The sequence below is a fragment of the Clarias gariepinus genome, chromosome 1 (assembly GCF_024256425.1).
Source record: "Clarias gariepinus isolate MV-2021 ecotype Netherlands chromosome 1, CGAR_prim_01v2, whole genome shotgun sequence".
In the NCBI taxonomy this organism is placed as follows: Eukaryota; Metazoa; Chordata; class Actinopteri; order Siluriformes; family Clariidae; genus Clarias; species Clarias gariepinus.
In genome coordinates this window covers 47,773,427-47,917,605 of record NC_071100.1, presented here as the reverse complement: position 1 = coordinate 47,917,605, position 144,179 = coordinate 47,773,427, and the positions used below count along the sequence as shown (strand labels likewise).

Here is a 144,179-nt window from a genome sequence, read left to right as displayed (position 1 = left end):
CTGCCTGTCTGATCCACATCTGGAACGTCGGCCTCCCAGGAACTCCATGGCTTGGAGCGAGGTCAGGACTGTATGGCGGATGTGTCAATAACTCCCAGCCGGGTCCGTCTAACGTGCGAGTGGTGGTAAATGAGACAAACAGGTGAGTGTCTTCTGCAAACCATTGATTTTCAAGCATCAGGTGTTCCACTCATGGAAAGCTCATGGGAATGATTGCAGTGAGCTCCGAGCCACCTCGGCCAGGATCAAGTCTCATCACCTCATCACTGAGCTTGAAGTCTTCTGTAAACATCAATCGCTATTACACCTTTATTCACCAGACATTTCATCAAAAATCCCTGTTTGACTTAAACACCCCCATATATAATATAATAGAACAACATAGTTCATTGCAACAGAATTTAGAATAAAATACGCCCTTGTTATAACAAAATACTGTAGAACGGCAAGAATAAAATAGAATGAAACAGCACTGGAAAAAGATTCGAGCGGATTAAAGACCGCTGTCCTGAAGCTGTGTTTTGTAAATTGTTGCATATTTAAATTTTCCATTAAATGTATTATGGAATCATCTAAATCCATCACACCTTAAGGGAGGCTTTAGTCTAATTGCAAGACAACAGCAGGTGGAAGGTAGAGTGACAGGTGCTGTTGCCATAGTTACAGGTTCCCCAGCTTCTTTATGATGTAATGCGAAACGACTGCAGCCTTGTGACAATAAACATGAAAGCAGGTAACCAGGAGCACTTCAGAAACCCTCGCCTATATATCTTTTCTCCATTTGTGTAAAACCGCCGCTTACACAGAAAGTGAACGCTCACCTGCTGCTTCGATGCTTCCTGCATCATCAAACACTTGAAACCAATTGGTTCGCTTCCTGATGGAAATTTGTTTGTAAATTCACATCCGATCACATGCTGCAGCGGAGATTAAGCAAGACAAGAAGTTTGCAAGCTGGGAGATTTAGCGCATCGCATCGGCAAGGCCATATTTTATCTCAGCGCAGAAAAATGATTCATGGCTTTGACGCACCGTAACCATAAGGCACCTGATGTCCTGCGGGCCTGCGACAGAAATACAGCTGCCGAGCTTTATGTCTCTACGCTTCTCCATGTTTTACTGCTTTCGTGAGTGAGGAGGTGAAATTGGGGTGGTTTACGTGGTCATTGTCTACTTCAGGGCACATGAGAGCAGCTTTACCACTCAGGTGGCCCTCAATCACTTTGACTTTGCTCAAAGGCTGACCTCGTTCAGGAACGTCCGAGAGTAATTCCAGAAACACTAAAACTGCTCAGCTACTGTACAGTATCTGTCGTTCACTGGATCTCTGTTTAAATCAGTGAATCTTCACGTCATTCATTTGCTCAGTAAATGAATTAGTGAATAAGTTGATAATAACAATAACTCACTTCTCTTTCTTCTCTCTCATTTGGTCAATTCAAAGATTCAATTAGTAAATCATGGTTTCAATCAATTAATCAATTTTCCAATTTAAAGATCAGTTAATAGATCAGTGTTTCAATTAGTGAGTCATGTGGTCAATGCAAACATTCATTTAGTGAATCACAGTTTTAACCAATGAATCAATTGGTCAATGCAAACATTCATTTAGTGGATCAGTGTTTCAATTAGTGAATCATTTGGTTAATCAGTGAGACAATAACCTGCCATTTAGTGGATCATTGATTGAATCAATCAATTATTTAGTCATTTGTTAGAAACCCACTTAGCATGGGGAGAACAAGCAAATGCCATGACCCAGAGGCGGGAATCGAACCTAGAACCTGGAGGTGCAAGCCGACGGTGCTGACCACTAAGTTGACCATTAATTCACATCTCTCATTCAGTGGACCAGTGACCGAATCAGTGAATGATTCGGTCACTTGAAAGATTGACTCATGTGTCATTTAGTGGATCATTTAGTGGATCAGGATTTGGTTAATCAAAGAATTCACTTATCTATTGTTCAGGCGGCCAGCGATTGTATCAGTGAATCACTTGGTCACATCAGAGAGTCGCTGACATTTTATTCAATGGATCAGTGATTGAATTAGTCACTCAAACGATTCCCTCATCTGTAATTTAGTGGATCAGTGATTGAATAATTTGATTGCTCACTCACTCACTCATTCTGTATACAAGGTCTTGGGGGCCCAGAGCCTATTTCAGGAGACTTAGGGCATGAGGCAGGGTATATCTTGGGTGAGGTGCCAATCCATCGCAGGGTACACACACACACATGTTCGCTGTACTCACTACGGGCAATTTGGGAACACCAATTAGCCTAATGTGCATGTGTTTGGAATGTGGGAGGAAACCAGAGTAACCCCACCAAGGAAACCCACCAAGCATGGAGAGAACATGCAAACTCCATACACACAGAACATCGGACCTGGAGGTGCAAGGCGACAGTGCTAACCACTAACCCAACGTGCCGTATAATTTCATTAATCAAAGAATTCATCATTTATTGTTTACTGGATCAGTAATTGAATCATTTTGTCAAGTGAAAGGTTCCCTCTTCTGTAAATTAATCTGTAAAAAGTTGTCCTCGTTCCATAACAACCACTTTACCTTAGAAAAGGCTGTTAATCAGCGATCAGGTAGGCTGGAAGGGGACAATCACTAAAGTGAGATTTGGATTGGTGATCTAATGAGTGAACCATTTGGCTACTTACATTTAAGCATTTAACAGACGCTCTTATCCAGAGCAACTTACTTTTTTTTTAATCTCATTATACATCTGAGCAGTTGAGGGTTAAGGGCCTTGCTCAAGGGCCCAACAGTGGCAACTTGGTGGTTGTGGGGTTTGAACCTGGGATCTTCCGAACCGTAGTCCAATGCCTTAACCACTGAGCTACCCCTGACTGAATCCAACACTTTTGTGATTAAATGATTAAATTATTCGATCAGTTAATAATTTGGTTGCTTAAAATATTCAATCATCTCTCATTTAGTGTACCACTAATTAAATCAATGAATCACTTGGTTTCTCAAAAGGTACACTCATCTGTCATTTAGTTGGTCACCAGAAAAAAAAAAAAAATACACACATCTGTCATACTCTGGATCAGTTACTAAATCAATTCATCTTTTGGTGACTCATCTTTTATTCAGTGAATCAATGATTAAGACAGTGAATCGTTTGGTCACATCAGAGATTCAAACATCTTGTTTTTAACGTATCAGTGTTGAAATCAGTCAATCATTTTGTCATTAGCTGGATCAGAGATTAAATCAGTGAATCCTTCTCCCATAATGTCCAGAGGCAGGATTGACCCCGCTTGGTTCGGCATGACAGTGTTTGAATAAGTAAATCTTTTGTAATCGGTCATGGCTGAGATTTGCTTTTCTCAGCAAGTCCGCGTTCATCAGTAATCCGTCATAACAGAAATCTTTTCTTTTCTTAGGTTGATGTTTTAATGAGCGAATCAGTTTCTTATTAATGGAGATTTATTTCTGGTTAATTCAGCAAATCAATATCAAGTTAATAAATCTATCAGAATCAAAATTAGAATCGGGTTTTAATCAAGTATGTTGAAATTTGACTCATCGTCTATACCACCTTATCTTGTATTCAGGGTTGCAGGGGGCCTAAAGCCTGCGCACAAGGCGGGGTACACCCTGGACAGGGTGCCACTCACACACATACACTCACTTACACACTACAGGCAATTTGGGAATGTCAATTAGCCTAATGTGCAGGTCTTTGGACTGTGGGAGGAAACCAGAGTACCCGGAGGAAACCCAACAAGCACGGGGAGAACATGCAAACTCCATGCACAGGAATCGAGCCTGGACGGCAATCGACCCCAAACTCTGGAGGTGCAAGGCGACAATGCTAACCACAACACCAGGGTGCCGCCTTCATTCAAGAACTATACAAGTTAAATGAACATAAAGTGTACATGTGCATCACGTATATTATAATAAGTGGTGCAAAATAGCATGTAGCAGTAATGTGGGAAACAGGTTGTGTCCAGGGTCTGAGGGGTCTGTGTAGTGTAATCACATGTCTGAATGAATGTATGCTGCAGTCCTATTGGGTCCTATATCTGCCAGTTAGATCTAAGCATTTGGGTCCATAGCTTCGAACATGCTACTGGCACGCTAAAGTGTGCTCATGTTCTGTGCTTAAGAAGCTGTAAGTAAATGTTACTTAGACATTTGTTTGTTGAGTCTGTAGATGTTTGTTGCAGTCTGTTCCTGTCCTGTCCTGGGTTTATAGGCAGGTCATATAGTCTAGGTCGCAACTGGTTAATTGAATCTAACGTAAGCTCCTCCTTTCCATTTGGGGGGGAAAATCTTAAGATTAGCAATTATTGTTAGAGTCAGACAGGGATCTTCTCCTTTGCTGTGTTTATGGAGAGTAATGAAAAATGATTTCCTGTTTCTCTCATAATTAGCCGTGCAGTAAAGTGGAACACAGCCCAAGGAATTTTAGCTGAGCCAGTGGTCTGAAAGCATTTTACATTTATTGGCTAAATCATAACGATGTGAAGTCTGGAAGCAGTTTTCTGTTAGCCGCAGTTTGTTATCCACGGCACCTGAGGATGCAGACACACACATTTCTTAAATATGAACTGAGGATCACATAATTACCCCTTTAGGGATGAACGAAATATATTTGTGCTGAAATGGAATTAGCAGAACTGAATAATCAGAAACCGGCAGAACGTTTCCTAAGCAGAAAATAAATATTAAATATTAATAGAATATAATAAATATTTTTCCCCACAGAGGCCCTTGGTGCGCTGCAGGCTTTCATCTTAACATAGAGAGATAACAGGATTCTGAATCTATATGCATGATAACATCAGGGAGACGTGTGTGTGTGTGTGTGTGTGTGTGTGTGTGTGTGTGTGTTTGGATGAGTATAGATGAATGTGAGAATCACTGAGTATGTTAGTCAATGGGTGAGTGTGTGAGTGAGTGAGTGAGTGAGTGAGTGAGTAGGTGAATGGGTGAATGATGATAGGGTAATTAAATGTGTAAATGAGTGTATATGTGAATGAGTGAATAAATGGATAAGTGAAAGTGTGGGTAAGTAAGTAATCAAAAAAGTGAGTAAATGATTAAATGATTGAAGTTAATATGTGAGTGAATAAGTGTGTGGGTGGGTGAGTGAGTGAGTGAGTGAGTGAGTGAAGAAACGTGAGTATGGTTGAGTATGCTAATAAGGTACAGAATGGTTGAATAAATGGATTGATGAATAAGAAAGTGAATGAGTTGGTGATTGATTGAGTGAGTGAATTACCAAATGAATGAGTAAATAAGATAATGAATTGGTGAATGAGTAAATACATGAGTGACTGTGGAGTGGGTCAACAAATGAGTGAGTAAGGGAAGAACTGAATAAGTGAGTAAATGGCTGAATGAGTGGAGGGGTGAGTCAGTAAGTGAATAGGTAAGTTAGCAGAGGAGTGAGTGAATAAATGAATGTGTGGGTGAGTGAGTAGAGGGGTGAGTTAATATGTGAATGGGTGAGTGAGTCTAGGACTGAGTAAATAAATGAGTGGGTGAATGAGTAAATGTGTGTGTGACTGAATAAGAGAGTAGATGGGTGAGTCAATAAGTAAATGGGTGATTGGGTCTAGGACTTAATGAATAAATGAATGAGTGAATGGGTGAGTGACTGATGAAGTGGGTGAATAAATAAGTAAGTCAGTAAGTAAATGGGTAAGTGAGTGACTGACGAAATACGTAAATAAGTGAATAAGGGAGCGATTGAGTGAGTAGAGGAGGGAATGATTTCCTGAGTGAATGAGTGATGTCATTAAGTAATTTGACATGTGAATGAGTGAGCAGTCTGCTGAGTAAATGAATAAGTAAGTTGCTGAGTGAATAAATGGAGAATTTGTAGAATAACTATAGGAGTTAATGACTTGTTGACTTAAATACTAAATGAGTGAGTGAATAAGTAAGTGAGTGAATTAGTGAGTAATCAGAATGGATGACCTGCTGAGCAGTAATTTGCTGAGTGAGAGGGTGCGTGAGTTAGTAGTTGGCTAGGTAAGAAGTCTGATGAGTGAATGTCTTGACAACTTGCTGAATGAATGAATACATTAATAACTAGAATGAGTGAGTCAGTGAATCATTTGCAGAGTTATCGTTTTATCCGGATGTATAAAAACGCAGACCCGCCAGGTGACTAAGTGATTGATGTGTCGGTTGTGAATGAGTGAATGCCTTAGAGTCTTGTTAGTGGGAAAGACGGCGTCCCGGAGAGCCAGCTTCTTTCTCACAACGCGGCTCAAAAGAATGAAGAAAATTGGAATAGTCATTTTTGAGAGCGTTCAGGAAACACTGCGGTAGCTCGATTCCTTTTATCAAACTCACCTGGACAGGGAAACACACACACACACACACAAACACCTACACAGATTGATCAAAAAGGTTCACGAGGTACCGGTAAGCAATGCTGCTGTTGTGCTGCCTCGCCAGACCTCCGGGAGCGGAGCTTCACGTCTAGGTGGACGGAGGAAATTCATCTTCGCTGTCCAATTTTAGCCTTTCATCAGTCTCCATGGTAGCCTTGACATCATATCTATTATCCTCTTGGCCATTATGGACAAACATTTCTGATCCTGTGTGTCTCAAGCGGCGCCATAAATTCACACACCGTGTCTTCACATCGCTCTGATTTACACCGGCACATTTCTAGCAGCCAAGGTCAGAGTTGTCTACAAGAATGAATGCAGCTGTCAAACTTTCTTAAACAATAACAACAACAACAAAAAGGATGCACAAGAAACTCTCCCTAGCCAGCCTGGTTTGCTTGTTGTCTGCTTCCTTGCTTTCTCCACTCTCCTATTCGTTTGTTTTTAGACTTTCTAGTTTTTTTTTTCCGCAATTGATTTAAAAAATAAAACAAAACAAAGCCTATCCCAATGTCAGAAAAGTTTAAAAAGTTCCCAAATAAGTGTAGACACCGAGCAGTATCATACACTTATACTAAGAGTTATTAAAAAGTTATGTTTTTGTAACAAACGTTTAAAGCTAGCTCATGTTATGATCTGATTCAGAAATATTATTCAAATTAAAATTCAGTTCACCATTCAAAGTAAAAGTCCCGTCACATTGTCCTGTCATGTTTATGCGTTGAATTTACGCTGTTTGTTCGATAATTTTTGTACGTTTTTATGTTGTAAGAAAGAAAAAAATTAAGTTTTGAAAAAAATCCCATCTTAATGCCACACTTGTTAAAATGGTGGATGAGTTTTGCCTATAATGTGGATACAGTCACAGAAAAGAGCAAGATGGACAGGATGGTACTGGTCCCTTTAAGGTTCCTCCATACAGGAATGGCGTCCTCCGCCAGTATAGCACTGTCAGCTCTATGAAAAAAAGATTTGGACCAGAGTACTAGGTCTGGTCTTAAGGTTGAGGTGACTATTTCTTTTTTTATTTCTATTTTCTTTTCTTTTTTTTTTTTTGGATTTCTCCAATTTTCTCCCCTAATTTAGTCGTAGCCAATTCCTCCCCGTCACTAGGGGGCTCCCACATTACGGCTACTACTACCACTCAGTCAGTAGGGTAAAGACTATCACATGTTTCCTCCGAACAGCGTGACGTCAGCCGACCGCATCTTTTCGAACTGCTTGCTCACTGCGAGCTCACAGACGCCCCTGATTGGCTGTAGAGCCGTAATTAATGTGGGAGCGCAAGTACCTCTCATCCCTCCCTCCTGAGAGAGCATCCCCGGCGATCCCCGGATGATAGGACGAGCACTTTACCACGGTGACTATTTCTAATGGTATGGACGGCTGATGGCCCAAATCTGCCCAAATCATTTCCCGGTCTCGTGCTCCTCCCAAAAATCCAACCCTGGTGAGTGAAGGGGATTTTTTTGTTGTCCTTGTTCTTTTTCACGGATAAATTATGTCTTCTGGGGTCCATATGATGTTCCGGGAGGGGGTATTGGCATTTGTTGCTGTTCTTTAAGCCTTGATCTTTTACAGAAAAAAAGAACAAAAAAACAAAAAACAGAATGTGGATCTTCCTCTTCGAAGTCAGTTAGAATGTTCACATTCTCAGTATGGCCTGTCAATTATTTGCATTCATTATCTATTTTAATTTACCAACTGAGGCTAACTTTGAATTAAATTGACTGTATGTACACAATGCAGATGATGAAGTGTAAATGCGTTACATTTTTCCACAGAAAAATAAGGATGTAAACCATGAAAAATGTCAGATCTGTGGCCCCCCCTCCTCCCAGTCCTATTAATATTGCTAATCTCGGCATTAGCTCTGACTTTGCTAGTTTGACCAAATCCTTGTCACTTTCATGTTTGAGACCCAGGCTCATGGAGAGGTCTTGCCTAAGGTTCTGCCTGAGATCACACAGAATTCTGAAACCTGAGTCAACACCGGGGACTGACAGAGAAACCCAAGGGAGTGAGCGTGAAAGCGGAGTCTGAGATTGCGCTATCTTTATTTTTCCACTTTCTCAGCTGCAGGTTTCCAAAAAATATATATATAGAGAGAGAATATAAAAAAAAAAAAATTAGGCTCATTTTCCTCTTTTTAAAATTTTTAAAATCATTCACCAGCACCACAAGCTTTCAACCCCATCTCTGACCTCTTTCCTGCTCGATGGACCAGTCAGGAATCATTTGAAATGCTAACACACGGCTCAAGGCTAATGTTTACGAAGCAGAACATTTTGGCCTGAACTCGGTTAGATGTATAAATCGATATATATGCGTGGTAGGCTCAGAAGTTTGTGTCTGTGGGCAGCTCTGAGCGCGATCTCTTACACCTGCATTCAAATGACTCAACCTAAGAGTCATGCTAATCCTGGGTGATGCTAAGATTCCTGCTCGGGCCGGAGTGGGGGGGTGGGGGTAGAAGTTAAAGGAGAACTTAGAGCGATTTTCTGAGAAAATGCCTAGAAGGATATCGTCCTGACCTGCAGTGTGACTCCTAACCTTATGCCTGATGGAGTGGACCGCTAGCCAAGGAACTGAGACTCTAGCGCTAATTCGGGTCAGAGACCGAGGAGGAAGTGGAGGAAATGTTTGGCCTCAATGTAGAAGCGTCGGGTTCTTTCATACCGAGTGAACCTAAGAGCAAATCTAAATTGGAAAGAAGTGCCATGTTGAGGCAAACGAATGCAAAATATATTTCTTTTGTCTGTCTGTTTGAATCACATGCATAAACCATGAGAACAGGAAGCTACTCTGATTTTACTGTTCAGTAGCCTGAGGCAAACTGACGAGGCTTTTATATTGATTCATTTCATGGGTGGATTTTTTTTTTTTTTTTTACAAATTTATACAGGTAAGGCAGAATACAGTCACTTTACACTTCTACCTGTATATGAGTGCGCATCCTGTCTACTTATAACGTCTTCGCTAAAGCGGAAAAGAAAAGACTTGCGTGCAGGTTGCATGTTTTCTCCATACAGTACGTCTTTCATCGCTCAACCTTTACTTTTACAGCTTGTGATAAAAAACAATCCATTTTGCTCCATCGATGCCTAAAATTCTAATATAAAATAAATAAGGAGATGGGAAGCTTTTAGATTAAGGATGCACATTATCTATTTTTTTAAATACGTGTTTAAAGAAGCATAAAATTTTTCATCTAATTTAGGGAAAATAAATTAAGGAAAGAAATCTTTGGGGTCATATTAAGGCGCTAATGCAGGGGGAAGCAGGATGTCACATCCTGTAAGAAGGTGGTTTAAAATAAAGGCAAATAAGGATACAGTGGAGGCAGGTGGAGCCGTAAAGCTAAAATTTTACCATTTACACCAGGTGTTTTTTTTTTACTCGTGGTTATTTATCTATTGGCATCTGTATAAATATATATACAGTATAAAAAGATCCAATCTATAAAAAAAATGTTTCAAAGTGGTAAAGTGCTTGCCCTATCATCCGCAGAAGTTCGATTCCGGGTGATGCTGTAAGAGCTGATCGGCCGACGTATTTAGTGCTTCCACATTAATCACGGCTCTACAGCCAATCAGGGGCGTCTGTGAGCTCATGCAAGCAGAAGGGGCGGATAGCACTGTCCTCCGAGTGTATTACGGTGCCCCCAATGGTGCGTGAGCGAGCAGTTCGAAAAAGATGCGGTCAGCTGCCAACACATGGTTCAGATGAATGACTTGATAGTCTTCAGACCTCTTGACTGAGTGGTATACCCCTTTTCCACTGCTCTGGTTCCTGTGCCGGTTCCGTGCCGGTTCCCAATGTTGAAACCAGTGCCGCGCTTTTCCACAGAAAAAAGTTGGTGCCAGTGCCCTAAAATAAGCACCGAACCGGCCCCTGAACTCTGCTGGTCAAAAAAAATAGCGGAGACCCAAAGTCCGTTAATCTGACGAAACAAAAGCGCTTTTGGCATTTTGGACATTCGCCGAGATTCAGCCGAAATTGGAAAGTGCTTTGAGAAAAAAAAAGTGATTGAGGAAATAAGAGAAGAACTAATAGTCGCAGGCTTCACACGAACAACCAACCAAATAGTAAATAAGCTAAAAAAAAACTGAAGAAAGACTTTCAGCGGTTATAACACGTCGAATAAGCTGCCTTTGGATACTAAAATACATTTTCATACTAGTTTGAAGAATAACCAGTAAACACTGACATCGGCCATGTTCCTTTCTGTTTAGTGGGCGTGGCCTGTGACATATTATCATGCAGCTCCCGCTGAGCTCCTGTCTAATGTAAATGCGGGCCGGTTCTCGGCGGCACCTGGCACCAGCACCAGTGTAGTGGAAATGAGGTAACGGTAGTAGCCTTAATGTGGGAGCCCCCTTGTGACTGGGAGGAATTGGACACGACTAAATTAGGGAGAAAATCAACGGGTTGTTTATGTAACAACCTCAGCAGCGACCTCATTTCTCCTCTTGTCTGTTCCAACCACTTAGCATTCAGCATTAGCATTATACTAATCACTGGCCTATAATCATCCGTCATCATCTACCTGTTTCTCACTGGTTATGCCTTAAGTAAGATTTTACACCTCTTCAGGATTTTGTTAACGTACTATAAGCAGAGAACAGACAGGAACGATTGGACGATCTTCTGATTCAGTTGTCATTGTGATGTCATTGCGTTGTTGCTCCATCAACAGAGTTCTCACAGCTGCTTCTTCAGGCTTGTGTTATGACCATGGTAGGTCCATGCCTTGTTGTAGAAGACCACATTAAATTGAATTTTGTATAAATACTGGCTCCAGTTTCTCCCACCATCACTTCATTTATACCACGGTTCGATCTCATTAGACCTGGTAAGCACATGATCATTTTTGTGAGACAGAATTACTGTAGTGACAATCTGATAGACATGTTGAGAACTTGACGGGGACGCAGGTAGCAAGTAGTATGAACTTGATTAAAGCACTTTTTTTTCTCATTTTGACCCCACTCGCTGCTGTGCTCATTCATTTTTTTTCGGACACCGTGGGAACTTCATGGTCTTTGCCGGAATGTGACGAGGACAAAGAAAAATCATTCCTGAAACTGTTCATGTACTGAAAATAAGAGACAGAAAGTCCCTCCGGAAGCCTGGAGAACTATTCCTCAAAACTACATTAAACATTATGAGAAATTCTGGCTCTAAGGAAGCAAAACATAAAGAAATGATGAGGGTCAAGACTTTTATTCAGTACTGAACAGTTTATATTGAATATATAATTTACTGAGTGGCCCAAAAGTCTGGATCCTTATGCGCAAACACACAAATCCTGTAAAATTGGTCATCAGCATTCTCTGTGTTGTGAAGTTATTTTCAAAGCCCTTTTTAATAAATAAATAAATAAATAAAGCCAATGGATCCAGACACTTTAGGCACTGCTGTAATTGAAAATGACCATGACATTAAAAATCAATAATTTCCAACTCTTCTTTTCTTCTCTCGTCTCTTCTCCTTGCCTCTTTCTAACCCATTAAAAAAAATAAAAAAAAGCTCCAGACCGAATTAATCTGTTCCAAGGTTTCAAGAATAAAAAAGAAGGAAAACCTGTCATGCCGTTCTGTTAAGGCTTTGGGGTCATGACGACATGAGAAGGCTTCGTTCTGCATCAGCGAAAGAAGACAGATTGGCTGCAAATGTAAAAAAACAAAACAAATGGATCAATGAAACAATGAAGGAAAGGAGGAAATAAGGAAGAAAGGATAGAAGAAAGGAAGGGCATAACACTGCAGTGCACCAAGTACAGTACTTTTGACTCGCAGCCCTCATTGCTCTTGGGAATGTTTTTTTTTTTTCTTCCATTTCTTTGTGTCAGACATACAAGGACACACATTTTTTCACTCCTGCCAGACAACTACATACTGTACATTTCTGCTTTATTCCTGAGCTTTTCTTGTGACTCTTGTGTCTCTACCAGACTTGTGCTGTTAATAGGCTCATAAGAACAGTTTTGGCTTATACTGTAGGAATTAAATAATAGGAATTAAATAATAGGAACCACTCACTCAATTGATGGAACAGTTTAAGTTGTACTAAATCGGCTAATCACATGCCAGTCCTGAGCTGCCAGTAATCCAGACCCCTCTGCCATATGGACTTGTCTGACTCGTCCTGGTGTCCCACTTCTGCTTGGAGATCTTGTCACATGCATGCCCTGTGTGGTGTGTCTGGGATGTGTGTGGTGACTGGGGATGGTTCCTTCTTTTTCACGAAGACAATCCAAACCTTGGCTGATGCAGGCAACTTATCTCTGAGGACTTTTGACTGCAGTCACTTGATAGGTCAGGACTGGAGTTTCCTACAGTCTACCTGAGCCTCTGATAACAAACTGAACACTATATTAACTTAAAGACATCAATATTGACATTATATTGAACTTCCAGCCTCCTAACACACAGTATGACTGCAGATCAATCCCTGCTATCCGTTATCACCCAAATGAGGATGGGTTTTCTGGTGAGTCTGGTTCCTCTCAAGGTTTCTTCCTCAGGGAGTTTTCCCTCAGCACCGTCGCCCTTGGCTTACTTATCAGAAACAATCTGATCATTTTGATGCATACACATTTACGTTCCATACAAAGTGCTATACAAATAAAATTGAATTGAATTGAATATATCAGAAACTTGATCATATGGTGTCCTAGTTACTCTTCATTAGGGTTGTTTTTTTTTTTTTTGCCCCGACAGCACTTAAAGCACTGGGGTCGGTTTCTCGATAACGCACACTATTCGCGAGCTAAGAAGACTTTTAAGATATGTCTTACGTAAAGTGATAAGTGTATTTCTCAAACTGTCCTTTAGAAGTCTTCTTAAGTTGCTGCCTCTTACGTCCGATGTTACAAAGGGTTGTCTACAGTGAGGGTACTGAATTAGCTAATTTTTGACTCCTTTTGCATGACAGCGTTAAGAAAGACGGCACTTTCTATGCAAATTAAACATGGCACTAAATTCTTTTAATAAAGTTTATTTCAACATGGGTTAACTTATCAATAGCATGCGATAATAGACAAATATATAAATGAAATCACCAAACTGTTGCTAATATTTTCATGTAACCTGTATGGACAGTGAAATGAACCGAGTATACAATCATAGTTGATTGACAAACAGCTGACAACACTCTTCACCAGCTTTAGAAACAACCGGACCTTGCAGATCTTCGCGGAACGTTGGGTGGGCACTCGAGGCGGCTCATGGTGACTAATACCCCTATCTCACCTGTGCGGCTTGACTCACAGTGAGATGAGATGTTAGGCACCATGAGCTTAAAATTAAACGTGTCAAAAGAAAAGCCCATCCAGTTATGGATAATTGCTAATGATCAATGAAACATATTTTAAACAAAAAGCAGCAAGCAGCTGAACATCGGGGCGTAGAGCGTCAGTACGAAGCGTTGTCCTGGCAAGCGCAGGTCTGAGCAGGTCAAGAAGCTCCATCATCTGTTGCCTTGGAAGGCGAAATTTATTTATTTTTTTTAAATAGCGACCTCAGGTAAAACATGAAAAGGGCTGAAGTTTTTTCTAAAGGCAAAGAACCACACGGCTCCGCGGACGGCGCCGTCTTCAGTTTAGCACAACACGCTGTATCGCTGCCAAATTGTTTGCTACCTGTTTAATATTAAAAGTGATTGCCAATTTTAATGCATTAGTCACATTATGAAATAGGCTAATTAACAGTCACTCTATTAGTTCTGATATCAAAGAAAATAAAATTCTTAAACAGGCCTACAGTATATTCCATCATTAATACGACTTTGATAACGTGCTATAATGTGCTTCCATACGCCGCTGATTTATAAAGACTGCTGCTCAGTGACGGGGACTAGAGTCTTGAGCTGAAACTACGCTAAGAATGAGTGTGACTTACCCAAGAGATACTTAGCATACGAACGTTTTGGGAAATGTGCCATAACGTTAAGAGAGAGGTTAAGGTACAACTTAAGAACTACTTAGCGATAGGAAGCTTTCGAGAAACCGGGCCCAGAATTGTTAAGTTGGGCTACGTACAACCTAACAATTCATACTGTATTTTAGTCTTTCTTGTCTTTTCATATTTAGCTGCCTCAATAAATCACGTTATATTTGAAAACAAAAAAAGTGTTTTTTTTCTCTAGTCTGTATTGTTAAGTCAAGCAGTTGTGTTTAATCCTTAATCGTCTAGACGCTAGATTTGGACTCTTCTACTGAAGAAAATTTGTCTGCGTCAGAGGTGAGCACTACAGCGCATGTGATTTGAATACACAAACTGTGCAGAAACCAATTCTGAATACCAGAAACTTTCCATGCACAGGTAGTGAGGTAACTTTTAGACTTACTCTACATATATGGCACTGATTGCACGAATAATTTTATATTACCCATAAAAATGTAGCTAAAACATTGCTTTTATGCTGATGTTAAAGTCAAGTAACAAAAATGAAAAGAAATGAAACAAGCCTTGTTGTGCAGACGTGGTCTGATAACGGTGCACACTGAATGCTAATGACGTCAGGTGTAAATGCCATGGTGCATTCATTAACCCTATCTTTATGCCAGAAGACTGACAGCATGCTAAACATCTTCTAAGTGATATTATTATATGGTAGGCTAATCACCTGTGGGAAGCTAACCATCTGTTTCAGGTTGTAGCGGAATGACGGAGGGCTGAGAAACTAATCAGTCAGTCAGGGTTTGTGCGGAAGCTGAATCCTCACAGCAAGTCCTGATAGTGCAGACTTTTCACTGTTTAAGTTCCAGGCTTTCGTCAAGTTTTTGCAACATGCAGCTGTGATCTATGAAAAACATTTGAACGGTTAAATTACATTTACATAAACAGTATGATTTATTTATTTTTTTATTCATTTAAATAGACAATAAAGTCAAATATATTTTAGAATTCTGCCAATGTGTGGACTTAATTAAACAAACTATTCAGGGGACTCAAGCAGTGAGTGATATTCGAACCTCTATCAAACCTGTCACCATAGCAACATATTAAGAAGAGCAGCAATCAGTGACCATATAAGGGATGGAATGTGGTAGGTCGCATACACAGTATGACGTGTCAAAGGGAGCATCGTTTAATATGACATGAAAATAATGAAAACCGCGGCAGAGCTCGGGTTCGAGAAAAGTCTCAGAGCTGCTGGCGAGAAAGCTGAGGTGTGAAAGCGGCTGACTTCACTTAAGGAGGTAAGAAGAGAAAGTCCTCTTTTCTCAGGTGGTTACTTTAATCAGAGGGAGCTCGCGAGTGTTCTTCCTCCTCCTGCTCATCCTCCTCCTCCTCCTCTCGCTGCTGCTGAAAGACCCGAGAGTGTTTCGTTAAAATCCACCCACGAAAATACTGCACTCAGTGTGACCAGAGATACTGAGATTGCTTCAAGCCTTACAACCTTACACACACACACATTTTATGACAAGTTTAAATGTTTGACCACCATGACCATAACATTATCATCATCATCATCATCATCATCATCATCGCCCTTTTCGCACTGATACAGAACATTTCAAAATGTCTCAGGACTCCAAGTGTATAGACGTATAAACTGTCCAGTAGAAGCCTGATGAATGACGATACTGTGTGAAGATCAGCGAGTGTCCTCCTCCTCTAGCAATGAAAATCTGCGGTGTCTGTCACGGAGGAGCGCAGCCAGGCAGCCAGGTGTGAAATAACTCTCTCGGGCCTTGTCCCATATCTGATTCATGCCTTTTATTATTAGTGTGGCTCCGAGGACGAGCCGCGGTGCAAGAGGTGAGGCGTCATCGATCCAGCGTCAGGAAGACCAGACCTGAGACAGACAAAGCAGAAGAGAGTTCACGGAGCACCACGCAATCACAATCAATACTCAGGTATACTATCTAAACTAACTATCTGAACTGCCGCTCGGTCATGTGACCCGGCGCTGACGGCAGCGTGATGGCCAAAGATGAGGAGAAAAGGAGGGGAAAAGGAAAGGAAGGAGGGAGGGACTAGAAAAGAAAAGAAAAGGGATTGAACAATTGTATGAATGAAAAAATAAGATTGAAGGAACGCATTTAAAAAAAGGAAAGAGGGAGAGAAGTAAAAAAATCACAGATTAAAGAAAATTATGGAATATCAAATGATCAGATTAACGGATTGAGGAAAGGAAGAAAAGAAAGAAGGAATAGAGGAGGAGGGAGAAAGAAATGATGAGAGGAAGGAAGGAGGATAGAAGAACATAGAAAGAAAGGAATGAATAAATAAACAATGGATGGAAGAACAGGACTGAATGAATGAATGAATGAACAAACTGCTGGACAGACTGAAGGAAGGCATGGAAGACGTGATGAAGAGATAAGGGTGGAAGAGAAAAAGAAGGAAGGATGGACAAATAGAAGAAAGGAAGGAAGGATCAAATAAATGAATGAATAAAAGACAGACTGAAGGAATGGATGGATGGAAGGGTGCATGAAGAGATGATAGGAGAGAAAGAAGAATGGATGGACAAATGAAAGGAAGGAAAGAAGGAAGGAAGGAAGGAAGGAAGGACAAAATGAATAAATAAATGAAGCAAAGACTGAAAAGATGGATGGAAGGACGGATGAAAGGGAGTAAGAGAGAAAGAATGGGAGGAAGATCAGAACAAATGACAGACTGAAGGAATGGATGAATGGATTGATGGTGAGATGTGGCTCTACGAATCTCTCAGCAGGAAGGAGAACTGCAGTAAGGAGGACGAGGACGTGTAATAAATCTGCTATGAAGCTGTAATAAAAGGGGCGTGGCATGGGCGTGGCCTCTGTGGCTGCCTGAATTGTGCTGTGTCACACTGACTCATATACATACATCAGATTACTGTATTGAGTCAGCGGAGAAGAAGCGACACGCACCCACACACCCCTGAACACACACACACACACACACAGCACTAACACGAGTGTTCACTTATCATTGCGCGTCCCACGCTGTGCTAAAAAGCCAGCAGATGAAGAAGAGTAATCTAGCAGAAGAAAGATTAATTGCTCGGGTGACATTTTATTCCCGCTCGTCGCCTGCAGCAGCTAAAAATGTCACTTTGTCGCTTTTCTGCTCGTTTATTAAAAAGCGATTTCTGAGTTTACCAGAAGATTATTGGGTTGCAAATGTCAGCATCGTCTCAGCAGCAAAACTGCAATGAAATATGCGATCAATTGTGCCAATGTCATTAAATATACAATGCATAGAGGTTTTATAGGACGTTTCATAAATAAAACAGCGCATTATTCTGGAGTTGCCCGAACAGGAAGCCGAGCACCGTGAGCACGCTCCGTGCTAATCTCAGCCTCGCTGTGGTCGGGATTAGCACGCGGTGCTGCTTCGGGATCAGCGTAATGGGGTTTCGTTTTCCTCACCGACAATGCGCTGAGCTCTGATTGTAACAAAATCAAGCGCTGCGGCACCTAAATGCGTATGTACCGTCCATACTAATGTGGAGAGAGAGAGAGGGAGAGAGAGCGAGAGAAGGGATTTTTGATTAAAGCTTTTCGCTCTGAGGCAAGAGTAGTGACAACAGCTTCAGGGTTTAATCGCTGTAACGTGTGAAATAATTACACTTTAAAAAGTATAGTGTTTGTGTTTTGATTTCTGTAAACTAATGTAATTCTATTTTTAAATAAAACAAACAAACAAAACCTTTTTATGTTTTTTTTTAAACAAAAATTGTTAAAACTTTTTACTTCAATTGGAATTTCGTCCCTTTTTTTTCCTTTTACCAACTAATAATTATTAATAATCTCAGCTCAACTTTACAAAGCGGACAAATCGTCTAATCTGATTGGTCAGACAGCAGCACAGCTATGAATCACAGGTTCATATATCAACACGCTCGTTCTAATATGTTATGGTTGCTATAGTAATGGTAAACAAATTGTTGATATGGTGATGTTTTTCCATGTATAAGTCATTGTTCATTTAACGTTTACAGAAGGAGTCTCTAGTACAAAAAATGTAAAAAAAAAAAAAAAACATAAGAAAAAACTGCCTGCCTTCTTTTTTAGTCCATTTTATCCATTTTTGTATTAAACCTTAAATAAAAACAGCCTCTTCCCTGGTTTGTTGCTCAGGGTTCTCCAGTGGGCGTGGCTTGGTATTATCTGAGAGCTGTTTCGACTGGAGCAATACAACACATACGCACACTCGGAGGAGCCCTGAGACTCGTGTTTACTTGATAAAGTAATAGTAAATTATGGGACTTTTAAAGAAAATTGTGCTTTTTTCTTTTTTTTTTTATTAATGACAAGAAAAAAAAAGAAACGCAACTTTCAAAACAACCAAAAAACTTTTACGTCAGGACAGGAACTAATTTTGTTTAAAATACGATCTGTAACATGGCATTAAATGTAACTATAAATGGATAGAAAGTATAAAAGCAGTAAACAATTTGTAATCATTACAAGCAAAAACAAAGTTTACTTTTCATATATGTTTAAACAAAAGCAAAAAAAATTATATCCTGTAGACAGTGAAGCTTTTAAAACATAGAAGTGGAAATGAGAATATTTCAGTTTTTCACACAGCAGGTGTAATTAGATTTTGATTTAAAAAAACCGCAACCAGTAAATGCCATCATGTCATTGTCTCATTTTCCACTTAACAGCTTCTTTCTCTCTCTTTCTGTGTGTGTGTGTGTGTGTGTTTTCAACCAAAGATTTAATCCATTATCATTCAGTTCAAATAGGAATGAGTGCCTAAGAAACTCTATAATTATATATATTTTTCTGCCATAATCGCTCTGTACTGTGAGCGAGTGTATTGATGAACTCCAGGGCTACGCTGATGACTTGCTTTAAAGATAATTACCTTAAATTGAACGTCGTTAAAGCTGTAGAGTACCACACTGGCAGCAGGAGAGACATGAGGACGCTGCATATGGAGAGATAGAGATAGTAACGTGTCGAACACGCAAGGCAGTATGTAGTGGTCGGTGAGAGTAACACACTTTTACACTTTTACACTTATATATTTACACTTTTATACATTTATACTATTATATATTTTTACATCGATACCTTTGTTAGTTTTCACATTTACACATTTATACATTTACAGTATTATATATTTACACTTTTGCAATGATAAATTTGTGTTTAAACTTTTACATGTTTATAGATTTACACATTTTATATATTTAAACTTTTACACATGGAGACATTTACACTTTTCATTATATTTGGACACTTTTGTTCACCTTTTTATACCTTAACACTTTTACAATTTTACTTTATATAGTTTTTACACATTTACACTTTTGTACATTTATACGTTTACAGTTTTATATATTTACACGTTCTGCACTGATAAGTGTGTCTTTTTATTTTTACATAGTTACACATTATGTTATATTTTTACACTTTTACACATTTACACTAAATTCCTTACACCGTTACAGATTTATACGTTTACAATATTATATATTTACACTTTTGCACGTATACTTTTATGGTTACACTTTTACAGATTTATACATTTACACCTTATACACATACACATCTACCCCTTTTTTTTTTTTACAATTTATTTTACACATTTTCATTTTTATACCTTTATACATTTATGTTTTCAGACATTTATGTTTTGTACACATTTTTTCTTTTACACTTTTACACAGTACTTATCACAGACTTATATAGTTGCACTTTTATGCATTTTCAGATTTACTTTTTTTGCACATTTTATAAATTGGTGTATTAGAATGTTTACATCATCTATTTACACTTTTACATAGTTATACTTTTTCACTTGCAAATTTCAATTTAGTGAATCCTAAAATTGAACAGATGGCGTTGTACATTTAAAAAAAAAAAAAAAAAAAAACGTGCTCATGAGTGTGATTAAATGACATTAAATTCCACGCAAACAAAGTCGTGGTCACATCTAGTATAGACACACACACACAAACACACACACACACACACACAGTATAAATGAGATTGAGATAAGTAGGATTTTTTCCAGAATCCACTAGAATCTTAGACTAACAATTACACACGAGTATGCACGCTCATTTACATAAACCACATTTAACGAGCAAGTTAATTAATTTGAAAAAAAAAGATTAAACAAAGAGTGTGCTTGGACGATTGAAGATACTCAATATAAACTCATCAATAGAAACTGTTTTACACACGTTTTCAGCACATTGTTAGTTGGGCATGCTAGCTACTTAGGGTCTACTACAAATTAAATTGATAAAAATTGCAGATTCTTCACTGTCAAAGTGCGAGAGCACTCCAAGCTTCTCGAGTGAAGTGTCAGATTGAGCTACACGGCTAATTAACCAAATACGCTTTGACAAGAGTTGTTGTCTTTAATTAGCATACTATATTTTTCTTCCTCTCCCGTCTGGAATCTGTGTTTAAATAGCCAACGCTTGGATTCAGGGACTCGGGGCTAATTAGCGGCGTAGAGCTTGGGGTGTAATTAGCCATAATTAGCACGTGCACACATCATTTTTGCATGTTCACTGATTCCACAGGCATGTCCATCAAGTCTGCTTTTGGTTTACAGTTACCTCTCGTCATTTCTTTTGGATTACAACAATAAAAGTTACCAAAGTGCTGTTTTAAATCAAAATGAAATAAATCACACAAATCTCAAAAATTACATAAAAATAATAAATATACAGTACATAAGTTTAACATGCAGTTTAAAAGTAGCTAAAAATACTCGACATAACAATTAGAAAAAAAAATAATAATAATAAATATTTACATGTTTTATTTATAATCAATCATAAGTAAAATATTTAATAATGAAAAAAACAATAGGCAATAAATACTTAATAACTTGATTAAAATGTAATTTAAAAATGAAAGTAATAAATATATTTTTTTATAAATAAAACTATTATAATTATTATTTTAAAATGAAATTATCATAAGTAACTTTATATCTAAAATTATATTGTGAAACAATCTTGAAAAAAGTGTTTATTCCTAACTAATATATATTACATGCAGTAAGGGAAAGGGAACATTAAAAGACTCAACATTTACACACTTACTGTCATTTGGCTTTGTACTTTTATATATGCACATAAATATAAACTAAAGATTATGTATTCATTATCGTAAAAAAAAACTAACAATTTGTTAAAAAATATAAAACTGATCCACCTACTGTAATACATTGCATGATTATAAAGGGTGTTGCGTTTGTTTCAAAAGATTTAATCTACTTGGAAAAAAAGGAGCTTTTTAAAGTTCTTAGGAACAACTTAATAAGAAAAGACACTTCAATAGAGAAAGCTCTGGAGTCATTGCAAAAAGGACTGCGAGTGCAGCTGGGTTCATAATAATCTCCAGGGACAGAGGAACCATGCAGTGTTTCAGAACTTGCTCTCAGGGTAATGGTGAGGAAGAGAGAGGGAAAAGAGAGAGAAGAAAGGAGCCAGGAATCAGTCGAAAAGAGACCTACAGTAGGCTGAAAAAACAGCTGTTAAAACTCATGGTCACACACAAAAATATGTTTAGAAAACACTGATTTTTTTAGGGTGGAAAATGGCAATAATTTAGCTTATTATGTGTTTACCCAGAGTGAAGCATGATGGTGGGAACATCACGACACAGTCCTGCTTCTCTCTAATGGACCATGATGTATTTGAGTGGAATTTTAACTCTGAGAAAGTCAATTTAAAGAGAACACATTTTAGAATGTTTCAATAATGCAAGCCTCGAAAATGACTCAAGAAGAGGTGACAGAAGTATATTTAACGCAGTACTTAAGTGAAATTACAAGTACTAGCCTAAAAACTGTTCTCCACTACAAGTAGAAGTATCACTTCAAATAATTTATTAAATTACATTTTTTACAACAACAACAACAAAAAAGATTTTTATGGATATGTATTCATGTGAGTTATTTATAATTAGATAATAACCAGTATTGATAGCAACGGTAGCTACTAGCAAGCTAAGTTTCTGAAGTAATGAACGGCGCTATGAATGCTGGTTTAAATATTTTACTTAATGTAAAATCTTGTCACTATCAGTCTGTACTCGACTCGCACTCATGTTACTAACAGCATCAACTTTCATTGTGTTAAATTAAAGTTTAAAATATAGTTTATCGATAACTCATTATAAATAACTCACCATAATTTTTTTTTTGTGGGTCATTTGTTCTTTTGTTGTAAGTAAAAATGTAATTTAATAAATTATGAATGTTGATTGAAATTTGTTTACTTAATGTAAAATCTTTAAGTAAACAGTTAATTGCATTCAATTACATTATACTCTGTATAATGCAATTAAACATGGGAATACTTCAAGCATACAGGACGTTAAAGGATGTGCCAAAAAAAGCACACGTCATTACTGGTTCTTAAAAAAACCACCTGAATGTTTAAGAGTTCAGAACTTTTTTGCTCAGTATATTAGCCAGAAGACTTATAATCTCACCATAAGGGGGCGCTCCTGTTCAAGACGCTTTCGAAAGGAACCAGAGGGATCCAAAGTGGGTGGGATCTGTTGCCCAGGTTCCGTCAATCACTTTGGTGTGCTAACAAAAATCTATGACGCTGTTTGAGTTATAGCATAGGTTTAGGTTTAGATGTTGTGTGATCATCTGAAATGTAAGAAGTCTCTATTTCAAACGTGGTGAGTAAAAGTACAGATCGTTCATCAGAAAATATACTAAGTAGAAGTAAAAAAAATTGCATGTGGAAAATACTAAAGTGAATAACAGACATGAAAAATGAGTAGTGCAACGTTACTACGGAACTAAAAAAGAAGTCCAGTTGACACGACTTAACTTTCAGATAACTGTTTAGAGCGTCAACACGCCGGCATTGGCTTGAGCATGACTTCACACACACACACATCCTGTTTGTTGTTTACGTTAATGCTTGAAGGAGAAAATGAAGCTGTTCAAGACACCTTCATTCATGCTGCTGCAGCTGTTTAATATTTCATAGCATAGAATATAAACTACAGTTTAATGAGCTGTGTGTGTGTGTGTGTGTGTGTGTGTGTGTTCATGATTTTCTTTCTGGGTGAGGACCACACGTCTAAATAATGATGACACAGCTGACAGTTTTGACCTTGTGGTGATATTTGGCTGATGAAAAGCTCTTGACAAGCACAAGTCATAAATAAATATATATTTACATCCAGCTCGCTAGTTTGTTGACTGTGGAAAATAATGAGGTGAGATGTGATTTGCTCGAAATTAACAATATTGTTTTGTAACTAAAAAATTAGTTAGATTAGCTGAGTTCCTTAGCAACTCATTTACCATTACATATTTTTAAAATGGTTGAATTAGCATAGTTGGCAGCACGTTGGCATAGTGGGTATCACTGTCACCTTGCACCTCTGGGGTCCGGGTTTGATTCCTGCCCTGGAGTGTGTGTGCATGGAGTAGGTTCTCCCCGTACTTGGTGGGTCTCCTCCGCGTACTCTGGTTTCCTCACACAGTTGGGGTGACAGGTTAATTGGTTTCACAAATTGCCTGTAGTGTGTGTGTGTGTGTGTGTGTGGCCTGTGATGGATTGGCACCCTATCCAGGCCCCTTGCGACCCTGAATACAGGATAAAACGGTATAGACAATGGCGATGATAAAGCCAAGTGTCAAGTGATGTAATTTTGCGGGATGTTCCCAAGTTTTTTAATCTGGAAAAAAAAAAATCACTCAAGCCAAAAAAAAAAAAATAATCATTTTGTTAAAAACGGTAAGATTAGCATTTATCTTAACTGTAGTATTGCGTTCCCCAACTGCCCGTAGTGTGTGAATGAGTGTGTGAGTGTTGACCGGAGGTCCTACCACAGTCTTAAAAATGGGAATAAATCCAACGGTGCCTAGTTGGACTACAGAGGTTTCTAGATGAATGAATGGATGGATTGATGGATAACTATAGCATGAATCAGCTGAGACACTGATGCAACAGCGCCAACTTCAAAAAGCTTAATCAAGGTTTATTTTGTATCTTTATAAATATAATGAAAAGGTTTTGTCTGTACATTGGTGAGAACTCACTCGTTCAATGATATCTTTCTTATCTATCAGTTTCGCGCGGTGGCCATAAGTACGGTTCATCATGATTCACCGCGAGTTTTTGTACATTTTCATCTTTCCGTGCGAAAAATTAAACATGTTTAATTTATAGAATAAAAGTTATTCTACATGTTTAATTTTTTTGCGGAAGCTGGCGATCCTTACAGAACTTCGCGGAGCGTCGACGGGCAATCGCGGCGCCTCACGGTGCCTAACTCCGCATCTCACCGTGAGTCAAACCGCATAGGTGAGATAGGGGTATAATGAGCTACTTGCTAAATGTACACGCCTGCACCAATAGATATTAATTTAAAAAGAAAAACCCTTAAACTTTAAACCTTTATCTAGTTCTACAAACTCTTTGTAGGACGCACAATGTTTTAGTTCGTTTGTTTTTGCTGCCACCTTGTGGCCACCACACGCCACCACACACGCACGCTCACCCCAACTGTATTCCAAACGCGTCCGGAATTCCAAGCACGAGCCGAGTTAGGACGCGATAGCGCGCGGATTGGAACACGACCCGCCTATCTGCTTCGCAGCTCTGCCCGAGTCCTGCTGTGATTCGGAGTCGACTCCGATGGTGAGCGATTCACATAAAGAGATTCCAAAAATAACTGCGAGGACAGGATACATGATGAGGTGTGTGACCTGGATGCAGACTAAACCGTAAAACTGTGACACTAATTAGGTGTGTACGACGCCTTTTAGTTTAAACAGAATGAATCTTGAATGTTTTGAAGCTTCAGAGTCGACTCCGAGTCGATTGTGGCTGCGTTCGAAGAATCGACTCTTCCCGGGATTCATTTTTCTTCCAGAGTTTGGCTGAAGACCTCGGTAAGAAACCAGCAAGTTTAATTTTATATCTAACTTTTAAACAATTTGAGGTGGAAATCCGGTTGTATTTAATGACTCGGGATAAAAACAAACACACAAACACTTGAACCTCTGAGGCTTTTAGCAGGTAGAACCGATTCGGAAGTGACTCAGGATGCTAGGCTAGGCTAGGCTAAGCTAGGAGTCACTGAGGGATTGATGGAATGCAAACAAACCGGCTTTGGTTTCTGTTTTAAGCGTTTAAATGAATGCCAAAAAAAGGGAAAGTTATTCTACACAATAATAATAACAAAAATAATAATTCAAATAATAATAATAATCAGGAATGTCGTGCTAAAACCCAGGATCTGATTTGTTTTCTGGGAAGAGAAAATATGCTAATCAAGAATGCTAGCATGTAGAGTTTATTCTAGCTTATTTATTTATTTATTTATTTATTATTCATAATAAATATCTAGAAGTAAATTAACAACTCACTTAAATTCCCTTCCTGGAGATGTATTTATATCAAATAAATATTTTCCATTATTTATTGTCATTTATTCTTCTTCCTATTATTATTATTATTATTAGTGGTATGCTTATTATTATTGTTGTTGTTTTTGTTATTAATAATATAAATTACAATTACAGTATTAAAAGAATAAAAGATTCAGGTGGAGTCCTGAAAAACTTGAATTATATGATTAACTAACCACAATTAAATCAAACAAACAAATAGAAGATGTACAGTCTAAGCAAACTAATAAATAAATTAATAAATACAACCAATAGACTAGCAAACATAAACAGCGGTACCTCGGTATACGAGTTTCTGGAGGCGAGTCCTTAAGATGAAATTTCGTATTGTGAAACGCATTTTTCCACAGGAAATAATGTGACTGCATAGAATCCGTTCCAGCCAAACAAAAATATTACCAATATTACCCATTTCCAACACTATCATCATATTTTTGCATATAAAAACAATCAAATCATTTAGAAATGACATGTAAATTAAGTATAATATGAAATAAATAGATAAAGTTAAACTTTACTTAACCTTAATTTATGATTCCTCTTGGCACTGGCTGCTTTAAAAAACAAACTGAAAGCATCTCCGTTTTCTTCTTGCTAACATTCTTGCTACCCCTGGTGCTATGTCTTTTCTAAATATTGCACAAAAGGCAAAAAAAATAAATAAATAAATATGTAAACTTGCTTCACTTGGCTTTCTCCTGAGGCAAACAAGTTTGAACGATGTACATGCGACTTAGATGCCGTTCAGTTTCGTCGCTCGTTTGCCAAAAATGCTTTATAGCCAGAGGCAAATTTTTTTGCAAGATTTTAGTTTTTAAGGCAAAAAATTTTGTATGCTGAGATACCGCTGAGCACGTATATTACTTTAAAAAAAAGAAAACAGGAAGAAAAAAAAATCACTGATTAAATCTAAACATTCAGACAATAACAAAAAAGATTCATTGTTTCTTTATAAGATTTAACAAGTGCAAGAGGTTTCAGATACCTTTTAAAATTTCAGTTTCGTACCAAAAAATTAGTTGACCATTTTTAAAAAATATTTAGTTACTGTGGCAGGAAAAAAAGATTATACGTCATCTATTTCAGCCATATATCACATGCTATTCCTTAATATGAAATTATAAGGTTCATAAATACATTTTTATTTTAAAATTTTCAAGTTACCACCAGAAAGTTTGTCCCATACCACAAATACCACAAAAAAAAGATGAGGAATATATATTTTCTGTTGGTTGTAGTATGTACAGTACACGGATCCACAGTGTCTATATACTTTTTACTAAATTACAGAATTAACAGGGTAAATACAGTGTAATATTTTAAAGTGATTTTCTTTAAACTAGTTAGGAACATAGGATGTTTGTATGAGATGAGACACTTGAAATAGCATTAATCACTGATTCAAATTCTCTAAAAGAAATTTTGTATTTGTTTATGAAATGTTTCTGTATAAGTACAGAATGTGAACCATCAAGTAACAATGACATGTGATCAATACCGTTTAGACGGCACTTAGAAAGATAAAGTGACTTTATTTGAATGATAATATTAACATTGCTTTGTTTATGGAGGTTTATTCATGTTGAGTGATAAAGTAAAGCATGATATAATGGTGTAATGATGTCACATCCCTTGGCTTTTAAAATCTTATTTATATATTTTAACTATAACAACAATAAAAAAAGGAGTAGCTTATGGGAATAATTGTATGGTAATGAATAAGTAATTATATAAGTAAAATATATAAGTGCATTATAGCACGTTTATCTTTTTAAAGTATTTCAGGAAAGACTGAAAATATATTGTTTCTGCCTCATTGCAAATCATGGCCTGTATTCACAAAGATTCTTAAGCCTAAAAGTTTCTCTTAGTGACGAAATAAAAAAAAAATTCTTAGAATTATGACATTTTCCTAGAATTTCCCCTTAAATTTAGGACTAAATCTTAGTAAAAAATAAAAATGATTCACAAAACATCTTAGCCCTAAAACAGCTCCTAAGGTAAAAAAATTAAGAGTAGAGAGGAGGACTTTTAAGAGGCTGAAGACTTTCTATAGCAGAGGACAAAATTGCGGGAAGAAGAAATATTCTCCAAACACTAAACATAAAGCTTAAAGTACACACTGCTTTTCTGTCCAATTTGGTTTTCTTGTTGTTTTACTTCCTTCCATCTTTCTTGGATTGTTGACTACATACCATTTAAAGGTGCAACTTAAACACACTGTCCTGCAATCATGTAAATTGGTAAAAGCTGAGTCATTTCGCTTCCATCAATATAAAATGGATCAAAAATAATAAAATCAGTGTGGTAAATAAATTTAAGAACTTAAATATAGTAACTTCTGTGTGGAAATTAGTTGCTTTTAAAGTAGATACATTTTCAACATTTGTCTGTTTAATTAACTTTAAATTATTTAGTCTATAACAGAAACTTTGCATAAAGTAGCCTGAAGTTATGATTATACAATTTCTTCATTTACAAACATTAACAATTTCACTGTCTATTCTATTATGATATATTCTCAAAGAGCCCATTTCAAGACCTTTACAGAGGTCAGAGGTTATTTTTTATCAACCAATCACAGTCCTTGAATTGCTACATCATCCCTGGCAACGGGGTCAACCTCACTAGGATAAAGGTTTTTGTACTTTCCTTTTCAGTTGCTCTGAAAAGTTTCCTAAATCACTTTTAGTTTAGAACTCCCAACTAGGTCTTTTCAAGCTAGGATAGCTTTGTGAATACGGGCCCTGGCCTTTTTTGAAATGAAAAGCATTTTAAAAGTCTTAAGTGTTCTACTGGCGATAGGTAGGGAGTTCCAGTGTGTTAGGAAAAAAAGTCATCTTAATAATAAAGTTCCCAAAGCAATCCTGTCAGTTTAACAGATTCTGGGGAAAAAAAAAAAAAAATTGCCATCAAGGGATTTAAAAAATCAAGTCAGTTTAACAGATTTTGGTAAAAAAAAAACAACAAAAAAAAAATTGCCAACTAAACACTCTCCCCTGAAAGTCAGACGGTTTGGGACATGACCAAAAAAACATGACTTGGCACATTTTATCCCGAGTCATTAAATACAACCGCAGTTACAAGCTGATTCGGTCGCACAACGAAGGCAGGGTAAAAATCAGGATATATGGTATGCGCCAAAATATACAGTAATGAAATTCTCAAATCTCAGATGCGCATTTCCTGGTAGTGAAAAGAAAGTTGTGTTGTGCAGCTGTATTATATGATTTAAAATAAATGGGAAAAGTTGTGGCAACGAGTACTTTTATGGATTTTTAAAATGATCTGATAATCACCCTGCATTGTTTTTAAGACCCGGCGCTATGGATCCGTCGTCCCCGCCAGAGCAGGAAGCATCAAACCGCACGACTGAAGCAGTTAGAATCCCGGAGGAAGTGCGTCTGCGCCGCTTCCTGTGCTACGGCTCCGAGAGCGACACCTACAGGTCGCGCGAGCCGAGGAGTCTGTGCCTCGAGCACGCCTCCTCTCTGATCGGTTTGCTCGAAGCCGGACGAGGCGGCGACGCGGTGCAAGAGGTGCGCAGCGTGAGTCTGAGGGGTGGAGTCAGAAGCTCAGGCCCCGCCCTGTTTGCCCTGGCCGTAATCTCGCAGCACCCAGACGCAGAGGCCAAGCGAGCGGCATACGCGGTCCTCAGAGAGGTGTGCGCATCTCCGGGCGAGCTGTTCAGCTTCATCCAGTATAAGAAGGAGCTGAGCGGCGCCGGGCAGCGCGGCATGTGGGGGCGGGCGCTGAGGAAAGCCGTGGCGGGCTGGTACAATGGACGTGACGCGCTGGGCCTGGCACGCGATGTCACCAAGTGTAAACGGAGAGGAGGCTGGTCTCATCAGGACCTGTTCCGGCTGGCGCACCTGAAACCGGCGAGTGAAGGTCAGGACTATTCGATTAGACGATGATGTAAGTCATATTTTTGCAGAAACGTTATAATAATAAGGAAGTTTTGTCATTTGTCATATTCTTCCGTTTGCAGCCATCGCTCTGGTGAGTAAATACGTGACTAAAGGCTGGAAGGTGGTGCAGGAGACGTATGCAGACAGAGAGAAGACGGAGGATGTGATGAAGGTGTTTTTGTTCCTGGAGGCCGTGGAGAAGGTCAAGCACTCGAGCGACGAGCTGGAGGTGGCGCATCTGATCGAGGAGCACAAACTGGAGAGAGAGCACGTCCTCGCTAAACACCTGAAGTCTCGAGAGGTGAGAGGACAAACACACGGAGAGAGTGACAGAGGGACAAAAAGCTGGGGAGGGTGGGGAGAGACAGAGAGGCACTAATGTCACAGACAGCGAGAGTGAGAGACATTTGTATGGACGATGGAAGGATGGATACGCATAAGGACAGACAGATTAAAATAAGGTGTGTAATGTTTATTGTGTGTCGGTGTGAAGGTGTGGAAAGCCCTGCTGAAGGAGATGCCCGTCTCCACGCTGCTCACACACCTGGGGAAGATGACTGCGGATAAACTCCTGAGCTCGGGAAGCGCTGACACGGCCGCCGTGTGTGAGAGGATTCAGGATGAGCACGCTCTACTCAAGGCAAGAACAATAATAATAATAATAATATAATAATAATAAAAAACAATAATAATAATAATCATCATCATCACTATAGACTTTATTTGACTTTATGTAATTTTACATTTTTCAAAAACGACAAATGAGATGTTAATATATATATAGTATAAATTTGCACAAAAAAATTTATCTATATATAAATAAAACCTTAAAAATTAAGCATTGAAAAAAATTTTAATTAAAAGAAAAAATTAAATGAAATATAAGTAAGAGCGCTTACATTTACTAAGAAATAATTTTCTACAAAATATATACTTTCTACGAAGCAAGTTAATATATTGTTAAGACATTTTTAATATACAATTATAATAAAAATTCAGACTGTACGAGTACACAATAAATAAGAAAAATATTCATAAAAATTACAAGTGATACTGTTATTGTCTCGACCTCGAACATCTCTCTCTCTCTCTCTATATATATATATATATATTTTTTTGTGTATCCCTTAATTTTAGTATGCTAATTAGGGCCAGCCTCTCTTCCACGGCATTGAGATCACATGACCTGAGACTTTTATTATTATACAAGAATTATAATTTTCTTCAAAATAACCATCATGGCGGACACAAAGAAATGCATTTGCATACTCATTAATATTCATCAGCGGCTGCCAGAGATGGGCGTGTCCACAGGGTCAGCGTCAAGTGTGTTGAATTATTTTAGTGTCTATATAAAACACATTCTATTTGCTTATAGTGACTTTATTTTTTTCTTTTCATTTTAACGTACACACGTAAAATACATTTTTCTGAAATCTTTAAATAAAATGAATGGAGATTAAATTTTGAACAAACATCAAAGTTTATAAAATAATTATCAAAGTTTGAATTTGTATCCCCTTAAGAGAAGAAAAAAGTTAATGCTTTTTATTATTAAATAAAATTGATTCATTCTATAATTATTTATTTTATATAATGTTTATTAACAAAATGAATGTGTGAAATTTATTTAGCTGATATTTGTTTAAAAACTATTTGGACGAATTATTTATTAAAATTTAATAATTTTTTACTTCATTTAACTTTATTCATTTAAAGTTTATTTTTAGATATTTGAGTTTAAAAATGCTTATTTACCCAAAAAAAAAAAAAAAAACTAAAGTACTAAAGGACAAATCTTCTGATGAGTGAATTATGGTGTGTTATATTATTATATACAGTATAATAATTCTTAAACACTTCGGTGGGCGTGTCTGTTGTCATCTCTTCCAGGCTAAACTCCACCCGCTCTGCGTCCTCCTGGCGGCTGAGAGCTACAAGCGCGGTCACGCCAAACGAGGGAAGGTCAAGTGGAAGCCGAACAGGGACGTCGTTCAGGCCCTAGACTCCGCCTTCTGCAGATGTCTGGCGGTGAGTTGTCACAAAATACAACGTAGAGACCATGAGACGTTCGTCAGCGTGTGACGTTTGTGTCCTGTCTCCTCTCTCTTCTCCCTCCCCAGAACGTCGAGTCCACAGGAAAGCGCCTCGTAGTCGGAGTGGACGTCAGCTCTCGACTCGGCAGCGTCACTCTCGGGAGCCTCGTCAGCACCGTGACCGTAGCCGCCGCCATGAGCATGGTGAGGGTTCTTACCCCATAATGCCTCATCCGTAGGTTTAACCGGCTAAACCTGTTATATACGCACGGAATGATTCGGATCCTTAATATGATTCATGTGATTCTAAACGATTCGTTTAAATGTGATTCGTATAACGGACATAATTTATACAGTTCACATAAAAGAGTGAAACCTTTATAGTCTGTATAAAGAATATAATTTGTTTAAAAGATGGGATTCATATGATTGATTCCTGAACATGATTCAAATGATTCACATCCTAAAAATGATTCAAACAACTTTTATAAAGAATACGATTCTTGTTATTTGTGTACGGACTGAGTCATATTTGTATACATATATTATTCATGGTCTAAAGAACACAATGAATAGGATTCATATAGCTCTGTGTGGTTTGTATAAAGAATGTGATTCATACAATTGATTCTCGAATATGATGCATGTGATTTTATATAGAAAGCACAATTTTGATTGAATCTAAGTTGTGCAAATATGGTTAATATGAAGAATCTATTTAATAAGTATTCATGTAGTTCTTGATATAAAGAACAAGATTGATACGATAGTATGAAGAAACTGATTCATTATGATTGATTCTTGAACACAGAGCCATTTGATTCATATCCCAAACACGATTCATTTAACCCGTATAAAGAATATGATTCCTATAAAGGACACGACTAACAGGATAAAGATATAAATTACAACAAGATTTAGATGACTTGTGTAAAGAAGGTGGATCATTTGATTCATTCTTGAACGTGATTTATATGAGTCGCGATTCCTGAGTCGTTTGCTTCATCCTTTTTATATTTGTTTTTATTGTATACTTCAAACATGATTTGTATAAAGAATACGAGTGATTTCTGAACAGCATTTCTTAATGCCAGAAGACTTAACTAATTTACACAAACTTTACCTTTAATAAAATTATTATAATTTTTTTATGTTAACATTTAGTCAGAGAGCTTACAATGAAGCAGATCTTCACTTCACTTTTTTTTTGCCTTTTTATTTCCCATTAAAGGTGATCGTGCGAAGCGAACCGAACGCCGACATCCTGCTGTTTTCCGAAGGGGCCGTCGTCCCCTGCACCGTCCCACCCGAGTCGTCTCTTCTCCAAATAACCATGCAGCTAGTGCAGGTGGCTGTATCTCCATGCCAACGCAGTGTTGTTAAAAAAAAAAAAAAACTTTAATTTAGGAGCAACTGCTAAACGAAAGGACGATTCAGAACTTGTGCGAGTTTCCCTGAATCAGAAAGCAGATATCAGTTCAATACAATATGTGGTTCTTGTTTTGTTCTTGCCTTTATACAGATCTGTTTTTTTAAATCATTTTTAAGTTCCTTTATGTGAAATCATGTAACATTGAACAGAACAAAAGAAATCTTCAGTTTGTATTTTCTGGTCCTTTTTAACTTGACTTGAAGTTGATCTAAATAACACAACTTTGAATATGCTTTACATTATTTAAACACATATTTATGTCAAAGGCGTATAAGACTCACTTTGTCCGACTTAGGAACAAATCCGACTTACAAACAGAACTTGTTTGTAAGTCGGGGAAGTCGTTATTTTCCTAACGCGCCTGATTTTAAAGCAAGAGGTTCAAACTTATAAACTTTTTTTCATGTAAAGGATACATGGCAACTTTCTGATTGTGCTAAACTAATGAAGTTAGGTGAATTAGGGAGTTAGGGAATGTGTTTAATAAAGCTTTTTATCTTACTTCCTGTCCGGTGTAGGTGTGCAGCAGTTGTACGGACTGTGCCCTGCCGATAACCTGGGCCTCGGAAAATGACAAAAAGGTGGACGTGTTTATTATTTTCACCAACAACGAAACCTGGCCCGGGAGGTTCAATCCTGTGGAGGCGCTCAGGACATACAGACAGGTAGGAGACGGTTTAAATAAAATCAATAACATAAAAGTAAAATTTAACTAAAAATTAAAAAGATTTTTTATTTTTTTTTATTTTTTGTAAAATCGAAAAGAAAACCGGCCTGTTTTCGAAGCTGGTTGTCTGCAGCATGACGACCAACAGCCTCAGCACGGTCGACCCGGACGATCGCGGCATGCTGGACATCTGCGGGTTCGACTCGCACGCCGCCGACGTCATCCGCGACTTTATCACGGACGTCATCTGAGAAGGGTGCACGACAGGAAACGCCGCACAGGGAGCAAGAAATAAAACAGTTCACGTGTTTCTGTGGGGTTTTTTTCCCAGCAGGCTGGATGGAAATTTCACTCGGAAATGCGGAGAACGTCTAATTTCATCATAGCGCTTTAAACAGCGCTGTAGCACTACATTCTTTTTTATGAAATATATATATATATTTTTTGGTATTGGGAAACTTCTGTATGTAGTCATGTGACCATAGGATGTAGCAAGAAATCTACTTTTTAGGTAAGCTAGGAAGCTAACAAGTGATTGTAGGTTAACGAATGAAAAAGTTGTTTGAAACATTTCCTGAACGAGACGGTTATTTCGACGTAAAAATTAAAAGAGAAAGCAAAAAAAGAAAGAAACATCAATAAAAATAATAATAACAGTAGTAATTTATGATATGCATACATAAATTTTTATTTAATTTAATTTTTTATTTTTTAATATAAGTTTATCCAGTGTGTGGTGTTTTTTTTTTTTTTGCTATTTCTTTTTATTATTTAATGATTTTTTTTTTTCTTCTCCCAAACCTGAAATCTCTTTGTTGGAATTTCAAGCTAATAGAAATAATTAAAGAATGAAAATAAAGAAACGCACAAAACAATTTACACTAACATTTACTTCATAGACCGAGAGAGAAAAAAACATGTAACAGTTGGCAGCATCAAACATTTAAACCCAAAGTCGAATGAAGTGCTCGAGAAAAACATACCATTAATTTTCTTTTTCTCTTTTAATAATCATCACTCTTATTATTTTGCTTAAAGTAAAAAAGTTTTTTAAAGTTGATGTTACTGAGTTTATTTAAACCACGTGTGTTTGTGAGTTTACGATATTCGTGCACTTTTTTTTATCCATCCCGTGTGATCTGCAGTTCTTGTCCAGAATGGGCGGGGCTTAAGCTAGCCAATTGCAAACTTGCATCATTTGCTTTCTTTTGTATAATTTCTTTCTTACAGGCGGAAAGTAGTGCTTAATGGTTACAAAGTAAATCCTTTTGTTGTTATCAACTGTTTAGCAACTGTGGTTTATTTGACTACAACTTTATTTAATGTGAAGATGTAACTCTGACAACGCTAGCTAATTGGCGCTAAGTCCATTTTACATTGGGTGAGAAGCTCCGCCTATATGGACTCTGGGAGTGTGAAATGTCAGTCAGTGTGGGAACATCTTCATGTATTTACATTGATTGTTACTATTTAAAAAATTTTTTTTAGACTAAAGTTGGAAATGAGCAATATCTAACATTCTAATTAGCTAGACGCTAAATCCTGTGATGCTAGCAACCGTCTGTTGATTCAGCAGCCCATCCCCCCAAGTTGCAGATATATCCTGTTTTCATGGAAACTTATCTGACCGCTTTCTTGGCTAACCAGCAATGGTGACTTGCTAAGTAGCTGGCGTTAAAAAAAAATTGTGCCAATTTTTTCTTTTAAAATGCTCCAGTATGCACTTCTTCTTTTCTTTTTAAGTGATGCCGAAGGTGAATCGGGGAAGCCCATGTAGATAAAGTAGCACTTTAGTTTCAGGAGGCAAAAACTGAACCGTGATGTTTTTATGATAACTGTGCTAGATATCTAGCTAACTCTAGAGCGATGGTTTCCATGACGAGAAGAGGAGACAAGGGTGTAGAGTTTGTCGGAAATAAAAGAAAAGCACTGTGATTGTTGTAACTGTAAAGAAGTCTGTTTCGTACCTCTCCTTTAATGTAATTTGGTGGTTCGGCATCGAACCACTGTAGCCGACACCATGACGCTATGGAAGGCTTATCACTTAATAAAATCTTCTCTTTTTGAAGTAAAATATAGCCTCAGTATTGTTTTTTTCCCCCCTGAAGGTGTCATGTGACTGCACTAACACAGCTTAGGCTGTTTTCACATGCGGTAAACGAGAGCGTTATATATTTTTTAAATCTATAATATTAGCCATAGCCCACCTATTTAGTAATATGCCTCACAGACCACGTGGGTGTATACTGCCACCTGTGGTATTGGAGAGCGTAAATAGGCCTAACACCAGCCGGGTGCGCCATCTGTGGCTGTCTCACATGTAGGGTGCACACCTTCTCTAGGGAATACAAGGAAATCTGTGCAGTCCTTAAAACCTCTGGAAATCCCACTCTCCCTGTAAGTGTACCACATAGGATACATGTTTTTCTTCTTAAAGAAAATTTATTTATAACATTTCCGTGGTGAAAATATGAACTAATATTAGTAAAAATATTTAGTTTATCTTTTCTAATTAATATCTATTGTTGCAGGTGTTTGTTTACAGTCAGCGAGTAGCACATTAGTAGCTTATTTTAAAGTAGATTATTGAATCTGGCACACAAACTGTTCATAACATCGCTTTAACTCAATATTTAGATTTCACTTATGGTGCAGGTTAAACTTCAAGAAGATATCTTAATACTAGTGATGGGTCGTTCAAGAACGATTAATTATATTTAAACAAGTCTTTAACGTGACGGGTCGTCTCAGAGAGTGATTCGTTTATTTTCTTATGTACAGGAAACAGGAATGAGTCGTTACCTTTGAGTCTTCTAGTCCAAGTCGTTCATTATTTTGTCATGTGACTCCCATAGATGCTATGCAGCGCATTAGATTCAAAAGAACATACGACTCGGACTGGAAGACTCATGAGAAGAACCGTTCGAACGAATGATTCGGACCAGAAGCTGTCAAAACTTGCGGTTTATAATCCGGCAACAAAACTGCTCATAACTTCACTTCTACTCAACTTTGTGATTTCATTAAATTAATTAAAAATCCTTTCAGACAGTTTTTTGCGTGATACTGTGACACCATAAGCTGGACAGACATTTTTTCTCTGAGACTGGTTTCAGGTTCTTCAGTGTATGAAACATAAAGATATCATTGAAAAAGTAATTTCTGACCAACGTACAGTACAGACAAAACCTTATATATAAGTTTATATATAGTGATCCATTTGGGATGAAACCAGTGAGAATCCTCACTGGTGGATGTTCTGGATGAGTGCGCATGCGCTTTATGTATTGTGGAATAATTTGAGACACAGCCCATCACTCCTTATTGTATAAGGTCAGAAAAAATGTCCTAGGTTGTATTTGGAGTTTATTTGTAGTAGTAGTTTTTACTCTAGTGTACTTCATGGGGTGTGGGCCGTGTCCCAAACCGAGGGAGAAGACAACTCGTATTCTACTTAACGAGTGCCTGAATAAATGCCTGTTATTTAATATATGCTTTTCTTTTGGAAATAGATTTGTGTATAATTTAACCTATCAACAAGTTCTTTAAAAATATTTATATACGATTTCTGTTAGTTTTTATCTTTATTTTTTATTTTTTACATTTGCCGTGTGGACTATTTTCAATCAGGCGTTTACGTTGGTCACTCTCACAGCGGGTAAGTGTAAATCAGCCATCTAGGGCACTAAGTAGGTTCTAGAACGCGGCTATGTTTCGTCTTTATTAGGGCACATGTAGAGTACACAAGTAAAGCGTATGGAATACAGCCCGGCTGTGTATTTGTACTGGGCTTCGAGAGTACAACATTATTCCTGCGTGAAGGCGAGAGGAAGATGGCGGACGTGCTGAGTGTGCTGCGACAGTACAACATCCAGAAGAAGGAGATCATCGCTAAAGGCGAAGAGGTTATCTTTGGGGAGTTTTCCTGGCCAAAGGATGTTAAAACGAACTACGTGATCTGGGGGTGAGTCGCGCTTCGACGTGTGCGTAACGCGGAGTTGTTTATGCGGGCTAGCTAACAGGATACATGCTCGCACAGAGCCTGCAAGTTTTACGTTCAGCATGAAGAGTGAAAGTGTACGGAAGTTTATTAATTGGTCAAATCGATTACTTAGGTGGTAAGTGACTGGCGGATCTTTGGCATGTCTATCAGCACTTTCAAACATGTTCAGAGCTTAAGCACAAGAGAAGTTATGTAACTAATGTGTACCTCGAGCACTGTGTGTGTTTCAGGATAATGTTGCTGTCTTTACTTTTAGTCTTTATTTCTCTGTTCTGTTTGATCCAAAGGCAGGAAGCGTTTGGAAGTCAACGTTAGATCTCGCGATGTTACGCCAAATCTCGTTTATCAGTGTTGTTAACGGCGCAAATCACCGTGGTGTCACGTGACCCCCTCACGCTCTTGTCATGTTCTAAAGATGATGATGATGATGGTGGTCAAATTACAATTTCTTAGTAATCTGTATAAATAAAAAGAAATATTTTGTCTGTACATTGGTCAGAACTCACTCTTTCACTGATATCTTTACGTTTTATGCACTGAAGGACCGGAAACCAGTTCTTTTCTGTCTGTATGTCTGTCCAGACAGAATTTAATGAGACTTTTGCAGTCCTTAGGTCTCTGCCTGGAGTTTAACCTGCACCATAAATTAAATCAAAATGTTGAGTAAAAGTGATGTTATGTGGCAGATTTAATGATCTACAGTGGAACCTTGGATTACAAGCATAGTTCGTTTTGGAAGCAGCCTCGTATTTTAAAACACTTGTAAATCAAAGCAAATTTTCCCATTAGAAATAATGGAAACTCAAATTATTCGTTCAACAGCCCCCAAAAAATAAGTACATAAAAATAATTAATAGAAAATATAAAGTAAAAATAAAACAAATTAGCCTGCACTTTACTTTAAATGAATCCCGACAGATAAATGTTTCCGTTTAGGTGCGCAGGCGCTGTGTGTGTGTGAAGCTTTCAGCCCCTCCCGTCTCCCCCTTTAAACCTTTCTCCTCTTTTATTTGAATTTCACACATACACACACATTAACGGAAAGACGGTTTTGTCGGAAAAATTAGCAAGGAACATCGTTAATGACACTCATGTGAGGACATACTAACTGAATCACTGCTGTAAAGTAAAACAAACAAACAAATAAACCTTTGAAAAGAATCACGACAGTGCAGTGTTTGTGTGTGTGCATGTGAGTGAAGCAGAGAGCAGCTGATTGTCAGACACGAGCACAGACACACACACACACACTAAAAACGTCAGAGAGAGTGTGTGTGTGAACCGGCTCGTTGTCAAATTACACGTGCACCATTCAAACCATTGAGAGACGCGCACGAAGACCCAGCAGGAGAGACGATTACCCACAATTCCGCAGCGCGAGAGAGAGAAAAAAAAACATTGGCTCAGTTGTAATTACATGACGCTCGCCATCGAAACACGCGAGATACATAATACTCGGTCCTCGTAAACCAAGACTTGTTCGTTTTTCAAGTCAAAATTATTACAAATCTTTGCCCGTCTTGCAGAACACTCGCATACCGTATTACTTGCAATCCGAGTTTTCACTGTACTTAAAATTGCGCTACTCACTAAATGTAAACAAACACCTGCACCATTAGATATTAATTAGAAAAGCTAAACTGAATATTTTTACTGTGATTACTTTATATTTTTACTTTGGCTGAAATAACAGCGCTGAAGTGGTATAAGTGAATTTTAACACGCTGGAGTGGTTTTAAGACAAAACTTCATCTTTATCCTTTTATCTACTTTTTCCATTTCTCATCTGTGATTTACTCTCCGATTACCGAACAGGGAGTGTATTTGTCTGACCACCAAAGAAGGACAACTTAGTGTAAACAAGGCTAAGATACTCAACCTTACAGAATGTGATTTCTTTGTAATAATAGGTTAGACAGAGAGTTCTGCTGTACAGAAAGACAGACAGACATGTACGTGGGCTCTCTTTTATCGTCAGTGACGCGTACTAACAATAGTAGACACTAATTTAAATTTATTACCTTCTTTACACCTGTTAATTCCTTCGACTTGCATTAAGTAATGGGTTGATTTTCAGCCCAGATATTTGCCTGCTTCTGCCAGGGATTGTGAAAGAGAAGGCTTGGAGATGTTACCTGGTGTCACTGTTCAGTTTAGAACAGTGTAATTTTTTGTAAGCGGCAATGTAACTTAAGTTATTGATAACCTATTATGTACAGTGCTGTGAAAAAGTATCCTTGATTTAAAAAATTTTTTTTACGTATTTGTCGCACTTAAATAATTGAGCTCAATCAGGTTTTTTATATCACACAAAGATAATCCATGTAAATACAAAGTGCGTTTTTTAAATCATGATTTAATTTATTCAGAGAACAAAGCTGCAGAACCTACCTGACCCTATGTTTAATAAATAAATAAACATATATATATATATATATATGTATATATATATATGTGTATATATAAGTTAAATTTCACTTGCCACACCCAGACCTGTTGAATAAAGAAATAATTTAGGTAGAATCTGTCTGACTAAGTGAAGCACGGGACAGATCTTAAAAAAACAACACAATCCAAAGAAATTCAAGAACAGATGAGAAACAAAGTAATTGACATTTATCAGCCTGGAAAGGGTTACAAAGACATTTCTAAGATTTTAGGAATCCAGTGAAACACAGTGAGAGCCATTGGGAGAGTTACAAGGTAAAAGCTACTGCTAAGCAAAAAAAACCACAAAAGCTCGACTCGCATCTGCCAAAAGAAACATCTTGATGGTCCCCAAACCTTTCGGAAAAATATTCTGTGGATTGATGAGACAAAAGGTAAACTTTTTGGAAGGCGTGTGTCACGTTACATCTGGTGTAAAACACCGCGTTTTATAAAAAGAACATCATACCAACAGTCACACATGGTGGTGGTAGTGTGATGGTCTGGGGCTGATTTACAACTTTAGAATCTGGACCTTTTGCCATAATTTATGGAACCATGAATTCTGCTCTCTACCAGAAAATCCTGAAGGAGAATGTCCAGCTAGCAGTTTGTGACCTTAAGTGCACTTGGTTTACGCAGCAGGACAATGATCTGAAAAACACCAGCAAGTCCACCTCTGAATGGATGAGGGGGGGGAAAGAATTAAGGTTTTGAAGTGGCTTAGTCAAAGTCTGGACTCTAATCCCTAATCCGATTGAGAACTTATTACGTTTATGCTCGAAAACCCTCCAATGTTGACTGAATTAAAACTATTCTGCAAAGAGGAGCGAGCCAAAATTCCTCCACAGCGTTGCGAGAGATGCATCGTCACTTATTGCAAACGCTTAACTGTAGTTGTTGTCGCCAAGAATGGAACACCCTGTTATCAGGTTTAGGGGGTGATTACTTTTATACACAGGGCCAGTCAGTTTTAGTCATTAAAAAAAAAAAAAAATTATTATTTTAAGACCAGTATTTTTTACTTAATAAATAAAATCATTGTTTTAAAAACTGCTTTTTTAATTTACTCTGGTTATCTTTTTGTGATATTAAAATAGTTTTGCCGATCTGAATCATTTAAGTGTGAGAAATGTGCAAAAATTAAAAATTCAGTAGAGGGGGCAAATACTTATTCACAGCACTGTCATTTAATTTTCTGGCTTAAGATGCATAAAATGTGAATCTAATGTTTTTTAAAAGGTTATCCCTGCGACAACACTTGTCACGCGTTTATTCCCGTTATCGGATGCTTTAACTGTTTGAGGTTTTAATTGGATGTAATGACACTTGGGTCTTCGTTTTTACTCACTCTGTATTTAATGATCTTCTGAATTGTATAATTATAAAGATCTATTTATTTATTTATTTCTGGTGGAATAAGTTTCAATTTTAACTTCTAATTTTTCAATTATAGAACAGGGAAGGAAGGTCAGCCGAAGGAGTACTACACTCTCGACTCCATCCTCTTCCTGCTCAACAATGTGCACCTTCCTCACCCGTCCTACGTGCGGCGAGCCGCTGTAAGTCCTCAAAATCCAAACCTGCACCTGAAACTAGAGACAAAATCACTGCAAGCGGAGAAAACATTAGTTCTTTAGTCGGTCACGTGTATAAGGGTCTGGATTTCGATCTTGTGCTGAAGATCAGCATTCAGACTGAAGCAGCATGAGGGACCTTATTTGCTCTAAGGGGACGTTTCGGGGTTTGAAGGGTTTGACGGGACGTTTCGGGGTTTGAAGGGTTTGACGGGACGTTTCGGGGTTTGAAGGGTTTGACGGGACGTTTCGGGGTTTGAAGGGTTTGACGAGACGTTTCGGGGTTTGAAGGGTTTGACGAGACGTTTCGGGGTTTGAAGGGTTTGACGAGACGTTTCGGGGTTTGAAGGGTTTGACGAGACGTTTCGGGGTTTGAAGGGTTTGACGAGACGTTTCGGGGTTTGAAGGGTTTGACGGGACGTTTCGGGGTTTGAAGGGTTTGACGGGACGTTTCGGGGTTTGAAGGGTTTGACGGGACGTTTCGGGGTTTGAAGGGTTTGACGGGACGTTTCGGGGTTTGAAGGGACGTTTCGGGGTTTGACGGGACGTTTCGGGGTTTGACGGGACGTTTCGGGGTTTGACGGGACGTTTCGGGGTTTGACGGGACGTTTCGGGGTTTGACGGGACGTTTCGGGGTTTGACGGGACGTTTCGGGGTGTGACGGGTTTGACGGGACGTTTCGGGGTTTGACGGGACGTTTCGGGGTGTGACGGGTTTGACGGGACGTTTCGGGGTGTGACGGGTTTGACGGGACGTTTCGGGGTTTGACGGGTTTGACGGGTTTGACGGGACATGCGGGTTTCGGTGGGACATTTTAGGGTAACATTACCAATGAATGGCTATTTTTGGTCGGGTCTTCACCTTCTCTCTCCTGTTTCTCTTGGTACAGACAGAGAACATTCCTGTAGTCAGGAGACCAGACAGGAAGGAATTGCTGTCATATCTAAATGGAGAAAGCTGTAAGTGTGTGTATGTATGTATGTATGTATGTGTGTGTGTGTGTGTGTGTGTGTTTATGTGCGTCACAAGTAGTTTAAAGTACAAAACTGAAATTTGAGTGAAAGGACCTGGATTATGTTTTTCTTTCTTTTTTCCCCTCCTTAGCTTCATCGACGAGTATCGACAGAAGCGCCCCCATCGAGATCGGTCTTCAGCGGCCCACACAGGGTATGTCACATGATCACATTAACACACATTCTGTTTGTGGTGTAAAATATAAATTAAGATGTTTAGACGCATGTTTTATGTTGTTGTGTAGAAAGTTGGTGACAAATTCATCAGTTTTGTGGTTTTATGGCTAACAGTGATTTTTAAAAATACAGAAACTTTAACTATTTCACTTTATACTTTTGTAGTTACTGATTTGTGTTTCTGTTTACTGCCTATGTTTCTTACTGACTTAATTACCGACATGTACAGTCTGGTTTTCTAGCGAACCTCCTGCTGAACTGTTTTACATGCACATTTTCTGACTTATTTACCTTATTTATGTTCTTACTGACATATATTTACAGGCACATGGTGTGTTTTTGTTGTGCTTACTTACCTGACTTGCTGTATTACAGACTGGCGTATTGCATTAATAATATTTTACTGACCGTGTGAGGGTCCCGGTTTACTGTCTGATGTACTGGTGTACTGTTTTGCTGACGTACCGACTTTATTACTGACTTAAAATCTGACACATGCATTTAAGTCAGTGTGTCTATAAAATATTGTTTTACTGAAAGACTGACATCCTGACTTATCATACTGAGATACGTTTGTACTGATGTGCATACTGACTTGCACCTACTATCATACTGATGTGTTTAACCTCTACCCCTGCTTTACTATCATACTGACTTAAGGACTTGCAATAATACGATGTTCTGCCATACTGATATACTCACTTACTGTTGTGTTGTACTGATGTACTCACTGGTTTGCTGGTTAACTTCCTGCTGTACTGTTTTACATACACAATTCTTGACTTATTGCCTCATTTATGTCCTTCCTGATATATTTACAGACACATGGACCGACATGTTATTGTTGAGCTTACTTACTGATGTACTGAATTGCTGTATTACTGACTTAAAGTCTGACATATGGACTTAATATTTTACTTGACATATTGACTTATTGTTTTACTGAAAAACCGACATACTGTCGTTCTGTCGTTCTTACTTGCTTTCGCACTTACTTGCTATCGTACCACCTGGCTATCGTCCCGGCACACCCTTTGATGTACTGACTTAATGTTGTCTGTCGTTCTAAATTGCTATTATTCAGACTTGCAATCATATGGACGTACTGACTTGATATTGTTCTGACCTGCTATCGTACTGACTTGCTATTGTTCTGACGTACTGACTTTCTGACGTGCTGACCTACTGACTTGCTGTCATCCTGACACACCCTTTGATGTACTGACTTAATGTTGTTCTGTCGTTCTAAATTGCTATTTAGATTTGCAATCGTGCTGACGTACTGACCTGCTATAGTACTGTCTTTCTGACCTCCTGACTCGCTGACTTGCTATCGTACCATTTGGCTGTCGTCCTGACATGATATTGACCTGATATTTTTCTAGCCGAATATTTTACTCTGTGATGTAAGAACTTACTGACTTGCAGCTGAATTTGAAATCATGTAACACACTTTGCTCGCTGCTGATGACAGGAATAAATTGTGCAGAAGTTCTTGTTTCAGAGTTTTATTATGAATCATTCACGCGAGTTAACATCCGTCCAAAACTTACCGTCCTGTGTTTGAACAGTCAAGCGTGCTGCAGATGAGGTGTCTTCTGAAGCAAAAAAGCCTCGAGTCGAGGTGAGTGCAAGTCAGTTAATGCTGAAGATTTGTGTCTGTATGCTTGGCATGTGTCTGCGGAGTCTAAATTGAGTGCGTGCTTGTATGTGTGTGTGTAAGGATGAAGAACGGGTGCGTCTGGATAAGGAGCGTCTGGCGGCTCGTCTGGAAGGCCATAAGGAGGGCATCGTGCAGACGGATCAGATCCGGTAAGAGTGCACCCGTAATCAAGCAGCTTGTGAGACTCGGAGAAAGATGGATGAAGGCTGTCACGCCGCAGAAATAAGAGCCGTCTCCTGTAAAATTGCTTTGCCTGTAAACAAATTGGCTAAAAAAACAAACAAACTAATTTCCGTCTCTAATACGAACACGGGCGAACAGCGCATTTCAGGATGCAGAGTTTTATACCTCTTACACCACACCTGTAACGGCCAATCAGAATGGAGAATATGGCGTTTTTATATATTTTTATCGTATTCTGTATGTGTGTGCGCGTGTTTTTCTCAGCTCGCTCTCGGAGGCCATGTCCGTGGAGAAGATCGCCGCCATCAAAGCCAAAATCATGGCCAAAAAACGCTCGACCATCAAAACGGATCTGGACGACGACATCACGCTGAAGCAGAGGAGCTTCGTGGACGCCGAGGTGGATGTGACCAGGGACATCGTGAGCAGAGAGAGAGTCTGGAGGACCCGGACCACCATCTTACAGAGCAGCGGCAAGGTGAGCGGCAACACTCACTCACTATAGTGAACATTGCATCAAGATCGTCCCTTTTACAGTGAGACGTCGCTCCTGTGAAAATTCTGTGGAATGTTTTTAACAGTTTGATTTTTGGCTGGTCATCGTCATTACTTAGTTTTTTCTAAAGTTGTGTAAAGATCGATTCAGATTTATACAAGTGGACAAAAAATAATAACAACATTCATAAAAATGACGAGTGATACCGTTAATGTCTCGGGCCTTGCTCGTTTATTTACCAAAATAAATAAATAAATAGATTTGTGCAGCCTGTACTTTTAGTATGCTAATCAGGCCCCACCCCCTGCTTCCATGGCACTGAGATCACCTGACCTGCGATCTCATTTATAATTTTCTTCAAAATATTTTTCATCATGGCGAAAACAGAGCCAGCTCGTTTTTTTTTTTATGAAACCTGGCAAGAATAATTCTTTCCGACATCTTGTTTTTGTTTTGACACCTTGTGACGTGACTTTCGTTTGCCAATCCATTAATATTCAATAGCCAGTGCCCAAGATGGGCGTGTCCACAGGATCAGCCTGGTCTGTGTGTTCAGTGATTTAAGTGTTTATAAACAACACATTGTATTTGTATTATGTATTGTTTATAAAGTAAATTACAGAAACCTTGCTTGTATCTATCTTGCAGTGGCTTGCCTCAGCCCCCAGGTGGCAGCACCGTAGTGTCTAAAGCCACCCTGGATCATTACTCAAGGCTAAAGCAGGATTTTTCCCATCGTGTCACATGACGACCCTTATGAAATCTTGAAGTTAGGATTTTAACACTTTTACTGTGGAGGTTTAAAAAAAAAAAACGGGTGGGGTTACTTCTCGAGCAGAACAGAAATTGAAACGGTGTCTCTGGCTGTTCCTCGGCCTCATGGCAGTGCAGCGACCTTTACGCCTTATTTTTAGAACCGAAAAAAGAAAATGTGTGGGTTTATACATTCGGTTTGTCTTGCTGACTCGAGTGTTTTCCTCTGCATTCTGTCTGTGTCTCGGTGTTATTCCACTGAGAGCTTTACAAACAAAGCCAAAAAAATAAATAACTTAGGAAAGGTCACGCGCTCGCTCGGTTTGCTCACTGCTGCATTCGAGGCGCATTTGTTTTTCTTCTTGTTCTGCGTCTAAAATGTTTCTATCCCAGCGCGGTCAGTGGAGCGTGAGCAACCGTCCGTCCGCCTGTCCGTGAACTCCGAGTGGGTTGGAAGTGATGTTATCATACATGTTCTTTGACGATGATATAAAATTGAACAGAAGCTGGTCAGGTTGCTACGCGAGCTCCTCTTTAACTTTTTGTTTCTCATTTTTGACCCTTGTAGAACTTTTCCAAAAGCATCTTCGCCATCCTGCAGTCGGTGAAGGCGAGAGAGGAGGGACGTGCTCCGGAGCAGAGACCGGCGCAGAACCCGACGCAAGCGGTAAGGAAACCCCTCGAGAACCACTTCCTGTTTCTCACATTGGGAAAAACAGGAAGTGTGCAGCACAACCTCTTGTTATTGCTGTCCTGTCGGTGTGGGGAACAAATAAATCTGCTGGAAGAAATTCTCACGCTATATCCTGACGTTTGTTATTTTTTCTTAGAACTGCCTAACAAGGAGCGTTTCTTTCCCTTCATTCCTTACTGTTAGGGATGTTATCAAAATAAACATTCCCTACTTTCAACATAAGCAATTTAGCATGCACATCGCTACAGGCTAGGTTATTTGAACTGCATCAACGTAAGAACAAAACGGTTGTAGTTTAGGGAAACATTATAGATTTCAACGTTTTAGTTAGTAGTGATGATTTAAAATAAACCTTGCGAAAAACTTTTTAGCTTAAACTTTGAGATTCGGTGTCTGTAATGATGCATTATTGATTATATAATAATAATAATAATGATAGAACATTAATTAAACTCGGCACCAGTTTATTTGATGCTAATGTGGATTGCTAAAGAATTGTCTGTAAGAATTTGATATTCGGTCTCTTTATGCGTAGCTCCGCCCTTTTAATCAGCCAGAAGGAAGGATTTTTGTGCTGTATAGGAAACTAAGAAACTGATGAGAATTGAAATCTATGCATACTTAAAGCAGATCATCTTTCTTTTTGCCCCCCCCCCCCTTTTACGGTATAAAACGCTATCAATTTCCCAGCGTGTCGCTGCCATTTGTCAAGGAAATGAAGCTTGAAATGAACTCCAGCATGTTGAGAGGGAAACTCGATTATGTCACCCACTGAAGGCCAAAGCGTTTAGGCTCCCTACCAGCGAGACGCGCTACGGCAGTCACATCACCGAGCGGCCGCCTGCTGATGGCTCGGACGGAACGCGCTTTAAGGCGTCTCTTATCTCGATTTCGCCCGCGCTGATGACGTGCGTTATCTAACACGACGTGATCTTCTACACGTATACCTCGTCGCGGCCTGCGCTTGGATTTTAGATAAGAGCAGATGTCCCGTTTTGAATGTCTTCTAATTCATGAACGGAGCTTCCTTTGCTAGTGACGCGTTGCCACGTCCTTATTTATCCACACAAAATGTGCAGTAATTTATATATTTATTTTTATTCATAATTTGGGTGCACAATCTAATGATCAACAATCCAATCGTAAAAAGGACACCTGAGCGCTTCAAATATTATGAATTATGATTCGTGTGTCATGAGCACTGAGTCCATCTTGATTCCAGCGCCACGTATCAAACGAAGTTTGTTTTTTGCCCCGTAACGGATGAAGTGATTGATTCAAAGAATTCAGTGTTCATGTTGCACTGAATGAATTTATAGGAGTCTCTAATCGAACGAATCGTGGTTCATTCAATTAAGGCAGCATGGCAGCTTTAAACATCAAACGATTTATTTAAGTTCAAAGCCACGTGGATGTTTTGAACATCAAACGGTTCGTGATTAAAGCATCCGGCTTCATAAGAACACGGACGCTCGGGGAATTGAATAAATTGTGGTCCGGCGATGACGACACTTCGCACGAGCCCGGATGTTTTGCGAGCAGAGAGGAGTGTATGGATTTTATGGCAGTATGGAGCATCAGATGATTTTGGATTCATGGGTGACTCTGTGATGATGATTGGACGCGTTGAAGAGGAAACGGATCGTCATGGTGTGTAGCGGCACGGAGGCTTTCAAACAAACCATGATTCAGTGTAAATGATTCATGGCAGCGTGGATGTTGTTGAGCTTCGGGTGACTCGTGATTCAGAGGTCATGAGTGCTGAGTCGTGATCACGACAGTGTGAATTCTTTCAGCATTAAACTAATCGTGATTCTTTTGAACCTGATCCATGCCGGTGTTGTACGGCTGTGCTGTTCGATTTCTGATGAAATGTCAGTCGCGGTTTTTCATTTCCATCTGAATTAAGATTGAACATTCTCATTTTTTAAACTGTAACATTTTATTGAACTCAAATACGATAAACGCAGGACTTCAAACTCTACAAATAGCGCTACTCTAACCATAAAGCACATACTTTTGACCTGCCCAAGTTTTAATACCATACGAAAACAATTTCTACCAGAACAGAATTTAAAAAACTTATTCTGCAAGACCAAACCAGAAAACCTTTTATAATTTTTACCATCTAAAGAACCTCATGTAAGGTCTTGTTCTTATGGCCAAGGCACGTTATAATGTATTATTTATTATTATTATTATTATTATTGTTGTTATTATTATTAACTTTTTTTCCACAACTCATAAACATATATTATATTGGTTAAAATAAATTAGTTTAATGTTTAATATGTATCTGCCATGAAATAGTCCGAGAAGCCGATATGGCAACAAATCCTAAAACAAACAAACAAATCAAACTCTAGAGTAAGCGAAAAAAAATAAAATCAGAGGACAAAAAAAACTGGTTAGCCTATTTAGCTCCGCCTCCTTGATAAGTGTTAAAAAGAGATGAGAGAATCGCGATCGAGCTGTATGACCGAATCCATCGCTTCGGTCTGATTGGTGAATTTTTTTTGTTTGTGTTTTTTGTGTTAGACCTGATATTTAGAAATAACATCTCGTATACAGTAACTCGGCATACGAATTTAATCCGTCCCGGAGGCAAGGTCTTAAAGCTAAATTTCGTATTGCGAAACACATTTCCCCATCAGAAATAATGTAACTGCAGATAATCCGTTCCAGCCACCCAGAAATGTTATCATTATTACTGATTTCCAATACTGTAATCATGTTTTTTGCATGTAAAAACAATCAAATCAATTTGAAAAGACATGTAAATTAAGTAAAATATAAAATAAATAGACATTAAACCTGACTTAACATTAATTGATGATTCGTCTAGGCACTAGCGGTTTTAAAAACCAAACTTAAAGCTTCTTTTTCTTTACTAAATTTTGCCTGGAATGCAAAACGAAAAAACCCCCACAAAAAAAACCCCACAAAAACAACCGGAAACTTGCTTTGCTTGTCTTTCCACTAAGACAAACAAGTTTTAAGCGGCTCCCGGACTTGCGTGCAACTTAGCCGACATTCGTTCTGTTCATTCGTGTGCCGGAAATTCCTCATATGCCGAGACAGATTTCTTGGAAAAGTTTAGTTCTTAAGGCGAAAATTCTCAAGGCCGAGGTCCCACTGTATGTATTTAGTGAGATTATGATTTCTGTTCGTTTTATGTATACAGTGCACCTCTGCAGTGTGGATGTTTTTTAAGTGTGAATGAATCATGATTCAGTAATTTTATGATTCGCCAATCGTGATTCTTTTAAACCAGATTCATCTCAGTGTACATAATTTTTTGTGGTCGCCTTAAAATCCTGCGTTTAAAGATTTAAAAAAAAAAAAAAGAGGAAATTATTCCGATTTCTGAAATAAATTTCTGTGTCATGACCTGAATCATATCTAAACAACTCGAGTCAGCAGGATCATCACGCGGTTGCACGCAGTTTAATCTCACTCCTCATGACTTCTCCTCAATGTTTTTCTTTTGCACTGATTTGTTTATTTATTTATTTTTCTTCTGTTTTTTTTCTTTAAAGGATCCAACGATTCGAAACAAACAGCCGGTGCCGGCGGCGTACAACAGATACGATCAGGAGAGGTTCAAAGGGAAAGAGGGTGAGTTCTTACATGAAAATAAAATAAATAATAAAAAATAAAACATAATGGCATAACTTATCACAATATCAGTTTTGGATCCTATCACCCTGGACACATTTTTTCTAAATTAATTAATAATTTCCTTTTCTGTGCCAAACACATAAACGCTGGAGGAAAAACCAAAAAAAAGTAAACTCGACCTCCAGCTTCACCTCTTGACTGTTCCCAAACCCTGCCACTGAAGACTCCTTCCATACATGTCACATAAACATCCTCCTGAAGACGAGGAGAGGCCGGACTGTCGCTCTTTCGCTGCTCTAAATACGCTGCGGGAACAAACGCCCCGGAGAGTTTAAACACCACGTTCGCTTCAGCACACAAGTCCAGATTTGCATATAATTTAGGTTTTATTTTTTGTTGACGTCGACAAAATCACGGCTTCAGGATGATGATGATGATGATCAGCCAAGCGGTTTAGTTTTAAAGCTATCACAATGCCGGTTAAAATTTTGTTGTTACTTCTGTTGTTTATTGGGTTCTGCTTCTCCTACAGAAACGGAGGGATTCAAAATCGACACCATGGGAACCTACCACGGCATGACGCTGAAATCTGTGACGGTAAGACATTGATTTTATTTGTTTCTCCTCCTCCGTATGTCATCACATGGTTTATATTATTTCAATCCAAGATGTGTGTCCCCAATTACTGCTCGAGCGCTTTACATGTTACACACACACACACACACACGCACGCACGCATGCACGCATACACATTCAGCTAGAACTGGATAAACGGCATCTCTGCAACCGGGCCGTCCTGTTCAGGGTCGCTCCGTCCATCCGTCTGTTTGTTTATTTTAATCTCTAGTGGTTCCTTCTATCCTCTCGTGACGCTCACAGGTTTTTTTTTCCCCACCATCAGCCTTCTGTTTCAGTACAGAGCGATTTAGATGCTGTTAATTTCTCACATCACGTCCTACAGGCATTAAAGCATTAATGTAGAAGAGTTTACATGTGGAAAGACATTCATTCAACTATTTACATACTTGTATTTATTTTTAATAGGTTTTTTTTTATTAATTTTTTAGGTTGTTTAGATTTTTGGACATTTGTTTTGGATTTGGGTTATTTTAGGTTTATATCAGTCTAATAATAATTTGATATTTTCTAATTGATTTATTTGGTATTATTGAGTTTATTTCAGATTTATTTAGTGTTTATTGAAATTATTTTGGATTTACTTTTTTTTATTTAAGTTGAATTTGCTAGGTGATTTAATGGTGGATTATTTTAGGTTTGTTTAGACTTATTTAAAATTTGACTAATTTTATATATTTATTTGCGGTGGGGTATTCAGGATAAATTTTTTATTTTGACTTGATTTATGATTTCTCTGATTAAAAAAAAATTGGTAAGTATTTTACATAGATTTCAGTCCATTGATATGTGAGATATGTGTTAATTTGGTAATTTGGGGTTTATTTTAGATTTATTTGACATATTATTTTGGGGTGTTCAATTATTTTGCTTTTATTTTGTATTTATTATTTTGGATTATCATAGTATGTATTTTTTTTTTGTTTATTAATTTTCTAGGTAAATTAATTTTTCATTAGGTTTTATTGTGGGATTATTTTAGATTTAATTGTGATTTATTTGTGTGTAATTGGGTGTTGCAGTGGATTTATTTGGAATTATTGAGTTTTTTTTTTTTTTTACGAACTTTCTCTCTCAGCTGTTTTATCGCATGTACGCCTTTTAACGTGATTTTCATTTTTGTCCGTGTTCCTGATGAACAAAATCCCTCTCTCACTAATCATCAATGATATTTTCAGTGTAGATCGTCCTAAAACTCTTACACGATGGCGGTTCCTTCTGCTTCAAAAACCCCAAACAAGCATTACCTGAACCCTGTCTGCTGCAGAAGCTAATTATCTCAGCGTCTTCCTGAACTGAAATCTATAACCGTTGGACTCGACAAGGAACAGAATAGCTGCTGAGTGAATATAAAGTGAACCGCTCGGTGTGTCGTTCCTCCTGCCGAGCACACAGAGCATCCATACACGCTCAAGCGGATTAAAGGATTAACGCGTTTTAGGTCGATTAAAAAATATAATCTGCGTTCCATTTAGGAGGATTGAGGAGAAAAAAAATCCTTTTTTTAACAATAGCAAAAAAAAAAAAGCTGGGATATTACAGTGAGACTTTCATATCAAGCTAGAGCGTTCTTCTAGCCACACTCTCAATCAAAAATAAGCATTTATATTTATTTTTTTCATTTTAATTTCTGATTTATTACATAGTAGCAGCAAGCAGGACACCTTACCCCATCCTCTCTCATCGTTCCCTTCTGTAAACATGACGTTTTTAGAGAAAGAGGTGTGTGTGGCCTGTGTAGTAATGTGAAAATAAGGGGAAACATTTCATGTCAGATTTGCCCCAGTGCAAGGGATACAAGGGGGGAGGGGAGGGGAGTCATGACCCCGATCACCACGGAAACAGGAAAGTGTAAAGAGAGATAGTGACATACGAGTGGAATCAAGAGCAGCTTTGAAACCTAAGCCCGAATATTTACCCGCAATAATTTACATTTACTTCAATAATAAAGTTCCAGATACTCCAGTCTGTGTGAGATTTATTTTTTAGTTTCATCAGGTCGGGGTTGTGCCTGTTTTTCTTTTTGCACATTTAATGGTCAGAAATATTGATGATCACATAAGAGCACTTACAAACAGCGTTTAAATTGCACTCAGGGTTCCCCATAATCATGTCGAAATAAGTTCATCCTGATCACTTAACGAGCCGTAATTCCCAGTGGTCTCTGCGGGAACCCTGGTGGGGGAGATGATGCACCCAACGGAAAGATTACGATCTCGGTTTCATCTCCGTCTGAGGACGGAGCCTGGCTCTGGTCCTGTGAAGCGCCTGTGCGTTGGTGACCTTTGCACCTTGTCCTTTGGGCACTTTGCAGGGTCTGTCCTTGTTCTTCTGGAGGTGCTGCCAGTACTTCATTAGCTCACTGGGACGGAACTCATGCGATGTGATCAGCTGGCTGTACTTGCAGCTGGAGTAGGACACCTTCCAGTGGTTGAAAAGGAACTCGTTAGGCGGCAAGACAGGTTCGATGTTCATTTTCGACAGGCAGAGTCCGACGTAGACGTCTTCCAGGTGAAGCCTGCGTATGCTCAGGGAGGTGGCGTAGATCCTCTTCGCCATGTCCCCGGAGAAAACGTACCCGGTTCCCGAGCAGAACGTGGGGTAACTTTCGCTGGGGTACAGCTCCGGTGACATGTACCATTTGCTCTCCTTGTTCCGGTTTGGCTTGTAGCCTCGCATGAGGTACCCGGTAAAGTACATCTCTCTCGGTATGTTCCCTTTAAGTAGTTTTTCGATGAGGTACTCCGTGTTGACAAACATATCGCTGTCCGCTTTCATGACGTACCTGGCGGTCGGGCAGTACCTCGACACCCAGTGCATCCCCATCAGTGTCTTGGTGGTGAGATTGTAGTAGGAGTCGATGTAGTCCTGCTGGACTATGTCACGGTGTTGCTGGCTTTCTGCCCTCAGGGAGCGCTGCAGTATATCCAGCGCCCCGGGATCATGCGAGGTGTTTTTCACACCCATGAGAAACAGACGTACTATCCCTTCTGCTATACTTTCGTTGCCCCACGTCTTCCTGATGGCATCCCTGGCTTCGGAGTTGTAAGGCTCGACTGGGATTAGCAGCACTAGGAACGTCACGTTCTGGTTCCTGCACTTGTCAGGTTGGTTGATGACGTACTTGTAAGGTTCCACTTTAAGGATGCTTTCCGCATTTTCTTCTTTGGCTAAACTCCGATTCGACCCCGCCACGGCCCTGAACGCCGGCTGAGTAGAGAGCAGCGTACCGTTGGCCAAGGACCTGGTTGGCGTAGGAGGCGTCGCTGCTTCCTTCTTGAAGGTCGGCTCAATCGTGAATTGGTTTTTCAGCCTCGTCTGCCAGATGTGTTGAACGAAGACGATCATACCGACGCCCCCCAGCAGAGTGAGCAGTCCCGCTATCCTCGCGTAGCAATGCCGACGCCTGCACTGCATGGTTCTCCTGCTTGCTGCCGCTCTGAGAATAAAAGACCTGCAAGCAAAAGAGAGCTGGTTTATTCACAAATTCAACACACATCACGGTCATGCTGTATGACACACTGTACACAGCAGAAGTGCCATGTTTTCGAGTTAAATATTTAATTTACTCCATGGAAAGCCCAGCTCATGATGCCTTTGTGTAAGAGCTGTAATAGAAAGCCCGGTTAAAAATTTGCCTACATTCTTTACTCCTTAATTATATTTTTTTTAACATAGTAAACTGACCGTGACACTTTCTCGGCCATTGAAAACCACTTTCCTCTGGCTTTTTCTTTCTTCCTTGCCTGCTCTGTTTTCCTTGTATTTTCTTTTCCTTATGATGTTGTTCATTAATTTTTCCAAATATTTTATGTTGTGCTTCCTTGTTTCTGTCTTTCTTTTCATTTTCTTTTTATTGCTGTTTTGTTAATCTTGTTTTTCCTTACGTATATTTTATTCATTTTTTCTTTTCCTTATCTTTTGTTTTTCTTTTTGTTTTTTTTTTCCTTTTTTTTATTCTCCTGATTTAAGTAACTATACTTTCCTCTGTCATTTTTTGCTTCCTTTCTTTCTTTTTTTAATGTTTTTGTCTTTTTTTTAAATCCTATTTTCTTTTAATTTAGTTTTTATTTTTATTTTTGTTGTTTTTCCTTTTTTTATAGTTTAAAATTTTCATTATAACTTTCTTTTTAATTAACGCTTTTTTTAGTTTCTTTTGCATTTCTTTTTATTATATCTCTCTTCACTTTTTTAATTTCTGTCTTTTTTTGTCATCTTTCCATATTTTGGAGTTTTTCATTCTTTTAATTGTATGCCTCTGTTTTTTTTGTTTGTTTGTTTTTATCTTAGTTTCTTTAATCGCCCCTCTTTTTTTCATTATGCCGCGTTGAAGCGAGCCCAGTGCCCATGTGTAAACCCGACTTCCCCTGCGTGTCATGCTAACGCTCGAGTGGTTCTGCAGTACTTAAGCGAGCGAGTAGACTCGATAGCCAGTTAATGAAATTTGTGCCTCTGTAATGAGGCGGCTCTGCTCCTCAGGGACGCTGCTCCTCTGCAGCCGCCGAGACGCGAGCTGGCTGGGTAATGGGCTTTTGTTTAAATGCGTCCCACACTGTAGCCTTCTGCGCGGCTGAATGGAGCTGATTGATTTCCAGCTCTTCCGAAAGGTCGAATGTGACACGTCGTCAGTCACGCAAATGTCTCCGGGCTCGTTTATTCACACGGCTCGACAGGTCCGCTCCGGGTGCGCTAAACACGCCGGCGTCGCTCACGTCCTCCAGCAGGACAGCGGTGGGCGGGTTAAAGGGTCGATTGGCACGGATGTTTTGCAAGCAAGTGCGCTTGTGTTTAATATCGGTTATTTGGTTAACAAATTAATCTGGTAACTATCTCTATCAGGGCAATGAAATCACAGAACTCTCCGCCAAAGTGGTTTTGCTCCATGTCTTCCACTTGTACAGGTACATCTTCAAGTCCAACTTATAGAAAAAATATATTGCTGGGAATTTGTAAGCAAACCCATAACTCAAGTCGTGCCATGTAAACGAGCCGTCGGTTTGTGATCACGGGCCTTGTCGTGATCATCAGGACACTGATGTTGGCATGTCTGGCTGTCGCTGCCTCGTCATCACAGCTCGTTTTTTACGGATTATTGTCTTTGCGCTGGGTTACACCCGCTATAAGAAGAGCGCAGGCATTCGACACGCTCAAGTGGAATCCCTTTGCAGAATTAGTTTCCACACCATTTCATTTTCTCTTTAACGATGTGACTTTTTACCGTGTTCAAACTACCGGCGCGCATCAGATCAGATTCGAATGTGCTCATCCAACTGGGGGAACAAAAAAAATAACAAAAACAACCGTAAGCAAGCGGTTTTTGTACCCTTTCCCCTACTTAGTGAACGATTGTGTCTTGGAGACCTGCTTTAAAACAGGCCCTTCTCAAGGAAGGGCGGGACGAAAACCCAGTTCATTGTTCATCGTACAGTAAGTAATGTCCTGTTGGTGTGTGCGTGTTTCTGGTTCATGACCCCCTCTTGGTGAAGGCTAGTTTCAGTTTCTTCTGCGCAGCACACAGCTGCCTGCCGAACCGCCACGTACAAACAAAGAGCTGCTTGTGACCAGGAAAAACCCAGAGACCAGCGGGAAAAGGTTAAAGGGGACTGTGGACAGCAGGGGAAAAACAAAGACGGCAAAAAGACTGATTTTTTTTTTCTCTCCATTAGCTCATAGTTTATCTTTTATGCGTGCAGTCGTTGTTCTGAGTAGCATGGTTAACCGTTAGGGTATATAAAAAAAGAACAAAGCAGAGTCAAAAGAAGTTTAGCACAGCGTCTGTGTGGAGTTATTTCCTGGTGCATCTTATCACCTTGTGACTCAGAACCACAGAAGGCTGTGGTTTTACTGTAAAACTGCACTAGCTTTGTTAGATTTCCTTTTATTTTGTGTGATCTGTTCAGCCCCATCTAATTAAAACAATACCTCGGGGTGTTCTTAGCATGCCGGTATATTTTTACAGCACCACGCGCCAAAATGACTGGATGGAGACATTGCTCTAGGAATAAAAAAAAAAACTACCCGACCACGGACTTTAAACATGAATTCCAGGAAATCAGTTTATAGGAGACGTTATGACGTGAAATAATGAACCTAAGTGCGTTACTATGTGGCCCAAACGTCATACTTTTCAACCACGCATGATATATTAGCGTGATCTCTGCTAGCAGAACAAAAAATTAAATAAAAGAAGAATGTACCATGAAATCGTACATTATTTACATTCTGAAAAACAGTTTTTTTTTTTTTATTATAATAACACTTTTAAAATTCAGCATGCCATTTTGGAGTTTTTGGTGGATTTTTGTTGTCTACTTGCAAAATTTGAGAATTTACTTGTATAATAATAATAATAAGACTTGTAAATAAATATTTCTTCAATTTGCCAGTGTTTGTCCACCAGATGTTGGCACTTTATTTATTGATTGATTGGTTGTATAATTCTGCAGCTGTTTCTCTTAGTAGTGACGTTCGTGCTGTAGGGGATTAACGCACGTTTTGAAAACGCTTCCAAGAAAATAAACTCGATGCAGGACGTGTCCAAGCAAAACTGAAAGGAAAAAAAAAATGTTTAGTTCCCAGGTCATATGTAAAATCTAACAGGGTATTAAATGATCGAATATTGCTGACTTAAAAAAACAAAAACATGTAAATATTTTTCCCCCTGATGACAGCTGATGGAAACGACGACGTTGATGGTGGTGTGTGTACGCATGGTGTTCCTCTGCAAACCTCATTTCCCGCGTTTTTTTTTCAGAATCGTCATGTTTTGTAGAAAACGCAGACGAAAACAAGCGTAAGGAGCGGCGGTGTGTGGCGTCGTGCGCAGGCAGGCAGGCAGGCAGGCGTACGTACCTGTCTCTCTCAGAACAGACGGCAGGGCTCGGTGATAACACCACGCTCGCCATGGGTGTGCCTCGTTTTTACCGGCACGTGTCCCCAGCTCGATTCGTGCCGCTTTCCCGTCAACATCGTTTCACCCCCTTCTCCTCCTCCCTTGTTTCTAGCGCTTCCAGATTCCGCCTGAAAGCCCGCTTTGTCCCCGCTCTCACGTCCGGTCCTTATCCTGCAGCTGAGAACGTGGACTTGTTTTTTTTTTTTTTCTTCTTTTCCCCTTTTTCAAGACTCCTCCTCAGACGTATTAGTCACTCCTGAGGGTGGAACCCCTCGAATCGAGGTGACAGTGTTGGGAGCGGAGATCGCTCACAGCTCAGTGTGTTGCTAGGCAGAAAGGACTAGGCTTGGGTTTTTTTTTGTTGTTGTTGTTTTTTTCCCCCCCTCATGCTTCTTCCTTCTCTTCGTCTCCTCTCCTCCGTTCCCCTCTGCAGCTGTCTCTGTCTCTATTTTTACCCGCGGCTGCTCCTACGCGAGGCGATCGTCCGTGCTCCCGCTGAACGCTGCGTTGCCACACCGTCTTCACACGAGCGATGTGTGTGTGCGGGGGGAGGGGAATGAAAATACTAGTGTGTTTGTGTGTGTGCGCACTTCTCTCACGTGACTCTCTTATCTTCCCTCCCACCACATTAACTGGCCATAGGAAGGCTCTCTCCCTCTCCTCCTCTCTCTCCCATCCAGCTGTGGTGTGTGTTGTAATGTGGCCTCCAGAACCCTGCCGTAAACTGATATATTTCTTATCTACATTACCAGCGTGCTTCCTTCCTTCCTTCACTCACTACAGAGATAGTGAAGAGTCAGGAAAACATCGACATTTACTAAAAGAACCGTTTAATACTCGGGTCTGTGAAGCAGAAACGTCAACATTTTGTCGTCTTCATCAGGACTCGAATGTGAGAAAAGAGCAGAAAAGGTTTTGTTTTTTTATTGTACTTCAGCTTCAGGGTTGAAGGTGCGCTGACGCGCACATCCGGGTTTTTTTTTTAAACACATCCTAAATAGTTTCAACATCTAGCTCATTGCTGTTGGTTTGCCTCACCTCATGAGCTGGCTTATTTTTATTATTTTATTTATTATTAATTATTATTTTTTTATTATATAATATATTTATTTATATTTGGTCTGTACTAAAAACAGGTTCTGGGGTTTCTTTTTTATTTTCCTTTTTTTTTTTTTGAATATACTATTTTCGATGGATATTTGTCTTGTGATATTTGTCTAGATGTTCTCTGCATGTTCGTCATTACGTTTTTGCACCTAGTGGTCGAGCACAGAAACGGCAACAAGTGCCAGCGGGGTCGCGCCCCCTCCCCATGCTTCTTGGAGAAGAGCTATAGATAAATATAAACGCGTGTGATTTAATCTAGAAAATTTAACACATTTGTTAAGTTTGACCTTAATGGCTGGCCATAATGGCGGCGTGGTTACCCGGCTGTCCGTGATAGCGGCCCACTTGACACCGATAATAAGGTGACTGCAGAGACATTACCAGGTGTGTTGAATTCATTAAAAAAAACAAATAAAACCAATTGTTGATGCTCCAGCTAATGCACTAAACGCGTAAGGGGTTCGAGTCTCACCATCGGTGCGTTGCCACTCCCCATATAACCCAGCCTCTGCCTGCAGTGCCGGTCTCGTGCGGGAGATTTTAATTTAACATTAACAAATGTTATTGTTTAAGAGAGAAAATATTTTTAAAAATAAAAAATAATTTATGGTAATTAACCAGATCAAAAGTTTTAATCTTTATTCATAAAGCAGTTTAGATTAAGGTTGCCAGATTGTGACGAATCTGACAACCCTTTTTTATGTTTTAAATGAATCTCAAATATTTCAGCTAATGAACCAGTTTAATTGTGGCCGGGAAAAGAGCGAATAATATGAGATGGCATGGGAAGTCTGTAACAGCATTTGATGACTATGTAACCATGGTAACGAACGTGATCACCAGCCATATCTTACCTGTCGTGTTCACAATACAAAAAAAAAAAAAAATGCAATAATGCATCATAACTGCATCAAAATATACTACATTAGCACCGAAGAGACTTTGGTTGTGCAGCGCTGTGTCGTTTCGTCAGGGTTGATGATGTTGTTCTCCGTAATTTGATAAGCGGGAAGGCAGTAAGATGCTAGTTAATGTATATTTCTGTAAATTAGGGCTGAAACGATTCCTCGAGTAATTCGATTACAAAAAATTATCAAGGCGCAATCTTCTGCCTTAAAGCTTCTTTTAATACAATTTTAAAACTTATGTTTTAAAACATAACAATTTTAACGTTGTTTTTGCTCAATTATTTGTTTGGCGTGACGCAACACGCTTCCGGATGCAAGCCACCACTAAACACTGAAGAGGAAGCACTTGCATTAACCACAAAGCGGAAGGAGACCCAAACAGTTAGTTGTGTATTGATTTGAGGGAGCGTTCTGGTGCGGCTGCAAAATGGAAGGGAAATAATTTTAATGTGTCTCTTAGTTTTTTTTGATACGTAAAGTCATTTGAAATACCTTTTTTTTAGTTTTTGCATTTGAGAAAAGGTTTTAAAATGAGAATGTATGGCACTGTAATGCACTTAATTCATCTCAGTCATCTTTAAGATATTCCTTATATTGTGAATAATGACAACGTTGATTTTTAATAAAATGCTGTATGCATTTAAAAAATTATTTCTGAAAAGAAAGGCAATTAATCTTTGTTGATTTGATTAATTGATTAAATTTTTGGTAGAATACTCGATTACTAAAATATTCGATAGCTACAGCCATAGTGTAAATAATGTTTAACGTCAGGCTAGTGCCGTGTCAAGCTGAAGACAGCGAAGCTCTCGTCAGGAGACGGAGTCGCTTTAGAGTTTGTGTTTTTTATAAAGCGGAAGCAAAATGATTGATGCACGAAACGTGAGTTAATAAAGTCTTAAAATCCTCTCCATAAATATCCATAAGATCAACACGCATCACTGGATAACAAATGTTTCAATAATTAAAAATAAATAAATAAATAAATAGATACGTGATACGTGGGGGGGGGAGTAAATAAATAAATAATTTAATAGTATTGCAGAATTTGCTAAATTTTGTCAATTCTGAACTTTCCTTCTCCCCATTCCTTTTTTTTTCTGTAGACGTTTCCAAAGACCATAGTGGTGCAATTGTTATTTAAATTTAATATATAAAGGCCACAGAAGAGCTCAGAGTGCTTTATGTAATAAAGTAGCATGATGCAGACCCGAGGTCGACGGTTCGCAGAAGGACCGGACGCTCGACTGGCAATAAACTCCCAAGATTGTACGCAATATCACTCATCACAAATACTAGCTTGACAATAAAATAATGTGGCATGTGGTTTGGTCACATGTGTTACCGCACTGGTAAGCGCACGAGGGTTATTAATATTTCCCAGACAATCATTTCTCCGCTTAAAAGCCCCTGTAATAATTCTGACCTCCGAGTCGTTCCTGTTGAGCGTCATATCCAGCTCGGATATTAACTTTTCATATTAACTCGTCATATTAAGGAATTAAATATTAATACACATCCAATATCCTTTCAGGAAGGAGCATCGGCGCGGAAGGCCCAGACTCCCGCGATGCAGCCTGTTCCGAGACCAGGTGGGAGCGAGCGCACATCCATCCATCCATCCATCCATCCATCCATCCATCCATCCATTTATCCATCTGCTGCATATGGCAGTTCATTAAAATGCACACACACCCATAATGCATTGCATTTTCAAGTCCCATTTGTCCCCCTCAATTTTCTGTCTCATATCTCATCATTACTGAATACATCAGCACACATTCTGTAAACACTTTGATTTCTTTTTCTACTCTTCATAACTGTTTACACTGTATTGCGTATGTTCCGGTATTGTTGTGATGGATGCTGAAGGCAACGACAGCTCGATGGTTTTTAATTAATTTAGCAATGGGGGAAGTCACGTGACGATGCATAGAGCCTCGATGCCTCTTCTTACTTCTCACTTTGTTCTGTGTTCACCCGCGTACCAAAGACAGAGAGAAAATAAATAAACCTATTAGCGGAAACCTTGTGAAGACCGCGGTCGAGTTATCTGCGGCAGTGTTATGTCTTTAAATCTCTGCCCCAGACCAAACATGCTCCTTGAACATCAAGACACAGGCGTGTGTTTATCCAAACGTACCCAGTCACAGATTCAGAGGAGGTTTTATTGCTATCGCTCTGTTTATCCGAGACGGTGCGAGTAATTAATCTCAACAGTCTAAAACCAGCTTAAGAGAAAAGTTCAAAAGTTAAACCCCACTGTCATCTGTTTCTGTGGTTTGTTTTTGTTTTTTTTTCTTCGATGCTGTGTGAGGGCGTGTGACTGAACGATGGGCCAAGCCGCGGTTTGTGACGCGTCCTCTCGTCTTTGCTGATGTAGATTAATGTGTGCGCGCACGCTTATGAGCTCTCGACTCGTAGGAAATGAAATCAGATTTATTTCCCCGAGCTGAAACCTGACAGTTTTACTTATTTACGGAGGAAATGGAAATTCTTCAAGAAGGCCCAGACGGTCAAACCGTAGCGCTAATGATGTCCTGCATTTCGTAACTTTTAGTTCCTTGTGTTTCCTTTTCCACCCCCTGGTCTGGCTAGCGCACGTTTCCTGCTCGATAAATCAGGGCTGAAATGGGAAATCTGAAAGGTGTTCCCGAGACTGAACGACTTCACACAGAACGATAAAATCTGATTTATTCCCCCAATCTGATTTCCACGCCACGCATTCCGCATTGCGGATTCCTGTTTGGATAAAAGACGCAATCGTCTCACGGTCTTATGTGCGTCTCTGTGGCGATAATGTAGATGCATTATTAATCAGGTGACGACTGTCGGGTAAAACTGGCCGTGGAGTACGCCGAGGTGCCGTTATTTACCGTTAAGTGAATTTACCGTTCGCTACTAGAAATTTCTAGTCTTGATCGTTTAAATCCTGTGAGGACATCTGACGCCTGCGCTTTAGTGTGCCCGTCTCTCTTCCATTCTTCAGGTAAAGCAGTGTTGGATGTGGATTTGCTGGCCAGAATCGCTGAAAGGGAAGGGACACGGGACGTCAGGGACATTTGTATCGGTGTTGCTTACTTTTTGAATTGGTTTAGGATAACTTAAGTTCAGTGAGCCAAGAAAAGACATGTCTCTGGGGGTAGGCACACGCTCCGATGATCATCAGGATGTTTCATTACTCAGCACTTCACCTCCTAACATCCTCTAATTATCCTACACCTAGGGGCAAATGCGGGTGTGGCTCTGGCGTCTTTGTCTGCGCGTTTGTTTTTTCTTGGAGCAGGTTGTTTTTTTTTCGCACAACATTTCAGAAACAGCCTGTTTGAATAGTTAAATACAATCCAGGGTCTAAAAAACAGTTTCCCACCCAAATTCCCCAGCTGCTTCAAGATCTTGGCATCATTTTCATAGTTTGCAACATTTCAGAGCAACATGCCTTAAAGACTGCGCCTATTTGTCGAGAACCCTGACAAACCACACTGACGAGCTTATCCGACTTTAGAGTTCACGCTTCCCTCTATCACGGCTAGCTCTGGGTTCACCACTGAGCGTTTTCCCCGCTTGCCGGTTGACAGGTTAGCTCCCGCTCTCATCGGTTGCGTCTTTTACGAGATCTTTGAAGTGTTGTAAGTGCGCAGGATATCGATGGTCCTGCAAATTATGGAAAGATCAGTGTGGAATCTGTCTCTCTCGCTCTCAAGACAAAGTCTCAGTAGTGAACCTAAATCTGTTCTTAGCCGAAAGACGAGAGCCCTCGGGGAAGGGAACAAGAGTCCTCGCTCGCACGCTCAATCTCACGCTCTCACCCACTTCGAGTGAAGATAAAAGAGGCTGATTTACAGGAAGAAGATAAAGTACAACCTGAAGAGTGAAAAAAAAATCAATATAACGTGTGGAGGAGCTTGAAGAACGTCACGGGTTAGAGCTGCAGAACATGTTTTTTCATTTCCACCAGTCCGGGCTGTATTCCTGCATTCACCTTAGTGCTTTACTTTCTGACATGCTTATTTCCCCATTTTTTTTTTTTTTTTAAATGATTTTTTTTTTTTTTTTTAATGTTTGTCCGTTCTTTTATCCATTAGTCTTTCTATATTTATCAATCCATTAGAGAGACTAACACACACATACATTTCCATTAAGAAGCTTCTAGCACGTTTGAGAGCATCTGTACATTATTCTGCTCATCCTTCATACATCTAGCCACCAGAATATCTGATCTGTCTTTTTACTGATCATTTGCCCATCAAATTATCCTCTGTCGATCTCTCTCCATACACCCATCCTCTACCTATCAACCTATCTTTGACCAATTCCTCATCCTTTATCCCTTCACTCATCCTACCCATATATCCTTATCTTCTATTTTTACTAACCACTATCTTTTATCACTCATCCATTCTTCACCAATTCACTAGTCCTCTATACAGTAAGTCTCAAACTTACGAACAGGTTCCGTTCCAGGAGCAGGAGTTTGTAAGTTGGATTTGTTTGCAAGTCCAACAAAGTCAGCTTTAACACCATGTACAATGTAAAGCAAAAAAAAAAAAACAGGCAGGTTTGGTCCCTTGGTTCTGCATTATACCCTCGCGAGACCGCGCCTTTACATCGCGAGGGGAATACCAGCGACACAGCTGGGTCAGCTGACCTCGTTTAAAGGTAACCCAAAAGATGTCGGGTTGAAGAAGTCTACATGCTACATGGTGTTTACTACAAGCTTGAATGGACACCATTTTGTCTCAGAGCTGTGTCGGGTTCTAAACTCTTTCATTGAGGATTTCCCGAAGTAAGGGTTATTTACTTCAAAAGCTTTTTCTCTATCCAACTATCCTATATCCATTCTATATCCATTTTTTGTTCTCTATCTACTCTACATAATCCAACCCCCCTCTGCCCCTCTATACACTCTATACATCCATCCACCAGTTCTGTCTGCCAGTCTCTCTACCTACACCATCTTCTATCTACCCTTCCACACGTCATCTATCTATTTACTGAAACGTCAAAGTCATCAGTCACCCAGCCAGCGTGCACACACACACACACACGCACACACACACACAGAGGAATTACAGTATGGTTTGTAACCTGTAATTATGTCATTAACGCTAGTGTAACCCCTTTTAAACCGTTTTTTTTTTCCTTTGCAGTCTCTCAAGCAAGACCTCCTCCAAACCAAAAGAAAGGTACGTCCTCCTCATCTCACTGAGTGGCACCAGTGTCAGCGTGTTAATGCCTCAGGCTTAAGTGTAATCTAGTATAAACTTTTTTTTCTGTGCGTCAATATTTGCTAAATGTACACCGACGCAGGAGCGTGCGCGTGTGTCAAGCGAACCTTGTTTGGTAACGCTGATCGATCAGATCCCGGTGTTTCTGGCTCGCTTAACATCTGATCCCACACTACCTGCTGTTCTTTATTGCTTAAGTTTTATTTATTTATCATCCCAACTCGTTTTATGTATTGCAGTGCAGCGGATCAAACCACTGGCTGCTGTGAATCATTTATGACGTGCGAGGCTCGATGTAGTGTGAAGGCGAAATACGCACCTTTTAGTGTTTATACAGAAAGCCCTAAACGTGTTTGGAACATTTTGTAGCGCGTTTTATTCCTGAAAAGTCCTACACAGTACAAGAATGACGATAAGATCAAGAATTTATTTTTCTTTTTGTATTTGTTTATTTAAAGGCTCGAGAACTCCCATTATCATCATCCCGGCTGCTACGACTTCCTTAATCACTATGCTCAACGCCAAGGACCTTTTACAGGACCTCAAGTAAGTCTGATAAACCTTTATTTTCACTGTAAGAGTAATGTTTACATTCTTCTCACTTCATGAGAAGGGAGGAGTTGGAAAGAATTGGGGGTAATACGGAGGAATTGAGGAGGACTGGGAGGAATTTAGGGATTATGGGTGATTGGAAGGAATTGAGGGAGACTGGAAGGAATTGTAGGGGGGTGGGGGTAATTGGGAAGAATTGAGGGCACTGGGAGCAATTGGAAGGAATTGGGAGTAAGTGGGGTAATTGGGAAGAATTGTGGGGGATTGGGGATAATTGGGAGAAATTGCGGGGGTAAGTGGGAGAAATTGCGGGGGTAAGTGGGAGAAATTGCGGGCGGTGAGTGGGAGGAAGTGGGCGGTGAGTGGGAGGAAGTGGCGGTGAGTGGGAGGAATTGGGGGGGGGGTAAGTGGGGACTGAGGGGAATTGAGGGGTGTGAACGTCTAAATGTAGAATTTGGATCAGTGATGTAATTTAATGTTATACAGGGTCACCCTGTAGATGTTAAGCGGCTTGTTCAAAATACTTTTGTTTACACCCCTTTCCCCGCCCACCTTGGACAAAAAAAGTCAACAAAGTACTTAAAATCAGTGGGACGATTGTGTCCTGTCTGTTGCAGCCAGTAGTTAATGCCCCAGAATGCACTGCAATAAGGGAACCCTTTAAACCTTACATTCTAGTGGAGTCACTCGGGTAGTGCAGGAGCTTTAGGCACATGCTGCCATAGACTGCAGTGAAAATAAAATGTGGTAGTTAATAAAACATCATAAATCAAAAATTGGTGTGACGACTCTTGCTCAAAATATACTGTCGGGTACAGAGTGTGCAGTTTAATAAGGAAACTATAAAGTACTTGCTGTAATATTCTGGCGTTAAACTTGATGGCGGCGTTGCCTACTGCCGGTCCATACATACAAACAGAACTTTGATTAGTTTTACTGAACATCCTGCAGAATCGGACAGTCCTTCCCTCTTCATTCAGCAAAACCCAGAAGATTTCTTTTTTTTTAGTATTATTATTATTGTTGTCTAAAAAATTATAATTTTTTTACATAATAGTTTTTTTTTTTTTCTGGCTTACAGATTTTCCTGTAAGATAAAATATAAATTGGCTAGAATAGAAATGTTTGGAAGTCAGATATCTTTAAAAACTTTTTAATTCATTCAGGTTTTTTTGAATGAATTAAATGAATGAATTACTGACATAATGAAGTCATAAAGTGAACACGGCGCAAAGTTTGTACAAAAACAAACAGGGTGCCTAAAACTTTTGCACAGTACTGTTAATTATCACAATAACTGACATGGGCTTACCTTACGGGGAAATCTCACTTTCAGTGTTCTGAATCTTTACTTTATTTAGAAAGTGGACTTAATCTTGAAATATTTAAGCGAACAGGTTTTATGATTTAGGTTGCTGCCTGTAGTAATAGATCAATGTACACGGTTAACGCCGCGTCCCGTTTCACGTACGATGCCGTAAACGTCATGCCTGGTTACTCACGTTTGTGCGGAGACGATGTTATCTTGTAGGCCGTCAACCTCGAGTCCCGATGCAGGTCAGTGTTTCTGTTGTGGTGTCGGCGAAAAGTCCCTTCCTTTCTGGAGCTCTCTCTTTTTACAGTTGAGAAAACTTTGCTGACAGACTAGTTGGACGAGGTTATGTTAATGCTTTAGGGGAAGAAATAAACATGAAACGAGGGCGTCACTAACAACAGATATGTCCAGATGCGGTTTTGTTCACAGGCTTAGCAATGCCTTTTAAGTATTGACGTGTGGTTTTGCTTTGCACCTTTAACCGTGATTTTTACATCCTGTTCTCTGTCGCGTTGGCGCATCACAAACTAATTCCGAGTCAGCAACGGCCGATCGTGCATTCGCTTTGGTCAAACAGAATTTATTATTTGTATTTTTTTTTACCCTTAGGTTTGTGACGTCCGACGAGAAAAAGAAGCAGGGCATCCAGCGGGACAACGAGGTGTTGCTGCAGAGGCGTAAAGAGCAGCTTCAGCCCGGTGGGTCCAGCATCAGCGTCACCGTTCCCTACCGCGTGATCGACCAGCCGCTCAAACTCGCACCTCAGGACTGGTACGGCAGTTTTCACCCCTGGTGTTTGGAAGAACAAAATTATTATTATTTTTTTTAATTATGCATTTTTATGTTTGTTTGTTTTATTAATTACACTGGAACCTTGGATTGCTAGCATAATTGGTCCTGGAAGCGGGCTCGTATTTCAAGATCAACGTGAAGTTCGCCCATAAGAAATAATGGAAACTCAGATTATTTGTTCCACAACCCCCCAAAAAATATACAATACAATATAAATACACAGAATACAAAAAAAATTTTTATTTTTACAATAAAAATAAACACAAAATATAAAATAAGAATAAAACAATTTAACCTGCACTTTACCTTTGAACAGATGTTTCTGTTATTGTTTGTTTGCTGTGTATATGCACTGTGTAGGTGTGTTTGTGCGACAACCTCTCCCCCCTTTCTCCTCTCTTACTTACACACACGCACACACACCTAGTGGAGGAGGAGTGTGTGTGAAAGTGAGAGGAGGAGGAGTGTGTGTGAAAGTGAGAGGAGGAGGAGGAGGAGTGTGTGTGAAAGTGAGAGGAGGAGGAGGAGGAGTGTGTGTGAAAGTGAGAGGAGGAGGAGTGTGTGTGTGTGTGTGTGTGTGTGTGAAAGTGAGAGGAGGAGGAGTGTGTGTGTGTGTGTGTGTGTGTGTGTGAAAGTGAGAGGAGGAGTGTGTGTGAAAGTGAGAGGAGGAGTGTGTGTGAAAGTGAGAGGAGGAGGGAGGAGGAGTGTGTGTAAAAGTGAGAGGAGGAGGGAGGAGGAGTGTGTGTCCTACCTGTTTTGCTAGTTTGTTTTAGTTTGTTTGCGTCTCCGACTAGCTGCTGTGTACTTTTAGATTCCCATCTTATCAGAATCTCGTTTCTGCTTCTTTGCTTGTTTATTTGTTTAGCGTTTTGTCTCTGCCTCCTTTTCCACCAGGTGGCGTCGACATGTTTTGAGTGGCCGTGTGATTGGTGGCCAAGTTCTACATGTTTTATTTTAATTGGGGTCTGTTTGTTTTTTGTTTGGGCCCTTACCACTGGGTGGCGTAGACATAACATGTTTTTGGGTTGTCCATATTAAAAATAACAAAATAAGTAGGCTAGAAATGTAAATATCGAGGTTAATTATGTTTTAAAAAATGAGTTTTTCTGTATTTTAAAACTCTTGCCTTTCACAGCGAGCACTGTAGGCATCAATTTAATATAAATGAGTTTTTTTTAAGCTTTTTTTGAAGAGTTTTTTGACGTAATTCTTACGTTTTAAAACATAAGCAGGTAAAATAAGCCCGTCAGACCTCGATTAAATCTTCCCTTTTAAGGTCATAATAGAGATTTGACCTCGACACTTTAAAAGTGCTAAAGCACGATTAAACAAACCTGTAAGAGCTTCAGCCTCACATTTACCTTCGATTTGTGTTTTGATGCTTTAACTGTCAAATGTAGAGCTTCTGCTTCTGAGCCAATTCGAACCAGGCGTTTAGTTGGACAAATATTAATTTAGCCAGAGATGGAGAGATTTACCGTCAGGATGTGTTCAGGTCTACGTCCTTCACTTTTACCAGTAAAAAAGTCTTTTATTGAACGTTTACTTTAGGAAACATCTGAAAGCGTCGCGCACACGCGTGCGGATCGGGATCGATGTGTTTAGCTAACTTGTGTGTTTTCTAAGTGCTTGTATCAAGTTGGATTTTAAAAATAAAAAGTTAATCTATGTTTGTTTTTTTTCCTCCTCCAGGGACCGCGTGGTGGCTGTGTTTGTCCAGGGTCCTGCCTGGCAGTTTAAGGGCTGGCCGTGGCTCCTGCCTGACGGATCGCCCGTCGACATTTTTGCCAAAAGTAAGGTTTTTTTTTTGTTTGTTTTTTTCTTTTGCGATGTAAAATGTCTGGTTTGTCGCTATTAAGTGTCGTGATTTGCGTCAAATTGAAATATCGTCGTTTGACGCTTCGTAAGTGGTGTACCTAATTTGTTTCGAATCAAAATAATCATTTGTTGCTTTGCCGTGTCAATTAATTTGCATGGAATAAAAACGTTGTTTATCGCTTTGTCATGTAATGTAGTGCCATCTGATTAGCAACAAATTAAAATATAAAATCGCGGTACAGACCTGTGCAATTATTATTTAATCAGTTAATCCTCAGCCTCGTGTTCTCGTCCCCCTCAGTCCGAGCGTTCCACCTGAAGTACGACGAAGTGCGCATGGACCCCAACGTGCAGAAGTGGGACGTGACCGTGCTGGAGCTGAGCCACCACAAGCGGCACCTGGACCGACCCGTCTTCCTGCGCTTCTGGGAGACGCTGGACAGGTAGGACAACTCCACAGCACAACGATAGAAAGGAAGTTGATGACGTGTATGTGTTTGAAGAAGATAAGTGCGGGTTTGAATAAAATAAAGGAACGCAGGGTGTGTCCACCGCATCCTTTTGTCTCCGTCTCTTTTTCTCTTTGTGTTAGAATTATCCACACACTTCTTTACCATTTGCATATTTTTAAACAGTATCTACTGTACCTTCTGTACTCAAATGGTGTTTGTGTTTGTGTGTGTGTGTGTGTGTGTGTGTGTGTGTGTGTGTTTTTTTACAGGTACATGGTGAAACACAAGTCTCACCTGCGCTTCTGAGCGCGCTTTGACATCGTCTACAAAATCAACATGTTTGAATTCGCCCTAAACCAGCCAGCAGCACTTTTAGCCAGGCATTCAAATGTGTGTGTGTGTGTGTGTGTGTGTGTGTGTGTGTGTGTGAGAGAGAGAGAGTGCATGAGTGAGTGAGTGAGTGAGAGAGAGAGAAAGAGAGTGAGCTTTATTCAGTTTGTTTTTCATGCAGCTGTGTGTGTAAAGAGAAAGATCTCGGTGAGGAAAATTACATTGTTTAGAAGTTTCCTTATTTTCCTTTGTTTCATTTGTTTTTGTTTGTTTTTGGGGGTTTTTTTGGAGGGGGGGAATTATTTTGGCTTCTTTTTCTTTATTTTTTTTCTTTCTTATTTTAGTATGCTGATGTAAAACGGATGAAAGAGGAGATGCTCCCTTACTGAGGTTCTAATAAAAACAACTGCCGTTTGTAAAAGCGCTCACTGTAAGCTCACTGTTGTGTTCTTTGTTACACCACACTCGCAGCACAAAAGTTCAGCACCAGGCGGCGCTGTGGTTACAGCAAGCCTTAGCTCCGCCTGAATGACTGCTGTGCGCATTAGAGATAAACGAAAGAAGAAATCCAACGAAACGGCACCCAAATCCGCTTTACAGCTCAAGAACAAAAACACGGCTTGATACACACACGACTTAACAACACGAGGAGTACAAGCCTAGGACAAGCCCTGTTTAACACACTATATTTTTTAAAAATTAACAAAACACGACAGATTGCAAACCGACACGAGCTTTTTTTTTCTGCGCAAGAGGATATTTTTTATTTGTTTATCACATTGTGGAGTTTCTCAAATGAGATTTTTCACCTGGCAAAAATAAAACCACGCAGTGTCACGTTACTGAGAAAGCACAAAGACGCGTAATCAAAGTACAAAGCTTTGACCTCTGACTATTACAAAGCACCGACACTGGAGACTCCTTCCATAAATCTCAGAGAAATGAGGTTCAAATTTTCCTAGGCTCGTATCGAGGGCCTTTAGTGAGAACGCGTCGGGATGCTGAACGATCACGAGCAATTCAAAATATTATAAACTCACGCATGCTTACGGAATTTTTTTATAATTTTTTTTTTATCCATTGACATTTCTGGTGTACTGAACTCCTACACAATGTGCTGTAATATCATCAGCATACACACACACACACTGCATTGCAGTGAGAACACAACAGTTCGGTTTATAAAGAGAAAATTATCTGGTAAAATGATGCATAATGTAACTCCAGATCAACTTTGTCCCTCGTGGACGTGGCCTGTCTAGCAGGGTTTTTTTTCCCATTTTGTTTATCTATGTATTGTTTAGATTGTAAATTATAGTCGCTACTAGAGATGGAACAGTCTAGTAATTTGAAAATATGCAAATAAATGTCAATGTTTTATGGTATGAGGAAGAAACCTTAAGAGGAACCAGACTTCTAACGAACATCATCGTCATTTATAAATAAACAGCAGACCCACCCTGGATTTCTAACACATCTAGTCACGTAAAAAATAAAAAAAAAACAGGTTACAACTTCACTAGAATAAATAAAAGCTTCACCGCTATCTGGGAGATGATCAGTAACCAGCTGTCATGGTGTGACGGAACCTTATCACATCTAACACAACTTCACATTCAAGTACATAATGCAACATTACCGCTAAAAAATAACCACAGCTTAACTCGGAGGGGGGGAGGGGCACTTCTCTAAACTACAACTAAACAAAGGTATAAATGTAACACAATATCAAGTACATGCTACAACTCACTGAAGCAAAACAAACACACCGCAACAAAGATTTATAATCTCAGTGCCATAGAGTTCTGCGTTCTGATTGGTCCAGTGGTGGTAATCATTTTCTACTAAAACAGGTTTATTTTAATTAATGTTAAATCATTAATTAATATTATATATTAATATTTTACAACATAAAAGAGAAAACCAGGCAATAAAAAAGTCTTAAAATCACGTTGCATGAGCATTAACCACATTTGGCCGAGTTGCAAGAGAGAGTTGAATTTCTGTTGATTAATGAAATTCAGTTATGTAACAGAAAATACAGATGTAAAAAAGATATGTTTATTGCTTACTATTACAATGCAGAATTGCTTGTATTTTTTTTTCTTGTAGTGAAAAAACTATGAAAAAAGACGTTACTGAGAAAGAACAAAGATGCATAAAAAAGGTCTATATATATTTTTTTTACCTCTGACTCTTACAAAGTGCTGACGTTAGGGACTCCTTCCATAAATCACGGAGTTAAACAAGTCAGTTTATGAACAGAAAAATCATCTTGTGAAATTATGCACGTCGTTACTTCCAATCAAGTTTGCCGCTATTGGGTGTGACCTGTCCAGCAGGTTTTTTTTTTTAATGTGTCGTTTCTATAAGAAGAGAGGGTAGATACGAGAGACGAAACAGTCCAATGATTTCCAAATATGCAAATGAAAGGATCTAAAAGGAAATTATTTGCATTCTTGCACCAAAAAGTTTCTTTATTAAAAATGGCAAACTCTTGGAGTGTGAAGAGAAAGAAAATGTGTATTTTAACTAATGTTAACAAGGCAGCAAGGTGATTTTAATTCTGACTTTTATTAATAGTCCTTTTCTCCATCATCATCATCATCATTATTCACAAAGTAACAGCAGACAATAAACAGGAGCTCCACCACCATCTCTGGGAGATTATTGGTAGCCATGTGTCATGGAATGAGGGTGTGTCTATGCCAGTGACTTGTAAATTTATGAGCGACTTTGACCTAATAAGCAATGTGTGCAGCCATCCAGGCACCGTCACTGAGCGATTTTTAAAACAAAATAAAAAATGAAAAAAAAAATGTTAATTCAGGAAATGTTAATTCAGTGTGATCTGAACTTGCTTTTGTGTTTAATGATGAAATGTACAGGTTTTACGGTACACAGAAATGAAAAATTTAATAAAAAAGATTTAACAGAAAAAAAGAAGAGTAATCAGATTTTAGAGAAAATATCATGTATAGCTGAATTTTTGTGTCTGATCCAGAGCAACGGAGAGTGTGGAAAGGAGGTAAAGACGCGTGTATAGGCAGGTTGGAATGGGTGGAGAAAAGGGTCTGGTGTGTTTAAAAGATGTGATAAAAGATTATCAGTGCGAATGAAAGGAAAGGTGTTCAGGTGAGACCAGCGATGCTCAACAGCTTAGAGACAGTGGCACTGAAGAGAAGACGAGTTGGAGCTGAAGATGTTGAGGTTCTCTTTGGCAGTGACGAGGATAAATAGGATCAAGAATGATATTATCCCCATGTTCGATGTTTTGGAGATAAAGTCAGAGATTTTGACTATCGGTGTAAGGATGCTGCGGTTGGAACTACCAGGCAGGAAGTCTACCAAAGAGGAGATTTATGGATGAGAGGGGACATGAAGTTAATTGGTGTAAGAGAAGAGGATGAATACTACATGGTGGGTGAAAATTAACTAGGCAATATTTAATGGCTGTAGAACTCTGATTATTCTGGTTAGACCAGCATTTTTGCTGGAATGACGCAGACGACATGAAGGCCTCCAAGAAGTCCAGATATCAATCCATGTGATTTTTTTGAAGGCAGCTTCTTTATTTGTTAAAACAATTTCCTTTTGGGGCCAAATAAAAAATTCAACAACTTGAAGGCCACATCGAGGCTGCTGCCAATGATGCTAAGGCTTAAGCTAATGCAAATGTTAAAGTTAATGCTAGTGGCAGCAGACAAGAAGAAAATGCCAACACCAAAAACACGTTCATCATCTCCGAGCATGAAGTAAGGAACGCCTTCAGGAGAGTGAACGACAGGAAAGCGGCAGGTCCAGGCGGCATCCCAGGTCAAGTACCCAGAGCCTGGGCAGACCAGCTGGCACCTGTGTTCACAGAAATCAAGTCAAGTCGGCTTTTATTGTCATTCCAACCATAAACCGTTCAGTACACAGTGAAACGAAACAACGTTCCTCCAGGACCGAGGTGTTACATACAGTACATGCAACAACATAAATTAACAACACACTTTACCGGAACCAGCTAGCTAACTAAGAGATCTAATTAGATCAATAGACACCAGGCAACAAAGTGTACGTGCAAATGTGCAAACAAAGAACTACAGAGCAATGTAACATGACAATGTACCACGTTACAATACTTTTTTTTAGTAATGAGGTATGAGTTGAGGTACTGGGAAAAGAAACAGTAAACATTGACATTCCTGATGTAGCAGCAATGATTAAAAAAATATATATATATATTGTGCAAATATTGCAAAGAGCAGTTCAGGTAGGTAGGTATGAACAATTGTGAGATGGTTGTAGATCAGGGTTATTGTGCATGTGTGTGTTTATCAGTTTAGTCCTGCTGTTATTTAGTTCATCTGAATGATTAGTGTGTGTGTGTGTGTGTGTGTGTGTGTGTGTGTGTTTCAGTCCAGTCCCTTTGTGTTGAGGAGACAGATGGCTTGTGGGTAAAAACTGTTACATAGTCTGGATGTGGTGAAGAGTGAGTGAAAGGGGTGTGTCAGGTCAGCCACAATGTTGGTGGCTTTGCGGATGCAGCATGTGGTGTATAGTAGATGTCATCGATAGAGGGGAGAGAGACCCCGATGATCTTCTCTGCTGTCACCACTATCCGCCGTAGGTTAGACTTGTGGTCTAATATGGCACAATTCCCAAACCAGACAGTGATGCAGCTTAGGTGTTGGAGGACCAAGTGAGATTCTCCTCCAGGTGTGCACCCAGGAATTTTGTGCTCTTGACAATATCCACAGAAGAGCCGTTGATGCTGAGCGAAGAGTGATCGCTCTATGTCTTCCTGAAGTGAACAACCATCTCTTTTGTTTTATCGACGTTTAGAGACAGGTTGTTGTCTTTACACCAGTCCTTTAGCCTCTGCATTTGCTCTTTGTACCCTGACTCATCGTTCTTGCTGATGAGACCCACCACGGTCGTGTCATCAGCAAACTTAATGATATGATTGGAGCTGCGTGTCGCTACCGATCATGAGTCAGCAGCCTGAACAGCAGGGGATTGAGCACATAGCCCTGGGGGACCCCAGTGCTCAGTGTGGTGGTGCTGGAGGTACAGTTCACGATCCGCACTGCCTGAGATCTTTTGGTCAGAAAGTCCAGGATCCAGTTACAGAGGGAGGTGTTCAGGCCCAACAGGCTCAGCTTATTGATCAGGTGTTGGGGCATGATTGTATTGAATGCTGCACTGAAATCTATGTACAGTATTCTGATGTAAGTGTCCTTCTTGTCAAGGTGTGTCAGTGCCAGGTGGAGTGTGGTGGAGATAGTGTCAACCGTCGACCGGTTTGAACGATATGCAAACTGCAGTGGGTCCAGTAATGGGGGCAGCAGGGTCCTAATGTGTCTCATGAAGAGCCGCTCAAAGCACTTCATAATTATGGTTGTGAGTGCAACAGGGCGGTAGTCAATGATACAGGACACAGATGACTTCTTTGGCCAGAGACGGTGGTGGTGGACTTGAAGCATGTGGGAATGACGGCGCTGCTCAGAGAGATATTGAAGATGTCGGTAAAAACATCTGCCAGCTGTTTTCCACATTCTCTGAGGACTCTGCCTGGGATGTTGTCTGGTCCAGCAGCTTTACGTGGGTTGACACGGCGTAGAGTTTTTTTCACATCAGCCGTTGTGAAATACAGCACCTGGTCGTTCGGAGAAGGGGTGGTCTATTCAATATTTAATAGTTAATCTCTCATTATTCTAGTCGGTAATCCCTACATGCCAATTATTGTTTCTGTCACAAAGAAACCCCAGCCTGCTTCCCTCAATGGTTATTGCCCTGTAGCCCTGACTTCAGTAGTAATGAAGTGCTTTGAACGGCTGGTTAGAGACTTTATCATTTCTTTACTACCTGGCACACTGGTTCTTCTAAAGTTTGCATACTGTCCAAACCGTTCAACAGATGATGCCATTTCACATGTACTTCATTCATCACTCACTTACATTAACACTAGGAGAGGGAATTATGCTAAAATGTTCTTTGTCGTCTACATGACAGATCCTGCAAATGGCATCACATCAGAGAACCACTTTGATGCACTACTAATGTTCCTAAAGAAAGAAAAAGAAATTTTAAAAAGCCTCGAGCAGCTCAAAATCAGAGAGAAGGCAGAAAAGCCAGATAAAAAATCTGAGAGGTATACCTTCACCAGGATAACAAAGAATATTTCTACAGAAAGTGTATGTGTTGTGTATGGAGAAGAGAAGCATAGAGACAAAATCTTCTTCTGCAAAAAGTTCAAAGGACTAAAAAATAGCCGAGAAGAAATCCATTGTTAAGAAACTGGGTGCTTGTAAAAAGTGCTTGGAATGTCACAAGGATGGTGACAGCAACGGCAACTATCTTTGCAGGAATAAAGAATGTAAAATGGGAGCCTCGTCAGACCACTATTACCTCCTTTGTCCAAAAGGGAAACTCAAGGATATCATTCGAGGTTTTCTCAATCAAAGACCCCAGGAAAGGAAGCAGATTTATAGACAAGAAGAAGGAGCTTTTTTGCTGAACTCTCACCAGAACCAGCAGAAAGGTTTAAGAGAGCATTCGCCAACAAAGCTAAGATGGTAGCCTGCTCTTAAAGGGACAAGATGGGATTAATGGCCGGAAGTGGATTAAAAGAACTCCCGGTTATCATGATGATGGAGGTAGCCGCTAATGCAGGACTCAGACACAAATTATATTATCCACCTAGTTGAGAGAAAAGAAAATTACCTTGGTGGTTCATGGAGTTGGTAAGATGGCCATTAGAGTGGGCACAGAAAGGTATCTCCTTAGAATTATAGTCAAAACTCACAAAGGCCAGCTGGATATGACAGCACATGAGTCTAAAACACATTTTGCCCGGTCCATCAGGGCAGATGCAGCCAATGTGAGGAGATCTTTGAAAAGGCTAAAGCCTGGACGAATAGGCTTCCTATTTGTGTGAAAGTGGGACAGTATTGGGGCAACCTGCAAACCAAAGTGTGGTGGGTGTTGTTGGGTAACTGGAGAAATAGAAATGACTCTAGTGGAAGAGAAGGAACTTGAGTTCATAGGAAAAGGTCTCACCAATGTTCTATGGAGAAAAAATATGCCATAACAAGGGTCAACATCGGAGATCGCCCTGCTGGATGCATTGTGCAATAAGCTATGCGTGAAACTGGAGTAGGATAGCTACATAGATGACATCCTCACATCCCACACATCACACATGAGAAGACTCTGACAGCTGGCATATTTGCACTGTTAGGTCAGGGCGAGAGGCAAGTGACTGATGCACAAATTTAAAGTCAAGTGATCATGCTTCCAAACCTGAAGAAGGAAAAAGTAAATAAAGCTTTGGGACCAGAGTACAGTGTACTCAAGGACTGCGCACATAATTTGTTCCGGACGTGTGCTTGTATATCGAAGCAAATTTCCCCCCATAGGAAATACTGAAAACATCAACAATCCATTTCACAACCCAAAAATATTCATATAAAATAATTAATACAAAATATTAAGTAAAAATGAAACTAATTAACCTGTACTTTACTTTTGAAAAGAATCGAGCTGTAGTGATTGAGACCAAAGAGAGGAGAGGAGGAGAAATGGGGGAAGGGGCTGCTGTGTAGGACACACACACACCTGCACAAGCACACACGCCCCCCCACGCGAACACATATACATACATCAGTACGACCACACACTCTCCCCTGCATGAGCACACACATACCTCTGTGCAAGCACACACACAAACACACACACACACACACACACACACACACACTTGACCCCGTGCCAGCACACACAAGTTTCTGAACTCGTTTATCAATTAAAAATTTATTCAAACATTTTGCTCGTCTTGCAAAATGCTCGCAAACCGTGTTACTCACAATCCGAGGTTCCACAGTACGTGGTAGAGCACAAACTATATATTATGACTTCCACTGACTTTTTTATTTAAAAAAAAGTAATTTTTTATTTAAAATTATTGACCGCTCTAGTTGAATCTACTTTGAATAATTGCTGTGTAACCTGCTTTACTGTCAAACACGAGAATTAAAAAGTGATTCCTGAGTTAATTTCTGTGTGTCCTGAAGTTGGCTAATGACTTTTTTCAAGTTTGAAGAAGAAGGTGATAGCTTTTAACACTATAATTCCCTTTACACGCATCACTAAGCTGGAGCACCTGGGACTTAGCTTATCTATGTGTTAGTGGATCTCCAATTTCCTAACTTGCAGACCACAGGCAGTAAGGGTGGGCAGGCATGTCTCAGCCTCCCTCACCCTCAGCACTGGAGCACCCCAGGGCTGTGTTCTGAGCCCCCTGCTGTACTCCTTATACACCTATGACTGCGTGGCCACTACCAACTCCATCACCATCATTAAGTTTGCTGGTGACACCATTGTGGTGGGCCTGATCACCTTCAACTGCCTTCTAAGGTGCTCAGGAACCTTTACTCCTGCATCATAGAGAGCATCCTGAGAGGAAACATTGTAACTTGGTTCGGGACAGCACCATGCAGGACAGACGAGATCTGCAGGGGGGGTTGCGATCTGCTAAACACTCATTCCCACCGAGCTGCCTGACCTGCACTTATATCATACAACAAGTGGTGCTGGACAAAGGCCAGGAAGATCGTGAAGGACCTCAGTCACTCCAACAACCGACTGTTCTTTCTCTGTTGTGGTCAGGAACGCACTTCTGCTCCCTGAAGGCTAACACAAAGAGACTGAAGAGAAGCTTCTTTCTACAGGTGATACAGACTCTCAATTACAAAACCACACTCATACACCACTTAGTACATTGCACATCTATGCACATTTGCACATTTTACTTATTTTCCTATCAGCACATACTTTGTACATTGTTATGCTGCTATGCCCATGACCGTACAGTAGATTCCACCTTAATTCCATCTCAATTCTATTTTTTATTCTATTTTTTTATTTTAATTACTTGTACCTAATGTGAATTTTATAGCCAAAAGTTTTAAAAAATATATTTTTTCTGTACTTTATTTTTTTTTATTATTATTAATATATTCTTATTTCATATTTAATATTCCTTATTTGGATATTTTCTTCTCATATTCAAATTTTTCTTTTTAGTATTATATTCTTATTTTTATTCTTTATTTAAAATACTGGGCGATTGTAAAACATTTCACTGCATATGATACTGTGTATGGGTGTGTATGTGACAAACAAAATTTGAATTTTTGTATTTTGAAATCTTCATGGTTTCTGGCGAAGGGAGGCAGAAAGGTAAATAGTTAATTCCATTTATAAACAAAGCTACTTGGTTTGGAGTCATTTAATATCTTCTCTAAACTGAGTTTTTACACTTTAGTCTGAGCAAGTGCAAAAGAAATGGCACCGTTTGCCTGTACATTGTTGCTTGTAAACCTGAGCAGCTCAAATTATTTACATTAAAAAGTTGTAGATCTTTATCTTATATCCATGCGTAAACAAACTAGGCATGCAAAGTGTGTTTCTTTTCCTGCCTACAGTAGATAAACTGATTACATTAAACATTAAACTGACCTTAAAGGCCAACAGAAGACTCTGTAACATAAAAATGATCCAGAAGTAAAAGTCCCATAATGCGTCGGGAACTACGCAGAAAACGGCAGCTGTTATTTGAGGAAAAGTGAAAGAGAGAGAGAGAAAAAAAACCTTTGTGTTTGGGTGCACCCCATTCTTCACGTGTGAATAAACACAGAATTTCAGCAGCTGATCCAGGAGGTCAGAATGATTGACCAAAGCTAATTGGTTAGTTTTTCTCAAATGATCTGCGGTGCTCTTTTAATTTTTTTATGTATTTAATATAGCTGTCAAGTTATCTGGGAATTTGCACATCAGCCTCTGCTTCAAATTTGAAAAAAGCCATAGCCAACTACAGGGGACACGGGAATCAACTCTGGAATCACTTTTAATTCTTGTGTCTGACAGCTTTGCAGGTTACACAAGAATTGTTCAAAATAGATTTGACTAAGTGAGGGAGAGAGAGCGAGGTCGAAAAAGGGTACATCACTATTCCTGATAAATAACCGTTAAATCACTACTTCTAAACCACGACAGGTAAATAAAATTTAAACAAATACAACATCAGAATTATTTAACTAAGCTTTTAACATAACTAACTAACACATACTATTCTATTAATCCTTTAAAGGACATGTAATACACAACATCATACTACATTTTTTTGTGAATACATTTAAAGCTTAAACAACAATCACAGCATACCATAGGTTACTCTTTTTCTTGTAGTGAGCACTATAGTGAATTAATTAAAAATCAAGTAACTCAATCAAGATTCAAGCGATCAGTCCTTTGTATGAGTAAAGAGCGGTATTATCATACCATCAGTGTCCCTGAGATGACCAGCAGCCGATGCGCTTCCCTGTCTCACATGTTACTGACTGAAGTCTCTTACACACACGTTTTTATACACAGACCCTATACTGTTATATCATAGTTACATCATAGTAGATACTGTGAGGTGGCGATTGTCTGTCACAGATGGTGCTTGTATGTTGAGTCTGTACCTTTGCTCCATTAGTGACTGTGAGGTGATGCATACTGTGATGTCATACTCTGATCATGTCACAGTTGTTCCTTGTCGAGTGACTTCAGATCCACCATTTCACTTATTTAACTTTACACCTCCCACTTGAACTACTGGTTCTTGAACCCAAGTAGTTCACACTTGCTTTTTTTTGTGCCTGTTCTTCTGCTCGAACCAAGACAACTTTGTTCAGACAATCTTGTTTGTCGATTTCCTTGATGACCTCCTCTGTTTTGTCTGTGTTGCTCGCTGTACAATGCAAACAGTGGTCTCTGTTGCCCCATTTATGTGACAAGAACTGGCAGGATCGATTTTCCAGGGCCATTTCCTGGGATCCACCACCAGTCACTCGCTGGCTCAGCTTTTTGGATTTCTACAACTTTGTTTGCAAAAAATGTTTGGAACCCATAACTATCATGTTGAACGGCCCAGAGCACAGTCTGACTGTCTACTAATTGGAACAAATGTTCAACTTCCATCCGCCCATGCTTCTCGAAGTGTTTTCTGAGACATGCAGCAAAAACTGCTCCACAGATCTCAGCCTTGACAGCATCTTCCTTCTGGTCCAGTGGTGCTAACTTGGTCTTGGACTCGACTAATCTGAGAACTACTGTGTGAAACCTAACTTGACTAAACTGCACAAACTCCTTTTTTGAGAGTTTAATGGCCTCATTTCTGAGATTTTCAGAAAGTGGCTTGTCCCATGTTTGTCTAGCTAAGCTCCTATTTCCTGTCTCTTGGAATGCCTTCCTGACAAGAATTGCACCTTTCTGCTTGGCAGGCGTAACGAGACCAATTGGGTCATAGAACCCAGCAACCTGGCTTAGTAGCTGTCTCCTGGTTTAGGATTAGGCTTTTTTAGCTTCACTTCACTTTCAAAAAGGTTCTGACCTGTTCTCATTTTTTTTCCTTTTTGAGAAGTCAATGGAAGTCATAATGTAGAGTCTGTCTCCTTCTACCAAGTACCCTGTTCCAAAATCTTTATTTTCTTCCTCCTTCATCTGGTTCGGAAGTATGATTGCTTGACTTTGTGTTTGTGCACCAGTCACTTGCCTCCCACTTTGCCCTGACCTAACCCATGGCTTGAGTGCAAATCTGCCGGCTATCAGAATCTCTTCAAGTCCATTTATTATCATGGTCAGTTTCTCCTGGTCATTGTGGGATGTGAGGATGTCATCCACATGGCTATCCTCCTCGAATACTCTGCATTCCTTTTTCAAATGAGCAAACTTTGCCAATCGTGCTGTTTCACGCATAGCTAATTGCGCAATGCATCCAGCAGGACGATCTCCGATCTTGACCCTTGTTATGGCATACTCGCCTATGTCTTCTTCCTCAGTATCTCTCTAAAGGAACCTGTGAAGATGCACTTCACCCTTTCAAGCTAGACAGAGTTGTACATCTTATGTCTCCAAGAGCAGCAAAAACTCCCTTTCTAAATTGAAGCAAGATAGCTCTGATTGGGTTGAGTACATCTGGTCCTTTTAGCAGGAGATCATTCATGCTCAGTCCATTGAATTTTTGGCTACTATTCCAGACCAGTCGTACCGGGGTGGTTGTTGAGTGGGGGTTTGGTGCCACTAAGTGGCTAACATACCAAACTGGTCCCTTCCATTTCTCAATGACTTCCTTGGTGAGTTTCATTGCTGCTCCTCTTTTGACCATATCATGGACCTGGGCAGCGTAAATACCTCGCCATTCTGGTACTCTCTTGAGTTGTCTTTCTGTTCTTAGGAAAGCACTTTCCACCCCACTTCTGTTGTATGGAAGGTTGTATGGGTCCTGAATCCATGGATACTTTGTATCCCAGTGTGGAGACTTGCTGTGGGAATCTTTTTCAACATAGGTGAGACCTTTTCTTATGATCACAAGTTCTTTCTCTTTTGCAAGAGTCATTTCTTTTCCTCCAGGCTGACAGTTACCACAACGGCACCCGCCACACTTTGGTTCACAGGCCGCTCCGATATTGTCCCACTTCCACCACTCAAGAAAATCCTGGTTACTTGCCAGTGAGCTTTTTGTTTCAGGTACATGACCTTTCTCTTTGTATTATCTTGGGAATATTTGGAGCTTCAGCTTTTTTCAAAGATTTCCTCATACTTGACCGCAGCCGCCCTCATAGACCAAGCAAAATGCGTCTCAGTCTCATGTGCTGTCATATCCTCCTTCTCAAAAAGATCAGGGTGTGTTCCAGCAACTGTTTTCCCCAATGGACTATCCCATAGAACGAGATCTCCCACGACTTTCATTCTTTGTGGTGCAAGTCTTCCCTCTCGGTGGCTGATAAGGAGTTCAATCTTCTTTGGCCTTTTCAGTTCTTTGAGGTCTGTGTCTGGAAAGATTTTTTTTTATTGCTCTGGAGTTACACTTTTGCGGGCAATCTCCTCTAACCCATAACAGATCAGCTGATGAGCCTTCACCGTCCCCTCGTGAGTTTTGACTCTAATCCTGAGGAGGTACCTTTTTGTGCTCACTCTAATGGCCATCTTGCCATCCCCATGAACCACCAACATAAATTTTTCTCCTTTTAACTTGAGTCTATCAGCAGCTTTGTGCGTAATATAATTTGTGTCTGAGGCCAGATCTATCAGAGTGCCAATTTTTTGTCCTGCAGTAGCGGTTACTTCCATCAACATCATAATAACAGGTTCAGAGTTCTTTTAATCCACTCCCGACTAAAAATCCCATTTTGTCTCTCTCAGAGAGATGGTGGTCTGACGGGGCTCCGCTTTTACAGTCTTTGTTTCTGCATAGTTACATCATAGTAGATACTGTGAGGTGGCGATTCTCTGTCACAGATGGTGCTTGTATGTTGAGTCTGTACCTTTGCTCCATTAGTGACTGTGAGGTGAGGCATACTGTGATGTCATACTCTGATCATGTCACAGTTGTTCCTTGTCGAGTGACTTCAGCTACACCATTTCACTTATTTAACTTTACAATAGCAGCCAAAAGATGCAACGTGTGAATGACCCCTAGGGCAGTCAGAACAAACAGCAGGATAGTCTGTAAAATAGCACTGTCTGCATTCAATTAGCACAAAAAGGTGCGGTCACTACTGTAGATAGAGACACAGAACTTTTCACAGATAAAGTGTGTACTGCTCCAGATGTACCGAACGCAAAACCTGAAAATGAGTTGTCTTCATCCTACCAAAGTGGAGACATTGTTAGATTTGTATGTTACGATGGCTTTAGGTTTGAAGGAATTCAAGATGCCCTTTGTGATGGTGGAACTTGTGATGGTGGACTGCCAGTGTGCAAAAGTAAGTGTCCTCATTGTGATAGCTTAAATATTTATCATATGTGTTAAGACTAGAAATGGTTTTTCAGTGTAATGTATACTAATATATACTAATCATATACATTTACAGTATATTGAATATATTAAAATCTAAATTTATAACATATATTAGATATAAATATATAATATATAATATTATTTACTGTATATATATATATATATATATATATATATATATATATATATATATATATATACTTCACAGAGGCGGAGTTTGAGGTTTCAATGCACACATATAAAGAATTTAAGCCAATAATAATGAGAAAAAGCAATACGGCTGCATTGGCTAAAGAAAGAGAGTTGGCTTGGAAAAAAATAACGGACAGAGTAAATGAGTGTGTATTAAATTGCAAATTTGATATCGCCTCCCCTTTTATTATAATGCAAAATAATTAAACACCCCTTCTGCATCCTTTTGCTTTCACTACGAAAGCATTTACTTTTCCTTCTATTAATTTCTTTAGGTTAAAATTCTTCTTTGTCTTTCGACTGTTCCCTTTCAGGGGTCGCCACAGCGAATCATCTGCCTCCATCTAACCCTATCCTCTGCATTCTCTTCTCTCACACTAACTAACTTCATGTCCTCTCTCACTGCATCCATAAATCTTCTCTTTGATCTTCCTCTAGACCTCCTGTCTGGCAGTTCCAACCTCAGCATCCTTCTACCGATCTGTTCACCATCTCTCCTCTGAACATGTCCAAACCACCTCAATCTGGCCTCTCTGACTTTATCTCCAAACCATCTAACATGGGTTGTCCCTCTAATTAACTCATTCTTGATCCTATCCATCCTTGTCACTCCCAAAGAGAACCTCAACATCTTCAGCTCTGCTACCTCCGACTTTGCCTCCTGTCTTTTCTTCAGTGCCACTGTCTCTAGAGCATCGCTGGTCTCACCACTGTCCTGTACACCTTTCCTTTCATTCTCGCTGATACTCTTTTATCACACAACACACCTGACACTTTTCTCCACCCATTTTAACCTGCCTGTACCCGTCTCTTCACCTCCTTTCCACACTCTCCATTGCTCTGGACCATTGACCCTAAGTACTTAAAGTCCCACACCTTCTTTACCTCTGCTCCCTAAAGTCTTACTGTTCCTCTTGGGTTCCTCTCATTTACACACATGTATTCCGTCTTGCTGCGGCTAACCTTCATTCCTCTGCTTTCCAGAGTGTACCTCCACCTCTCCAAATTTTCCTCCACCTGTTCCCTGCTCTCGCTACAAAGCACAATGTCATCTGCAAACATCATAGTCCATTAAGACTTCTGTCTAACCTCATCTGTCAACCTGTCCATCACCAAAGCAAACAAAAAGGGGCTCAGAGCCGATCCTTGATGCAGACCCACCTCCACCCTAAACTCTTCTGTCACACCTACAACACATCTCACTACGGTCTTACAGCTCTCATACATGTCCTGCACCACTCTAACATACTTCTTTGCAACTCCAGACTTCCTCATACAGCATCACAGCTCCCTGTCGTACGCTTTCTTTAAATCTACAAAGACATAATGCAACTCCCTGTTACCTTCTCTGTACTTCTCCATCAGCATCCTCAAAGCAAATACTACATCTGATGTACTCTTTCTAGGCATGAAACCATATTGCTGCTCACAAATGCTCACCTCTGCCCTTAACCTAGCTTCCACTACTCTTTCCCACAGCTTCATTGTATGGCTTATTAGCTTTATGCCTCTTTATGCCTGTAATTGCCACAGCTTTGCACATCTCCTTTGTTCTAAAAAATCAGCACCAATACACTTCTCATCCATTCCTCTGGAATCCTCTCACTCTCCAAGATCTTGTTAAACAAACTAGTCAGAAACTTTACTGCCACCTCTCCCAAGCACTTTTATACCTCCACAGGTATGTCATCAGGACCAACAGCCTTTCCACTTTTTATCCTCTTCAGCGCCCTCCTCACCTTACTCTTACTGATATTTGCTCCTTCCTGCTCCACAACAGTCATCTCTTCTACTCTTCATTCTCTTTCATTTTCCTCATTCATCAACTTTTTAAAGTACTCCATCTTCCCATTACCCTCCTGGCATCTGTCAGTACATTTCCATCTCTATCTTTAATCACTCTAACCTGCTGCACATCCTTCCCATCTCTATCTCTCTGCCTCGCCAACCTGTACAAATCCACCTCACCCTCCTTACTATCCAATCTATAATACAAGTCCTCATATGCTCTTTGTCTGGCCTTTGCCACCTCTACCTTCACCTTACGCTGCATTTCCCTGTAATCCTGTCTACTCTTTTTGGTCCTCTCAGAGTCCTACTTCTTTTTAGCTAGCCTCTTTCCCTGTATACACTTCTGGACTTCCTCGTTGCACCACCAAGTCTCCTTGTCCACTTTTCCCTTACCCGATGATACACCAAGTACCCTCCTACCTGTCTCCCTGATCACCTTGGCTATAGTTGTCCAGTCAGCTGAAAGCACCTCCTGACCACCCATAGCCTGTCTCAACTCCTCCCTAAAGACTACACAACATCCTTACTTTCTCAGCTTCCACCACTTTGTCCTCTGCTCTGCCTTTGTTCCCTTCACCTTCCTCACCACCAGGGTTATTTTACACACCACCATTCTGTGTTGTCTAGCTACACTCGCCCCTACCAACACTTTTCAGTCACTGATCTCTTTCAGATTACAATGTCGACACAAGATGTAGTCCACCTAAATGCTTCTGCCTCCACTCTTATATGTCACCCTATGTTCCTGCCTCTTCTGGAAGAAAGTATTTACTACTGCCATTTCCATCCTCTTTGCAAAGTCCACCACCATCTGTCCTTCTACATTCCTGTCCTGAAGACCAAACCTGCCCATCACATTTTCATCACCTCTTTTCCCTTCCCCAACATGTCCATTGAAGTCTGCACCAATGACCACCCTCTTACCTCTAGGGATGCTCTGCATCACTTCATCTAACTCACTCCAGAATGTTTCCTTCTCTTTTAACTCACATCCTACCTGTTGTGCATAGCCACTAACAACATTAAACATCACCCCTTCAATTTCCAGCTTCAGACTCATCACCCTATCTGATACTCTCTTCACCTCTAGAACATTCCTTACAAACTCCTCTTTCAGAATAACTCCTACTCTATTTCTTTACCTATCCACACCATGGTAAAACAATTTGAACCCTAATCCTAAGCTTTCCACCTGGTCTCCTGGACACACAGTATACCCACCATCCTTCTCTGCATCATATCAACCAACACTATTGCCTTCTCTGTCATGGTCCCAACATTCAAAGTCCCTACTATCACTCCTAAACTCTTGCCTTTCCTTATCTCTCTCTGCTTTCGAACACGCCTTCCTCCCCTCCTTTTTCGACCATTTCTTTAGGTTAAAATACCAATGTATATTGACTAGGATATATAGTTTTTTATTTAATAAGGTGTAATCCTTCTGGAGCCAGAAGAACTTTGAGCCAAGTCAAAATTAAACACAAAAACATTCTGCAAAAAGGTAATATTTGATTACACGATCACTGAACTATTTATTAAACACGATTTAGTATATTCTTTTTGTCATGTAGCTAAAAGAAAGAAGGCTAAAGCCCATTAAACTGGCGGGGGCCCACCACCACCTCCCCTCACCCCATCTGAGGAGCTGGCTCTGTCCCTTAATAAAGGGCGACCAGTGGTTGCTGGCATTCCAGGGGGCACGTCATCAAACACACCATGCACCACAAGTAACATAGTGAAATGTAAGTTTACCACTATGATTTGTTTTCATTATATGACCTAATAAATTACTATCTCTGTCACTTAAAGGATTTTTGAAGATGCTTAAAGTTTTACTTACTTTACTTACTTACAGTCTTACTTTATTTAACTGCATATGATGTATAGGCTACTGTGATCTTAGTTCTATTACTTTGACATGTTTTTTTCCTGCATTGCCTGTATTATTATTATTTTTTGATAATATTACGAATTTTATGGGTTGTATTTTCTCATAGATACTGATAGAGGGATTGTATTATTGGACCCTACAGAAAGAACTCAGTCTGTCACAGTTGTAAGTGTTTTGTTGTCAGGTACTTTTAGTTGCTTTTAGATATTTAGTTTTTTTTTCTTTTTGCCAGATAATGTATAATTGCATATTTCCACTAAGGGGTTGACGAAGAAGAGACTACATCTGCTGTGACAGAAGTGGACAATGCTGGTAGATCCACTGAGGTAGGATGCATACCATTATAATGCATGCTTCCTTTTTACATTAGAGTAACAAACTGTCATTGTTCTTTCACAGTACATACCTGGGGATTTGCCCACAGATGAAGGTCCTTTAACCTCAATGCAACCACAATCTAAGCAATTTGTGTGCAGTTGTCCAAAATGTCCATATTTTAATGTTATTGTCAATTATCTAATCTTTTAGTTAATTATTTTTGCCTTACTATTTGCCAGCAAATGAGCTGTATAAGGTCCATCTTAAAAAAAAACAAATAAGAAAAAGTGACATGGAGATGGAACTTAAACAGCTTTAAATAGAAGAGAAAAGGTTATCTATTAAAAAAAGCAACACTAGAAATTTCATTACTGGTGAGAACTTGTGTAAATATTAATCTGTTGCTTGTTAAAAGTGTTGTGTATATAAAGCAATGTAATTTAAAAAACACATTTTATTTAATTTTACTTTCATTGTTTTTCAGAAAATAAAGAAATGAACTACACAGCAGACCAGTGCAAACTATTTAATAAAAGTAATTTTGACAAATCCAGTCTCTCAAAAGTCTTCCATCTCTGTTGTCTGCCAAAATCTGTAGCGGTTCCTCTGGGCCTCTTCTTCAATATAAGGAGGGTGTCTCTCTCCTCTTATAGTGGCAATGTTGTGAAGCACAACACAAGCCACTATGATGTCACATGCCCTCTCTGGACTGACCCGGAGCCCACGCAGACACTGAAACCTAGACTTGAGGATCCCTATGGTCATCTCCACCTCGGCCCGTGTTCGGCTGTGAGCCAGGTTAAAGCGTGTCTGTGGTCCAGGATCAGGTTCAGGGTAGGGGGTCATTAAATAGGGCAGACAAGGGTATCCTCTGTCCCCCAGCAAGTAACCATTGTACTGTCCTGTAATGATTCACAAATATAGTAAAAAGAAAAAAAAACATTGTATAAAGCAAAACATACCCTGCTGAAATGTCTGGCACAATGATGACTCACAGAAAATTCTGGCATCATGCACAGATCCTGGCCATTTTGCCTTATCATTAGTAATGATGTGAGTTGCCTCAAAAGTAATGAGTTTAATGATTTTAACAAGGCAAAAAATTAAGGACACAAAATCAAGTTGTTACCTGAACATTAATACTATAAATCGATTTCCTATTAACATCGCCTCTCTCATTTATTGAAGGAGCTTTAATAGGAATGTGTGTGACATCAATGCACCCAATTACATTTAGAAATCCTGAAATAGAAAGTCATATATGGAAGGATCAAGTGTGTGTGTGTGTGTGCAGGAGGAATAGATGTATACAGTAGATATAAATAGTTTGACTACATATTAAATATGCGTCATCGATTTTACTACAAAGAACAAACCTGTCACTCTGTGGAATTCCTCTTTAATACCACACAGAGGTTTATGGCCAGGGAACTGTACACATGTGTGTAAGAAGTACCAAACATACTGTGTGATCGGCTCTACACACGGTTGCCTTTCCCACATGCTCTACTCTCGTATAACTCTCTCCTGGCGAAAAAAAAAAACTTTTTTTATAATTGTGCCTCTACGTCCACAGGATCATCATCAGAAGGGTGCACCATGCCCAATAACCTTCTGAAACAAACTTACCCTGGAACACAACCTGCTACCGAGCAGGTTATCTTTAGAGAGTAAGTTGCTATGGTTACATACATACCCAGAAAGTTACCTCCGTTTTTGGAACCGAAAGTTGAGGTTATCAACTAACTTCCTCTTAAACTTACCCAGGTATGTCACATAACCTGCTTCCTGGAATACCCCTCAGGTGACGTCGACATATTTTGGGTTGTTCATGTGATTGTTGGCCAACTATTTCTACTTGTTTTATTTCTTTTTGTAGTCTGGAAGTAGTAGTTTGTTTGTTTCTTTGTTTAATTCATTTGTTTGCCCCTTTACCACTAGGTGGCATAGACATAACATGCTTTTGAGTTGTCCATATTAGGGATGGGAATCACCAGGGACCACCCAATATAAAGATATTTATTATTTTATGATTTTATATTATAATTATAATTATGACTCTAATGGATTAGCAGATTTTCTTATGTTCATAGACAGTAAAAGGTTTGCTGTAAATTTACTCCATATAAAACGCTGCTGTATATGTACATGGATATTTTTTACTGTCTTGGGACAATGTCAGGTGTTCTCGAAGCTTAAACTCAACTTGGACTGCAATGCCCAACACAGTCGGATCAAGTTTACCTGAGCACTAGGGAGACGCACCCAAACTTTATAAATCAATCACGCCACTTTATAAATGGGACTCTGAAACATGTATTCACTGTGAAGTATACTCTATCTGATTCAATCCACTTCATCGCCACGCGTTGAAAAAGTCTAGCCCAGGTTATGCCTGTTGCACACTGAATGCCCTCACCTGTTTGGTCTTACATTCTTTTGTACACTGATTTAGTCATGTTGGACTTGCCGAATCAATTCCAGTGTTAATAAATCCTTTTTTTTTTTTTTTTTTTTTTTAATTAATAGATTTGCTTCAAAATACATTCATGGTCTTGTAAATATGCCATGTTCCTCTAAGCTTAGCTTGTTTTTTCTGTCTAGTAGATCACAAAATATTTAAATTATATAATCTAAAAAAAATACATATAGTATATCATATAATAGACTGGTAATTTTATTAGAGAATTACAGAACTTATTGCATTTTTAGATTGAAAATGCTCAGGACAGGGGTCCTCTAGGACCAGGGTTGGGAAGCTGTGCTGTAATGCACCTATTCTACTCTTCAAAAATAGGTGCGACACTGTCCTCTAGTGGAGACACTCACATTATGCACATGTAAAAAAAACATGAGGTGAGGTTTCTTGTATAAGTGTAATGGCTAGGTCATCACTCACTCAAGACTCTGTTTGAACTGTTTAAAAGGACAAGTTAACAGAAAACTATCTTAACTATTTCACCTCAACTAAATCCCCATTGACCAACTCAAGGTAAACCATCTACAGTAATTGATGGTTTACCAAATTATTTTAGTACCGCAAGCTTACAAAAGCCGATGTTTCTTTTAAATGAGTTAAAAAAATAAATCAATATGAACACCAATGAACTCTTTTTGGATCATAAAGCCACGACTTGTTTTTAGCTTCAGACCAAGGCTGCATCTCAATATTAGTCTTACTTGATCTAAGTGCTGCATTCGACACCATAGATCATAAAATTCTCATAGACCGCCTACAAAATCATATAGGTATTCAGGGGCAGGCATTAAAATGGTTTATATCATACCTGTCTGATCGATACCATTTTGTAGATCTAAATGGAGTACCGTCTGATGTAATGCCAGTGAAATATGGTGTCCCACAAGGGTCAGTTTTAGGACCTCTCCTGTTCTCAATTTACATGCTTCCCCTGGGAAACATCATTAGAAGGCATGGGATTAGTTTCCATTGTTATGCTGATGATACCCAATTATACATCTCAACAAAACTAGATGAAATACCCAAGTTGTCTAGATTAACAGAGTGTGTCCAGGACATAAAAGATTGGATGACCAATAACTTTCTTTTATTAAATTCAGATAAGACAGAGATATTGCTCATCGGCCCAAAAACCAGCACACAACAGCTTTCACAATTCAGCCTGCGTTTAGAAGGATGTACTGTTACTACTAGCTCAACAGTAAAAGACCTGGGCGTGATATTAGACAGCAACTTGTCTTTTGAAAATCATATTTCCAATATCACAAAAACAGCCTTTTTCCATCTTAGAAATATTGCCAAACTTAGGAGTATCCTATCCGTATCTGATGCAGAAAAGCTAGTTCATGCATTCATGACCTCCAGACTGGACTATTGTAATGCATTACTAGGTGGTTGTCCTGCATCCTCAATAAACAAGCTACAGTTAGTCCAAAATGCAGCCGCCAGGGTTCTCACTAGATCCAGAAAATATGATCATATAACACCTATATTATCATCCCTGCACTGGCTACCTGTTCAATTTAGAATTAATTACAAAATAGTACTACTTACATACAAGGCTTTAAATGGTTTAGCTCCCTCCTACCTAACCAGTCTTTTGATACGCTATAATCCACCACGTCCCTTAAGATCACAAAACTCCGGACTTCTGGTAATTCCCAGAATTTTAAAATCTACAAAAGGGGGCAGGGCATTTTCATATTTGGCTCCAAAGCTTTGGAATAGCCTTCCAGACACTGTTCGGGGAGCAGACACGGTTTCCCAATTCAAAAGTAGGCTCAAGACGCATCTCTTTAATCTGGCATACGCGTAACTCAACCCATAACCTCATACTTCATTACACTTATCCTGAATGGCAACTACGCTAATTCTCTCCATCTTTTCTGTATTTTTCTACCCATCCTGAGACATCTGGAGATTGTGCCAGCTTCAGTAGACAAAGGCCAACCCTGCGAGGTTTCTAAAGCATCTTGAGAAGGACCTGCTCCAGCTAGATTCTGCTTTATGATGGCTGGAGCTACACATCCTGCTCCTGTGCTTCCAGTGATCTGACCCCATCTGCCCTCTGCACCTACTGCTGAACTGAATCTACACAACTTCTGATATATTGAACTTTCACCTGCACAACACACTTGATGTTATTTCTATCTGTTATCACCCAGATGAGGATGGGTTCCCTGTTGAGTCTGGTTCCTCTCAAGGTTTCTTCCTATTGCCATCTCAGGGAGTTTTTCCTTGCCACTGTCGCCGTCACCCTTGGCTTGCTCATCAGAGACATTTCATTCATCATTCATTCATTTAATTATTATCTAGACACATTTTTACATACATACACACTTCCAAATATTTTCTTTTCTTTTCTTTCTTAAAAAAAAAAAAAAAAAAATCTTTCATTTTTTTCTTGTGAAGCTGCTTTGGGACAATGACCATTGTTAAAAGCGCTATATAAATAAAATTGAATTGAATTGAATTGAATTAAAGCCACCTTGGGTGAAACCTCCTCTACAAGGCCCCTTAATAATTTTTTTTAAACATTATATAAACGTTTTCTGGACCGTGGTCAGAAATCACAACAGACTCATGGGAACATTTTAAAAAATCAGATGGAATAAATTATTTAAAATTTAAAAAGTAGTCTATTCGTGAATATAATTTTAGTGATAAACTATAGCATAAATATTTAGTTTTGTTGTGATATTTTATCCTCCATGAATCACATAAATCAAGCTCCTCTATAAAACTATATTATTATAAGTTTTTTCCTGCTTTGCGTCTGAGCCATCTCTTTACTATTGTACCGATCTAAATGTGGGTTTAATGTTACATTAAAATCTCCTCCTATAATTAAATAGGCAGGTTAAGAGGCCAAGATTAAAAACAACTTCTCAAAAATTCTGGACAGTCAGAGTTGTCTCTGACACATTTACAAGGGTAATAACCTTATCTATAAGAAAGCCTTAAACAGTTAAATATTTGCCAGAATTATCTGAAATCACCTGAAACATTGGCATCTGTAAGATGGAAAGCTTCTAAAGCTTATATCAGGGGCCAAATGATAAGCTACACATGCTCTGTCAATAAAAAAAAAGGAAATTTGAATTACAGAATTTAGACGAAAGAATCCGGAAATTGGAAGAAGATATACAAGTCCTTCTCAAAAAATTAGCATATTGTGATAAAGTTCATTATTTTCTGTAATGTACTGATAAACATTAGACTTTCATATATTTTAGATTCATTACACACAACTGAAGTAGTTCAAACCTTTTAATTGTTTTAATATTGATGATTTTGGCATACAGCTCATGAAAACCCAAAATTCCTATCTCAAAAAATTTGCATATTTCATCTGACCAATGAAAGAAAAGTGTTTTTAATACAAAAAAGTCAACCTTCAAATACTTATGTTCAGTTATGCACTCAATACTTGTTCGGGAATCCTTTTGCAGAAATGACTGCTTCAATGCGGCGTGGCATGGAGGCAATCAGCCTGTGGCACTGCTGAGGTGTTATGGAGGCCCAGGATGCTTCGATAGCGGCCTTAAGCTCATCCAGAGTGTTGGGACTTGCGTCTCTCAACTTTCTCTTTACAATATCCCACAGATTCTCTATGGGGTTCAGGTCAGGAGAGTTGGCAGGACAATTGAGCACAGTAATACCATGGTCAGTAAACCATTTACCAGTGTTTTTGGCACTGTGAGCAGGTGTCAGGTCGTGCTGAAAAATGAAATCTTCATTTCCATAAAGGTTTTCAGCAGATGAAAGCATGAAGTGCTTCAAAATCTCCTGATAGCTAGCTGCATTGACCCTGCCCTTGATAAAACACAGTGGACCAACACCAGCAGCTGACATGGCACCCCAGACCATCACTGACTGTGGGTACTTGACACTGGACTTCAGGCATATTAGCATTTCCCTCTCCCTAGTCTTCCTCCAGACTCTGGCAACTTGATTTCCCAATGACATGCAAAAGTTGCTTACATCTGAAAAAAGTACTTTGGACCACTGAGCAACAGTCCAGTGCTGCTTCTCTGTAGCCCAGGTCAGGCGCTTCTGCCGCTGTTTCTGGTTCAAAAGTGGCTTGACCTGGGGAATGCGGCACCTGTAGCCCATTTCCTGTACACGCCTGTACACGGTGGCTCTGGATGTTTCTACTCCAGACTCAGTCCACTGCTTCCGCAGGTCTCCCAAGGTCTGGAATCAGTCCTTCTCCACAATCTTCCTCAGGGTCCAGTCACCTCTTCTCGTTGTGCAGCGTTTTCTGCCACACTTTTTCCTTCCCACTGAGGTGCCTTGATACAGCACTCTGTGAACAGCCTATTCGTTCAGAAATTTCTTTCTGTGTCTTACCCTCTTGCTTGAGGGTGTCAATGATGGCCTTCTGGACAGCAGTCAGGTCGGCAGTCTTACCCATGATTGCGGCTTTGAGTAATGAACCAGGCTGGGAGTTTTTAAAAGCCTCAGGAATCTTTTGCAGGTGTTTAGAGTTAATTAGTTGATTCAGATGATTAGGTTAATAGCTCGTTTAGAGAACCTTTTCATGATATGCAAATTTTTTGAGATAGGAATTTTGGGTTTTCATGAGCTGTATGCCAAAATCATCAATATTAAAATAATTAAAAGGCTTGAACTACTTCAGTTGTGTGTAATGAATCTAAAATATATAAAAGTCTAATGTTTATCAGTACATTACAGAAAATAATGAACTTTATCACAATATGCTAATTTTTTGAGAAGGACCTATATATATATTCAGATCTGTCAAATTGAAGCATACTTAAGCAGTAGCTGCTCATGTTAGGAGCGCAGTATAATATCTACTGTCTATATCTGTAATAACTATATATCTGTATAACTATCTGAGGCAAAAGCTGAAGCAAGCTTAATCCATCCTAAACAAAGATTTTATGGTATGGAGAGACGTCAGGCAGACTTTTGTCTTAGCAGTTTAAACAATTACAATCAAGTAAAGCAATAAGTAATATTTATACAACAGATGGTTATCTGACTTCAGACATCTCAGTGGAGATTAATGACAAATTTTCCAAATTCTTCCAACTATTATATACAGTAAACTAAATTTTTAGATTAAACTTTATTTTTAGATAATCTTTTGATCCCTTCAATAATTCATTAAACAGTGAAGCCAAAAGACAACTGGAGAAACCTCTAACTAGTAAAGAGATTTTAAATGCTTTAGGGAATATAAAAAGTGGTAAAACAGCTGGACCAGAAGGAATACCATCTGATATACACACACCTAAAGAATAATTAGGAACACCTGTTCCTGTTCACAATTTCTCATTAACGCAATTATTTAATCAACCAATCACATGGCAGTTGCTTCAACGCATTTAGGGGTGTGGTCCTGGTCAAGACAATCTCCTGAACTCCAAACTGAATGTCAGAATGGGAAAGAAAGGAGATTTAAGCAATTTTGAGTGTGAGATGGTTGTTGGTGCCAGGCGGGCCGGTCTGAGTATTTCACAATCTGCTCAGTTACTGGGATTTTCACGCACAACCATTTCTAGGTTTTACAAAGAATGGTGTGAAAAGGGAAAAAACATTCAGTATGCGGCAGTCCTGTAGGCTGGTGGTGGTGGAGTAAAGGTGTGGAAGATGTTTTCTTGGCACACTTTAGGCCCCTTAGTGCCAATTGGGCATCGTTTAAATGCCACGGGCTACCTGAGCATTGTTTCTGACCATGTCCATCCCTTTATGACCACCATGTACCCATCCTCTGATGGCTACTTCCAGCAGGATAATGCACCATGTCACAAAGCTTGAATCATTTCAAATTGGTTTCTTGAACATGACAATGAGTTCACTGTACTAAAATGGCCCCCACAGTCACCAGATCTCAACCCAATAAAGCATCTTTGGGATGTGGTGGAATGGGAGCTTCGTGCCCTTGATGTGCATCCCACAAATCTCCATCAACTGCAAGATGCTATCCTATCAATATGGGCCAACATTTCTAAAGAATGCTTTCAGCACCTTGTTGAATTAAGGCAGTTCTGAAGGTGAAAGGGGGTCTATGCTAGAGGGCTGTCTTCCCCCTTCTCTTGGAGCTGCATTTATAACACTTATTCCCAAACCCCATAGGCCCTTGGATAGATGTGTATCATATAGACCTTTCATTAGACAATAATTTCTTTAATGAATTCCGATGCCAAAATTATAGCCAAGATTTTAGCCCTTCGACTGGAGGCCAACTTACTTTCCCTTATGGGAATGGACCAAAATGGCTTTGTCCGAAACAGACAGGCCTTCCATAACATCAGGCAAGTACTAAATATCGTTCATGAGATGGATGGCTCTAAAGATACATGTATTTTACCATTAGATGCAGAAAAGGCATTTGACAGAGCCGAATGGTCCTATATATTTGACATACTCAGCCACTTTGTATGTGGACAGAACTTCTGCCAGTGGGTAAAGATTTTATATCATAGGCCAACTGCAGAAGTAATTACCAATAATTTAACCTTCAAACCATTTAATCTATATCATGGCATCCGCCAGGGCTGTCTCACCCAGCTGTCTCACCCAGTTATAAAGGGAATTGAAACAGATGGATGTCTTTTCCATTCCTTACTATTGGGAGGGTGATTACCATTAAAATGAATATACTTTCTAAATTTTTATATTTTTGTTTCAGTCAATCCCCCTAACTTCTCCTTCTTCCTTTTTTTCAAACATGAAGAAGGCATTTGTTAAATGTATTTGAAATAATAGACGCTCCAGTCTTCGCTTATCACTTCTCTATCTTCCTTATGAACAAGGTGGGCTGTGACTCACTAATCTTTTTTTTTTATATTTTAAGGCAGCCCAGCTGAGATTGGCATGTTGTTGGTTTGCCGGCTCATCCTGCATTCCCTGGATACGGATTAAAAGAAAATGTACAGGCAATTTGAGTCTTAACACATTTATATTCTGATTCTTTAAAAAAACTCAGACAAAATACATAAAAGACTGGCTTGGATTGATGATTTTCAGATGGATGTTATAGAAAATGAATGGGAAAAAAGTTGTGTTCAAGCAAAACATTATCGATCAATACCTGTTTTAAACTAATCCAATATATTTGGATAATGAGAATATTTATCACACCTGAAATGTTAAATACATTTAATAGAAATATTTTGGATATTTGTGGAAAAATGTTTGACTTACAAGGGCACACTATTGCCATTCACTGGAAAAGTATTAAAGGTCCATCTCTGTCACTCTGGATTTAGGAAATGTCTTCTTGTATAGCAATGGGAAGACTAACTTACTCAATCAAATGAAATAAATGCACACATTTTACAAAATTTTGGACTTCTTCCTTCGTTTTTTAGATGGGAATGGACTGTTTGGCTTATTATAATATATTTTTCACTTTAATTGGAATTTATATGTGTTAAACTATTTGAAATCAACCAATAAAAAAAAAAACTGTCTATGATTTCAGCAGTGTTGATAACAGTGCTGAAATCATAGATTCATGGTTTCTGGTGAAGGGAGGCAGAAAGGTAAATCATTAATGCCGCTTATAAACAAAGCTACTTGGTTTGGAGTCATTTATATCTTCTTTTATCTGGAGGATTTACTATTCAGTCTGAGGAAGAAGAGCAACGGGGAAGATAATCCTGGCTTTGTGAAGAAAAAGTGAGTGCAGAATCTAAACAGTTCTTTAATACACCACAGGGTGCTACTTGGACATTGGACACAAGGTGCTACATCATCATTGATGAACCTGAGGTTATAGGATGTTTCGGGTCTTTGATCATCAAACACCCTCGCTCGGGCGACCCAGGCGTGGGTGATCAGCCCCCGACTTGTGTCCAAGTGGTCCACTACTCCACGGATCCCCCCTTCGGATCCATAACCATCTTGAGGCCTTCTCAGCAGCCTCTATGATGGTTTTAATGGCTCTTCTGCACAGCTGCCCTTTTATTTCAAATAGTTTAAGCATGCGGGGTAATGATTGAGCCGCGAAGCCCTGGCACCCAACCTCCACTGGCTCGCAGCGAGCTTTCCAGCCTTTGTTATGGCGTCCTACCACTATCTCGGCATATTTGGCCCTCTTACGCTCATGGGCCTCCTCCAATCTGTCTTCCCAGAGGACAGTAAGCTCAACCAGGACCACTTGCTTTGATGCGTCAGATGTTAGCACCATATCTGGGCGCAATGAAGTGGTCAAGATGTATTCTGGGAACTTGAGCTGTCTCCCCAGGTCAGCTTGGTGTTTCCAATCTCAAAGCTCTGACGAAGGTGATGGACTGCTTGGAGGTGTGTTGGTATTTGCAGTTGGTAATTGCCATGCTGACTGTGTCTGCCAGAGCCCTAAGTACCTGGTCGTGACCATTAACCTGGTTAATTTCTTTAACTCTTTAATTTCCTTTGAAATCTTGGCCCTTTTATCAGTCCTGCTGCCATACCCCCCCTCCCCCTGGGATATACAAAAATAATATGTATATATAGACTATCAAGGGATTCTAGTGAGAAATGTGCTGGCCAGTGTCAAAAAGCTTGGTCTTGGGTCTTGTAAAATGACAATGACCCAAAACATTGTCACCCTGACCCAACTATTTCTGACTTTCATTGGAAACATTGATGTCTAATGTGTTTCTTTGGGAATGATAAAAAAAGTAATTTACCTATTGAATAAGACATCCAATCAATTTATTGTCAGTGACTATAAACACGTATACAATGCATAGAGTATGTTTAAACATTGCCTTAGATTACAAAAAAATATAAATCTTTGAGATTTACAATAATCAAATACTCCCATTAGCTAAAAAAAAAGAACATTTCAGAAAATACAGCCTATATGATACAGTATATAAAATACAAATTTCCATCTACGATAACTCTCCACAAAATGTTCACAATTCAATTTAATCTCTTAAATTAATTTTTACCCACTTTTCACAAAATACCATTGCATTTATCCAACATTCATTTAGCGCAGAAATGAAATGAAAAGCATCAAAAATACAACACGACATGTGCACAAACCTGGTGACTATACATATCTGGAAAACTCTTAAATGACTACAGCAACTTTAGCAAATCACAGCTGTTGCTATCCCCAGCTAAAAGTTATTGTGGGCAGTGGATAGTAAATGCTACATGAACATTATACTTAGTATTATGGTCATTAATTGATTTAAATGAATTGTATGAAAATGGCTTACATCATTGGATGAAAAGCTAAATAAGGTAATTTAACAAATCCCTTAGGGGTTTTGGGCACTGAAGAAGTTCTGACATGTATATATGTGGCAATTTTATATTTGTCAGTTTTTTATAAACATATAAAAGACTAAAGTCTGATTAGATTTACATTGTGATTATTGAAAACAACAAAAAAACCACTGAAATATCATCACAAACCACATTCATAACATTTGTGTACAAGACTTTTGTGAACTGGATCTTGTAACCTGGAGTTTTTGCTTCAAAACTATGTGACAATTATCCTGCTCACTCATTCACAGAAAACAATATCTACATTTACATTTTCACACACTTTTTGTTTAAGGCCATATGTGAGTACAAATTTGAGTACAAAAGAAACACATCTTTTTTGTTTGTAGTTTATTCAGAATATAGTTAACTGACAGGCAAAATAACTTAGATAAAAAGCTCACTCTTACACCCTATTGTAAGGGTTAACCCCTAGAGGGCGCCAAAGCGCCCAAAGTCTGTTTTTGTTATAGTTATGGTTTGTTGTGTTGGTTATTTTATTTAAAGAGAAACTTCCGTTCTCAGGCTGCACCTCGGTCAGGTAACGCAAGCATTTACCTGAACCGAGGAAACTAATTATGTTAATTATAAATAGCCTGACTGAAAGTCAGTCAGGCGTCTAGCTTTTGTTCTTATTATTAAGGTTTATGTCGGTTGTGTTTTGGTTAAGTGGTTACATTAAAGCGTCATACGTGCTCTAAAGAAAGAGCTATACTTTTGTTTGTGTATTAAGCTTAAAAAAAACCTTTATTGAACCGCCAGCTCGCCTCTGCAGTTATGCCACCTAAACACACACGCCAACTGAGGAATCGTGACACCTAGATGTTTTTTGGGGGGGAGTTATTACCATCTCGCCCGAGCTGGCGGAATGGCTAAACGACAGCGAGGAGCAGGATGAGAGAGAGCTGTTGCAGAGCTGGGAAGGCTGCAGGCTCGCCAAACCGGCGGACTTGCTGGAAGACAGCGAGGAGCAGAGAGAGATAAAGGTGCAGCAGAGCTGAGAAGGCTGCAGGCTCGCCATTCGGCGGACGCTGTTTCAAGGTGAGGCAGCGGGGAGATACAAGGTCCCAAGCACCGACGAAGGGGCACAGGCCGAGGAGGTCTGGCATGATGGTGGTGAGGGACAAACGGGAGATGCCTACACGTTTTGGGCGCAGCAAAACGAGGAGCATACGTATTTGTGACCTGCGGGAGCAGGTGGTGCAGCTCCAAAAGCTGTTCGCCCAGGTTCGGGAGAGCCACGCTGTAGTCCCGGATGTTCTCCCACCCTCTTATCTGGACGTCGCGCTCCCTCTCCTGCCGCCGCCTGTGCTCGTCGCGGAGGACTACGCGCCGCTGCCGCACGGCGACGAGGACGGGTTTCCTCCACCTCCGCCCCCTCTGCCCGACGTGGAGGACAACGCGCCGCTGCTGCACGCCGACGAGGACGCGTTTCCTCCACCTCCGCCGCCTCTGCCTGACGTGGAGGACTACGCACCGCTACTGCACGGCGCAGAGGACGCGTTTCCTCCACCACCGCCGCCCCTCTTCCTAATTGAGGACGATGTGCTCCCTCCGCCTCTGCATCGTCCTTCCTCCACCTCCAGACTTTGCAGTCGTCGCTTCAGCTCCTCAGCCGCCCAGCTCAGCAGACGTCGCTTCAGCTCCTCAGCCGCCCAGCTTGCTGGACTTTCTTGGACGCCCTAAAGCCTTCTTAACAAGAATTGAAGTTCTTGATGATCCTACAAATTGTTGATTTAGGTGCAATCTTAGTAGCCACAATATCCTTGCCTGTGAAGCCATTTTTATGCAATGCAATGATGGCTGCACCCGTTTCTTTGCAGGTCACCATGGTTATCAATGGAAGAACAATGATTTCAAGCATCACCCTACTTTTAACATGTCAATTCTGCCATTCTAACCCAATCAGCCTGACATAATGATCTCCAGCCTTGTGCTCGTCAACATTCTTACCTGAGTTAACAAGACAATTACTGAAATGATCTCAGCAGGTCCTTTAATGACAGCAATGAAATGCAGTGTAAAGGTTTTTTGGGATTAAGTTTTCATGGCAAAGAAGGACTATGCAATTCATCTGATCACTCTTTATAACATTCTGGAGTATATGCAAATTGCTATTATAAAAACTTAAGCAGCAACTTTTCCAATTTCCAATATTAATGTAATTATCAAAACCTTTGGCCATGACTGTAGAAGCATGGTGAGAAGAAGACAACTGCTGGAGCGATTATTTACAAATGGAAGAAATACAAAGTAACCATCAATGGCCCTATATGCAAGATTTCACCTCATGGAATAAGAATAATCATAAAAAAATGAGGGACCAGGATTACACAGGAGGGCAGTTGGGAGCACAGTCACCAAAGAAACCATTGGTAACACAATACACCTGCATGGATTGAAATCCTTTCGTGCAGCAAGGCTTCCCCTCCTCAAGAAGACACATGTACACACCCGTCTGAGGTTTGCCAATGAACAGAAAAAGATTGGGATAAACTGCTGTGGTCAGATAAGACCAAAATTGAGCTCTTTGTCATCAACTCAACTTTCGGAGGAAAAAAAATGATGACTATGACACTAAGAACACCACAGTCCCTACGGATTGACTGAAAATTTTGGATGAGAACCTCCAGAAGATGGGTTGTGGATGGGTCTTTCAGCATGAAAATGACCCCAAACATACTGCCAAGGCAACTTAGGAGTGGCTTAAGAATAAGAACATTAAGGTCATGGAGTGTTCTAGCCAGTCTTTAGACCTTAATCCATTAGAAAATTCACGGAGAGAGCTGTGACTTCGAGTTGCCAAGCAACAGGCAAGAAACCCTCAGAAACATTTAGAGAAAATCTGTAAAGAATTGTGTCTCAAAATGCCTCCCAGGATCTGTGCAAATCTGGTAAACAATTACAAGAAACATCTTCCAACGAGGGTTTCCTCTAACAAGTACTAAGTCATATTTTGCTTGGGGATCAAATATGTATTTCCCTCATTGAAATGCAACTTAATTCATAACATTTGTATCATGTGCTTTTTCTGGATTTTTGGTTGATATTCTGTCTTAATCCTTTACCATAAGCCTATGATAGACCCTTCAAATCTTTGCAAGTGGGCAAACTTAGAAAATCTGTAGGTGATCAAATACTTTTTTCCTCTACTGTACCAGTGAGAGACGCGCACTACGACGGAGCAGGGAAGACGATTACCCACAATTCCGCAGCGCAAGAGAGAGAAAACTATTGGCTCAGCTATGATCACGTGATGTTCGGGTCAAAACAAGAAGCACATGCGTGATACATGATACTCAGTACTCGTAAACCAAGACTTTTTGGTCACAAGTCAAAATTTATAAAAAATCTTTGCTCGTCTTGCAGAACACTTGCGAACCGCATTACTCGCAATCTGAGGTTCCACTGTAAATGTATTTATTTAATGACCCTGGTCCCATGAAACAAAGGATTCTTTGTATATTGGTCATTACTCAGGAATGTTAATAATACTTTACCAGGAAAGGTAATCTAGCCTATCCCAGAAGACTTAGGTCACGAGGCAGGGTAATCCACAGAAGGGTAATACTTAATTAAATTTGGTTTGTTTTTTCCTGGTCTGATTGCTACAGTAGGTATTGGGATGTAGTGTTAGTGAGTCATTGCTACATCTAGAGATTTGCTCAATTTTAATTAGCTTATTTAATAAGCTAGCTACAGATTTAGGGCTGGCAAAGTGTTGACTTGCATGTATTCTTTCTCATACGAGAATGCATGTTTCACAAGTTGATAACATGGCAGGCTTTCCACAAGCTTAGCAAACATACAGTATGGAAAAAAAGATTAACCTCAGACCAAATGAGACCAAAGTTTAGATTGGCACACTATTGTCAAAAACCCAAGACTGCTCATGACACCGTGAGAGCATTATTAAAATGTAAATAATTATGGAAGTAATCATGTATGTATGTACTGTAACCTTCACCTTTTATGTTAGTATTATAGGATATTGACATATACTAGCTTACATATTGTCTATTGTAGACAATGTGGAAAAGTTCAAGAGGGAGAATATCCATGACACCTAATAAAGGCTTGAAATAAGAAAGCTAATTTCCTGCTTTATTGTTCAGAGATTATGGAAGTCAAGAAGAATTAATATTTCATAATCTAAGAATTTAAGAAATCTTATTAGGTTTCTTCTTTTTTTTTAAGCAAAAGCACATTTTAGATGTGTTTTCTTCAATGTGTGTGTTTTTTTTTTTTGACAGATCATGAATGGCTCATTAAACAGCCTCAGGCAGGAGGAAGCTCAATCTGCTTAATCAAACAGAAATGCAGACCATCAAGCAAGTCTTTAATTAGAGATCTTATTCCTCAATAGCAGAAAATGAAAACAACCACCAAACAGGTCAAACATCTTATATTCATGTGATTCATGGCTGCAATGGATGTTGCCAAAATAAATATGAATAGATTAGTCTTGATAGTCTCTGATATTTCACGTCTTTCTTGGAATTCTGCTTCTATGTACATGAAGCAAAAAATATATATAGACCCATGTATTACCAAATGCACAGTTTTTTTCTGTCTTCTTTGGAGACCAATTCTGAAATAACAGTGAGCTACAGTTTGTAAAAGTAAAGGCCATTATGGTGGTCAACAAAAGTACACATCATAGATGAGGGTTGCTGGACTTCATATGTTTTAGCTCACTACAGCTCATATCCTGGCCTGAGCTAAATGTATTAGTTTGACATCATTGGCATGGCAACAAAGACAGTCGGTAAACATTTGATATTTAACATTACAAAGTCAAATTTTTGGCTAACTGGCACCCAGTCAAAATTAATGCGTTTTTCATGTTATATTTTCATGCTATACTGTAAACAGTATTTCATGTTCTGTTGTTTGGGCACGGACAAGTAAGACTTTTTTGACTACTGTTAAAAAAAAAAAAAACATTTAAGATACAATATGTTTCCTGTGCAGTGAGGATGTCATGATCCAAATTTGCAAAGAAAAGGTCAATGTCTCTGCCTAGTGACCACGCTTTTTTTGTGCCAATTTTTGTCAGAGGATTGTGCAACTTTAAGCCTATTCACGTTTCCTTTGCATGCTCAATTTTGTTTTTAAATGGAGATTAAATATTCTAACTTTTTGGAATGCCTCAATCAATCACCTTAACTCTTTCGTTCTTCCTGACACAGCTGGTGAAATTCTGAATTTTTTGTGCTTGATGCATGGGGTGATGGATGGATGGGGTGCACCTGAACACAGCATTTTTCCTATTAGTCTACAAATAAAGGAATTTTACTTTAAAATCATTTTGCTATTACAGTGCTGTGTTCTGTTGTCTTTTAAAGTCAGTTTGTTGAATTAGTTTATTTGAGCAAAAACAGATTCATTTTGCTTATTTAGTTTGGTTCGGCATGAAAATCGTGTGCTTTTTGGCCAGATCCTCGGGACGATAAGCACACAGCAGCCCAAGAGACCTGGCAGTTCAGTCAACCTCTATAAAGATAATTGGGATAAATCTTGGACTTTGTGTTTTCTCTTCCATTTTACCTAGTCTCCTGGCAGCAGTGTTACATTACAAATTACTGTCATTAAAAAGTAATTAGTTACATTACAGTGTTACTTTCTGATAAAAGTAATTAGTTTGAGTACTTTTGCATTGCAGAAAATATAAACTCCTTTGTGATTCCTCATGCATGTTCTTTTAGACAAGCCCTTTATAATTAATCTACCATCATCACTCAGCGAAGTTTGGCCTATAATCTGTTAACTACTAATAACCCTATCTCACTTATGCGGTTTCGCACGTAAGTACGGTTCATCATGATTCACCGCAAGTTTTGGTGATGTGATTAGGTTTTCCATCTTTCTGCGTGTCGGTCCTCGCATAGTCAAACCACATTGGTGAGATAGGTGTATAACAGCAAGAATAACAGAGGGGCAGGTTATCGGGGGCGGGGCTGTTGTACTCCTACAACAGTGTAAGCTCATGGTATATGCTGATTTCTTTTTTTTTTATTAATCAATAACATTCTGATAAATTTAAACTAATTTATTGCTAGAAATATCAATAAGCCTTTCTGCATCCCCAAGAACATTAGTGTTCCCTGCTTGCAGTTAAGCTCTTTCTGGTTGCAGAATGCTTTCACTCTGAAGAATGCTTTCACTCTTTCACTTCAATCAGATAATTCAACAGCATTCTCAGTCCTTAAAAATATAATCTCTTTATATCTTCTTCCTATGAGTGGCGTAATAATTTATGGGTAGAGCTGATATGCTGAAACTGTTGCTATTGTGTTTTGTGTGTGAAATTTAAAAATTAGTCAAATAGGAATGCTTCCTGAGAAGTTCTTACAAACACTATAAATGCTCTCTCTCTCTTTCTCTTTGTCTGTCTCTCTCTCTCTCTCTCTCTCTCTCTCACACACACACACACACACACACACACACACACACACACTCAAACATAGTGGGCTCCGACCTTGGGCAGGAGCAACAGCATCAACAGAAAACATGTTGCCTTTAATTCTTTTTGTCTGAGCATTTCTTTTTACAAATGGAATAACTGGTGAGTTAAATAAAGATTCAATTAAATAGTTTTACTATTTTTATTTATATGTATACTTATTGGCTTACTTCAAGATTTATATTTAACAATTATAGTATTGGTTTACACCCTCCGGGGACAAGTTTATCTTAAAGGCGTGAGTCCTTTTTTTTTCATTTAAATGCAAACATAATTTTTTTTGTAGATTTTCCCTTGATTTTCTCCCTACTTTCAATTAAATTTTATTTTATTTGTATAGCGCTTTTAACAATTGTCACAACCAACATTGTCACAAAGCAGCTTTACACAATCAAAAGAATTATATTCTGTAAGTTTGTATGGAATGTGAATGTGTATGAATCAAAATGGTCAGGGCTGCGTTTTCTGATAATGATTGATCTTAGCGCTTAAGAGCGTTTTCTACGAGTCATTTTGCGAACGTTCGTTATTTTTTCACGTGCGTTTCCAAAAATGCACTTAACACAATTGCACGTAGCCCTGCTTTAAGTGCTACTTAGGAGTCGCTATCTGTTAGTCACGTGCTGAAATGTCACGCTGTAGAATGGCTCATCATTGTTGAACATGCTATTTTAGCAATCCATCTAAGTTTTTATTTCAGTTTCTTCTACTTGTGTGAGTGTATATTCAACTCAAATAACATAAGTTCTGTAATTTTTTCTTGAGCAAGTTTAAAAACATAAATTAACTTGAAACGTCATTCTGTAAAAACACTGTTCTGCTCCAATCTCGCATAAAACAAATTCTAACAGTTCTAACAGCATCATTTTCGATTATTTAAGTTTAATTATTTAAGTAAAATTATTTATTAATTTCTTTATCAACAATTGCTTATCTCACATAAAAATAAATAAATAAAGTACATAAGTAAATAAGCTCTTTTATTTATTTTTGAAAAGTTCAGCCATGAAGATAATTATCTTCACCTGAAGTGCATTTTCTAATAGGAGACAATTTTAAATAAGCACATACCTAGTGGTGGAGACACTAGCAAAATGACAAAGAAAAGACATTTTTCAAAAAGAAGAAATTAATATTATTTTATAGGAAGTGGAGCTCTCTTTGTGCCACAAAAGTGCTGTGCTGTAAGAACAGTAACAGCTATGTTGCACACCATTGTAGTGAGGGCAAGAATGCCCTTGGACATCAGGGAGGAAGATGAAGAGGTGGAGGAAGAGAATGTAGTCGAGATGAGACTTAATGATACTCAACCAAGATAGTTCAATACATGGCTGGGTTTCATGCACGCCAGCAAGTCATCCTTTATTTGTGTCGTCTTTAAAGCGCATTAAATATTTTCTATTAAATACATTTGTACTACCTTTGAAATGTCCATATACCACAGTGTACTTTTTTTTTCATTCTAACATTTATTATGTCATTTTTATTTTATTTCTTTATTCATTTTTATTTCTATATTGAATTGTGTAATGAGTAGAAATAAAATGAAAAATGACTTTGAAGAGAAGTAAATTTTAGGTGCAATTTGCTGGTTGTCCAGCAGGCGTAAGGTCTCCTTACGATGCACTTAAGGCTTTACGATTACTCCAGAGCACTCGTAGATCTACGAAGATTTTCAAGTGCTACTTAAGTTACGATGGTTTTGGGAAACAGACCGCAATATTAAGATCATTCGTACGATCATTTTTACGAACTACTTAGGCTTACGATGCTTTTGGGAAATGCAGCCCAGATTGTAACTGGTGCGCAAGCCGAGGGCGACAGTGGCAAGAAAAAACTCCCTGAGATGGCAATAGGAAGAAACCTTGAGAGGAACCAGACTCAACAGGGAACCCATCCTCATTTGGGTGAAACAGAAAGCAGAAATTGATCTGCATTCATACTGTGTGTTAAGTGGCAGACAGTTTAGTATAACAGTTGATGTTAATTTATGTTCAGGTAGGAGTCCAGGTAGTTATTGTAGGCTCAGGTAGACTTGTACAGTAGGAAATTCCAGTCCTAAACTATCAAGCCATTTCCAAATCCCCAAAAAAGGCTTGTTTATTTTTTAAATTGTTTTTGCATTAAGGCATTTGGCAGACGCCTTTATCCAGAGCAACTTATGTATAATTTTTCTTATTATACATCTGAGCAGTCTTTTCTCTTAGCCTGATACATAATGTATGCAACTATCCTTTCAGGACCTAAAAAACTGTATTCAACAAGACCTAATTTGTCTTCACGTTCGACAAATTCTTTTTTAAGTATTGACATCAAGAGGGAGGGCAAACTCCACTATAATCCAAATCTACACAATAATCTAGTAAATAGTATATTTTATAAATACTTAATCCACAACTTAAACATCCACAATTAGTTCAACTCAAACTGTTAGAGGAAACCGATTGCGGTATTAGATGTGAGTACAAAAAACTAACACAATGAAATAATTTGGACTTATATGAAACATTCATCCTAACTTATTAAAAATGAGTAATTAAAACTTATCTGGATTAAAAACTTAAAACTTATCTGGATTAAGTATGACAAACTTTTATAAATATTTTACACAAATATTATCACTTAAGTTCCATTTACTCATTCTTCTTCCACTTTACAGTCTAGTTCAGACAGCTTTAATCTTTGTTGTGGCTACTCAAGTCATTTGAGGAAACTCACTCACTCACACACTCATTTTCTATACCGCTTTATCCTGTATTCAGGATTCATCATGGGGGGCCTGGAGCCTATCCCAGGAGACTTAGGGCACAAATCGGGGTACACCCTGGACAGGGTGCCAATCCAATCCACAGACATACACACACTCATTCATACACTACAGGCAATTTGGGAACATCAATTAACCTAACCTACATGTCTTTGCAATCTGGGAGGAAACCGGAGTACTGGAGCACGGGGAGAACATGCAAACTCCATGCACACAGAGACCAGAATCGAGCCTGGCCGGGAATCGAACCCGGAGGTACAAGGCAACCACTATAAACCACTACACCGCCGCCCATTTAAGGAAACTGTTTGCCTTAAATCATTTAGGTTGTAACAACACAATATACACATACAGTATATCGGACACAACTTGAACTATTTATTTAGTTCAACAATTACATATGACTACACATTTCAGTGTTCAAACATCTTACTGTTCACAGCTCTCAAAATAAAATGTACCCTTCCCAATTATCTTTGGGTTTTCTTTAACCAGTAAGTTATCACAAAAGATTCCATTTTATCAAAGTTGGCCCTAAATTTACAATCAATATGTATACCCTGTGATCTAGTATATATATTAAAAAACAAAACAAAACAATGTCTATTCAAGTCACTGAAATAGGTATGCACATTATGCTGGTACAGTAATTATGTGAGGTAAAGTCATTTTATTCAGAAGCTTCCTCTATAAAGATTTTGGATGTCCACAGACCACAGATATTTTAACAGGATTTTTTTCACGTTTACTTACAGGCATTGGCTCAATGATCCAAGATCCAAGAAAAATCCATTTAATTTCCAATATGGCTAAACTAAACATTTTTTATGACACCCACACAAATGTTCCCCTCTCCTGTAAGCAGCATCCTAAACAAGTTTTTGTGCCCCTATTCATCCCTTCACTTATTTTATTTAATTGAGAACATTATTGTGCACTGCAGTCATAATGTCTTATAAAATTAAGATTTTGTATAAAATGTCATACATATGTTGTAAAACTATTAAGTAGGACTAATAAATAAATAAAATGAATATTTAAAAAGAAACAGTTTTCATGTGTTAACGCATTGCAATGCAAAACACAGAAGAAAAGTGGTAAGAACTATGAAGTAAAACTAAAACTGTCCCTGCTGAGTGAGTCTTGACAAACTACGAACAAAAATCTTGCAAAAATACGAACAGAAATTGACTGAACCATTTATTGTTCTTGTTTACTAACTTTTGTCATGTAAGCTAAAACATTACTTTTAAACACTGCCAACATTCAGTGACAAAACAAGCTGAGAACTTCATTCCAGTTCATTTCTCAAGACCTGTAACTTTGATTTGAGCTGCTTTCTACCATCATCAAAGTTTAACAGGACAACCTATATAAACTCAAAGACACCACTTAGCTTTTCAGGGTAGCTCAAATGGAGAGCATAGATCAGTCTGAAGAAAATCACTAGTGAATCTGTCCAAGATCTGTAAGACATTACAACCTGATCCTCAGGGACAATTGACACGTGTTGCGTTTCAAAGGGAACTCCTGCTGGTGGTTACTCTTCACTGACCACTGGCACCAAAGCTACCGCCCCCTTTTGGGTTGCCCTAAACTCATCCTAAAAAGGGGAATACACCCCCTTAGTGTGAGTGTTATTGTATTTACATGTAGTAGAAGCCTATGCCAAGATAAAAGTATGAGAGTATTTAGGCTCCTGACCATTACTCTCAGTTTGTCCAGGTCATCACTTGCTACCAATGTTGGAACATCAGATAAATAGATCAGTTTACAGACAGGTTTCCTCTCATTTCTCCTAGAAATTATGCTTCTATACATCTAAAGTGCATCTGCACTCACTAATTTTGATGCATTAAAAAGTTAACTAGGACTTTTTCCATCAACATTATATTTAATATTAATTACCTTGCAAGTTTTGAAGACTTCTGGTGTAGCGCTATAGGCCAGCTAGGGCTGCTGTTCTAGTTGCACTGATATTGTTCTTGTTTTGTCACACGAACAAAGGAGGGTGTAAGGTCCACAGATCACATTCAAAATTAATGTAATGTTTTAAAAACATTTTTACCTGTTCTTTAAATGGCATTAAAACTTCTTCCATCTTTTTAACAAAAATTCAGTCTTCCTTTTTTTTGTACAGCTTTAGCAGCTGAGGTGAATGTTTGTCAAGTGCAGCAAAGAAGGTAAATGATCTCACTGTAGAGCTGCTCTGCTTCTGTATCTGTGCTATTAGACTCTAACACGGTGTCATCTGTACTGGTTGAACTTAATCTAACTCAATTAATCCTATTATTTAAATTGTTGCCTTGGATGGTAGGTTCTCTACGTTAACTTGATTGCAAAGCAAGTTTTTTAACTCTAGATCCTCAAACAGAAGGCGAAAGTCATACATTAGGTTTGGTTTGTTTTTCACTTCAAATATTAGGGTGTGTACAGTTTCAAGAAAGGAGGGCAAACCAAGCCTCTCAACATTGACATCATAAAGAATGACCCGTAGTTTCAGAACATCAGTCAATTTAATTTATGCTGCTTTAGGGAAACCTGTTACAGAAAAAAAAATAAAAAGCTACTTCATGTGCTGGCCCTCAACTTTTTCCTCAAGAAAATTAGAACAACTATAAATAGATGAATTGTTCCCGTATTGTTAGACCTGTAGTGTCCACAACAGAGTAGACTGTGCCTTGCACCAAGGTCTAAGCCCATTCTTGTTTGTTGTTAAAGTGCAGTAACAGGTAAATGCACATGTAGTATAGCTTACTATTTTTCAATTCAAGATGGACAACAAAGGTTGTCTTACTGACTTTTAGCAAGATTTATGCCTACCAGCATATGGGTAGATATCCACCTGCTAGTGAATTTTACTGGTTATCACACACCTTTTCTTGTTTAATGTGCACAAAAGTTCTGCTTTATGAATTGTTGAGAAATGGACTATTTCCTGGAAGCCAGAAGCAGTAACTTCCTGGAGTGTTATCACTGCATTCAGATTACTAAGCAAATAGGAGAAATTTCCAGATTCTGTTAAAATCTCTTAAAAATCACTCAAAATCTCACGATACATGACCCCATTCATTCTTTCCTTTACATCGATCAGTCGTCTTGGTCACATTGCAGAAAAACAGCCCCAAAGCATGATGTTTCCACCCCATGCTTCACAGTAGGTTTCCAAATCCATCCAAATGCTCTCTAGCAAACTACAGATGGGCCTGGACACGGCTTAAGCAGGAGGACATGTTTGCCACTGCAGGTCCCTGCGGGTGCAGTGTGTCACTGATGATAGCCTTTGTTACTTTGGTCGCAGCTCTCTGCAGGTCATTTACTAGGTCCCCCAGTGTGGTTCTGGGATTTTATTGGTGACCAAATACTTATTTTACCAAGGGATTTACCAATTCATTCATTAAAAATCCTAAAATGGGATTTTCTCCCTTATTTCATCTCTCAAAGTTGAGGTATACCTATGATGAAAATTACAGGCCTCTCTCATCTTTTAAGTTGGCAGAACTTGCTCAATTGGTAGCTGACTAAATACTTTTGATGAGGATAATGCTCAATGTAATGAGGTTTTGGGTGTAATTGTAAGCTGGGGAAGACTTCCTGAAGCAGCTGCCTGTGATGTGAAATTGTACAGGCCATTTATTGAGTGGTTTCATCTGTGAAAGTATGAGACACAGCAAGATAAACTATATCTTTTAGGTTCATTAGGACTTCCCAAAATTTAGTAGAGTAGAGTGTGGTTCTCATGCCCATTTCCACCTATTGTTCCTTTGAATGGAAAAGTTTTGTGGAATTGGGTGAAGGTGGTCAACCTTATCAGAATGTTGAAAGAGAAAATACACTATTGCCCTGTTTAGTTTTTCCAAAGTGAAATATTTATATGCAATCAGATCGTTAAGACAGTGGGCCAACTCCACAGGATCAAACAGGTCATGCAGGATGTCTGGTGGAAATCATGTGAAGTGGTGGAAATAAGAAATTGTCAGAGAGAACACAACTGTGTTTTACACCATAACTTTTTTCACTGTCACCGTTCTGTATGTCATTTATGAATTTAACCATGCAGATCATCTGTTCTCATTTCAAAACTACCAGTGACTGCATCTGATGTTTGTATGTCTGACTTTGTGGCAAGGCAAAATCTGCAGAAATATGTAGACCTGAAACTCTCACTGAAACCAGCTAAACCATAAGCAGCAGGCTATCGGCCACAACAGAGTAGATGGTCCCTTTGAGGCAGTGACCAAGTTTTTCAGTGTGGACACCCTCTTTTTCAGTTTTTAAGTCACTCAAGAGAGGTGCAAAAAAAAATTAGCAAAAAAACATTTTCCAGATAGTAGGAGCCATTATAGTATGACAAATACTCTCCAGGCAAATGTGAAGCTGTATCTTGTACCTTCTCTGGTTTTGTCAATAACAGCTGCAAAGATTTAAGCATGGTACACTGTGATGACTCAATAAGATACTCTACAGGTCTTGTTTTTTGTTTTTTATTTTTACACACAGACCCAAAAAAATAGAATTAAAAGAGGGGACACTAACTTTTACACATGACTGTATATAGTAAAGAATCTAACATGTCGATAACATCGACAGGATCTACATCTGCATTGGCACCAATAATGTCAACAGCATCTACATCTGCACTGATAGCGATTACGTCGACAACAGCCACATCCTTATCAACGCTGATAACATTAACAGCACGGACATTCCCGTTGACAATGATAATGCCAACAGCACCAACGGCGTTAACGCCAACATCACCGATGGCGATAACGCCAACAGCACCGACGGCGATAACGCCAACAGCATCGACGGCGATAACGGCAACAGCATTGACGGCGATAACGGCAACAGCATCAACATCTGTGGTGACGCTGATAACATCAACACCATCGACACAGTGACGACAATAAAGCCATCACCATTGACATCTGCAGTGACAGCGATAACGTCAAAAGCATTGACATCCTTGTCAACGCTGATAACGTCAAAACCATCGACATCCGTGCCAACGCCGATAACGTCACCAGCACCCGCGTTGACACCCATAACGTTAACAGAAATTAACACCGTCCCTACAACCACAAGCCTTTTAAGTACAAGCATGACAGCTCTACTGCAAAGTAACCAGTTAACTTTTATTCTTGCCTAGCTGATAATATGATGAAATCCTTTTAGTTACATACAATTATATATTGATGTATTGCCATTTATTGTTTATTAAAGCATGAGATAAATGTTTACAAAAAAAACCCTCAAGTAATAATATGCAAAACAAATGTACAGTACTAGTATATATATATTTTTTCACAGAGCCTGCAGTATGTGATCCTGCTGATTTCGCCAAGATTTTTGATGGCTGGAGTCTATAAGTTAGATCAAAATAATTTGATTAAAATATATAATGTAGAGTAGTTTCCCAATTATGCCAGTGGATAAATCACAAAAACAAAGAACAGCTCTTTATCAGGTCGGAGAAAAAAATAAAATAAAATCAGCAAATTGACAATTAGGTTCATTAGATGAATGATAAACAAAAAATTCAACTATAACAAATCTCAACTTAAAAAGAATAAGATAAAGATGTCTGGAAAAACAACCTCAAATCCTAACATTCATTAATTATTTAAAATCCAATTAAAAGTTAATCTCAGTCTCACTTCCAGCAAATGCCATGGCACACGGAAACAAAGGAATCAACAGCCCTAAGCTAATGGTTGTAGACCACAAACAGGAAACACTTACACATTTGTGGGCAGAGAGCCTTACCTTTCCCCCTCCGACTTAAACTGGCGTTGTGCTCTGTCTAAGTCCCTTCCCCTCACTAATCCTGATTGGTAAATTTCTACAATCTTCAGCACTCAGTCCCTCACCTTCTTCACTGCTCATCTCATGTGTCCTGCATTATCTTGCAAATACTCGCTATACAGCTGACGACCCCTTTGTTTTGCCCCACCAGCCTCTTCATCCTGAAAACATACAACATACAACATAGAAGTTCATGATGTACACTGTGACACATACATGGCAGACATGTTTCACCATCAACAGTTAAAAGGATATTCTTGCATATCTTGTTTTAAATCAAATTCAAATTTTATTTGTCACATACACAGTCATACACAGTACGATATGCAGTGAAATGCTTAGGCAACTGCTCGTGACCTAAAATAGAAGACTATGAATAGTAATAGGAAATAAATATGAGAATTAAAATATAGGGTAAATAAAACTAGAAAAGAATGAAATAAAATATAAAAACTAAAGTTAAAAAAATAAATAACTGTACGACAAAAATACACAATATAGAAAATATTTAAAGAATGTATGAAGAAATATAAAACAATAAGAGCAGCTGAAGGTAGGTATATTTATGTAATTTTTGTGTGGAATGGTGTTAGAATAAATAGTAATGAAAGAATGGTAATGTAATGTCCACTGTTTCTGCAATCCACATATTTAAAGTGTCCAGTGCGGTGCAAAATATGCTTAAAAAGTGATTTATTTAAAGTGACTTGTGACAGAGTGATATGATGACCACCAGGTGTAGTTGTGCAGTGGCCACTAGTGTAAACGAATGTCCAGAATGTCCAGTGTGTGTATAAAAACCATATGTGTGTCAGTGCTGTGTGGTGGTGTGATGATTGAGAGACCGTATCGCCTGTGGGAAGAAGCTCCTCCTCAGTCTCTCTGTGTTGGCCTTCAGGGAGCGGAATCGCTTTCCTGACCTCAACAGAGAGAACAGTCCATTGTTGGGATGGCTGAGGTCCTTCACAATCTTCCTGGCCTTGGTCCAGCACCGCCTGCTGTAGATTAAGTTCAGGTCAGGGAGCTCGGTGCGGATGATGCGCTCAGCTGATCGCGCCACCCTCTGTAGAGCTTGTCTGTCCTGCATGGTGCTGTTCCCAAACCAGGTTGAGATGTTTGCCCGTCAGGATGCTCTCTATGGTGCAGGAGTAAAAGTTCCTGAGCACCTTGGCGGGCAGTCGGAAGTCTCTCAAGCGTCTGAGGTGGTAGAGACGCTGCCGGGCCTTTTTCACCACGGTGTTGATGTGACAGGACCATGACAGGTCCTGCGTGATGTGAACATCAAGGTATTTGAAGCTGTCCACTCTCTCCACTGGGCTCTTGTTGATGACGGGGGTTTGGTAGTTCCTCTCCTGCTTAGTGCTGAAGTCCACTATCAGCTCCTTTGTCTTACTGACGGTTAGAAGGAGGTTGTTCCTCTGGCACCAGTTCTCCAGATTCCTAATCTCCTTCAGGTAGGCCGTCTCGTTGTTATCAGAGATCAGGCCCACCACGACGGTGTCGTCAGCAAACTTAATGATGGTGGTGGAGCTGGTAGTGGCCACACAGTCATATGTGTACAAAGAGTACAGCAGGGGGTTTAGAACACACCCCTGGGGGGCTTCAGTGCTGAGAGTGATGAAGGCTGAGACATGTCCGCCCATCCTTACTGCCTGTGGTCTGCCAGTTAGGAAGTTGGAGATCCACTGACACACAGATGACCTTAGTCCCAGGTGCTCCAGCCTGGTGGTGAGTGTGGAGGGAATTATGGTATTGAATGCAGAGCTGTAGTCGATGAAGAGCATTTTAACATAATTCCCCCTTCTAGTGTCCAAGTGAGTAAGTGATGTGTGGAGTAGATGAGAGATGGCATTGTCTGTGGAACGATTTGGACGGTAAGCGAACTGTAGTGGATCCAGTGTGTCGGGTAGTGAAGAAATGATGAAGTCTCTGACCAGGTGTTCAAAGCACTTCATCACTACTGAGGTGAGGGCAACAGGGCGGTAGTCATTGAGAGAAGCAGGATGTGGTTTCTTCATCGATGTATGTAATGTACTCCATTGTGGTACTTTTGCCGATTTAAAAACGCTGAAAACTAAAAAAAAACAAAAACAAAGAAAAGGTGGTCGGAGCAGCAGTGACGGTAGCCGACCTCACTGGCGCCATCTTGCGATTTACATCTTACGATTTACAACGGAAAGAAAATAAATACGAGGACAGACCATTAGATTATTACTGTAGGTGTGTCCAAACTTGTCTGGTACTCTACATTAAATGCTAGTGGGCTATATCAAAAATACTTGAGCCATGATTTACCACAATGCCACAATGCCTCATTTACCACAATGTAATACATGCCTGAATGCATTCATTTGCAGCACACATTGACGATTATTAAGATAAATTCCAGGTTTACGAATGCATTTGCATTGACACAGCTGTTTTTCAAACTTTTAGGTACAAAACATTCATTAAATCAAATGCGTAAAAAGAGCTGAAGTATTTTATTATATATATATTTATATATGCTCAGCCAAATCATTATATTGACAATATATTCCAAAACTAAAAAATGCATTACTTCTAATGAAGCTACTTTAAATTTAAAATGAACTGTGTTTGTTTGCAGGGTCCCTAATAGTCATTGGGCTGCGAGCTAGGATCGTAACTACTGTGGAACTGGATACAAATCTAGCCAACAGAATTGTGCAGCAGGTAAGGTATGTTCCATACCTTGACTTTTTGTCATGTTGAATTGTTTATTCATTAAAGTTTAAAAGTGTGGACTTCAAGGTGTAAATTTTTTTATGACTTTTCTAAAATTTTCTGTGCTACTTTTTTTTTGCTTGTTTTTTTAAAAAATTTAAAAGAAATATTATAGGAATATTATATCATCAACCCAGAACATATTTACCATTTGTGAGAGCTTTTTAACATGATTTATAGCAAATGAGGTGAAAAATGAAGAAAATTAAAAAATAACTTTATAAAAGTCACTTAGGATCGTAAATTTTATTTTCTATTCAATAAAACAGGGCTAAACCTATAACCTTACTGATTTAAATGACATGGGACATGATTCGTTTCTAGAGTTAAAGCTTTAAACTACTATGCACGTTTCTAGGTAAAATACTACAAACTAAAAGTCCAAAATTACTACCTGAAACTTCACACCTAAAACTAAACAGAATTCTTCATTTGCAGAAATAAAGTATTAGCAAGGTAGAAACAGGATTGTGGAGTAGACATTTCATGTTAACAACATTACTGAAACATACTGAAACTCTCATTGTGCCACATGATAAGAAATTTTCAAAAGATGCCTTTAGTTAATTTGCTGGGATGTTCCTTCTAAATGCTACATCTATGGTAATTCCACATTTTTTTCTTTGTCTGTCTTTTTAAATGCAGTGTATATCATAGCTCCAACAATCCTAAAACGTAACTTAACAACAAAGTGAAAGAAAACTTGAATTACATGTTTAAGACTAACACAAGTGAGAATAAGCCATAAAGTCATAGAGTATACAGGTTTAATTATGTCCTGTATGTTGTTTCTCTGTACATTTAGCGCAGAATTTTCAGAGGCTTGCTGAGTGAGAGGAACTTGCCTGTAGCCTTTTAGAAGATCTAATGTTGTGAAATACCTTGTCTAACCTATCTGGTCAACACAATCTTCCGTCCTGAGAAGAGGATATGAGTCAGCCTTGGTAACAAAGTTAATTATATGATAATCTGTGCAAAATTGATAACTATTGTCAGATTTTGGAACCAAAAAACTTTTTTTGGTTCCAAAATCTGACAATAGATTTTTTTTTAGCCATTCTATGAAGCAGGAAACTGATTATTTGCTAAGAAATCAGCTAGCCATTCCCAGTTGAATAATATGTGATACCTTGTGATTCTGGGTGATAGGCACTAGAGACCTGATGCTTTATATTACGCTCTCTTTTAAACAGGGCTGACATAAAATTGGAACCACGGACAGACTGGATGTACTTGAGTGGCCTGAAAGTAGAGATCTTTATATAAATCATAATCTTAAATGAACACAGTTGTCAAAATGGTGTGAGAAATGACACAAAGATAGTAAGCAAATAGATGGGCAGGAAACTTCTTTGTAGCGTTTGGGATATTTAGTGTTTCTTTATAATTCTCATATTCCTTCTATGTCCTTTTCAATAAGAACATCCTGAAGCACTGAGGCTGCTCCTCATTCAATTCACTACCAGAGGTAACTTTCTATAACTGTTATTATTTGTAACTGCCCCTGTATGTTAGGTAGGATGTTATTTTTTCACATATGACTTGGGATATTAAAATAACTATTTTAATATAACTAATAAACTATTTTTATTGATTTAATTCTAGTAAGGTTCTAAATAAAAGATGAGCCATTTCCTTGCCTGTGCCTGTGCTTTGGGTGTGGCATTCCCTTACCCTCTTTTTCCAGCAGGGGGCGTATATTATTATCATAGATAAATAATTAAATGAATAAAAGGCTTTATCCTGGTCAGCACTATAACAAATCTGGATTCTATTTTCTGAACATTATGCATCAATACGCCCTGAATAAGTTCATTTACTGGAACCATATAAATAGCATTAAGACTTAAGACAAAAAAATCTGATCTGTAATAGACTATAAATTCATTGTAATTATACCATATTAAGGTAGCATGGTGGCTTAGTGGTTAGCACTGTAACCTTGCACCTCTAGGTTCTGAGTTCGATTCGTGAAATTGTGGAAATTAATCCTAATTAAAGCAACCGTCACTCCACCATCAACAAACCTGAGTGATCAATAAGCATTGGGAAGACAGCATCTAAACATACTAGTTCAATATAATACTCTACGTCCATACGTCCCTCAAATCTGTTCTCTTACCTAAGGCAAATCTATTCGCAAAAATGCATGGCTAAATAAATAGGTTTATTCTATAGACTTAAACACTGAGACTGTGTCTGACTCCCAAACATTAATTAGAAGGCTATTCCATAACTTTGGGGCTTGGTTAGAAAACGCTCTGCCCCCTGCTGTAGTTTTCATAATACATGGTACTGGCAAGTAGCCTACATCCTTTGATTGAAGTAGGGTTGGCTGATCATAAGACACTAACTGTCCACTTAGATACTGCGGCTCGAGACCATTTAATGCTTTATTGCATATGCATATGCTTTTATATGTATTCAAGATTAAATGTATGTGTTTGTCTCTTCTGTGCGCTCACGATCATAAAGATACACATGCACCAGCAGCGCTAGAACTGCAACCATTTCAGCCAACCAGAGACTAGAATTGGCGCAAAACCAGCCAGGGCAGATTCGGACTGTCTGTTTTTTGATTAGCTCCCCAGTCTTTTGCTTCTGGTTTGAATTCATGCCTGGAAGCTACATCATTGCATGCATTAGTTTGCATCGTTATTATTTTATTTTTTATCTGCATAATGTAAATTTCTTGCTTTTTGTTGGATAGTTTGTAATTAATTACATAGTTTAAACTATAGAATGTATTGTCTAATGTGTTATTGCTAAAGTTAAGACTTATGTACTTTGCTTCTGGTATAATGTTCCGTAGCCTGTTTTCAGTCTCTGTGTAACAGCTAAAATTAACACATTAGGTTTAAAATAATATTGTACAGTATATTTCAATACTAATGCCTGTCTTGGTTCAGACAACACTTAATTAATATATTTTTTGTGAGACAACCTGAAGTTTTGTTGAACACAAACAAACTTTAATAGTGCTTTTTTTTTTAACCTTGTGCAAATTAAATTAGTTGAACTCATAAATAATGTGTTTCAAAAACATGTTATAGTGTAGAAAATGCCTTCAGTATTTGTAAATTAACTTAAACACCTTTAGGGTACAAATTTGCAATACAGTATTATAGAAAGTTGTGCGTACACTATGATATAATAAAAATATATTTGTATTAACCACAAAGTGTTCTTTTTTCAGTATTTGGAATTGGCTAGAAGTATAACAGTATGCTACTGCTACAATAAGAATAAACTCATAGTATATTATTAGTGTATTTGTAACACAGTTGGTACAAAATTAGTTGTTCCAAACTAGAACACTTCAAGTATACTAGTCATTCGTCTGGCTGTATAAGTACATTTAAGTATGCTTTGGCATGCTAGGATTTAATATAGTAAGCATTTTTTTTTTTTTACTTGGGATTACACATCTGTTCATATTTTTGTGTGCTTTTTGACCAGATCCTGAGCAACATCAGCCCAGAGCAGCCCCAGAGGCCTGGGAGTTCAGTCAACCTCCATAGAGTTTTTTTTTTTTTTAAGTTAAATCTTGGATATGGCAGTAACAACAGCAGAAGTAGGTCCTCTTAATCAGCATATGCTCCTAGCCTACAGGGAAGTATAGGCTTGAAGCATACTCCTGCAACAGTAAAGGCTTTTGGCACATGTTGAATAAAATTATTAATGAATGTTCTATAATTAAACATAAAATACATGCTGATGAATTGAAAATAACTAATTGCTGTAAATATCATGCTGCACATAACTCTGCAATAGTAATAATGTAGGTGTAATTTTTTCTTTCAATAGCTTTTATAAATCACTATAAAGCTCTTTGTTTTGCAGAATGCTTTGACTCTGACGACATTTTATTAAGCCAACACCTTCCAACACCTTCTAACCAAAGAGCACTCTCTATAATATAATCTATTCATTTCCTTTTCCTATGGGTGGCAAAAAAAAACAATAAAAATTGGGGCGGAGTTTGTAAAGCTGATATACTGGAACTCAGATAGAATACAGATGGAACAATTGGTGAGTTAAATGAAGATTAAATTAATTAGTTTTTAATAGTTTTATTAGTTTATTGGGTTATTTTAATGTTTATATTTAACAATTATATAAACCAAAATGTCTCTCTGCACTGTGAAAACCACAACTAAGTTAATGTTGAACAAATTAATATTGTTTTGTTGGCCCAACTTCTTACAGTGGAATTGCTTGAGGTACAGGTAACATTGTGTACTTGAAAACAGACTAAATAAACTAATAGAGCCAAGCTGAGCCAGCAATTTACCTTACCTGACATGCAATCACATGATTTTATAAACCTACCATCACCCATCACCAAAAACACCCATCCCCTCCACCCCCGTTACACCCATCTCCTACCTGTAGCACCCATTCACCCCTGGACTAACCATATTAAACTGCACTAGGAAGGTAAAGATGACCATTTTGGGATAATGTTTTTAGGGTAAGTGATGTTTTTTTCTCTAATAAAATATGTTTCGTTTAGTTTTAGGGTTATTGTAAACTGTTAGCATTATATTGGTGAGTCTGATGTGTTTCCACTTATCGTTATACTGAGGCAGCCCAGAATTACTGAGATAATTTTAGATAATGCATCAAAAAACTTAACATTAACTTTACTTTTTAGTTAACTTTTTTACTCTTGTAACAGTCCGGATAAAAATACCCACCTGCCCGTGGCACAAAAATTATGTTTTAATGAGTTTCCCAGTTTTAAAAAATCACTGGCATTGCCAACAGCGTTCAGCTATGACTATAAATTACAATAAGCTGTTTACAGTCTGGAGGTAATGTTAATTCTTAGAGTCAGTGGCACAATGTCACTTTTCCTTTTCTCAAAAAGATGCTAAAAGTTTGGAAATACTATTGTCACTTTTACAAAAGCTGAACTACAGAGAAACTAATTAAAATACAGTTTTGTGCTCCAGACCGGGGTATGTTGTATTAGATGAATTGCTTTTTGCATGGCTAAACAACCACTAAGCTAACGAAAGTTTGAGAAAGTACTGAACAGTTAAGCAGTGGTGGCTTTTCAGTACTTGGTTAGTTAATAAGTGATCTATATGGATTAGGGGGTAGTTCAGTGATTAAGGCATTAAACTGAAGGTCCCAGGTTCAAATTCCATGACCACTATATTGTCCCTGTTGGGCCCTTGAGCAAGGCCCTTAACCCTCAAGTGCTCAGTTGTATGATGAGAGAAAAATGTAAGCTGCCCTGGATAAGGGCAAACTTTGGCCGTATGTGGGTACTCGCCTGAAAGTCAATACAAAAGAGACAACATAAAGTGCATGTGAAATTGTGCAAACAAGTGCAACAAATTGACAACATAATGGTAATGACCTAGTAACATGCAAGAAATTTTCTAAACAAGTTAGTCAGCTACTTTTTCCCTACAGGTACACGCTACTTAGAACAACTGAATGAAGATTTTTCAGTTTGTATTTACAGTATTTGCTCACCTTTAGCCAAGTGTATAAAGAGACTTCGGGTCTGTGTTTAGGTTTTCTCGCATCTGTTATAACACATATATATTAATTACAAAACCAAACCAAATTGAGTGAAAAAGACAAACAAACAAATAAGGTGCCCCAACAAAACAATATATATAAAATATATACAACTATAAACAACGTCAGTAGTGTATGCATGTGTGAGTGCGTATGTATGAGTGTCCAGAGTCCATGTTATTGTTGTGTGTGTAATGATGATCGGGAGAGATGGCTCGGTCTCACCGCTTTAAGATGGTAAATCCGGGAGCACAAGAAAGCAGAACGAGATGGGTATTGAATAGGTCCAATGAACAGTAATCCACGGGTGTAATCCAACAATCAATCGCTTTCTCTTTATTCCACACAGCACTGCAAACTTCATCTCTCCACCTCGAGTTCTATGCCGGTGTTGTCTCGAAGTTGGTTCCCCCATCCAGGCATGTGCACACATAGAGATCAAAGGGGGCTTGAGCACCTGCTCTTTTTATTCCTGGAGAGAAAGTGCCCTTTTTTCTGGGATTCTTTTTTTTTTTTTTTTTGAAAAATAATATATAGTCCTGTTTGCGCACAGCTTCCCTGTCAAACAAATATATTTATTGAAGAATAGTATATCTAAATATCAGGTCAGGAGTTCTAAAGCGAAACCCCCCTGAGTAGAAATAAGTTAACATTAAACATTAAAAACAACAATATTTATAAATTAACTTTTTATTTATGAGTAATTTACCTTTTTTTTATTTCCTCTAAACCTTTATAAAATAGTAGTCCATACAACCACAAATACATACATGACATTGGCTTTTATTGATTTTTTCTCAATTAATCAACAAGTTTAATTCAAACAATTAAGTAAGATTTTCAAGGATTTTGTTAAGTTAATAAAGTTAAATATTTCTCTAATATTTACTTAGCCACAGCATATTTTTAGAGTGTAGTAGGTTTAAAACAAACTCCATCTAAATGTGGATTTTGAAGGTTTTATTTGATGATGGTGATACAGTCCTCCCTCAAATGTGAAACTAAGTCCATGTCAGTCACCATCAGTTATTGTGTATGTGTACATGCATAGCAATAATAATATTAATGTATTTGATTAAAACATTAAGGCAGTATTCTGATGCTTGGTAAAAAGTTTTTAAAGGGGTCATACAGGCCTACATGCACTTTTTTAAGCTGTTTGGACTGAACTGTGTGTTAGGAGAGTGCGTACACAACCACTCTACGATGATAAAGAGCCGCCCAGTGGTTTTCTTTTCATTTATTACAATAACATGCCCCTTCTGAAATCAGGCCAATCGCAAATGCCTGTCACTGTGACGCCACACCACAAGAGGCCGCTCCTACTATAGTTGATTGACACTGGTGTTTTAGCAAAGACCCGCCCCGAGTGAGAAGACGCTGTCGGCCATTGTTTTTCGCTGCTGGAGCAAAATGTCGCCTAAGCGAGTGTGGTGTACAGTTGTTGGGTGTAATAGCGAACACAGCAGTCATCATTCACTACCGACATCTGAGGCGCTGAGGACGCAGTGGCTGAATTTAGTTTTTAAAGCTAACGTCCCCGCCGATTTACCTAAATGCGTTCATGTTTGTGCAGACTGCTTTATAAACGCGGGTCAATATAAAGCCGGTTTTACTAGGAAGCTTCTCCTAAAAAATGGATCTGTACTAACTTCGTGTTCCTGCTTCATCTTCACCAGGCTCAGTGAGTGTAATTCCTTTTTCTATAAATCTTTGCAGATCGCCTTTTCTAATAATCACGATGAATGCGAAGTGTAAGTTAACTTATACTCTCATAGAACATGGTTATGGCTTCTTCTCTGTGTACATCCGTCTCTATATAATCCCTAATCGCCCGTTTATAATAAACAATGGATTAAGGTGATTGTTTAGTTGCAAACTGTGTACATAGTCGGAAAACTATATTATGCTTACCTTTGTAACGTTAGATGGTTTATAACGATGTCTGTCGAAGATTAAGAAGTCATGTAAACACATCAGTAAACACATCGCGTTCGTATCTCTCTCTGTAAGTTTCTCCGTTTTTGTTGTTGTTGCTCGCGGCAGTGTAACAGCCCGTTAATTCATGCCCATGCAGTGATGAGAAAGACAAATCGAGTCGATGCATGTCCATTCTTTTAATTTCTGTGTTGTCAGGCAATATTACAAACTTCCGCTTAGGTTCCGTACTTAAATCAAGCCAAAAACTACTTAAGAAAACAGGCTCAGGCTCTATATTCCAGCGTTTTCCAGTTTGGACTGCATTACCCACAAAGCACTGCGTTGTGGGCAATGCTTTGTGGGTAATGCAGTCCAAAGCATTGCCCGCACTGGACTACACTCCCGTGGCTATACCCCACGTGTGTTGTGAAGACACGCCCCACAGAACTGGGGGTGGTGGGGGTGGACTCAGCAGAGATCATAAGCATTTATAGGAACATGCACTGAAACAGGTTGCTGAGAACAGAGCTAGTTTTTACCAGTTAAACGTAGTGTTTTTTTTACACAACCATTGAGAATTTTTAATTAAACATATTACAAACTTTTCATTAGGACCCTAAAGATCCTTGAATTAATGAAAATTGTTTCTGTATGATCCCTTTAAACAATTAATTTTAATTTTTAATCATGCTTGCAGTGCAGGGCCAGGCAGGCAGGCAGCATAATGCCAAAAAAAGAGAGGATACAGAAAAGGAAGGAGAAGGAGCGCCAGGAAACAGCCAAGAGTAGCAAATTGCTAAATGCATGGTTACAATCAGTTACCAGAAGCAAAACCCAAGAGAGAACAGATAACTCAGATGTTGAAAGTGTTAGACCTGGGAGAGCAGTTAAAATTTCTCTAAAACGACAACTGAAATTCAAAAGGTGGTTATAGAGGCAACGACTGACACAGATTACAAAGATGATCAGAAAATCAATGTCCTTGGTGAAGAGGAAGAGACTATAGAGGGGGAAACGTTGGATAATGTTGAGTTTGAGAAAGCAATAGAAGATGATGAGGTTGAGGAAACTGTTGGCATTGTAGAAGGGGCCATATTAAAAATTGCATCCTTAAAGTATCCAACAGATCCTGCACAAAATAAAGCTTTTGATCTCCAGTGTATTGCCAGTTATGTGAAAATGTGTGTTGATAGAGGACCATGCCAACCTGTTCTCAGATTCCCCCAAAATACTGAAGACCGATAATTTCAGAAGACATGGTATGAAAATAGCCCATGGTTGGAGTATTCACCTGACAAGGATAGTATGTACTGCTTTAGCTGTCAGCTTTTTCTTAATGAACAAAAGTACACGAAGAGTCTGTGGAGAGTGGCTGGTGTTGACAACTGGAAAAGGGCACTTGAAAAAAATGCAAGACCATGCAGACTCAGAGGCTCACTTAACAAGCATGGTGCAATGGAACACTTATAAAAATAGTGCTTCACAAGCAGCTTTTGATGTATCATATGCTCAAGACAAGGCAAAAAGAGAGAGAGACAAACAAAGAAACAGAGAAATTTTGACCAGATTAATTGACATAACTTTATATCTTGCACGGCAGGGGAAGGCTTTCAGGGGTGATGATGAGTCTGCCACAAGCTCAAACCAGGGCAACTTCCTTGAACTTGTTAAAATGTTTAGCCAGTATGACAGTGTACTTAGACTACATTTGGATAATGTCAAAGACCAGAAAATGGGTAAGAAGAGGTGTCAAGTTTCACTCCTCTCAAACAGAACACAAAGCCCTGGCCACATTCACAAAAAGAGAGATATGGAAAGAGATAGAGGAGGCCAATATATATTCAGTACTTATAGATGAAACCACTGATGTATCTCATTGCGAGCAGGTCTCTCTTGTTGTGCGTTATGTGTATCAAATGGAAGTCAAGGAGCGCTTAGTCCAGGTCTGCAATGTGTCAAAAACAACAGGTGAGGAAATGGAGAAAACAGTTCTTGACTTACTAAATAACAACGGCCTACAGATCCAAAACATGCGAGGTCAAGGCTATGATAGCACTGCCAATATGAGTGGTTAATATAGAGGACTGCAGTCAAGAATAGTGCAACACAAAGACAAGGCTCTGTATGTGCACTGTCAAGCCCACTGCTTAAATCTGGTCTTAGTTGAAGCTGCAAAATCAAGCCTCCACTTCATTACCTTTTTTAACCTGGTACAGAAGCTCTATGTATTTTTCACCAGCTCTCCGAAAAGACACACTGCATTTGTGAAATGCCAAAAGGCCCTGCACCCTGGAGAGCGTGTAATCAAACTGCAGAAACTCTCTGACACACGTTGGGCATGCAGAGAAAAAGCCGTGAAGGCCCTCCTTAAAGTGATGAGCTCTGTGGTCAAGGTCCTCACTGACATAACAGAGCAGGACTTTGAGTTTTTGCTCTGCCTTGAGATCGCCACTCCTGTCTTTGAAGTCACTGTTCTTGCCTCTGATGCTCTACAGAACTGTGATATTGATCTGTCCACAGCATATACAGTTGTTGATGGAGTGAAGGACACCATGTCCAACCTCAGGACAGAAGAACAGTTTGGAAAACTGTTTAAGAGTGCCACGGTAAAGGCAGAAGCCGCTGGGATCAGCATTCCAAAAGAGCCCCCGGGACAGCAAGACAGAGGAGGGTGCCTGCAAAGTACAGCCAAAGTACTGGTGCAGCCACAGAGAGCCACTCCTTCCAGTCAGTAGAAGACTACTACAGAGTAAAGGTGTACTATTCATTCTTAGATGTTCTTTCTCAAGAACTACAAAGAAGATTTAGAGGAGAACTTATATGTTATATACAGTATGGTGCTCTCCTATATAACTTTTTTTTATATTGTGCTCTCTCTGTTGATTGGATATTACAGACAAAGAAATATGTCACTGATGAAAAGGGGGATTAAGGTAATTAAAGTTATTTCATAATAATAAACCTGCTCAACCTGCATCTTGATCTTCTCCTTTATTCATATGCACTGCTATCACATTCCTATGCATGCACACATAAATCCTGTCCCATGTCTTAAAAAGTCATAGCCCAGTCCCTTACAACAAATTAAAACATGTTTCTAGGATTTTTGTTTCTAGGAAGTTTACTGATCATGCAAATAGCTTTAATGGTCCGACATGTAAAACAGAAGCATAAAACAAACTTTGTACCATATAAACATTAAACATGTTTTTTTTTTTTTTTGCAGGTCACTGTTGGCATTGTGAACCGAACGGCTGATGGAAAGTTTAGATTGAAGAGGGGCCGGAATATGCCACTCTGTGCAGATCTATGCTTCACCAAGCCAAGGCCAAGCTCCTTGATTTCAATAACAATGTTAAAGATGGAACCTACTGTATGTTCTCCCTTATCCTGATTGCACCCGTGTCAATGATGATACCTTGCACCACCATACCTTTCACATTGAACGGCTTTGAGAATTTGAGAATTTGAAGGTATTTGGCTTATATATATATACACACACAAAAGCCAAATATTTTCTGGCATCAAAATAAATACTTTATTTTCCCAGTTCTTATTTATTTTTTCATTTTCTCCGGGTTTATCATCTCCTCTTCAGACTTTTCTCAACTTCAGAAAAATGAAGCAATCAGATATGATATAGCACAGTTTCAGGTACGCCACAATTCATAAAGGGTTATTGATTTCATACCTGTCAACAGATACATTATTCATTTTTACACATTTACAGTAAGATGCAGAGTAGGCTGGGCTGAGATTATATACAGAACACTAAACACTTTTCCTCATTGCTATATAAAGATTTATTTTTAATGTACATAATTTTATGTATCCTTGAGGCAGATAGTGCTGTGGTGAACCTAAAAATCAACCTAAAACAGACAGACATTACTTAAACAAAATCATTTATTTATTGCAACAATCACATGTTTACCAGCACCAATACCTCTGATCATGTGCAAGTAAAAAAAAAAAATAATAATAATAATATATAACTTATATGTTATATATGGTGCTCATTCTGTTGATTGGATATCACAGACAAAGAAATATGTCACTGATGAAAAGGGGAATTAGGGTTAAGTTACTTCATGATAATAAACCTGCTCAACCTGCATCTTGATCTTCTCCTTTATTCATATGGACTGCTATCACATTCCTATGCATGCACATAGATGCTGTCTCCTGTCTTATAAAAGTCACAGCCCAGTCCTTACAACAAATTAAAGCATGTTTCTAAGATGTTCTTCTACTACGTTTACAAGTAGTTTTAATAGTTCCACATTTAAAACTAAAGCATAAAACAAACTTTGTACCATCTAAACATTAAACATGTTTCTTTTAAATTTGAAAAAAAAAATACATGGGAATTATTTGCACACATAACACAATTGCAAATTAAAATTGTGTACTATTTATTATTTAAACGTTCTTTATTCAGGTTAATAGCAATTCATTTCTTGAATTATCTTATTAAGAGGATGTTTGCCAATATTTATTTATTAACTGAAAAAAATATATAAACAAATATTAAAATATTGACAAACTTTACATAAGTTCCCAACGATGTATATATTACATGTACAGTAAGAAACTGCAGTCTTTTGAGATATGATATTATTTAGATTTAGAATTTTGTTTGATTAATTGTGCTGTACTACTGTTTGCTAGGGGAACCAGCCAATATGATATTATCGTGATATCTAGGAAATAATTCAACGTGGATTGCAAGTCCAGAAGTATCATTATTTTATTACCTCCCCAATAAAATATATTTTTTTCCGATTTCATTACAATTCTTAGAAATGATTTTGCTTCTACCACACAGGACAATGTACTGCCTGTTTATATGTAAATAGTTTAAAACACACCAGGCAACATTTTACAATCCAACTGCATACATACTGTAAATAAATAAATAAAAATATTTAAAACCTACACTTAATGACCAAAGCATTTGTGGACACTTACACTTTTATCTTCTAGTTAAATGTCCTATTCCAGATTTATTTATTTATTTGTTTATTTTTTTGCTATAATAACCTATACTTTCCTGGAAAGGTTTTAGTGGTGTGTGTGTGACCTGTTGATTGTGCTCCAGTTTATGCTAAGGCTAAATTGGATGTGGTTCTCATGTGAATGTGCTGCTCATGCTATAGATGCTGTGTATTAAATAAAGTACTCCCAGCCATTGCATTAGGCAGCAAGGAAGCTCACTCGTCTCCCCAACATCCTTTCCGGCAGTAAAACGCCACAATATTCTGATTCTGGCATTAAAATAAATAATTTATTTTTCCAGTTCTTATTTACTTTCTTCTTTTCTCCAGGTTTATCATCTCCTCTTCAGACTTTTCTCAACTTCAGGAGAATAAAGCAATCGGAAAGGATTCAGCACAGTTTTAATAGAAAAAAACATAAGACTGGAGGAAAAATTCAGGTATGCCACAATTCACACATTATTTATTTTCACACATTTACAGTAAGATGCAGAGTAGGATGGGCTGAGATTATATACAGAACACTAAACACTTTTCCTTATTGCTATATAACAATATTTTTATTTATCTAATTTAATGTATCCTTGGGAAGGCAGTGCTATGGTGGACCTTAAAATCAACTCAAAACAGACAGACATTCCTTAAACAAAATAATTTGTTTATTGCAACAATTACATACCAGCACCAAAACCTTTGATCATGTAAAAAAAAAAAAAAAAACTAAACTTTTTTTTTATATGCTTTCTCTGTTGATTGGATATTACAGACAAAGAAATATGTCACTGATGAAAAGGAGAATTAAGGTTAAGTTACTTCATGATAATAAACCTGCTCAACCTGCATCTTGATCTTCTCCTTTATTCATATGCACTGCTATCACATTCCTATGCATGCACACATAGATGCTGTCTCCTGTCTTAAAAAGTCACAGCCCAGTCCCTTACAACAAATTAAAGCATGTTTCTAGGATTTTCTTCTACTAAGTTTACTGATCATGCAAATAGCTTTAATGGTCCTACATGTAAAACTCAAGCATAAAACAAACTTTGTACCATATAAACATTAAACATGTTTTTTTTTTTTTTTTTTTTGCAGGTTACTGTTGGCATTGTGAACCGAACGGCTGATGGAAAGTTTAGATTGAAGAGGGGCCGGAATATGCCACTCTGTGCAGATCCAAGCTGCACACCTGTGGACATGCTTCACCAAGCCAAGGCCAAGCTCCTTGATTTCAATAACGATGTTAAAGATGGAACCTATGTTATCCTTTATATTACACAGGTGTAATCGGGATAAAATATATGTTTATGCATATACAAGTCTGGAAAAAAATAAAAGACCACTGCAAAATAATCAGTTTATGTTTTTTTTTTTTTCTTACAGCTGCATGTATTGGGGGAAAAAAAGTTTTGTTACATTTTTATGTGAACTGCTGACTGCTAATATTTCTCCTAAATTCTAAATATAACTATTGTTATGTAGAGTGTATATTTAAAGAAAATTACATCAGCACTACACATCAAAATAACCCAAAGTCATGCAGTATTTGCAAAGGGTTAATAACTCAAATAAAAATTATTTGCAAAATGCAAATAATTTGTAAACAAATTGTATTGATGCTTTGGTTAAATATAACATCAGTATTTTAAACAGTAATGTGGTGGAAATCAGTATTTGGTGGAATAACCCCTATTTGCTATTTTGCTTTCATGCGTTTTGGCTCTCCACTAGTTTTTCACATTGCTGTTGGGTAACTTTTTACTACTCTTTTGTAAAAAAGCAAACAGTTTAGCGTTGCTTAATAGTTTTTGACCATCCATCTTCCTCTTGATGACATCCCAGAAGTTTTCTGGAATAACTTGCAGTGCTCTCTTATTTTTCAGAGGTGTACTGTATACGTATATCTATATATGTTTACTCTTTAAATGACATAAGAAGGTATGACCATAATGGTCTATAACAAATTAACTACTAAGCATTGATGATTGTTGTGCCTGATACTCTTTGTAGTACAAGTGACACAGGCATGATCCTGCAGAGATCTCTGCCAAGATATAGCACCATTAGTGGATAGATTCCCATTATTCTGGAAGTTTGAAATTTTAGTTGTTTTTTTTAGTTGGTTTTAATTTTAGTTTGTTTCTCATACTAATTGCTTTTTCAGTTGCAGAATGATTGATTAAGAATCCAAAATATTTCCTATATGGGCCATTTCTTACCCAAATACCCTCATTGCTGAACAATAGAGAAAGTGAAAATAAGAGGCATTTGTAATGGTCATACATCTTGCACTCCCTTGTTCCTCTAAAAGGGGGTCATTATGTTTGGCCTCCCTGGTAGATGTGTGAAGTGTTCTTAAATTATCTTAGGGTTGGATGAAAGGTCTGTATGATAAATGAGAGGCGGGTCGCTTCTGACGTCTCCATCTCAGGTCTTGTGTACAGATGGCCTTTTTTGACCCATCTCTTAAACCATCTATCCTATCTGTTCCAAATGTGCACACTGTTGTCATCAAATGTGTGTCAAGTCTTTTCACAGAACAAAATTTCTTTTAATTTTTGCCTCAAACCAACCTACTGTAGCAGCTCCTCCCTCTTCTTCCAACACAAGGCCTTTCTACGACAGAGCACTCAATGGCTTTTGTTAGGTATAGTTAGATTATCACGTCCACTTCTGGCTACAATTAAAGACATTGTGGCTAATTTATACACTTAAATAAGCAAGGATTCTTGTTCAAAATTTTTCATCAACTGAGATGTTGTTTGCGGTAGCACGGTTATCGCTCTTAGGAGAAAAAAACTTTCAGGGAGACAATGATGTCTTCGTAAAGTTCTCTGATGATTCAGGTGTATTGATTCAAGGCTGTATCAAAAGTGACTGAGGTGTGGAATTAATTCTTATTCATTCATTTATTTATTTATTTATTATTGTCTCAGGTCAGAAATGCAAACACCATCAATAAGGCAAGAGAAATCCGTGAGAAGAACAGTGCCATGTTTTCTTCTGCAGGATGTTTTCGCTTCCTAAGGACTCTTGAAGATAAAAAAGACCTAATTTCTTATTACGTTGAGTGGTACCTGTTTATTTAAAACCATGCAGCAATTCAGAGTGTTATACTGCAACAATAAGTAACGCACTGTCCTTAGAGAACAGCTTTCACAAAATGATCAGTAGCACAGGTAGCAAGCTACTGGGGGAAATTTTCTAGCTTGATGTTGAAGGTAAGTGCAAATAATCGCATATGGGTTGTGTGTGTGACAGAGCTCCACTGGATATTTTTGTAAACCAAGCGAGATAGTCTGATTCGGTGGAGATTCCACTGTAGCTTGCACTGTCCTAGATCCTCTTATAAAACTTCCATGAAACAGAAGCACATTAAACACTGATGAGTATGAATTCCGTCAAAAAGTCCCTGGTCAAGCATATCAGCTAACAGCTCAATCCAGAACTGTGCCCTGTTTAAAAAATAATTGTTTTAGGATAACATTAGTACCCATGGTTAACGAGAAAAGAGTTTGTAGAAATAGTTAAAAGGTTGAAGCTAAAAATATTCTGCTGATATTTAATGTAATCAGTGATATTATTTCAGGTTAAAGTCTACGTACATGTCTGTCTGTCTTTCTGTAGGGCAGAACTGTCTGTCTAACTAATTAAGGGGGGACTATATTTGTAAAAAAAAAAAAAAAAAAAAGCACCAGGTGCTGTAAGTCATCTGGCACACATAACATCCCTTCTAGTTGTTTTGATTTCATTTATGGAGCAGATTTAACTTAAGGAAAATACCAAAGAACTGGCAATGTGTGAAATTCTGTCCAGCCAGTTTTGCATGCTGGTGTGACAAAGGCTACACAGACAGACAGAAACATAAAATGTATGAACCGTAAAGATATAATTGAAAGAGTGGGTTCTGATCAAATGTACAAACAAAATATTGTGTTTATTTATATAGATAAGGACAATGCTACATTTAATGTAAAAGGACAAAGTTTACACCAGCCTTGCTTTTCCAGGAGTCAATCCTCTGGTTGCTTGTACTGCTGCCATACATGTGACTCCTTGCTCCTGCATAATGGTCTGTGTGCTCGGAACCAAGTGTACATTGTATAGAGGTTAAAGTACCATTTTCTGTCCCACAGTCAGTCTTAATTCTCATAGGAACCACTCCAATGGAACTGACACAATCCAGAAAGTACTTGCCAATCACAGCGGGATTGCTGTTTGTCGGTCCACTCTATAGCCACATTATGCACCTGGAAAAACCATCAATGCAACCATTCAATGCAAAACCATATGGTTTTAGTTTGTCATAACCATCCACATGACATAATTAGTTCGGCCTGAGTGAATGATATGCGCAACGCAGTAAGTTGCTGTAAGGTGCTCTCTACGGGCATGGGTTCCCACTGGATTCAGTGCAGACAATAGTCTCATCACAACAGTCTAAAGTTTTGTCTAAGTACGCCACATTGTCCGATATCCAAAAAAGCTGTTCTGGCCCTCGCAACTTGCATGCAATTGCTCTTTGAACATCAGCCAAATCAGAAATGTTTTTTTTTCTATATAATCTCAGATTATGCAATTTGTTCTTTAAAGTTCGAAGACAAAAGTGGATTTCGTGCGCGCTTGATAACGGATCTAAAATGACAGTGTGTGTGTTACCAGCATGGAAATAGTTAACTATTAACTCTTCCAAAGACGTGTGTTACCTGTTCTACTTGCTGGCCTGTTTGCTGATTATGTCCACAAGAAATGCAAAACAAATCCAAACAAGCCAAGGCATGTCCACAGAACACACAAAACCTTGTGCAGAACAACAGAGAGACAAGGTTTCAATGTATATACTACTACTCCATCTGCTTTCTTGCGCCACGCATGATGTCATATGCAAACAATCCATGGCGGATTGCAATCAAATAAGTATATCATCATCTCATGCTACCTCTACCTCACTCTTACATTTTGTAAAAAAAAGTTTTTGCAACGTTCGTAAAGAATTGCTTTATAAATGTTAAATGTTAAGGAGCTGCTTATTTACATCAGGTATGTGTCCAAATAAGAATTCATATTTAAGCTAGTTTTAATATTCTAAGTGCTAGCGGCTAGCATAGTGATATTAGCTGGGGATGTAAGATGTGCTTTGTGAATATATATAAATATATGAAAAAATACATAAGAGGAGCAGCTAAAATTAGCTCAGGGCTAATTAGCATTATGCAACAGTTACAGTACAGTAATAGTCTGCAATCTTAGGTCTTTAAGTTAGCTAAAAAATATAGTGATATTAGCTGCCTTATAATGGATATATTATAATGCCATATTTGGACAAGAATTTTACAGAAACAATTAAGCTATTTTTTAAAATTAGGTATGTGTCCAAATAATATTTAATAAACAAGCTACTTTTACTATGTTAAGCACTAGCAGTTAGCATAACTGGCTAATAAATCCATAAGTGGATGTATATTACAGAGATGCCATGGAGCTGATGGTTTACATCAGCATGTGTAATAGTCTAAATGAGACTGCTATCCTTTTAATGAAAGGAATATCGACATTTTCCCCAAACACTCCAATAGTATTGGCCCTGCTATAAAGCTACTGTTTACTACCCTAAACAGTAACAACCAATTGATATTACATAATAAATAATACCTGGTAAGTGTGTCCAGTTTCAAATTTAGTAATAAATTATAATGTTATCATGCTATAATTTACTGTATATTCCACCATGATAATTCCTGGAGCTGCGTGGTTCTGTGAGTACTGTGTGCTCGTCAGCCTCGAAATCCCATAATGCCTTGCGCATTAGCTTGAGCATTTAGCTTGCAACTTAAACGAGAAAGACTTCTTACACGGGAAAAAGTAGTTGCATACACGGAAAAAAACACGTGTACACAGGAAAAAAAATGCGTATACACGTAGAAAAAACGTGTACACTGGAAAAATCATACACTTATAAAAGAAAAATCATACACATTTATGGGAAAAATCATACACTTATAAGAGAAAAATCATACACATTTACGGGGAAAATCACATTTGTGTTAATGTCATTCTGTTTTTTATTATTAAAAAAATTATTAAAAAAGTTAATGGTTCAAAATGAGCTATATCTTCCTTATGAAGTCTCACATTGTTGTAAATTCATCACTTGAATATTCTATTCATCTAGGGTTTGTTGAGAATTTAAAAAGGGCTGATTATTTTGTATTAAATCCAGATGGAGCGCCATATCCTGTTATCCCTCACACGTTAAATTGTGGGGTAAATTATTTAGAATAATACACTAAATTTTTGTTCACATTATATATTTTTGTGTATATTCAAGAAAAAATCAGCATTACAGTAAAACCTCAGACTGCGAGTAACGCGGTTTTCGAGTGTTCTGCAAGACGAGCAAAGATTTTTAATAAATTTTGACTTGAAAAACAAGCATGTCTTGGTCTACGAGCACTGAGTATCATGCATCACACATTCGCTTCTTGTTTTGACGTTGAGCGTCATGTGATTATAACTGAGCTAACGTTTTTTCTCTCTTTGCGGGATTGTGGGTAATCATCTCCCCGCTGGGTCTTAGTGCTTGTCTCTTGCTGGTATAATCAATATCCGTGTAATGTTTACTATAACACACGTGTGCGCGCATGTAAAGCAAAAGAAAGTCTTATTAGAGGTTAAAAATCCATTTTGAGAGAGTGTGTGTGAACCAGCACTGTGTCAAATTACGCGCGCACACACTTTGCTCTACACAGAAACACTGCTGTTGCGATTCTTTTTAAAGGTAAAGTGCAGGTTCATTTGTTTGTTTTACTATACAGCAGTGATTCAGTTAGTATGCGCTCATTTAAGTGTCATTAGCGATATTCCTTGCTAATTTTTCCGTTAATGTCTGTGTACGTGTGTGTGACTAGCTTCACACACATACACAAACACATACGCACACAGTGCCTGCGCACATAAACGGAAACACTTATCTGTCGGGATTTATTTTAACTTTTTTTTAAAGGTAAAGTGCAGGTTAATTTGTTTTATTTTTACTTTAAATTTTGTATTAATTATTTTTATGTATTTATTTTTTTGGGCTGTGGAACGAATAATTTGATTTTCCATTATTTCTTATAGGAATTATAGGTTTACGAGTGTTTTGGAATAAGAGCGCACTTTCATAAAATTACTAAATAATTACTAACGTAAATGTTAGTTATATTGCAACACTAATTGATGGTGTGTAATCCACAGGTGAGGATCAACATAATGGAAATGATATCTGCAAAATATGGAGATGACTGGAGCATTGTTCCACGTTTTGTTCCTTGGGGATGAGACAAGGAGGAGATGACAGACCTTTGCCATTATTGGAGGCAATGCTATTGATACAGACTCTTTGGTGGAGGCTGTTAATATTTGTTTTAATTTTTTTTTTTGTCTTTGATGTTAACTACACAAAGCAATGTCTTCCCACCTGAAAGTTTCTACAGCATACTGTAAATCAGATTGATAGACATAAGTCCTCATCTGTTTAATGTTTGAGGAAATTTTTTTTTTTCAGATCACATTTAATTAAAAATATTTTTTAAAGTTTAATTGTTTTTGTTTTATTGTCATTTTAAAGTAAATTCAAATTCAGTTGGATTTTATTTGTATGGTGCTTCTGTTCTCTCCGTGCTTAATGGGTTTCCGCCGGGTACTCCGGTTTTCTCCCACATTCCAATAACATATAGGTAAGGTTAATTGACGTTCCCAAATTGCCCATAGTGTGTACATGTAAATGGGTGTGTGCATGTGTGTGTACTCTGCGATGGATTGGTGCCCTGTCCAGGGTGTACCGTGCCTTGCGCCCTAAGCCTCCTGGAATAGGCTCCAGGTCCCTGCGACCTTGAATACAGGATAAAGCGGTATAGAAGATGAGTGAGAGAAATGTGTTTTTTTTTTATTGAGCTATTTTCTTATTCTGTGAGAATATATTAAGATTATGTGACATTGTGTACATTTTGGAACTTTTTTAAAAACAAAATGGTTCTATCTACTAAATCAAATGGAATGTGTCAACCCAGGAAGAGTGTTAATTTTACCCACGGTTACATCAAATAAAATAACCCAGAACTTGAGTAACACTTGACCCAGCAAGAGTGTCAATTTTACCACAGATGGGGTCAAGTAAAATAACCAAGCACTTTAACATTTAACCCAGGTAGAGTGTCAATTTTACCCACTGGTGGAGGCAAATGAACAATCCAGATTTCTACAGTAGGTTAAATGGTAAACCCCAGCACTTTGGTCGAACCAACCAGCATGTGTTCTGTCCAGTAGTGACCCAGCTGGTTTATGGTTGTGTAGTTTTTTAACACAGCAGTTTGTTAAGTGTACAAGTCTGTTTATATTTTTTGAAATTGAGTAAACTTCATAATGTTTGAATAAACACTGGGATATATACTATACATGATCATTATAATGTTTTTGTAAAGTTCATACAAATAAATGAATTCCTTTAATGGCTAAACCCTGATCTCACGAATCATCATATATCATATCATATATCATATCATAAACTAGAGTTTATCAGGAAGGTAACACGGTGGTGTAGTGGTTAGCACTGTCGTCTTGCACCCCCAGGGTCCGAGTTCAATTCCCGGCCAGGCTCGATTCCCGTCTCTGTGTGCATGGTGTTTGCATGTTCTCTCCATGCTTGGTGGATTTTTTCCACAGTCCAAATATATGCAGGTTAGGCTAATTGGTTTTCCCAAAATTGCCCGTAGTGTGTGAATGGGTATGTGTGTGTGCCCTGCGATGGATTGGCACCCTGTCCAGGGTGTACCCTGCCTCATGCCCTAAGCCTCCTGGGATAGGCTCCAGGCCCCTGCGACCCTGAATACAGAAAAAAGCGGTAGAAAAAGCACTCATGTAAATAACAATATCCCTAACTTATTGTGAGTAGTGTATTTTGTTTACAGTAGACATGATTTTTTTTTTATCTAAAATATCAGTAAACTTTTTATTGATACAGTAGAATATGGATCTGTTTAGGCTCATAAGCAAAAATTTGCATGCAAACAGTGCTATTTATTTTGCACTAGCTTGAAATGTATTAAATTTTATACCTAAGTTGCTTTAAAGTTTGAGTTGCTTTGATTTAAGCATCTGATAGCAGTTAAATATGGGCATTTCCTCTATAGTTCTACAATGGTACTTTGTCTCAAAAAGGTATTTAGCTTTTTTTTTTTTAAGTTACTGTATAAGTGAGTTTAAAAAAAGTAAATTGCTTATCACCAATACTTCTGAAACTTTAAATATTACATTTGAGCACCCCTGTCCTAGACTTTCTTGGAAAGAAAGTCCTGTTTGCTTTTTGACCAGATCCTCAGGACCATCAACCCACAGCAGTCCTGGAGGCCCGGCAGTTTAGTCGACCTTCCGTAAAGAAGATTGAGCTAAATCTTGGACTTTCTGTTTCCTCTTCACTTTTACCTTCGTCTCTTGGCAATGAGTGAGTGAGTGAGTATATTGCTATTAATATCTCGCCCATGCCTTTCTGCAATTCTAAGAATGTAGGAGTCATTTTGTCATTAATAGTGTTTGCCTCTTGCAATTAAGCTCTTTCTGGTTTGCAGAATGCTTTCACTCTGAAGACATTCCATCAGGTCAACACCCTTCAACCAATGAGATAATTCAACAGCATTCTCAGTTCTGCCGTTAAAATTATACAATCTCTTTATATCCTTTTCCTAAGAGTGGCGTAGTAATTTGTGGGTGGTGTTTGTGAAGCTGATATACTGGAACTATTGCCATTGTGTTGTCATGTGTGATATTTGGGAATTAGCCAAATAAGAATGCTTCCTAAGAAGGTCTTATAAACACTATACATGCTCTCTCTCATACACGCACTCACACATACACACAGGTACCTTGGGCAGGAGCAAGAGCATTAACAGAAAACATGTTGCCTTCGATTCTTTTTGTCGGAACAATTTTTTTTACAAATGGAATAACTGGTAAGTTAAATAAAGATTTAATTAATTAGTTTTACTATTTTTATTTTATTTACTATTTATTGGCTTATTTCCAGATCTATTAACATTTAATTTATAATTAATAATTATGGTATTGGTTTAACCCTCTGGTGATGAGATCATCTTAAAAACATGAGGTTTTCTTTACTTTACATTCAAATGAACACACACAATATATATTTGGATTTTTTTTTCAAATAAAAACTGCTTAAATACTAATATAGTAGTTAATTTGAAGGCAAAAAAAAAAAAAAAAAAACGCCACTTCACTTAGGAAGGCTCATCCATGCAATTGTTTTTTGTAAACCGTGAGACATTTCTCTTAGCAACTATCCATTCATTAAGAGCAAACATCTTAGTTTGTAGGTTATTGTAAATGTATAAGGTATTTTGTACATTTAATGGATTTTTTGTAAATAATGTTTTTGTCTCTTTTTTAAAATACTTTTATCCAAAGCTCAACAAGCAACTACAGACTCTCCTCATGCTACAATACTTGGTAATCATTTCATCATTTCTTTCCCAGAGCTACCAATAATTAGAACGTTTAGAGTATTAGCAATTTCTAAGGTATCAAAGTATATAGTGTAGATGTTTGCTAGTTTATACAGACAACAACAGTATCATTATACTAGAGCTACACCTGCTGAAAGGAAGATCATTTTTTGTTGTTGTAGTTTTTAATATAACTTCAGGAAAAAAAAAAGTTAAACCTAATTTAACTAGATACTATACTCATTTTTTTTTAAACCAGAATAGATCATTTCAAAATATGAATGGAATAAAAATACTACATGAAAAAAACTACATGAACCTGTTTAAATGTGCACAGTCTTTTATAATTGGTCATGTGAGTTTGCTCATAATTAACTATTCACATTCAATTCCGGCCAAGCTTCCGGGTTTGATTCCCGGCCAAGCTACATTCCCGTCTCTGTGTGCATGGAGTTTGCATGTTCTCCCCGTGCTTGGTGGGTTTCCTGCCACAGTCCAAAGATATGCAGGTTAGGTTAATTGCCGCTCTCAAATTGCCAGTGGTGTGTGTGTATGTGTGTGTGTCCTGCGATGGATGGGTACCCTGCCTCATGCCCTAAGCCTCCTGGGATAGGCTTCAGACCCCCTCGACCCTGAATACAGAATAAAGCAGTATAGAAGATACACAGAAGAGTGAGAGTGAGTGAGTGTTTATGTTGGAACTTCTCTGAGTCATGCAACTATTGCATCCATAGTTTATAATAAGCTTCCTGAGATAGCTGAAGGATTTGATATATCGAAGAACACTACAAAGGCCATTAAATGAGCCATCACAGTGGCATCACCAAGAAGAGGATGTTCCACCAAAATTCAATTAAATTCAAAATCACAAAAGGTCATCGTAAAAATCACAAAAGTTCAACGTTGGAAAACAGAAAAAATGTGTATTAGTCAAAACCATTAAAACAAAATATTTTACATTGATGTTTAAAATCTCAAGTTGACTTAACTTGTAATTTATTCATTTTAAAATTTCCAAAAACTATTCAAACTAGTCAAAGTTACGGTGATCAGCATAAAACATGAAAATACAGGTTCCATTTGGCTTAAAGGTTAATTGTTGTACTAAATAATAATAATCATGCTGTATCATCAGGGCCTCTTACAGTAATTCATTAATCGTTCGCACTTTGGCTGGTTGTTGTTTTAGTGTTTCTTTATGCTTTCCAATGTCGGACAACATGCAAATAAGGAGCTATCCCCCACTTTAAGCTAACTCAAGTGTGGCGATCATGCTTTGTTTAAGATGAACGTTAATTGCAGAACTGTTAAGCATTAGCCCATACCTGAGAATCTATTCTTCGTTTTAATCCCCATACATTCTACAGGGGTTTAATCGCCCTAATGTTAACACCCATCCTCACTAGTTCACACAACTAGAATCAGGACATTAAGAAAGAGAAAAAAGAAGAAGAAGGAGAAGGGAGATTAGCAGATAGGTAAGCTCATATATAAAGTAAAATAAAACTGTAATAAATCAAAAGATTGCATATACAGTGGAATGTATTTTTATGTGATTTTTATGTGATTTTATCCTATTTTATCACATATCCTACAGTGTCTAAACATATGAAATGCACCAAATATTAAACTCAAATAAATAACAGATTAACGAGCTAAGAGAGTAAAACTGTGAACAAGTGGTAGTCTGTATGATGAGTTTTTCCTCTTTTTTGTGACGCTCTCCACCACAACAATTTCACTGAAAAGGACTGTGGAGCCTGGCTGTTTTCATTATTAAAGTTCAAATAATTGCGCCGGTGCTTTGACATTGCAGCCATTTAATTACAGAAATAACACATTGTGAACCAAACATATTAAAAAAAACTACACTGCTCGAATTTAAAGCTTTTATTTAGATGTTTGTATACTATTTATTAGGGCATTCCACAAGTCGAATGGATTTGACTGACATACTGTATAGTACGCGCTAAATTATAGATGGTAAAAGTGAGTGGGTCCAATATCACTGGTCTCAAAAAGTGGATGGGTGGCTTTTTAAATACTAGCCTATCACTTTGTCTGAGCTTGAGCTTTCTGCCAGACTATCGACCACGATGAGGATTTCCTCTGAGATGAGCATCAATCTTTGTGGATAGCAGGACACCTTTTTCTGATAACAGGACATTCTTGATAGGTGTTCATGTCTCCAACGACACGATCAAACAACATTATCGTTATCGTTGCCGGACTCCTGCAATTAAAACTTCATGTTTGGGGGACCATATCCCATCAGGGACCAGGACCAATAGTTGTCTTTGAAGGTTAGTTCAATATAATGTACTGTACAGCACATTTACTTAAGGAAATACAGTAGCTAAATAATTGATTAATATGACTGAATTTCAACTTACTATAAATCCACAGGAATTATGGACCGGCATAATTACGAAGAAAGCATAATAAACTCTGCGCTGGCACCATAAATTCAACAACACTTTAAAGGACCTCATCGCTTCTTCCAAAGTAAAAAATAACAAGCTTGTAATATTTTGTCATTTCTGTTAGTGAAATATGTGTTTTATAGTGTTCATGAATCATTAATGTGTTTTATATCGTTTGTTTCAATTTACGCTGTAGACAATGACCCAAAGCATACAGTGACAAGACAGTGTATTGCTGGGGCGGTGATCAAGTGGGTAAAAATACCAGTCCAATATGTTTCTTACGCCCTGTGTTCTGTTATTTTAGATTAACTTGTTTATGAAATGTTCACATGACAATTTCTCTTAACTTGTATTCCTTACATGCAGATCTCTTGATCTCAACCCGATCAAAATGGTTTGGCACGCGCTGAAGGAGTTTGTCAGACGTGAGGCTAAGCCACGGAACACAGATGAACTTCTTCAGGCCACTGTGACTTTCTGGAAAGATCACTTGACCAAAATTGTGTGCAATAAATATATTGATCATCTTCAAAAGGTTTTGCCGGCGGTGGTATAGAGCAATGGGGGCGCTACTGGGATGTAAAAATGTAATTTGTTAAAATGTTTTTTATTATTTATTAAATAAAATGATGATGATCATAACAGCCTACTGCATTTCATTCTCATAATAATGCGAAACACAGGCGCTGCGGAATGACATCGATGTCTGCTGACGCAGTAGAACATCCTGACGGTGTTTAAATTTTATGGTTATTTAGTTTCACTTATTTTAGTTTAAAAATCTGCTACAAATTTTAAGAATACAAAGTATAGGTGACACAAAACCCTACATGCG

At 38.6% G+C, this 144,179-nt stretch overlaps 3 protein-coding genes across 4 annotated transcripts; 2 read left to right on the top strand and 1 right to left on the bottom strand.

The window, feature by feature from the left end:
- The first annotated feature begins 25,140 nt into the window (after positions 1-25,140).
- Positions 25,141-35,867, top strand: ro60 (Ro60, Y RNA binding protein). The gene is made up of 9 exons (XM_053497528.1): positions 25,141-25,228; positions 29,064-29,638; positions 29,739-29,959; positions 30,152-30,298; positions 31,552-31,689; positions 31,782-31,898; positions 32,926-33,042; positions 33,645-33,791; positions 33,892-35,867. Exons 2-9 carry the CDS (start codon positions 29,074-29,076, stop codon positions 34,042-34,044), a joined length of 1,605 nt encoding a protein of 534 aa, XP_053353503.1. The 5' UTR covers positions 25,141-25,228; positions 29,064-29,073; the 3' UTR covers positions 34,045-35,867.
- A 1,721-nt stretch (positions 35,868-37,588) lies between these two features.
- On the top strand, positions 37,589-70,864 carry cdc73 (cell division cycle 73, Paf1/RNA polymerase II complex component, homolog (S. cerevisiae)). Its single transcript, XM_053499012.1, has 17 exons — positions 37,589-37,757; positions 41,680-41,785; positions 42,690-42,759; positions 42,905-42,967; positions 44,562-44,614; positions 44,714-44,802; positions 45,101-45,314; positions 46,654-46,752; positions 50,319-50,397; positions 50,933-50,997; positions 61,478-61,535; positions 65,094-65,129; positions 65,630-65,717; positions 67,648-67,809; positions 69,523-69,623; positions 69,950-70,091; positions 70,370-70,864. Exons 1-17 carry the CDS (start codon positions 37,627-37,629, stop codon positions 70,404-70,406), a joined length of 1,593 nt encoding a protein of 530 aa, XP_053354987.1. The 5' UTR covers positions 37,589-37,626; the 3' UTR covers positions 70,407-70,864.
- LOC128526888 (beta-1,3-galactosyltransferase 2) lies at positions 53,000-67,341 on the bottom strand. 2 transcript variants are annotated; one of them, XM_053499208.1, is made up of 2 exons: positions 67,226-67,341; positions 53,000-54,490 (listed from the first exon to the last, which is right to left on the bottom strand). In XM_053499208.1, the coding sequence occupies exon 2, from the start codon at positions 54,451-54,453 to the stop codon at positions 53,245-53,247; it is 1,209 nt and encodes a 402-aa protein (XP_053355183.1). In that variant the 5' UTR covers positions 54,454-54,490; positions 67,226-67,341; the 3' UTR covers positions 53,000-53,244. The 2 variants fall into 2 exon arrangements, with proteins under 2 accessions (XP_053355183.1, XP_053355109.1); XM_053499134.1 differs by lacking the exon at positions 67,226-67,341 and adding an exon at positions 57,889-58,667.
- Positions 70,865-144,179: the final 73,315 nt, after the last annotated feature.

Excerpts from the sequence above, each read along its gene's own strand:
- ro60 (XM_053497528.1), top strand. The coding sequence starts at position 29,074 with ATGGATCCGTCGTCCCCGCCAGAGCAGGAAGCATCAAACCGCACGACT. Across the intron at positions 30,299-31,551 it reads ATGAGCACGCTCTACTCAAG|GCTAAACTCCACCCGCTCTG; the intron begins GCAAGAACAATA and ends CATCTCTTCCAG. Across the intron at positions 31,899-32,925 it reads TAGCCGCCGCCATGAGCATG|GTGATCGTGCGAAGCGAACC; the intron begins GTGAGGGTTCTT and ends TTCCCATTAAAG.
- LOC128526888 (XM_053499134.1), bottom strand. The coding sequence starts at position 57,941 with ATGGCGAGCGTGGTGTTATCACCGAGCCCTGCCGTCTGTTCTGAGAGA. Across the intron at positions 54,491-57,888 it reads GTCTGTTCTGAGAGAGACAG|GTCTTTTATTCTCAGAGCGG; the intron begins GTACGTACGCCT and ends TTTTGCTTGCAG.
- cdc73 (XM_053499012.1), top strand. The coding sequence starts at position 37,627 with ATGGCGGACGTGCTGAGTGTGCTGCGACAGTACAACATCCAGAAGAAG. Across the intron at positions 44,615-44,713 it reads CAAAAAAGCCTCGAGTCGAG|GATGAAGAACGGGTGCGTCT; the intron begins GTGAGTGCAAGT and ends TGTGTGTGTAAG. Across the intron at positions 45,315-46,653 it reads TCTTACAGAGCAGCGGCAAG|AACTTTTCCAAAAGCATCTT; the intron begins GTGAGCGGCAAC and ends TGACCCTTGTAG.